General features: G+C 35.6%; 3 protein-coding genes across 5 annotated transcripts; 1 reads left to right on the forward strand and 2 right to left on the reverse strand.

Annotated features, from left to right (window-relative positions):
- The first annotated feature begins 13,484 nt into the window (after positions 1-13,484).
- Positions 13,485-15,318, forward strand: LOC131167609 (copper transporter 6-like). The gene is made up of 2 exons (XM_058126405.1): positions 13,485-13,923; positions 15,046-15,318. The coding sequence occupies exons 1-2, from the start codon at positions 13,485-13,487 to the stop codon at positions 15,108-15,110; spliced, it is 504 nt and encodes a 167-aa protein (XP_057982388.1). The 3' UTR covers positions 15,111-15,318.
- Positions 15,319-18,888: 3,570 nt separating this feature from the next.
- Positions 18,889-78,393, reverse strand: LOC131168228 (peptidyl-prolyl cis-trans isomerase PASTICCINO1). Of its 3 annotated transcripts, none has more exons than XM_058127526.1 (21): positions 78,186-78,391; positions 77,963-78,070; positions 77,750-77,834; positions 76,423-76,492; positions 74,933-75,030; positions 62,216-62,338; positions 60,979-61,011; positions 49,337-49,395; positions 49,158-49,242; positions 48,782-48,937; positions 48,557-48,614; positions 39,945-40,093; positions 39,535-39,632; positions 39,264-39,333; positions 31,635-31,694; positions 31,330-31,386; positions 30,881-30,949; positions 30,625-30,702; positions 19,728-19,829; positions 19,550-19,621; positions 18,889-19,450 (listed from the first exon to the last, which is right to left on the reverse strand). In XM_058127526.1, the coding sequence occupies exons 2-21, from the start codon at positions 78,034-78,036 to the stop codon at positions 19,187-19,189; spliced, it is 1,860 nt and encodes a 619-aa protein (XP_057983509.1). In that variant the 5' UTR covers positions 78,037-78,070; positions 78,186-78,391; the 3' UTR covers positions 18,889-19,186. The 3 variants fall into 3 exon arrangements, with proteins under 3 accessions (XP_057983509.1, XP_057983508.1, XP_057983510.1); XM_058127525.1 differs by having other exon boundaries at positions 77,963-78,098; positions 78,186-78,390; XM_058127527.1 differs by lacking the exons at positions 18,889-19,450; positions 19,550-19,621 and having other exon boundaries at positions 19,801-19,904; positions 77,963-78,098; positions 78,186-78,393.
- Positions 78,394-120,072: 41,679 nt separating this feature from the next.
- On the reverse strand, positions 120,073-120,889 carry LOC131167610 (uncharacterized). Its single transcript, XM_058126406.1, has 3 exons — positions 120,728-120,889; positions 120,434-120,511; positions 120,073-120,321 (listed from the first exon to the last, which is right to left on the reverse strand). Exons 1-3 carry the CDS (start codon positions 120,887-120,889, stop codon positions 120,073-120,075), a joined length of 489 nt encoding a protein of 162 aa, XP_057982389.1.
- Positions 120,890-144,179: the final 23,290 nt, after the last annotated feature.

Raw genomic sequence — 144,179 nt, forward strand, 5'->3', positions numbered from 1 at the left:
GGGACGTAGGTAGGATTGGCCGAACCTCGATAACAAATCTTTTGTGTGTGTGTGTGTGTGTGTCTCTCTCTCTCTCTCTCTCTCTCTCTCTCTCTCTCTCTCTCTCTCTTTCTCTCTCCCTATCTCATCTGATTTCCACACTTTAATTTTTGCATGTGCATGAATGTTTATTTATTGTCATTCTTATTTTTCATACACGCTTTAATTTTTAAATGAGATTTAATGTGGTGAATCGGTGAAGTTTAAATTAGCAAAATATTTTTTAAATTCCAATTCACACCCCCCCCCCCCCCTCTTGGGATCACACCATAACTCTCAGGTGAATTTGTCAAAAGGAAAAATGGGGACTGCGAAACTCTAGTTTACACCAGCCCCTTCTAATTCCTAATGCTCATTGGGGGGATATATCAATGGGCTTTCTTCTTGGCTTGCCAAATACATGACATAGTATGATTGTATCTTACCTATTGTTGATAGATTCTCTAAAATGTTTCACTTTATACCATGAAAAAAAGTCTTTGGATGTTTTTCATATGGCTGTTTTATTCTTTAAATAAGTTATTCACTTGCACGAGGTTCCTAGGTTTACTATTTTGAACCATGATGTGTGGATTATAAGTCACCATTGAAAGACTATTTGGAATCTATTGGGTACTAAATTGCAATTCTCTAGTGCTTACAATCCCCAAATAGATGGCCAAACTAAAGTGGTAAACCAATCTCTTTTGGAAATTTGCTTAGTTGTTTGGTGAGAATCCAAAGAGATGGGAGTTTATTGTCTCTTAAGCTGAATTTTCCTACAATAGCTCTCTTTGCTAGTCAACAAAGAAATTTCCATTTAAAGTGGCTTATGATAGGAAGCTTCACCAAGTTTTGGACCTTGTACTATTGGCAAATGAGTCTTGAGTTAGCAAGGTGTGGAGGAATTTGTTGCCCACATCAAATTTGTTCATAAATAGGTTTGTGAGCATTTGAAACAAGCTTCTCAACTCTATAACTCAAGTGTTGATGTTCATAGAAGGAATAAATAATTTGAAGAGGTTGATTTTTCCATGGTTTATCTTCGAATAGAGAGGTTCCCTATTGGCACAGATAACAAGGCAAAGGAAGTTTGGACCGTACTAGATACTTAACAAGCTAGGACCAAATGCATATCATTTAGAGCTACCGGCCAGATGGCTTATCAATCATTCTTGTATTAAATGTGAGTATTTAAATCTCTTTTTACGGTGATACAAAAAAAATTGCAATGAAGTTTTATGACTTTGCAGCATAAACCACAAGTTCTACTCAAGAAATGGTAAATGTTTTGGATATGAGAAGTGTTGCAACTAAACGTTGAACTTATACACAATATTTAGTTTATTTTAATAGAAAATCAAGTTCAGATGATGCTTGGATTTCAGCCATGAACTTAAGGAGTTGGATGAAGCACGAATATTTGACTTCAAGCACTAAGCTGAATTTTTTTTCAAGTAGAGAGGAGAATGATGCAGAAACATAGCAGTAACCAAAGAACGTTTATTTGTGTATGCATTAATCCAACACAGAATATAACATTGATTTCATGTATGAATATATACATATCAACTCAAATCTAACACAAACACATAGACGTAAAATTAGTTTATGATTCTAGATTAGTGTACCATACACCATGGACTCCATAGGATGTGTTCTAAATCTGCTGCAGAGTTCTAAGGATATACAACTACCTTCTTTCCAACATTGATATGTGACTTTGATGGTGAATCACACTTGACATAGAGTGAAGGTAGGATCTGTCCCTATTATTTATATATTAGCACATGGAAAAGCCCTACCCATTACTAGCTCTTTGTGCAAGGCCCATACACATTTATCATCCCATGGATTGGTGTTTTAAGGCCTATAACAATATTATGGTGATCATTTTATTGTAAGGCCTTTTAATCCATGCTCCCTTATGTTCGATATGCAATTTAATTAAGGTTTTATATAAAAATCTCCCACTTCGACAACATAGTTGAGTTTAGCAAGAAAAACAAAGTTCTTCAAATTAAAATACATAACATATGGGCACGACAAGGAATATCAAATGTGAGCAAACACCATCCTATATATATACATACATACATACATATATATATAACTATCCATAATGAGATTAGTACATATCCAACCTTGCAGAGCCTCATATTTGATAAGGATACTAACATCATACATGTCAAAATATACAAATCCTCGTGTTAGTGCACTAGGTCCAATATAATATCATGCATGTCCAATAAGGCAAGTAAACATACCCAAGAAAGGCATTAACTATACATTGTCAAAACACACACAATCGTTTGACCATCCACGCAACATGGGAGTGTTGTCAAAATAGCATGGCCAAAAATGTGATCAACATGCCTATATTGCAATGGTCTAAGCATTTTCCCAAAATGTTCCAACTTCAAAGATTCTTATTAAGACTATTTGGAAATATTTCTCAACATGTCACATAATGATATTGGGCCAGAATGTCCACAATAGCCTCAGTATTTGTCATGGTGAATATTCTTTTTACGGAGTTCAATTGAGATCAATATCAAAACTATCTCTAAAACATACCACAATGAGACTAAACTGTAATGTCTCTATGTTTCACAAATGAGGTTGACATCATAGTGAGACTACAGATTCAACATTTCATATGTAAGACTAAACATATGTCTCAACACATACATATATAATTCATAACATGGCAATATCAAATTTACATAAGTGTGCACACATCATATAGCAAGTAAACATTAAATTGATTTATTTTATTATTCTTAAGAACATTACAATCATAAAGACACAATTGGCATTTATCATTATGAAGCACTCCCACTAGTTCAAACACATCAAAAGCTTTTAACTACACCCATGGTAGTCAGATGCTACTAAAAGATTTTAGGGGTTAATCCCTTAGTCTGTGGATTTGCTATCATCTGATTTGTGGCTATGTGTTTAATATGAGTTTATTTATCCCTAAACTTTTCTTTAACAAATAGATATTTGATGTCTATATGCTTCGATCACGAAAAATTATTATTATTTTGAGAGAAACTAACAAAAGACGTATTATCATTATATACTAGTAGCAGTCTCATGATGGAATTAACCATATAAAGTCTTATAATGAAATTCCACAACTACAAAGATTGACAGATCACCTCATAACAAGCAATGAACTCTACCTCCATAGTCAAGGTAGTTGTAAGAGTTTTCTTAACACTTTTCTATGATATAGCTCCTCCTACCATCATAGAAATGTAACAACATGTGGACTTCCTATCATCTATACATCCTGCATAGTTTGCATTAAAATAATCAATCACCTCAAGGTGATTTAATCGCCTATAAGTGAGCAAATAGTCCTTAGTGCCTTACAAATATCTCATAACTTTTTTTGAAGCCTTCCAATGACTCACTCCAGGATCATCCAAATATCTACCAAGAACACCAATTGCATAAGCAATGTCAGGACGTGTGCATACTTGAGCATGCATAAAACTACCAACAACTAAAGAGTAAAGGACCGCTTTCATGTATTTTCTATCATCATCATTTTGAGGACATTATTTTCTTGAGATTTTCTCACCCTGCACCATGGGTGTTGCACATGATGAATAAGATTGCATATTAAATCTATTTAGAACTCTCTCAATATAAATTTTCTAGGATGAGCCAAGAAAACCCCTTAATTTATCACTGCGTATTTGTATGCCTAGAAAAAAAAAATAGTCATCTCCAAAATCTTTCATATCAAACTAACATAATAACATCCTTTTGGCATCACTCAGAAGACCTACATCATTGTTGGCAAGTAGTATGTCATCAAGATAGAGCACAAGAATTACAAACATGCTCCCATTCATTCTCAAATATACACAAGGATCAATTGCACTTTCTTTAAACCCAAAGGAGGTGACTATTCATCAAATCTCAAGGCTTGTTTCAATCCATAAATAGATTTCTTCAATTTTCATACTAGGTGTTCTTTCTCAGATTCCTTGAAACCATTTTTTTGTTCCATATACACATCCTCAACCAAACCTCCATTAAGAAATGTTGTTTTAACATCCATTTGGTGAATCTCTAGATCAAAATGAGCCACCAAGGCCATCAAAACATGAAATGAATCCTTCTTAGATACCGAAAAGAAGGTTTCTTTGTTTTTTTAACCAATGCCCTTTTGTTGGTTGTAGCTTTCAGCTAGCAATCTAGCCTTGAATATTCCAATCTCGCCTCTAGAATCACCTTTGGTTTTGAAAACTCTTTTACAACCAACTACTTTATTCCCACTAGGTAGAATTAAAAAGTACCAAACGTGGTTGTGATCCATTGACGTCAATTCTTCTGTCATAGCATACATCCACTAAGAAGCTTGGGGGCTATTTTTAGCTTATTGGAAATTAACAAGAACATCACCAATTCTTATATTATATTCATGTTCTTGTAGATATAGCATGAAATCAGCTAAAATTGCAAGCCTTCTCGCCCTCTAAGATCTCCTTAATGGGGAATTAGGATTCTCTGGACCTTGAACCCCATCATAAACTGGTATATATTTATAGGATTGTGAACCATCACTATTAGAATAACCACATCCTCTAATTGTGGCAACCCAACATCTAAATGAGGAACTGTTGTTAGAGGGACTACAACATGTTCCTCTTTAAAAAAGAATGCTACATGGTTGTATCATCTCTAAAGATTTCATCCTTAATGAAAATAGCTTAATCTAACTCAATTACTTTAGTAGTGTTAGATGGACAATAAAATCTAAAGCCTCTTGAACCAATGTTGTATCCAATGAAATAGCCACTAATAGACTTAAGATCAAGTCTCTTCAATAGTGGATTATAAGGTTTTAGCTCATCTTTAAAGCCCAAAACATGAAAATGCCTCGAACTAGGCTTCTTGCTCATCTAAAGCTCATAAGGATTTTTGTAAATAGGTTTCCTAGGCACTTAATTCAAAATATATATAGTTATTTTTAAGGCATCTCCCTATAAAAATTTTGGCAATGTAGTACATCGATCACCATATCCATAAGGGTGTGATTCTGTTGCTCAGCTACTCCATTCTGTTGAGGGATTTTAAGCGTAGTATATTAAACTTCTATACCACATTCCTAAAGAAACCTATAGAAAGGTCTAATTTTGCCATGTCTCATCTTATCTTCCATAATACTCACCTTCCTTATTTGACCTTATTGATTTTATCTTCTTCCACACTTTTAGCTCAACTAAGGCTTTGAATGCATCCAATGATTTAGATTTTTCATGAAGTAGTTCAATGAAACCATAATGAGAGTAATCGTCATCAATGAATGTAATGAAAAATTTATAACCACCCATAGCACATGCAATTACCATCCCTTGGACTAGTGTTTTAAGGCCCATAACAATATTATGTGATCAATTTACCATAAGGCCTTTTAATCCATACTCCTTTATGTCCGATGCCCAATTTAATTTGGGTTTTATTTAAAAATAAACTATGTAAGTCCATAATTTGAACAGAAACTTCCATAGCCATAAATAAATTCAATTAGAGAATCTTCCATTAATGTTGTTTGAATTTTTTTTAGTCATTTAATGTTTATTACTGACATTTCAATTGTTTTTCCAGTAACTAGTATCTTAAACTATAAATGGGCTATCTGGTGACTTGTTTTAATCTTGGGTTGAACTAGCTTTTATTGTGTGAAATCTAAGAGTCACATTCCCTATAAATATAGATCAAGTGAATGAATGTAATAATACTCTGTTCTAGAAATCCACTATTGCATGTATTCTTCCTTGGAGTGATCATTTTCTTCCAAATCAAAGCAAGTGTGTGGCCTGGTCACATTGAGTGGCATCGAGATTACTCACGTTGAGTGGCATCCTTTACCCCTAGTTGAGTGACATGCTGAGTTATCTTTTCCTTCATCGAAACCCCACTAGTTTTGAAATTATCTTTCTTTTTTTAGTCTTCAAATTATAATTCCAACATTAACAATAACCATTTTATCCACTACTAAGTGATACATTAAATACACCTACCTAGCCAACTTGAATATCTATTTGATCATTGGGGGATGAGTGACCGCACTTCTCCGAAAAATCCTTATTCTTATGATTTTTTTAAGTTTTTTGCATACCAAAATTTGTAATTAACTTTCAAGTATTTTAATTAATTAACACCCACCCCCCAAAACTTTATTTGAATTATTAAAATTTATAACAAAACTATTTTATTTTTTTACCAAGCCTTGAAAAGCTTATGATGAAGCAAATATACACAAGAAGCAAAAATGGTTAATAATAATTTTTTTTCTTTTGAAAGAATGTTAGTGGTCACATAGTTTTGGGAAAAAAAAAAGTTTTTGTTTTTTCGTTTTAGTTTTCTTAAAAGACTAAGAAAAAAACTTAGCTAATTTTTTTTTAACATTTGTATGAAGTAAATGAACAATAATAAATAGTTTTAACACTATTTTCCTGTGAAAATAGTATAGTTTTTCATTTCTAATTTTTCAAGTATTTACAAAAATGTCATTGTGCTTTCCTATTTTTCAAACTTATATAGAAAAGTTAAAAAAAAAAAATCTTTCATTACCTTTCTAAAATTTTAAGTCTTATTTTCTGTATCAGAGCACAAAATTCGGTTGTTGGACTTTAATTTGTGTGGATTATATATAGAATTTCTTCTAAAGGTTCACAAATTCAAATTTAAGCCCCAAAATCCATAATTCTAAGCATTACCTCATATAAATTTTGAAAAATTAGAAGAAAAGGTGTCTTTTTATGATTATTTTAAAATTTAGAAATAAAAAATGAAAATTTATTTTACACATTTAAGCAAAATCTTTATTTTTATCTTTTTAATAAGAATCTTGAAAATTTTTAAATAATTTAAAATTTTAAGAATTATTTAGAAAATTACAAATTTAAAAATAAAAAATATTTTCACAACTAAACGGGCCCTTGGTAGTTTAACTAACCAATTTTGACCTCAATGGCATCCATTTCATGGCTACAACTATTTTTAATTGTCCTAATATAGAGAATATATATATAACTTTAAAAATAAGAAATAAGAAATAAGAAAAGAGTTTTAGAATTTGCATCCCATTCTATTATTATTAGTTACCTTTAATATTTTATACTCAGTCTTAACTCCTCTATTTGTTGAATATTAAACTTGACAGTGGAACGGTGGCAGCAAAACTTGGACGGCAGCTGCTCCACCAACCCAGCCCAATATTGCTGAATTTTCTGAACTACAGGCAACCCACTCCACCTAGCTACCAGCCAATTTCGTTGAAATTAATATCAACCTGTCATTCATCATTTGTTATAAATAGGTGTGTGTGTGTGTGTGTGTGTGTGTGTGTGTAATGTAACGTGTGGTGTAGAGAGAGACATTAACCAGTGAGAAGAAATGTTTGTGTATTTTGAATTCCTCTGTAATTTTTTAGATTGAAATCAATTGAGTGTTTATTGTGCAAATTGAGTGTAATCCTCACTAAGATTCAATCACAACCAGTGATTGAGTGAGTCCCCTCCACCCATCAGTGGTATTTGAGCTTCAGGTTCGCCGAAATTCTCCAAACAAAGGCGAACATATGGGAAATTCGACTTTTTCCCATATTTGAAGTTACTCTAAATCCAAAATTGAGAATACTATTGTTAAATTTGCGTTGAGACAAGTTCAGAGGTGAAAACCGTACTTCAAATGGAGTCCAGGAGCCCCCACACGCGCTCTCACGCGCTGACAGACGAAACAGCATCCTCCACACGCGCCGTACACACTGGCAAGGATACTAACCACCAACGCCATGCCCCTCATGTGCCCGTACGTGTCTTCCTTACCCGGCTGGTGAGATCCAACCCGGATACATGGAAACCCGATTCACAACCTGGCCCAGAAACCCGGCTCCAAACCCGCGATTACGACCCAACTTGAAGGACTAACCCCGCGTCCAGTCTCTAACATGCAGTAGACCCATAAAATGCCACGTGACTTTAACGGCGTTCATTGACACCGTCTTTTGGTCGTTAAGTAAAACTGGTTCAGAAATTTTCTTTTAGTCGGTTCAGTGTCATTTTGACCAGTTTTGTGCTACCCAAAACTAGTTCCTAAGGTTTTTTGACCTTCTGAATACATTGGTGGCATCAAATTTGTCAAAATCAATCTCTATCACTCTGTTTTTTGATATATTAAACTCGATGGCAAAAGGTACTACACAAGCTGTTATTCCAAAGCTGACACGGGAGAACTATGACAAATGGTCTATTCAAATGAGAGCTCTACTAGGTTCTCAGGATTTCATGGACATCGTTGAAGATGGGTACAGAGAAGCCCCATCAAAAGAAGATGAAGCAACTATGTCTGATGCTCAAAGAACGATCTTGCAAGCGATCGAAAGAATGATTACAAGGCGAAGTCTATAATCTACCAAGGCCTTGATGAAACCACGTTCGAAATCATCACCTCCACCAAAACATCTAAAGAAGTTTGGGACTCTCTCCATCGAACACACAAAGGTGCAGAAAAAGTGAAGAAGATTTGTCTTCAAACATTGTAAGGTGATTTTGAATCCTTAAGAATGAAATCTACTAAATCTATTACTAATTACTATACACGAGTTATGGTAGTATCAAATCAATTGAGGAGAAATGGAGAGACTCTTGACGACAAGAGAATTTGGGAAAAAAAAATTGTATTCTTTGGATCCAAATTTTGATTATATAGCGGTGACCATGGAAGAAACAAAAGATTTGGAAACCATGTCCATAGAAGAACTTGTGGGCTCACTCCAAGTCTATAAGCAGAAAGTCAACAAAAGGAGTAAAGATAAAGCACTAGAGCATGCCCTCCAAACGAAGTTGTCCCTCACTACAGATAAATATGCAAAGGGGGGACGTCACAGAGAGGAAGAGGACGAGGGCGAGTATTTTTTGGAAGAAATTTTAGAAATTTTGAATTCAGAAAAGGTGGCAGAGGCGAAAGAGGTCCCACTAGAGAAGGATGCAATCAATAGAACTATTTCCCATGAGGAAGAGGACAAGGAAGAAGAGGGGGACACAATAATCATCCGAACGTAAACAAGAGAAACGTTTAGTGCTACAATTGCCACAAGTACGAACACTATAGTAATGAGTGCAGAGGTAATCCCCAAAATTATGAAATAAATGAATCTGCTAACTTTTTAGAAAAGGAGAAATCTGAAGGAGAATCATTGATGCTGATGACACACAATTCAACCCACCAGGACCAAAATGTTTGGTACCTTGACTATGAAGCTAGCAATCACATGACTGGAAGAAATAACTTGTTTACTGAACTTGATGAGAAAGTTCAGGGAGAGATATCATTTGGTGATCTCTCTAAAGTTCCAGTTCGAGGAAAGGGAAATGTCCTAATCAAAAGTAAGGATGGAGACCATGCTTTAATCTCCAATGTGTACTATATGCGAGCCATGAAGACTAATATACTTAGTCTCGGACAGCTTGTGGAGAAAAGCTACCGAATTAGCCTTAAAGATAAGCAGATGGTGATAACAGATGCTCGAGGTAAGCTCATTACTAGAGTACAAATAACAAAGAATTGATTGTTGCAGCTCGCCATTCAACATGATACGCCAAGGTGTTTGAGCGCTATCATCAAAGACAAAGACTGGCTATGGCATCTCAGGTTCGGACATCTGAACTTTGAAAGCTTGAAATAGTTGGGAAGTAAGAAGATGGTGAAAGTCTTACCCAACGTCCACTACCCAAATGTGATATGTGAAAGTTATGTTTTGAGCAAGCAACACAGAAATAGCTTTGAAAAGCAAGCCAACTAGAAATCTACCATGCTGCTCCAGCTAGTACACACAAACGTGTATGGTCCTTTAAGGCCGTTTTTAAATGGATAGAACCAATACTTCCTCACCTTCATTGACGATTATAGTAGGAAGACTTGGGTCTACTTCCTGAAAAGGAAGTGAAAGGAGTTCGAAAAGTTCAAAAAGTTCAAAGCCCTTGTGGAGAAACAGAGTGGCTATTGCATCAAGTCACTCCAATCAGACCAAGGAGAAGAGTACAAGGAAGAAGCTTTCCTCGAATTCCTTAGGCAACAAGGGATTCAAAAATAGTTCACACCGACCTACACTTCATATTTGAACAGTGTAGCTAAAAGGAAGAACTGCATGGTACTTAACATAGCCAGAAGCATATTAAAGGATAAGAATATGCCTAAGAGTTTTTGGGCAAAAGCAGTATCATGTGCAATTTATCTGCTTAATAGGTGTCCTACGAAGAGTCTTGATATGAAGACGCCACATGAAGTTTGGAGTACTCCTAAGCCCAATGTGAGTCATCTTAGAGTGTTTGACTCCATAGCCTATGCCAAGATCCCAGAGGCAAGAAGGACAAAGTTGGAAGGTAAATGAGAGAATTATATCTTTGTTGGATACGGCGACAGCACCATGGGATATCGACTATACAATCCCATCAACAAGAAAGTTATTCACAGTAGGGATGTCATTTTTGAAGAAAATGAATCTTAGAAATGGGACCAGGTTAAATCTTCCATAGTTGCAGAATTGACGCTTGAAGGAGAAAAACCCACACAGACAAGAGAAGTGGCTATTGAGTCACAAGTTCTCGAGCTACAGACACGTCCACATGGTTCACCACATAGGAATGAATCTCCATCATCAATTGAGCGTGAAATCTTAGACATGAGGCCTAGAGGAGTTCGTAATCTAGCTAATCTGTATGAAACTACAGAACCAATAAAAGAGTATTTTACACTATATTGTCTATTGTTGACCAGTGACCTGGTTAGCTTTGAGGAGGCTAACGAAGAAGAAAAATGGAGAAAAGTGATGGATGAGGAGATTTAATCCACTAAGAAAAACAAGACTTGGGAGTTGACAAATCTCCCAAAGGGCCGCAAAACTATTGGTGTGGGTCTACAAGACCAATAAGAACGCTCAAGGAGAAGTTCAAAGATATAAAACAAGACTTGTCGCAAAGGGCTACAAGTAGAAAGAAGGGATTGATTATGGAGAAATCTTTACCCCGATTGCCAAGCTTGAAACCATCAAATTACTAATTTCACTATCAGCAAAAAATGGATGGAAGATTTTCCAGATAGATGCGAAATCAGAATTTCTGAACGATTTTCTGGAAGAAAAGATCTATATTGATCAGCCACCTGTGTATTTTGAAGAAGGGCAAAGAAGATAAAGTGTAAAAACTAAACAAAACACTCTATAGTTTGAAGCAGGCACCTCATGCATGGAACATGAGGATTGGTGACTATTTCTAGAAGAATGGATTTGAGAAGTGTCCCTACGAGCATGTGTTATATATGAAGATGGAGACAGACGGAAGCATGTTGATTGCCTGCCTATATATTGATGCTCTAATTTTCACCGGCAACAATCCTGAGATGCTTGTTGCTTTCAAGAGGAGCATGGTCAAAGAATTCGAAATGACAAATATTGGCCAGATGACTCATTTTCTTGGCATAGAAGTCATGCAAAGTAAGAAGGGAATATTCATCTCCCAGAGCCACTATACAAAAGAAGTACTGAAAAAGTTTAGGATGGGCAAATGCAATCCTGTGACAACTCTAGTTGAAACCGGATTGGAATTGAGAAAGAATGAGCAAGGAAATGTTGGCCCCACATATTTCAAGAGTCTGGTTGGAAGCTTAAGGTATTTGACGTGCACTAGACCAGACATACTCTATGGAGTTGGACTTGTTAGCAAGTATATGGAGACTCCTGACTAATCCCTCCTGAATGCAACAAAGAGGATACTCCGCTACGTCGAGGGTACCATCACCGATGGTATGTTCTATTCATCAAGAGGTGATTGCAAACTTATCGATTATTTAGATAGTGATCAGGGAAAAGATCTTGATGAAAGAAAAAGCATGACTAAATTCACATTCTTCATGGGAGATACAATGTTTACATGGTCATCAAAGAAGCAACCTATCATAACGTTGTCATCATGTGAAGCTGAGTATGTTGCTGTCAGATCAACTGTTTGTCATGGTATATGGATCAGGAATGTACTGAATAACCCCACAGAAGTCTACATCGACAATCGATCAGCGATTTTACTTGAGAAGAATCTAGTTTTCCATGAAAGAAATAAGCATATTGAAAATCAATATCATTTTATTAGGGAGCATATCAAGAAGAAAGAAGTGGAGCTTATGTCTTGCAGAGCGTATGATTAGATTGCTAATATTTTCACGAAGCCACTCGGGCATGATAATTTTGTAAGACTGAAGACAATGCTCGGAATGTCAAAGTCAGGAGAGTCAAGTTTAAGGGGGGTGTTGAAAATTAGACTTGACGGTGGGATGGTGGCAATAAAACTTGGTCGGCGGTTGCTCCACCAACTCAGCCCAATATTGTTGAATTTTCTGAACTGCAGGCAACCTACTCCATCTAGCTATCAGCCAATTTCATTGAAATTAATATCAACCTACCATTCATCCTTTACTATAAATAGATGTGTGTGTGTGTGTGTGTGTGTGTGTGTGTAATGTAACGTGTGGTGTAGAGAGAGACATTAACCAGTGAGAGGAAGTGTTTGTGTATTTTGAATTCTTTTGTAATTTTTCAGATTGAAATCAATTGAGTGTTTATTGTGCAAATTGAGTGTAATACTCACTGAGTTTCAATCACAACCAGTGATTGAGTGAGTCCCCTCCACCCATCACTATTTAGAGTGTCATTGTATCTCATTTGTTGTTTTCAGGAGGAAGTTGTGGGGTAGGTTGCGTCCTCTTTTACTTTAATATGCAAAAGTATGAAAGATACAAATTGAAATTCTGAATGATAGAATATATATATATATATATATATATATATATATATATATATATATGTATATATTTTGTTAATTTATCTTATTCACAGTAAATATAATACAATTCTAAAAACAAAGCTATATAAATTGTACTTTAACACTTTTACAATAAAAAACAATTTAATATTAAAAAGAAACTTAAAAACTTTTTTTTGAATAAATTAAATAAAATGTACTGTCATGATGAAAAAGTATGTGTCATTTGAGCTCTACAAGTCGACATATTAATTTCTCTTAAATTATCTTTTAATAATGCAACGGCAATAACATAAAGGCCTAATAATTAAAAAAAAATTTCTTTACTCTTTGAAAACTTTGGAGAACCATAAACCACCCACTTTCTTAAACACTCTTTTCTACCATAATTATGCTCTTTTTAAAATCAATTATTACTACGTACCCACCCACTTTGTTTTTAATAATTATCCATCTTACATGCAAAAGACATAAAATATAACTAAATGTTTTGAGAACAAACCCTCCTCCTCCTCCTCCTCCTCCTCCTCCTCCTCTTCCTCCCTCTCTCTCTCTCTCTCTCTCTCTCTCTCTCTCTCTCTCTCTCTCTCTCTCTCTCTCTCTCTAATGTTATACGAGCCAGAAATGACCATTGCAGGTGGGTCAATGGCCAACGAGGATGGTGTGAGAAAAGAAACGTTGATGATGCATGGGGGTCGGGGCATGGGGTTCTTCTGGGGAAATGAAGCCATTGTGTTATACCCAGGATGGCCAGGCGAGAATGTTGGCATGTACGCGTTGGCTTTGGTGTTTATTTTTCTGCTCTCCGCTGCCGTAGAGGTTCTATCCGTGCCGCCCGCAACCAAACCCCATGCGGAGCCCGCAGTGGAAGCGCTGGCTCAGGCCGGCGTCTACGCTGTCCGCACGGCCCTCGCATACTTGGTGGTGCTCGCCATAATGTCCTTCAACTTGGGAGTGTTCTTTGTGGCCCTCGCCGGCCACACCCTTGGCTTTTTCATCATCAAGCGCCGTGTACTTGCAATGGCCTCCTCCCAATCCGAGCCCGCGCCCTCCACCAACGATGGTAAAGTCTCATCCAACTTGTGATTAAGTTGGCATTTAGTAATAGATTAATGCCCCAATGCTACGTGACTTGTATCTTATGAAAGAAAACTTAAAATATTTTTTTAAAAAAAATTGAGTGGTAAATCTGATTTTACCCTTCTCAATTTGATTACTCAATTTACCCTCTAGTTGTAGTAAGTTTGTTATGAAAATAATTAATGACTCAATTTCTCCTCTATTATTGAAAAAGTTCTCAGAAAGAATTTATATTTACCATTTAACACGATAATATGTTTGAGAACATACTCCTATAAATATCTTATTTACCATTTAAGATGGTAACTGTGTATGTTGTCGATGTCTTCAGTTCTGCACTACTTTTCTTTTTTTCTTTTTCTTTTTTAACAATGCTTGTATATTTTGCACCCCTTTTCTCTCTCTATATTTTATCATTATCTCAGCCTAGGGACAGTAAGCATGACATTAACAACTTCTGTACGGGGACTATAAAACCATTCTAGTCTCCACAAAATGTTGCTATGCTAGATAATATAACTTTCCAAAGCTCCATGGACTTTTCGTGCACCGCATGAAATTGAAGTTTTGGATTTGGAATCTTGAGTTTCTCCCAATTTCGCATCCAGAATTCTAAATCCAATTCCATGTTTGCAAGGAGCTAAAAACCTTGGTCAGCTGGAGAAATTATATGTAGTAATAGAGGGGACTTTTGTGCTTTTGTGGTCATGTACATGACGTCAAGTGCTTGACAATGAAAATTTGTACTTCTCTCTTTTTTCACTCATGACAAATTCATTTTCAACAAATTTCTCGGTCGCATGGCGAACACCTTGATAATAGCTGTCAAGACCATGTGAAAGGGCCGATACCTTCTATGATTTCTCCCACAACTATGTACTTTAAGGAGATCATATATTTCTCCTCCGTTACATCATCAGTCTGACTTTTTTCTTCTGGGTGTAAAGAACGTGGCAAGTGTAACATAAAAAAGATTCCACATAAAGCTGCAGGGACTGGAGAGACAGAATGCAAAATGCATATATGAACATTAATGATTAATAAATTGTTTAATATGGTAGCTACTTTCATGGATTTGAAACTAAAGTGATGGAGCCCTGAACAGGGGTTTTACTTTGGCTTGCGAGCAGTAGGGATATCCAAGGCTGGAAGTTCAATCGGAGTCGCTGATTGCCGTGAAGTTCACCGAGGATGGAGTAGTGGTCGTTGGACAAATTTCATTCTCAACCATTGTTTCCGGCAACTCTTATCAATTGTTGTCATCTGACAGACAACGATCACAGGGAAGTGGAGACTGGAGTTTTTTTGTTTGCTTGTCTGCCCGTGTCTTTTTTGGTGGCAACCGGCATAGGTGAAGTGCGTCAATAGAATGACTGAATCATCCACTCACCACAAAAACAACCCTTCACCCCAAGAAAATCTGTGATAAATGCCTAGATAATATACTAATATGGTTAACCAGTTTAAATTAATGTTGGATTACACCAACCTGCAAAGGTAAAATAGTTGCTGATGCTGCGTATATATACTTATAATCATTATTCATGTTTGATGTGGTTGTGATCCTCATGCATGCGTTGGTTTTCGATGGTTAAGATTTACAAGACCACATTGAACTCACCCTAATAGTTATCATGTCCCATTTTTAGATTGCCATCAACCATAGAATAAGCTGCTCATTTAACAGATAAAAAATGCCTTTATGTTGTACTTGGGATTATGAGGTTCAAACAGTGGGTTTACTTGTTTGGATTCAAATAAAATTTAATATAATTTTATATTATATTTTGCCAAATGCACACAAGTGAAAATCTATGGTCTAAATTTCTAACTTCTTAACACATTGTTAATAATAATAATAATAATAATAAACGTCTTAATTCTTTTATGGCTTAGTCATTGCTAATTTGCTAGTCCATGGTAAGAGACTAGCCCTTGTATGCCACATAAATGAACTCAAAACTCCATTGAAAGTCTCTTAAAAAATATACTTACAATAATTATCAATTAATATAAGTACTTGAATAATAAATTAATTAATTAATTAATTATTTGGCTGACAAAAAATTGAGTTTTTATTACAAAAAGTAATAGGAAATCACTTTTGAGGCTACTTGTATTAGTTACTGTAAAGAGAGAAGCAAATTTGCAAATTTTTGGAAAGGCAATTGCGTAGTCTTTTACATATTCGTCTCTCTCTCTCTCTCTCTCCCTCCCTCCCAGCGAGAAACTATACAGGGGACTTCTCCATCCACAAGTCTATGTGTTTGTTTCCTAAATTTTACACATTGAAAATAATTCCCTCTCTTTAGATGTTTTAACGAATGTATGACCAATTTGCCACATATTTAACATTTAAAATACAGGCACACAAACATATGGAGGAAGAGGTCCACTGTATAATTTTCCCCTCCTGACCTATGCAAGATGAACCTCAGCCTCTCTACCTTAGCCTAACGACACCTCTACTGTCAAATCTGATTGTACTGTATGTGGTGCTTTAACACATCTCCCCTTTCTCCCTTTCTCCATAATCAGGAATCAATGATGAATTATGAAATTCTAATAGAAAATAACTGTTAATTAGAAAATAATAATAACATATTTTTTATTTAATAAAAAATATAAAAATATTAATTAAAATAAATATCAATTAAGATACTAATTAAAATCTAGTTTAGAAAAAAGTAAATAAAAATGTTATATAACAACAACTAGGGGTGAGCATAATTCGGCCAAAGCCAAATCAACCAAATTAATCAAATAAATTCGATTGATTCGGTTTAGTTAAAAATTTATTCAATTCAGTTCAATTTTTATTTTCACTAAATTTCAATTTGGTTTTAGAATATAATGTGCTCGATTAACCGAATTAACAGAAAATCATATATATATATATATATATATATAATTAACTATTTTATATATAATTTATATATATATATATATATATATATATACATATTATGTAAATCATATATATTAAAATATTGATTTTGTTAAAATTGGTTAACCTATTTAACCGAAATTTGGTCAATTTTAGATTTGGTTTATATGAAATTTTAGTTTGGTCCGTTTAACACAATTCTTTAACCAAAATTTTTTTTTTGATTATGTTAATTATCCGTACCGACCGAATGTTCATCCCAAATCAAACCTTAAGTCTCTCTAGGTAGAGTCACTAACATTAACCTCTCTTTTTTTTCTTTTTTTCTTTTTTTCTTTTTTTTTTTTTTTTTTTTTTTTTTTTTAAAGACGATGGTGTCTGAGACCATTTCGACACTCAACTAATCCACCGAGATATTAGGCTCACTGGTTTACCCTTCTCCACTTAAATACTAAAGTATTGAAAGTCGTAACCCCCATACTCAAATCCTGATCATTCAACTAGGAGATCCTTGAGTTTACAACCTGAACTTCCCTTGGGGGGCAATAACATGAATCTTTTTTTTTTTTTTGTTTATTTACTCAATTATGGTTTTTTTTTTTTTAATAAATTAAGAGCTATTACTTTATTACCACTATCTCATTCTAAATATTTCAAATCTACTTCTACTCCTTTTGCTCCTCGCAATAACTAACTCACACTTCCTTAGTAGGGCACTATTTGGCTTATGTAGCAAGTCCTCAAACCATGTGATTCAGGCCTCCCTTATCTTCTATTCTATAGTAGTTACGTCAACTTATTGCTAATATATTCATTCTTAATTTATCTTTAAATATTATATAATTCATTCATCTTCGCATTTTCATCTCGATAATATATCATTGTCAACATTTTAAGTCATAACATAATTGGTCTTACAATTGTTCTATAAAGCTTCCCTTTTAATTTTGAGGGTTTTCTATGATTACAACACATTCAAAGCACTTCCCTATTTTGTTCAACATATTTCAACTCTATATATCACATCTTCCTCAGCTTGCATATTAATTTCTTGATCATCAAGTTTAACATTTTCTCCAATATTCACTGTTATATGACTAAAATTATATTTCATATAATTTGTCTTATTTCTACTAATCCTAAAATCTTTAAATCTAAAAATTATCACCATAATTCTAACTTATATTCTATTCCACCCTTAGTTTCATCAACTAGACAATATCATCTCCAAACAACGTATACCATTGAAAATAAAACTTCATTTTTTTTATACTCCTAATAAGGTCACCCATCATTTGAGCAAAATGTTTGAAATGTTATGCTATCTAATATTATTATCAATATAGTTCAATAACTATATACTATAATATATTAACAAAATGTTAAAATATAATAACATCATTATAATAAACTTATACATAAATTATTAAAAATCAGCTAGCATTCAAACCATTTATATATGTGTACCCACACTTATTTTTTAAACAAAGCCAATTAAATACATACCGCTTGATACTAATTAATACTTTGCAATTCAATACTTTCAAATTTTTTAAAAAACACAATTTTTCACTTAATTTCATCACAATCTTCATTCAAAATTTGGTCATGTCCTTTCCTAACGCATTTTATTTCGCAAACAAATTATAAAGTAAATGGCTCCAGAGAAATCCTAAATTCCTCCCTCATAGTGAGTCATTCTATCTCCCACCTTTTGTTACACCAAACATAGGCAGTGGGCTTAGTCATACCTTTGTGCATCCAAACCACAAAAGCAAACATGCTCTTAGAAAACTAAACTAATTTGTAAAAATAAAAAAAATATATAATATAATATAAAACACCCCTCTATCCTTCTCCCACTTACAAACTACCCTTTTTTTTTTTTTTTTTTTTTTTTTTTTTATCAGATCACAGGATTCCAACAGATGATTTCACTGGCATTGTGCAAATTAAAAACCTTAAGGGATGCTTGCGATCGTTGATATCCGTAGAAAATATAGCTGAGATATTTCTACAGCCCAGACACAGTGGAAGCGACCATTTCCGCACAGAATCTCATTGAAGTCATCAAATGGCAATGCCGCTAACTGCCAGTCAAACATCCTATTTACTCTGTTTTGCATATTAAAATACAGTCTGCAAGGTGCTACAGGAAACTTTTTTGATTTCCCGTTAGAACTTTTTAACTGTTGTACTTTCTATGATAAACAATACACTCTTTAGCCTTACCCTTAAATTCTTTCCAAGCAAAATTTATCCAGTAAGATGAACTATCTCAACTCAGGCTACTAATGGGGAAAGAAAGGGAAAATGATGCTCAAGTTTTGTATAATATATTATTACCCAAAAAAAAAAATTATAATATGGTGCATCTTTGTAGGCCCAGACCCATAAGAAATCTTCTACCAGCAGACCAAAAGTGGAACAGCCCTATTCGAGGTGGAGCTGCTGCAGCTTCGTCTAACTCATCCAACTTCTCTGAATCCTCATGATCACTATCCTTCTGATTTTCACTAGCAATCTGATTTCCTTCCTTATCAGCTGTTCCAGCATCAGCAATTTCCCCTGGCTTCTTGTCAAACATTCCTTTAAACTGTTTCCGAGCTTTCTTTTCAACTTGCTGCATATGAGTTCATCAAGCAAAACTGGATGAGAAATTAGAAAGCATTATCACTCCATTTAATATCACAAGTAGAAAATTTGCCGCTGGGCAACTGACCTCCTCCTTTTGCTTTAGTTTAAGAAGGGCTGCTGTGGCATCAGGTTCAGATGACTTGTCCATGCTAATCATCTGACAGCATTCAGAATGGCAGAATCCAATTTTAGTAATTAAAATCGGGCAACCAATCCTCAAACCATTAAAAATCAGAATTATTAACAAGAATTCTGAGCATTACCATTTTAAAATCACTTCTTGCTTCATCAAAATCACCAGCTGCCATGTGAGTCATTCCACGCCTATACAGCGCTTTCACATGTGCAGGATTAACATCCAACACCTACACAGTTCCAACACATGCACAGATCAAGATCAATGCTCCTGATGTGGTGACCATGGCCCTATGGGAGTAAACCTAAGATTTCAAAAGCATTATTAGGTTTTTCAATCGTCAGAAAGGCATTTAGCAAGCTGACATCATACTATCATAGTATTTGCCAGTTCTATTCAACCAGTTCTTATTAAAAATCTATGAGGCTCACTGTTAGAGAAGATCTAAACCCTAATGGCTCATTTGGCTCGTTTGGTTCAGTGGAATACTTATTCCTTGGAATAAGATGGAATATAATTTAAATTTTGAAAATCAAGGGAATAGTTATTCCTTGTATATTCCTAATTATTTCATTCAACATGTAATAAGAAAGGAATAAACATCTTTATGATAAAATTTGGGAATATTTATTCCTTACCTAATCATTATTATGGACTCATAAAATATTTCGCATTTTTATTTGTTTTATAGTAACATAACTTTTTGTATAACTAATTGTAACTAACCTACTAAAACTAATTTATTCCTGAGAATAAGCATTCCATGAACCAAACGTGTAACCTAAAAGAAAAAATCTTTTTCCCCTGGGCTGCTGGCCATGCAAACGTTGGTTCAACCCATCACTATTGAACACAACCTGGTGAGCAGCTTCATCTGGGAGACAGCACTGCGCCAAGAGGAGCATAAACTTGTGTGAAGTTGGTATATTATAATAAGAAAGATGAATGTGCCACCTGAGCTCTCGGCAGCTCTTTCTGAACAAGTACTAAAGAGCATTAGATTTCAAAGCCCCAACCACTTGGGAACAGCTACAAGAATACTAGCTGTCATACAACTACTAGAATAAATTTTTAGGTTTTCTGCCTCATTCATTAATCATGTTGACGGGAGAAAAGAATGAGACGAGAGAGAGAGGAAGAGAGAAGAATGAGAAGGAAGATGTAGAGAGAGAGAGAGAGAGAGAGATTTAGATGTGCAATAGATTAGAGCATAGGGAAAAGTTCCAATTAATCATCAAATTTAATGCCCCACATATTCATAAGTCTATATTTATATGCAAATAAGAAATCCTAAGTAAAGAAACAAATTTACAAAATAACGCTACTGTAACTAAAATTATCCACAATAGCACCTAAAAATTAGTACACCCATTTTTTCCAAATTAAAGCAAACCTATAGTTTAAATCTTCTATTAGAATATTGTTAGATTACCACATTACCTAAAAGCCTAAGCTGTTAGGTTGTGGGCCAACAATATATACCAAGCCTTAACACTCCACCACACATGAAGAGAAACAAATGATGAATACCAACCACCATGCAATAACTGTTCAACACATTTCCCATAAAAGCAGCCAATAGGACTAGAACCCAGTAACTCCAAGCAACAATGCCTCTAATGCCATGCTAGGTTACCACTTTATTGAAAAATAGTTATATCAAAGCCTTAAAAAATATGAACAGCCATAGTTACCCAAAGGTGGTTACCATCAAACTCCCCATGTTAGAGAAAACTTGACCCTGAGTTCTGAAATAACATAGTTACAACAACATTGCAGTAAAGAACTTCAACCAAACAAATGAAGAGAACTGGTATAACTGTAATGCATCAGCAATGACCATAGGAAGGTAACAAATACATCCTCCGATTAAAACTCATCATTTAAAAGCTTAATAGCATCCATATTGTAGTTCATACAAGACAGGACTGATAACAAACATTTGAGCTCTTGGAGAAGCATTTAAAAGCTCCAATGTTCTTTGAATCTTTGATAAAGTAAGAATCCCTTCAAATGAGAAATTAATTTCTTATTCAAATCTAATGGCAAATCAAGTAGATATGCATCTGGTCCATTTTCAAGAACTACAAGAAATGTATGATTATATTTGGTGAAGGAATATGGGGAGGGGATAAACCAGGCATGGAACAGGTTCAATGGATGTGGAAATCAAAAGGATAATCTTAAGGGCAGGGTACATGACTAAGGAATCTTTACAAAAATCGAGAGGGGATGATTGTGGTTCATTCGATGGGTCAAGAGGAGAAATTGTGTTTCAGGAATTGGTCAATAATAAGCATTTCTTGTAGTTGGCAACTCATCTTGAAATTCATTGAAGTCTCAACAACTAAATCTGAGGGGAAGCCAAGGTCCATGTCCGACATAGAAGAAGTGTCAGACATGTCTAGCCATCTAGGGGTAATAAAGATAAATCTAGGAGCTCATCATTATTAGAAAACTCATGAGCCATATCAATTGAAGGGTTAAAAAAATTGTAAAACTAATATGCAAATTATTAACATAATCACAATACTCAACTATGCAACAATCTACAAAAGCACAACTGAAAATGGAATCTTTATTCTCAACAATTTGGGTCATCTCTTGAAAACTTTAAATGGGATTGAATTTACATCTGGGCCACATTGAATCTGAGGTATTGTTCTTCAAATGGGATCACTACAGAAATCTCTCAGCCTCCAAATCCATTCAACTTATAAACCTCAAACCAAGAGATAGAGGTCTTTGGTTTCTGCCAAGGAATTTGACTCTTAATTTCTTTTCCTAAACCCTTTTTTAACATGGCAACATTTTTCATACACATCCATGTAGCACCTAAACATCGGATCATTAAATTTTAATACAGGTAGGCAAATGGCGCACTGGCTGCAGGCAGCCAAGGATCATGATTGGGGCAAAATGAGGTTACCTAGGATGAGAGGAATCGGCAATCTGTAGGTCTTCAAGGATGAAGTAGTGCTAGGAGAAGTGAAACTCAAGGTGATCGACAAAAACTAAGTTCTCATCATCTTGCAGGCAAAATGTCCTGATTTTTGTATTCATCAATTTTCTAGCTATTTACCAAACTTTATTGACTTGAATAGGAAGATAACCAAATGAGTCCCTTACTTGAATGGGAAGATTTGACGCTCTCTCAAAATAAGTATTTTCTTTTTTACATTTTTAATCCAAACACATTATTTTAGTATAAACTATTTTAATATAAAAAAAATAAAAATAAAAAGGTGTTTATTAATTAATTGAGTACAAACACCTATTTTTTCACAATATTAAAACAAGCATAATTTAGTCCCACTAGGTGGGGTCAGCTACACGAATCCTTCTTTGCCAATTCATCTGATCGATAGCGCTTTCCACAATTAGATTAAAGGCTATTAACTCCTTCCTCACTACCTCATTCCAAGTTATTTTAAGCCTACCCCCACCCCTACCCCTTTTCATGTCAAAAACAATAACTAACCCACTCCTCCTCCTCACAAGTGCTCTACTAGGTCTGCATTTCAAATGCCCAAACCATCAAAGTCACCCGTCCTTTATCTTGATTTCGAACGATGCTATGCTTAAATTATTGCGTATATGCTCATTTTTTTACTTTATCTTTTAATGTTACACTACTCATCCACCTTAATATTCGCATTTCTAAAGCTTTTACTTTTTGTACATGTTTCTTAATTGCCTAACATTCTGAACCATAAGTATACTCGGCCTTATAGCCGTCTTATAAAACCGTCCCTTTAATTTCATGCATATTCTACGATCACACAACACACCTAACACACTCCTCCATTTTACCCAACTTGTTTTAATTCTATGCACTATGTATTCTTCAATTTCCCCTTCCACTTGCATAATAGATCCAAGATATCTAAATCTGTTAGTACTACTAATCTCTTGATTATCAAGTTTAATCTTCACTCCACTACTATTCCTTACATTATTGAAATTATATTTCATATATTCTATCTTATTCCTACTCATCCTAAACCCTTTAAACTCTAATGTGGCTCTCCAAAATTATAGTTTAGAACTTCTAATATCATCAATCAACACAATATCATCTGCAAACAATATACACCAAAGGATCTTATTTTGAATATTCCTAATAAGTTCACCAATCAAAAGTTAAAAAATAGGGACTCAAAGTAGAACATGTACACCTAGTGATTGGAAAATCTCTAGATTCCCCTCCTACAATCTTAATGCTAGTCACTACTCTATCATACATATCCTTAATGACCTTAGTATATCTACTACAAACCCCCTTCTTTTCTAAGACCCACCAAAGAATTTCCCTAAGTACTCTATCATAAGTTTTCTCTAGGTCAATAAAAAACATATGCAAGTCCCTTTTCTTTTCCCTAAACTTTTTTATTAATCTTCATAAAAGATAAATAGTTTTTCTCCTAGGCATAAAACCAAATTGATTTTATGAAATTCTTGTTTCTAGTTTTATTCTATGTTCAAAAACTGCACCCCATAATTTCATTGTATGACTCATAATCTTAATTCCAAGATAATTATTACAGTTTGAATATTGACTAAAGGTATTAATGTTCTTTTTCTCCATTATACTAGAATTGTCTAGGTTTTTATAATAATATTGAATAGATTAGTTAACCAAATACTTTCTTTATCCCCTAAACATTTCCAAACTTCAATTAGTATTTTATCTAGTCCTATATGTCATCTTAACTTCAAGACATGGTTTTAAATTGCAGTTGCGGGTGGTGTAATGTAACTGTAATGGATGTAACGGGAAGCGGATGTTACATAATGGGAAGCGGGTGTAACGGCCGTGAACTTTTTTGAAGCAAGCACAACCTTGTGCATATTAGCGTACTTGCATGTTTTAAGCTTTTAGCCCTTCTTAAAAAGAGTTTTAGTGTATTTTGGATCCTTTAGTTCGAGTAACTAAGTTATTTGGTAAGGGCAACAAGTTTACATTTGTTTTAAACCACCATTGATAGAAAAATTACGTGCATGTGTATTTATACTTTTCATTGTTCTAATCTATGATAAATTCTTATGTGTGCTAAATTAATTAATAGAACAAAATACATTATACACTCTATTAATCTATTAGACACGTAAGGCATACAAATAATACAAATATAAAATAGCTAGAAAAGAAAGATCGTTGAAGTTGAAAAATATAGAACATAAATATCACATTACTAATATTATCAAAATTAAATATTTTCCTAATATTTTCAAATTGTTAATTAATGCATCTATTGTGAGTATTTAAAGAAATAGTAAATTTTGTATCATTGTCATCCTCATTATAATCTTTTCTCCCTCTCGCCACATGGTATATTGAGAATGATTAATGAAAGAGAAGGAAAAAGTGAGAAGTGAAACAGTCCTATAGCGGTTACGTAATGGCCGCTACGGTTGTGATTTTTCTTCTCACCAATTTCGTGGTAACGGTATTAGTAACCCAAAAAACCATTACGTAACAGCGTTACGTAACGGTCGTGGCCTTTATTTAAAACCATGCCTCAAGAACTCTAATTTTGCGAATAAATCTCCTATTTTTAGTCTTCTCCTCATTTGTCACTTCCAAGTTCAATCTTTCATTTTGATTTTCATTAAACAACATATCAAAGTATCTTCATCACCTCTCTTTTATGTCTTCTTCTCTAGTTAAGACATTATCATTCTCGTCCTTTATACATTTTACATCACCTAAATCTTTACATTTTCTTTCTCTAGTTCTAGCAAGTTTATAAATGTTTTTTCCTCCTTCTTATGTATCTAGTCTAGTATATAAAGTATCATAAGCTCTATGTTTCGCTTCACAAATAGTTTTTTTTTTTTTTCTCACCTCTTTATATTTTTCAAGATTTTTTATATTTCTACAAATTTGCCATATTTTATACAAATTCTTTTTGTCTTAACGGCTTTTTGGACTTTTTTATCCCACCACCAACTTTCTTTACTAGTCAAGCATCTTCCTTTGGACTCGCATAAAACCTCGTTTGCTACCCTAATGATAGAATTAGCTATTTTGATCAAACAATATTTGCATCTACCTTATACCCTATATTCCAATCACACTTTTTAATCATTTTATCTTTGAATTTTATTACATTATCTCCCTTCAAGCTCTACCATCTAATCCTTTTGTGTTGCTTTATGTTACTCTTTTTCTTCTATATATATATATCTAATACTAAAACTCTATGTTGTGTAGCCAAACTTTTACCTCGAATAACTTTACAATCCTTACAAGATAGATGATCCCCATTCCAAGTTAAGGAGAAATCTATTTGGCTTTTATTATGCCCACTCTTTAAAGTCATTAAGTGTATAAGAGTATTTATATAAAATCCTTTATAAGAGAAGTATTTATGAAATATTAAGTGTACAAAAATGTAAAAGTATTTGGCCTTGGGTTTGGATTCAAGGGATCATGCAAGTGTGAGCAATGGCTAGGATTGGAAGACAATGACTGACTAGCCAGGGTGAAGGTGATGGTTGCATGGTTGGTGGATAATTGGGACCTACTCTTAACACCAAGGAGGAAGAAGAGATGGAGAAATAGAAGAAATTAGAGATAGAAAATAGGGGAAAGAAGAAAGGATATAGGCAGAAGAGAATATGAGAAGGAAAAGAGAAGATGAAGTAGAAGAGTAAAAAAGAGAGAGAGGGGATGAACCATATGTGAGAGGGTAAATTGAATCCAATGCAAATGCATAACGGAAAACTAACCCCAAAGCCAATATTATAAATTACAAAATAATCTCAAAGTAACTAAAAATATCCAAAATAAAATGTAAATTAAATAAATTCCTAAAATACCCATATTATCATGGGAAATTTCCTCAGATAAATTCAGAGCTATTAAATCATTCCTCACTATCCCATTCTAAGTTATTTAAGTCTATCACTACCCCTTAAAGTAATTAGCACACTCTTCCTCACTGGTGCACTATTTGACCTACATTGTAGATGCCCAAACCATCTGAGTCATGCCTCCCGCATCTTATCTTCTACAGGAGCTATGCTTAACTTACCGCAAATATGTTCATTCCTTAATTTATTTTTCGATGTTATATCACTCATCCACCTTAGCATTATCATCTCAACAACTTTCACTTGTTGGATATTCTGTTTATTAGTAGCCCATAATTTTGATCCATATAGCATAGTTGATCTTACAATCATCCTATAGAACTTCTCTTTTAATTTTAATGGTATTCTACAATCACACAGCACGCTCGAAGCACTTCTCCATTTTACCCAACTTTAACTCTATGCATTACATCTTCATTTTCTACTTTAGCTTGCATAATAGATCCCAAGGTATCGAAATCTACTAATGTTATTGATTTCTTTACCGTCAAGTTTAACCTTTCTCCAATATTCCTCCTAGTATGACTAAAACTGCATTTTATATATTTTGTGTTATTTCTACTTATCCTAAAACCTCTAGATTCTAAAACTTCTCTCCATAATTCTAAATTGATTCTACTCCACCCTTAGTTTCATCAATCAAGATAATATCATCTGCAAACAACATATACCACAAAACCTCATTTTGGATACTCCTAGTGTGATCATCCATCACTAAAGCAAAAAGATAAAGGCTCAAAGCTGATTCTTGAAGTACTCTTATTTTTATTTAAAATTCCCTAACCTGTCCACTTGTAGTCCTAACGCTAGTCATTACTCTATCATACATATCCTTAATAACATCAGTATACCTACTACTAACTACATACACCCTTTTTTTCCCCTAAAACCCACTTGTAGTTCTAATGCTAGTCATTACTTCTCAATGTGCTTTTGGATACAAATGATTCTATTATCTCTAGAGAAGCCATAAAGGAACTTGTTTTCCAAGCACTATTTAGACCACTTTAAACAGTTGAATTTCCTGGGCAGAAAGGATAAAGCATAGCACTACATATTAACAATTGAATGTCCTGAGCAGAAAGGCCAAAGTATAGATGTAGAGACCCGAAGAATTATGGTATTTAAAATAATAAAAGATGGAGAAAAGGAAATTGTAAAGAGGTCACAGCAGGATCTCGTGTTTGTCGACAAAGTGGCTTATTGGGACCGTCGACGGAGACACATGTCTCGTCGACGAGGAATTACCGAGAGGCTATTTTAGGGCCTAAAATTCGTCGACGAAGGTTATGAGTTCTCCGACGAACTCCCATCTTGACTTTGTCGACGAAGTGACGTGTCTCATCGACGAAGGTTAATGTATAAGTATGCCAAAATCGGATTTTAGCGCAAGAAATTTCGCATGCAACCCTTCTCTCTCTACATTTTCGTCCCCTCTACCTTCTCTCTAAGTTTCTGGCTTGGGTTTTCGCCGTTTTGACAATCTGAAACCGCCACGCTACTCCTGAAAAGATTCTCTTCATATCTACTAGAGTGGATCATTGGTTAGGCTAACTTGGGAACCATCCCAAAATTTGGGTAAGTTAGTTTCAGTATTATTGGGTATTTGGTGTTTCTGGACTTAGGAGAATATGTTAGGAAAGGAAATACTGAAATTTTGTTGGGAAAAATGTTAATTTTAGGTTGTTGTGCTGGGAACACTGCAAGTGTAGGAATCGGGGGTTTTGTGGGTTTCTCAATAAGTCAGGTAAGGGGATAAACTAAGTCATGATTTACCATGAAATTATTTATCATTTTACAACATGAAACTTCAGAAAAATGCGTATATTATATAACTATGTTTGGGAAATACTATTATGAACAGGATTATGATTTAAACGTGATTTGTTAGAAATCATGATTTTAGAACAAATTTTATATTCAAAATGTTACCCATTTCTGTGTGGCATGAGGTTAAATTTCCATGTAAATATGTATATCAGAATAATATGCTTTCTCAAATCAAGTATGATATGATAGTTTTCAAGGTAATTACAAAATAACACAAGAACCATGATTTTATGATTATAATATTAACCAGTACAGGAAAATTATGTACAGTATATTATGTTATGCCGGCGCAGATTCCGTGATCATGTTATGTTATGCCGGCGCAGATGCCGAGATTCATGTTGGCATAGATGCCATAATCAAGTATGATCAGACAGAATTTATGAAATATTTACATGACAGTTATTATTATGAAATATGAAACAGCTATGTTCAGTATATGGAACTTATTATATAATATCATAACCAGAATGGCATGGTTTAGTACAGTTTTAGAAGCACGGTACTGTAGCTATATGTTTAAAAATTATGATAGTGCTATCACACGACCAGTAGTGTAGGGAGATGGTAGTCAATATGGCATTAGTGTAAAGTGGAGTAGTCCCCCTAGCAGTCCCAGGACCAGGTAGGGGCGGGCCCATAGTACTTACAGACTTATGATTGATCTAGCATGGTTGGCCAGCCATTGCTAGGTCCCGCCTTCGGGCTGCACAACCAAGTCATGTGGGGGTAAAACATGACACCAGCTAACTATCCATCCTAGGTGTATTTCAGTATTGTACTGTTATATAAGATGATTTTCATGTTAGTAATTTTGTACATTATATTATGTATGAGGAATCATGTTTTATTCAGGTATGATATCAACAGTTTTTACTAGATATGATGTATGTACTGATATTATGTATAACACGAAAACCCTCATGTTGTCACACACTGATATTAGTTTATTTCCCTTACTAAGAGGTGTCTCACCCCAACTATAAAAACATTTCAGGAAATCCAGGTAGAGGAAGCGGATAGAGCTCCGCGACAGTAGAGACCGGTGGGGCTACCCAATCTAAAGGGTGAGTTGTTGAGGTAGGGTCAGGTTTATTTTTGGGTTGAAACCCTAGGGTACTTTTGACCTTTTGATGGATGATTGTATATATAACAGGTTTAGTAGAACTCTGATATTGTGGTTGGTTGTATGGTTGTTGTAATTTACATTTCCTACTGCTTAGGTATCTGAATTGTATTTTTGGGTATATCCCTGGCACCCACAGGTCCAAGTTGATTATGTTATACAGTTGTATAGGGTTATTATCTTAAATGTTATATATATATATAGTAAATTAGGCAGGTCGTTACAATAGACACATTCTTTCTAATGTTCGGGTTTAATATACATATGTGATCAAAAACGTTAATGTCTTCTTTATACAATATATTTAGATGCATAAAATGCATAGTCATCAATTACAGTCTCCTAGCTCCAACCTTTTCAGATTTTTCCATGCCTTGCATTGCCATACTCATGTCCGTTGTCCATATGTATGCTTCATAGTTGATTAGTCCATAGAAAGACAACGGGTTTGCAAAAAGATTGAAAGAAAAAAATGCCACAGAAAAAATATATATATATATATATATATATATATATATATATATATATATATATAAGATAAGATAAAGGACCACATAAACCTATGTTTGGTCTTTTACCTTTTGTAAGCTGCCAAAACAAATGAAATTGCTCAGATACCAATAGAATTAGAATATATATATATAAAAAAAAATAAAAAAGATGCAAAATATATATATATTATAAAAAATGGAAATCAATCACCAAAGCCCAATTGTGGTCTTGTATCACTCCTTTGAGCTAATATATTTTCTTACCTTTTTAAAAAAAAATAAAGAAAAGAAAAATCCCAAAGCCCAATGTATACGCATATCATAGCCAGCAACACAGTGCTTAATAGTTGAGGTATGGGAGCAAAGGGGCTACATAGCAGTGCTAATCAACTACATACTGAAAGCAACTGTACAGAACTCACAATAAACCATCATAATTAACTAATTTATAATATTTCCAGAAAAAACTAAAACTAAAACTTTATAATCCACCAAATTGAACAAAAATATGGAGAATAGAAAGATGCTTGAGGGAAAAGAGGTGGGTGTCCACCTCTTCATTTCATATCACGCTAGTATGCAAATAACACTGCAAAGTGAAATCACAAAGATAATCATATCTCACGCCAGCCCCTTTGCCAATTTTTATTCTTCTTTGAAACAAACAAAACTTAAAGGAATTAAGTCAGATAACATACCTTATTACAAGCTTCAATAGATTTTTTGCACTCTCCCATTTTGAGGTAGCAAGCAGCCACATTCAGGTGTAAAGAATTCTTTAGTCATCCAAATACAAACAAAAAAAAAATCATTTTGTATGGAAAACATGCAATCTAACTTATAGATCAAGTCGTTAAAATAGGAATATAAGAGAGACACTGCACACTAAACATCATTCAACAATCATAAAAAAAACAGAGCTCCTTCTTGGTTACTAATCAAACACAAACTTACTCTTGAATCTACGAATTCTTTGCCTTCCTCATCATCTTGTGGATTGACATGATTATAATCCCGAAGTACCTGCCCAGCATTTAGTACATGGTATTATATGATATGTACATCAACTGTAACAATAGAATATTCAAGCATATTAATCAGAGAAGCTGTTTCAAGAGCATTAGAGCAGTATGGATTTCTGACAACACCAACTGGATATATTATCAGGTCATATTAGCACATTTGTTACGCTAAAGTAACCACAAATCATTTTTCTTTTAGTATTAAACTCAATATTACAAAACAGGGCCTACCCAAAGGCACTGAGATGCCTAATTTATTAAAAGGTAGTATAGTTGACTTTGGACAATGTAACTTTACATTCCAACACTACGAGCAGCATATAGCTTCAATCAGGAGAGATGGCTTAGATCAAGATAAGGAGAAGTGGGGAAAATATGTACCTTCTCATATTTAGCCTTGGCAAGTTCAAATTTCCCTTCTTTGAAGAGCCTATTACCCTGGAAATGAACAATAGCCTCACATTAACCTAGTGGCCTCAATCAAACTCCAATTTTCTTCTACCCACTGATTTTTAGTTTAATGCGGGACAATCAAGTAAAGATGAAGTAACCAACTTGAATCACTGTAACAAGCACACACAGTTGCATACACACATGCCTACACTGCATGAACCGCCATTAAAAGATCCAAAAGCTACCAACTGTCCAAATGAAGCAAAAAGCACCAATACTTGCAAAATACATACCGTGCATCGTATCTTCTCTGCTTCATCCATTATGCTTTTGAAGTTCAAACCCGTCCAGTCCTAGAATGAGGATCCCCAAACATACATAAATGTCATGGTTTTATTCGTTGACCGTGCGCACGTGTGTGTATTAATGTGTTGAAGCAGGTTATGGGGAGAGTAAAAAGAGAGAAATATTTCCCATCAATGACATGATAAGTGAATATAAAATCTGTACCACATCCACATTACAAACACCAAATGCTTTATCAAGTAAGCATATTAGCATCTTCAATTTGTTGAATCAAGTCAGCAACTCCAGTTGAAAAAATTGAAGGCCATAAAAGTGAATAGAGGATCACTTCTCAAGAAATTTAGTGTCCATTTTACATAAGTGCTAAAATTCTAATTGGAATTTACTATCAACAAGAATTGGTTTCTAAATATATGGACCAACTTTACATTCAAAACACCAATCCAATCTATTGATTCGGATGATGCTCAGTATTTGCCCATATTGTCAGTTCAGTGTATTTATGTGTGAGTTTTCTGTGCACATTGAGAATCCAGAGTCAAAACTAAAACTTAAATGTGTGTGTGTGTGTGTGTGTGTGTGTGTGTGAGAGAGAGAGAGAGAGAGAGGGAGGGAGGGAGGGAGGGAGAAGGTCACATGGACCAATGTCCTCACAAAAACAGGTAAACACAAACTCAATTTAGATTCATCCATATCAAGATAAAATTAAAATATTGGCAAGACTAATATATTTGAGACTGAAGAAAAGAAAAACTTTTTTAAAAGGACACTATTGTCCTAAATTAAAAGATACCCCAAAATATAAGATACCCAAGCATATTCTAAATTAAAATATGAAAATAAAATTACAATAACTTATAGAAAAATTCCCAAATCTAAAATTTCCCACACTTCCTGATCTTGGCTTTTGGGCAGGACTAGCATCCTCATTATTCTTCCCTGGTTGGCAAAAATTCACCATCTAATTTTAAATATTGGAGGGATCAATAACAAAGGAATCGAAGTGGCTTGTAGATTACTAGTACAATCTGCACATTTTTGATATAGTATTGCATGTAGGAAGAGATGATGTAGGTGCATTTGAAAATACTGAGAATAGTGAATTCCAAATCACTCATGCCAAATTTTAAACCCAAACTCGGCCTCCATGGATGAGTTACATTTTGCCCTTTAGCCTCTTCCATCATTCCATGGCTTGTTCTAGTTCAGATTCCTAGACTGGCACATTCATCATTCTCCTGGAATTTTCAAGTTCAATTGTGGACTCCGTAATCACTTTCTCAGTGAGAGATTCCCTGGCAGGTTTTTTATCAACGTCATTTGAATAGGATCCCCAAGAAAAACAGGTTGAGAGAACACCGTTCCTTTGTTTAAAGACTAATATTACTTGTTCTATATTTGTATCCATTCTTGTTTTTACTTCTTGAGCCACTTGAGAAACTCGCATAAATCTTGAATTTTCTAGTGAAATCCTTTTCTTCATGTGTAGGTGCAGGAGACAGCATTGATTAACATAAACCACGGGATGGTCCTTGCGTATAGGTACTGCATTGTAAGCCTTTGTAGGTTTATTATATACAAGCTCATAAATTTCCACAAACTTTGTTGAAATTTCCATCAAAATTTCCACTTTCTACCACCTTTGAAATGGAAAGAGAGGTTAATTTCCATTTTACAAAATTCTCACAAACTATCTTGAAATTTATGAATAGAAAATTTGACTATGTAAATTGTAACAAAATTTCCTTGTAAATGAAATTTGAGTTTCAAAGACTCCAGTTTTGAAATTCAATGTAATATTATTTTTGTTGAATGTTATAGGATACTATTAAGGGTCGTACGAAATTTCAGCATATTTGAAGAATTTCATTAAATACATCTTTTGATTTCGATGGCATTTTGGGTGTCTGAAGCACAAATGCGAACACGTATTCGCACGAACATTCCAAAATGAGGTACATTTTTGTTCCGGAATGTTGAATCAAATGATCCAATGTTTTAATTAAATGTTTCTCACATAAGATAACATTTTAATAGTTAAAATTGGGGAATCATCACATATTTAAGTCTATTTCTATCGCTATTGATATATTACACAATAGAATATCTTTTCTGCACTCAACATATTCTCCAACGTATAAAAGTGCCATTAGACTTCTTTCGCCAATATACCTATTTAAGTACACAAACACACCTATGTTCCACATTTGAGAGCACGTACCGTACTGCAATCCCATTCCCGTTCCCATTCCACGTACCAAAACGTTCCACATTCTAGATAACATTGGTCTGAAGTTTGAGCAAAGCATTAAAAGTTTTGAAAAACCTTCAACTGTACGATTACCACCCTAAACAAGTGAAAGCCCTTCAAGTTTTTGGTTTTTTGAAACTTTTTTTTCCCTATGGTGGGTGTTAGGGAGAAAAAAAAAAAGGTGCAATAGGCACATTGATGTCATTAAGGATATGTATGATGGAATAATTACTAGTGTTAGGACTATAGATGGAGAGACTAGAGAATTTCCAATCACACTATGTGTACATCAAGGATTTGCTTTGAGCCCTTATCTTTTTGCTTTAGTGATGAATGAACTGACTAGGAGTGTCAAAAATGAGGTTCCACAATGTATGTTGTTTGCAGAAAATATTGTTTTGATTAATGAAACTAGGGGTGGAGAAGAATCTAAGTTAGAATTATGGAGAGAAGATTTAGAATCTAGAGACTGTAGGATAAGTAGAAATAAGGCAAAATATATAAAATGTAATTTCAGTCATAGTAGGAGGAATATTAAAGACAAAGTTAAAATTGATGATGAAGGAATCAATAGCACGAGTAGATTTGATACCTTGGATCTATTATGCACGCTAGAGGAGAAATTGAAGAAGATGTAAAGCATAAAGTTAAAACAGGTTTGGTAAAATGGAGAAGTGCTTCAAGTGTACTATTTGATTGTACACCCTTAAAAGGAAAATTTTATAGGACAGTAAGACCAACTATGTTATATGGATCGGAATGTTATGCAACTAAGACACAACATATTCAAAAAGTAAAAGTTGTCAAGATGAGAATGCTAAGATGTATGTGTGGTATAATGTTAAAAGATAAATTAAGAAATAAACATATTCATGGTAAGTTAAGCATAACTCCTATAAAAGATAAAGGAGGGACGACTCAAATGGTTTGAGCACTTGTAACACAGGCCACATAGTGAGCCTGTGAGGAAGAGTGAGTTACCATGAGGGGCAGTAGAAGGGATATAGGTAGACCTAAAAAAACTTGGAATGAGATAGTAAGGATCTAGCAGTTCTAAATTTGTCGAAGGAAATTATCCATGATCACATAACTTGGCGGAAAATGATTCATATAGCCAACCCCACCTAGTGGGACTTAAGGTTTGGTTTGTTGTTGTATTATTATATATGGAACTTATTATAAATTGGCAATTAACATTCAGCCAATTTATTACTATGTGGCATCTTTCTCTTAATAAACATTCCTTTTTTTATGGAAATAAAGATTAGTAAAAGTATAGATTGAAATTGCCTTTAATATTGAGCTTACAGATTACCTACAACATTTTATTCTTTGTCTAAATCAGTTGTATTTACATATGAAATACTAGTTAGTTGACTCATGAATTTTATTTTTATTAATTAAATATCTTTAATATCTTTACAGGTGGTCTTTTGTAATCACCTCTTTAATATCTTATTGTTTTATAGTTATCACATCCTATCCACCAAGTAGTTGTCATTTATACCCTAGGGGTTGGCTCAAACATGGGTGGGCTCATAATTACGCGGAATGTGGTATGTTTCGGTTCTAGTAGGAGCACAGGTACGGGGTACACTACTTAAGAGGTATGTCATTCTCAGGGGGGTAGGCTTAGTCATTATGCCATTTCGGCTCGTGGTATGTTCAAACCACTATTTTGGATCCCAGTACGCTTTGATCATTTACTTACTATCAATATTTTTCAACTCTAAGTAAAAAATTTATATATATATATATATACAAAACTAACAATTACAATTTTTTTATAAATTCATTTTTTCTTTTTTACAAAATCGCAATGAGAAAAATAAAAAGTAGATGAAGAATCATTAACTAGTAAATTAGCTTATTTCTTTTAATATATACTAGTGTCTTACTTTTTTAACTACCAAATAAACAGATTTGTTGGACTCTTTAAACAAACAAATTACTAATTTCCATCTGAACAACTTTCAACAGCAGATTTTTGGCATTCCACTGCCAGAAAAAAGAAAATAAAAAAGAAGTGGCCTGAAAAGTCAATTCACTCTCTTGGGACTGCAACAGCTCACTTTCTCTCTTTCTGGACTGAAACAACTCTCTCCTCACTTTCTTTCTCTCAACTTGTTCCCTGGGATCCATTTGCCATTGCAACAGGAAAGCAGCAGGAAGTTGAATCTTCTTCTATGCGTCACACACTTTGAGCAGCAAGAAGTCCTCTCTTCTCACCATTGTAGGCATCACAGCAGTTTTGTGGCAGCAAATTCATCTCTGCTCTAGGGTTCTACCTCCAAGGATAGAGAAAAATTCGATTTTCAATTTCTTTTGCAATAAAAAAAAAAAAAAAAAAAAGGGTAGCCGGTGCACAAAGCTCCCACTTATGCGGGGTCTGGGGAAGGGGCGGACCACAATGAGTCTATAGTACGCACTTGCATTTTTGCAAGAGGTTATTTCCATGCCTCGAACCCATGACCTTCAGGTCACACCGACAACATTACCATTCTCTTACAATATGTTTTAAAGTTTCATATGATTTATATGAAAAATGTCAACTAATTAGGGTCGCCAATTTTGGCAGTTTGGATCTCGACCCCTATCAATCAGGGACAAAATCAACCCCTAAACTGCGACATTTGATCTGGATCATGGTCCTAGGTAACTATAGGGCACAAGTCCCTTGGTAATAGGAGGTCTTGGGTTTGATTCTACATGACAACTACTTCTCTGCTAACCTGGGTATACTTGGCAGGCAAGCCTCTGCCTCTGGTTTGGTGCCGCCCGAGGTGGGGGGCTCCAAGACTCCAAAGAGCTCATCTGAGATCTGGAGTTCAAAAGTCACCAAAAAAAAAAAAACAAGAACCCTGTCATTTATACTTTCTATTCACAATATTTTAGTTCTAAATCATGCATTAATATTCCTATAATAGCTTTCAAAGTTTCACTAAAAAAATTCATACATTCTATTCGCAATATTTTAGCTCTAAATCATGCATTAATACGCCTATTAATAGCTTTCAAAGTTTTTCTAAAATATTTCTATCTTTCATTCCTAATTTGTGCCACTAAATAGAAAACATCAAAATCAAAGTTGAAATACGCATTTCTCTCCATATTTTTGTAGTGTACACCTATTAATAGCTTTCAAAGTTTTGCCAAAATAATTCTATCTTTTATTACTAATTTGTGCCACTAAATAAAAAACATCAAAATCAAAGTTGAAATACACATTTCTCTCCATATTTTTGTAGTGTCAAAATTTTAATTCAAATTGAAATTTAAAACCTTGATCATATACAATGTGATGTGTTATATAGCATACCAATGCAAAGAAAGTCAATATCTGGACCAGTAACATCACTTTCCCTGAAGCTTGGGAGGAGGCAGGGAGAAAGAAGGGTAGGGCGGAGGGGGGAGCTGGTTTCAAAATATAAGGCGAAAATTAAAGGGAACTTAGGCTTCATAAGCTGCGTCTCATAAGCTGGGTCTTGTATAAGGGAGTCAAGCAAGGATACCAGTTTCACCATAAGGGCTGCTACAGTGATGGGGGTTCATGAGAAATGGCAGGGCTACGATGACAAGAAAGTGACAATCAACAATAACGGATTTGCTTTGCAAAGCAGGATCCAATGTGAAGGCTGGGTCTGCATCTAGTCTTGGGGTTGCAGCAGCTAAAAAATTTTTCAAAAAGAAATGCCAACAAGATAGAGAGGGGTCCAGGGTGACTGCAAGTCTGCAAGAAAGCTAGGGCTAGACAACAATCAGATGGGATGTCATTTCCCAATAATTTCTGCTTCTGATGCGGGCTTCATCAGGTTTGCAAGGTGTAGCTGATATTTTGGTGATATACAAATGAATGTTATACACATTCTGTAGCCCTTGGGTTTTGAGATAGCAGAGAACGCAATTAACAATAGAACATAAACTGGGACTTTATTATGTAAAAATGGTTAATTGAGGACCTGTGAGTTTCATTTGGGAGCAAATGAAATTTTTTAATTTCAGGAGTAGAGCTTTAGTAGGATGGAAGCAATGGAGATGGTATTGAAAAGATTGATGGACAGGAAGATGATGGCACGAGAAAGTGACCATGATGACAGGGCCTGGTGATGGTGATTATGGATTGTGTAGTGCTGACAGCAGCAGAGTGAAGTGAACAAGGTGGTGTGTAGAATGATGGATGGCACTGATGAGTTCATGCAGGAGTGATGTACTCATGGGAACAAGAAAGCCCAAACTCGATTCATATTCATCCAACTCTAGATAAAATGCCTTGCAATTAATATTCATATGACTCACAAACTTGGGACTAGTTTAGTAGGTTAAAAAATACCCTAGCTTCGAATATTTGGTGAAATTCTTGATCATAGGCCTTTGGGTTGGACTATAATTCTCTACTAAAGATAACAATTATATCTTCATTTCATAGGAATATACACTAGTCAGTTGACACAGACTTCAAGGTGAATTTGGACTCTCTTAAATGAGTTCAAACTCTCTGACTCATGTTTTAAAAACTGCCAAATGCATAATTGCCAAAAGGAAAAGTACAATGCAAACTGTTGATTTTATTTTTTTATCACAATGGCAACTGTAGAAGCCATGATAATTGAGAACATAATTATATCTAGATTAACCAATTCCATATTAAGATAACTATACACAATAATTGCTCATTTAAGTTGTTTTAGGTTGTCTTTTCTAGCTTTTGCCTGAGCATTCAAAACGTGTTGCTTTAGTGTGATTACAGATTCAACAATATCCATATCAAATACAGAAAAGAGCACATTATGCCTCTCCATATTTCAAGACATTGAAATGGATGAGCACTATAGGGTGCAAGGGCTTCGGCCTGATAAGGGAAATATTAGGATTAAGGCTTCTCAGCCCTGGGGTGGTTTAGTTACAAGACATTCTACATCCAATTTTACCTTTTTTTGTCTTTTTCAGTTTGTTATATGGCTGGATTTATTGCCTCCTGGTGCCATATATCAAAGCCTTAGGAGTTTCTTCATATTTATTTCTTTCAGTTAATGGATTTTGTGACAACCAAAACAGACAAAGAGAAATAAGACAACAGAGAGAGAGAGAGAGAAGAGAGAAACAGAATTAAATTCATAGATTTCATAGATTCCATCAAATCTTTTCTTTTTTCTTTGGTGTGTTCCATCAAATCTTATGATCAAAGTAGACATTAAAATAATATTTTTGGCTATACTCTGAATAAAATTCATGGATTCCCAAAAATGTCGGAAATAACAAGCACATCAAACTTAAGGGACCTGTAGCTACAGAGATGATGACCACATGCACTATGCAGGAAAATCAAAATAAATAAACTTTTCTCTGTAGATGTCAAGATGATTACCTTTGGCATCTCAAAGTCAACAAGCTCAATTTCCCATTGAATATGAGCACCTTCAGGAACATTACTTGGCCTAAGGAAATGCGAGCGTGTGCCAGGGGTACCAGAGAAATGATTCAAAAACAACAAAAAAAAAGAAAAAAAAGGGAAAAGACAGTTATTTTGATAATGCTGATGATCGAAAGCTCTATTCAATGAATCCAGGTACTGACCACATGTAGATTAGCATATAAAGATATATATTACGGAGGTCAGCTAGGATGCAAAAGCTAACCTTGGAAACTTGTCATATGCATAATCAGGAGGGCATGTTACAAGAGCTCTCTCTCCAGGAAGCATCAAACGAACACACATTTCAAACCCCTCAGGGACCTAACACAAAAAATCCCAAATTTGTTGGTGCATATAGCCACAGTTGTCATACTTGCAAGCTCACAAGCAAAGTTTTAATCATTAACTAGAGTCAATTAGAAATATCCAATCACAAACAAAGTTCTTGTTAGGGCCATGGATGATTGGTACACTGATGCGTCAATCAGTTCAAAATCCTGAGCTATTCAAATACTTAAAATTTTAAAAATTAATAAATAAAACCACCCATAAGCTGGCATAAAATTACAGACTGCAAATATACATTAAATTATTAAAACGAAGAAAAAAAATTAAAATAAATAATTAACTCACAAGCCCCTCTCCAGAACTGAACTCCAAAGGTTGACCATTGTTATTGATTTGCGTATCATAGAAGACTGTTTTTTCATCATTAAGTAGCATGCCCTTGTAGTGGACGTGCAGCAGACTATCTTGAAGGGGGCAATCCATAGGAAACTCACCTAATAATCCCCAGCAATTAATAAAATCACACAACATTAAATGCACATAATAAAGGGAGATGTTAAAGCAAAGCAATATATTAAGCAGAAAAACATCACTGCTTATACAAAGAACAGCTGCTTAGGGAACAGTTGGTGTAAAAAGAAGATAAAACAGATGCAAGCATTAGAACTAATAGTGTGAAAGGCAAACACTGCAGAGTATGCACACTTTGAAAGGAATATGATCAGAAAAAAATGTTGATGGTGGTGGATCTTCAAACTCAAGATTCTGCTGGATGAACCGGATTTACATCAGACTGACTCTGCAGAAAACAAAATCCGGCTTGATGGTGGTAAATCTAAGGTTAAGATAATGAAAGGCCAGAGGGAATTAGAAAATTTGAAATGCTCAATGAATTATGAAGGGAAGGGCTCGAAGAGGGGTTTCTTGGTTAATTTTAGTTTCCCATTTTTTTATTTTTTATCTCTTAAGTTTTTGTTGCTTTTATTCTTTCCTTTTTTTTTTTTTAGTTTTTTCATTGAAGATTTCGTATCATTGCCTAGTGTGTATATTCTCTCTCTTTTAACATATCTTATTTTGTTAGTTTGTATACTCTCTCTCTTTCAACATATCTTCTTTTGTCATCAAAAAATAAATAAACAAATAAGATCAGAAAAAATGCTACTTTGCTAATCATTGTCACATCATATCAACTGCCCTATTAGGTGTTCTCCCAAACAACTCAATTATACAGGAAATCACACAGCTTTCTTACTCTATGCTTCGAAAGAAAACTATTTCCACTATAAAGGTGGGGAGAAAGGCATTCTATTAAACAGCTTTAATCAGAGCAATGGCATTCTCCAATACCCATTTCTTGGTCATTATCAAATTCCTTTTGCCTCATAGGAAAATATAAACTATGTAAAGGACTTGGCTGCAGACAGGAAGTAGAAATTCCCAATCTGACATGGATGTCTTCTTTAACAGGCCTAATATTCAAGTCCACTCGATCATAATAAGAGGAAAGAGGTTAAAATTTCTTATCAATCGACAACTAAGTTCTAATATTTGAACATTAGAGAGAATCTCATTTTATAGTTCTCACATACTCTTGTATTTACTATGTATACATGGGCTGACTTCCTCCAAGGGGAGTAAAGCCTGTATTGTGCACAAGTAATGGATATTCCGGAGAAGCCCTAGAGAGGAGAACCAGGCAATGTCATGGAAGTTGAGCATGAGGGGTGGCTCAACTTAGAGGGATTCCAAAATTAGGTGGTAAGGGAAAGGATTTTTGAGAGAGAGAGAGAGAATGATAGAGAACCACCAATGGAGAACTTTAGATGTTTATATTGTAGCTAGGGTTTTTTATATTTTAGTTTGGTAAAACTCTTGTTATTTTTTAAGTTTAGTTAATTTAGGTTTATTTTGTGTACTTAAGTACTAGTAGGTTATTTTGTAATTCCTTCTTTGTTGAGGCTTTTATGTAAATATGTGTTCATAGTGATGGGTATAAGTGCTGGACATGCAAGTTGATGCACAATTATCATTTCAAATCTGAACTGCTGCCTTTTCCCTCTCTCTGTCTCTTTCCCTTCAAGCTTTTCTAATTAGAAAAATCGTCCCTTAAGTTCAGGAAACTAGCTCACTCTGTTCACTATTTGCCTACATTGTCAGCTGCCCGTCCCTCATCACATATGCTATGCCTAAGTACAAACCGCTCATCCACTTTAGCATCTTCATTTTGGCAATTACTTTTGGATATGTTGTTTCTTAATTGCCCAAAATTCTGATCATATAAGATAGGCCGTCTCATAGCCATCCTATAACCTTTCCTTTCAATTTTAAGAGTATTCTATGATCACAGAAGAAGCTTGAAGCACCTCTCCATTAACTTGTTTTTAACTCTATTGATTACATCTTTGATTTCTTGTTCAGTTCACATAATAAATCCAAGATGCTGGAATCTAATCTACTAGTGCTATTAATTTCCTGACAATCAAGCTTAATCTTGTCCCTGACATTCCTACTATCCTGCCTTAATTCTACTTATCCTGTCTTGATTGTGGTCAAGAACAATAACTCACAAAGTAGGTGGGTTAGTTTTTCTAGAAAGACTCTGCTTTGGTTTGCTGATGGAATATCTACTTTCAGTCACACGCAAAGGGGGTTTCGATCGATTCGATTGTGTATCACAAAGCTCTAGATGATGATTAGGTGGACGAAGGTAGGAAAGTTTTTTGAGTTAGGGTTGGGATGGAAAGGGAAGAAGTTTTCAGTCTTTATTCCTCAGGGTGCAAAAGGTGAAGGTTGGCAAAGCTTCACAAGTGCTTTTTGCGAGTTAGCAAATGGTTTTCTTGAGGAAACAGGGAGTGTTGGTGCAGATAACTCTTCACAACACAGATCATGGAGTCAGGTGGTGTTGGAAGGCAAACATTGTGACCATGATGGATGCGGTAGTAAAGCCTATTCCATAAAGCAGGGTCTGAAGGTTGGGAAATAAGAGTTGTGCTGTTGGTGTGGAGACGACTTGCATCAGTCGTCTTCGACTGACAGGAGCGAGAAGGAAACTAGGGTTTGCAATAAAGCATAAACGATTAGAGTGGCAGCTAGGGCTGCATTCAGGAGGAGGCAATGAAGAGATTTGGGTCAGGATACATGTGTCTCATTTTGGACCTGGCCTAGGTAATTGAAAAGGGCTCTTTATTTTTTAACTAAATTGGGCCAATTATTTGAAAAGGCCCAGTGTTTAGGAGATGTTGATACAGGCCTCAATTTGGATCAAAAGGGAGGTTTTCCTCATATGGGCTTCTCACAAAAGGGTCTTGGCGATAAGCAGACATGATTCAGAAATTAAGGTTTTTAGTACAGCTATGTTGGCTCCAGATGATAGACAGAAACAAAGTATTGCTCCTACTTTTCAGAAGATGAAGTACTGGGATGGAGGAAGTTATACCCTTTGGTAATGGAACTCTTATTCAACATCCAGTTAATATATACATTATTCAGCCTGCAGGTATTAAGAATATGAATCGAAATGATCAAGAGCCGAAGGAAGTACAGGATGTTAGAAGACCAGATTCAGTTCAAGAATGTGGTGATGAATATGTGTTTAGTCCCATTGAGTTTTTAGAAGGTGGTACGAAAAAGAGTGAAAAAGAAGCATGTTTGTGGGAGAAATCGGTTGATTGTCATATTTATACTGACAAATTTGAAGGTAATAAGGATTATGCTCGTCGAAAGGCGACTTGTTTGGGTGCTGAAATGAAAAAAGATATTCGAAGATAGAGAGAAAATATTATTGGGTCTATGACAAAGGTATTAAGGTGAGATTCTAAAGAAGAGTTTATAATTATAGAAGTTCCTCAAGTTGAGAAGAATGTCGGAGGTTCTAATGAGACAAGAAAGGCAAGGAGGTAAAGAAATGGGGGGATTTTTCCCTAAAATTTTCCATTAATCTTCTTAAAGATATACAGCTTCTATAGTTGATATCCAAGGAGCCAAATTAAATTTCTTAAGATTCATTTCTAACCTTAGTCTTTGTTTAATTAGACTTTCCCCAGTTTCATTGTATAACTCATAAGTTTAATTCCATGATAGATATTACAATTTTGAATATCTCTTCTATTTTTCTATATAGCTATTAAAGTGTTTTCGTCAATTCATCCAGCATTTTCTTAGCTCTTATAATTGAGTTAAAGAAATTAGCAAACCAAATAACTTTGTTAGCTAACCAAATAATTCTGTTATCTCCTATGCATTTCCAAACTTCAATTGGGATGCCATCAATTCTACCTTTTCCATTATTCTTTTTTTTTTTTTAATGTAAACTTCTTTTCATTCACTCTAATTTGTAAATAAATCTCAATTTTTTACCGTTCCTCTTCATTCGTCAATTCTTTTTGTCTTCGTGATTTTTTGGACATCTTGATCCTAACACCAATTCTCTTTACTAGCCAAGAATCTTGATTTCACCTAAAGTCTACTTTGCTACCTTTTTAGTAGACCTAGCTATCCTACTCCAAAGAGTGTTTGTGTGTGCTATCTCCTATCGTCTAGTAACCATCTTTGATCATTTTATCTTTAAATTTTATTATATTTTCTTCTTTAAATTCCACCAGCTATTTCTCTTGCGTTGATTTATAGTACCCTTTCTCTCCCTACGAATATCTAACACTAAAACTCTATGTTGTGTAAGTAAACTTTCTCCTAGGACAACTTTATAATTCTTACACGATAAACGATCTATCCTCCCAAATAAGAAAAAACCTATTGACTTTTATTTTGTCCACTCCTTAAGGTTATTAAGTGTTCTTCTCTTTTCTTAAAGTATGAATTCATTGCAATAAGAACATATAACATGACAAAGTCCAAGATCATATCACAAACTCATTTTTATCCCCACATCCAAATCCTCCATGTATCCTCTCATGACCTTTATTATCCTTTCAAAGGTTTCCATTCAAATCAATTACTATATTTCTATCATGGATATCCAAAAACAACACAAAGCCTTAAGTCCCACTAGGTAGGAGCAGCAATGTGAATCTTTTTCGCCAATTCACCCGATTAAGAGCGTTTTCCTCTATTAGATTAAGGGTAATAAATCCTTCCTCAATACCTCATTCCAAGTTATTTTAAACCTACCTCTACCCCTTTTCATGTCAGAAACAATAACTAACTCACTCCTACTCACAAGCATTCTACTAGGCCTGCATTTCAAACACCCAAACCATCTAAGTTGCCCCTCCCTTATCTTGTCTTTGATTGGTGTAATGCTTAAATTGTTGTGTATATGCTCATTTTTAACTCTACATTTTAATGTTATACCACTCATCCACCTTAATATTCGCATTTTTCAGAAACTTTTACTTTTTGTACGTGTTTCTTAGCTACCCAACATTTTGAACCATAAAGCATACCCAGCCTTATAGTCATCTTATAAAGCTTTCTTACTTTATCTTTTAATGTTATACCACTCGTCCACCTTAATATTCGCATTTCAAAAACGTTTACTTTTTGTACGTGTTGTTTCTCAGTTACCCAACATTTTGAACCATAAAGCATACCCAACCTTCTAGTCATCTTATAAAACTTTCCTTTTAATTTATGGGTATTCTATAATCACACAACACACCTGACACACTCCTCCATTTTACCCAACCTGTTTTAATTCTATGTATTACATCTTCTTCAATTCCCCCATCTGCTTACACAATCTCTTGATTGTCAAGTTTAATCTTCTCTCCACTACTACCCCTTACAATACTGAAATTACATTTCATATATTCTATCTTATTCCTACTTATCCTACACCCTTTAGACTAAAATGTGGCTCTCCAAAGATCTAACTTAAATTTCACTCTGCTCCTACTATCATCAATCTACATGATATCATCTAATGCTACTTACTACTCTATCATATATATGATATATCCTTAATGACCTCAGCATATCTACTGGATACCTCGTTTTCTAATACCCACCAAAGAACTTCTCTGGGTAATCTATTATATACTTTCTCTAGGTCAATAAAACTATATGAAAGTCGCTCTTCTTTTCACTAAACTTTTCCATTAAACTTTTTAAAAGATGAATAGCTTCTGTTGATCTCCCAAGCTTAAAACCAAATTGATTTTCTGAAATCCTCATTTCTAGTATTATTCTACGTTCAATCACCCTTTCCCATAATTTCATCATATGACTCATAATCTTAATTCTACGATAGTTATTACAATTTTGAATATCGACTTTGTTTTTGTATAAAGGTACTAATGTACTTTTCCTCCATTCTTCTGTCATTTTCTTGGTTTTTATAATAGTGTTGAATAGATTAGCTAACCAAATATTTCCTTTATCGCCTAAACATTTTCAAACTTCAATTGGCATTTTATCTAGTCCTATAGATTTCCCACTTTTCATCTTTTTTAATGTCATCTTAACTTCAAGAACTCTAATTTTACGAATAAATCTCCTATTTTTAGTCTTCTCCTCATTTGTCACATCCAAGTTCAATCTTTCATTTTGGTTTTCATTAAACAACTTATCAAAGTATCTTAGCCACCCATCTTTTATGACTTTTTCTCTAATTAAGACATTATCATTCATATCCTTAATACAAGTTACATCACCTAAATCTTCGCATTTTCTTTCTCTAGCTCTCAGAAGTTTATAAATATCTTTTTCTCCTTTTATTGTATCTGTTCTAGTATACAATGTATCATAAAATCTATGTTTAGCTTCACTAATACTCTTTTATGCACTTTTTCTCCTTTTATATTTTTGAAGATTTTCTATATTTCTACAATTTGCCATATTTTATACCAAATTCTTTTTGTCTTAATGGCTTTTTGGAATTTTTTATCCCACCGCCAACTTTCTTTACTACCCGAATATCTTCCTTTGGACTCACCTAAACCTCTTTTGCTATCATTACGATAGAATTAGCCATTTTATTTCAAACAGTATTTGCATCCACCTTACCCCTACTAATCCAATCACACTCTTCGATCATTTTATCTTTAAATTTTACTATATTATCTCCCTTCAAGCTCCACCATCTAGACCGCTTCTCTTGATTTATGTTACTCTTTCTGTTTCATTTTTTAATATGTATATCTAATACTAGGACTATGTTGGGTAACCAAACTTTCGACTTGAATAACTTTACAATCCTTACAAGATAGACGATCCTCGTTCCTAGTTAAGAAGAAATCTATTTGGCTTTTATTATGCCCACTTTTGAATGTTATTAAGTGTTCTTCTCTTTTTATAAAGCAAGTAATCAATACAACTAAATCACGAGAGATGGCAAAATCTAAGATTGTATCACCAGCCTCATTTTTTTATCTCCATATCCATGACATCCATGTATCCTCTCATAGCCTATATTATCCTTTCCAAGATGTCCACTCAAATCAGCTCCTATGAATGTGTTTTCAGACATTGGTATCCCTTATACAATACTATCCATATCTTCCCAAAATTGTCTTTTAAGATTTTCTACTAAGTCTATTTGGGAGCATACGCACCAATGATGTTCACTATCTCCAGGCCTAAAGCTATTCTAATTTTAACTATTTTATTCCCTATTATTTTAGCATCTACTAGATTATCTTTTTGGACTTTGTCTATGATAATTCCCACCCCATTTTTATTTTTCTCTTTACCAATGTACCAAAGTTTCAATCCTGATCTTTGAATTTCTCTAGATTTCTCTCCTACCCATTTCAACTCTTGAAAGCAGATTAAGTTATTTTCCTTCTAAACATTATTTCCATTCTTTCCATACTTATGCCCATAAGGGTCCCCATATTCCAAGTTGCTAATCTAATTTTAGTTTCTTGTGCTAACTTATTAGCCCTCTCCCTTCTATATTAATCCAGTCTATTCCTTTGACTCAGTGAATTTGGTAAGAATTCATGATTATAAGATTTGACAAAGTTTCACACTGGCTATTAGCTACCTAACACAACCCAGCTCCTTTATCCAGGCTTGGGACCGGCTATGTGTACAAAGACAATTTGTGTTACATAGGTGAAGTACAAGTTTGAGTATTTTTTTTTTTTTTTCAAAGAAAACTTATTTCACATAAACAATATTCTATCACAGATATCTCTTTTATAATATCATCTATATCTTCCCAAAATTGTCTTTTAATGTTTTCTGCTAAGTCTATTTTGAGGAGTATAAGCACTATGACATATATTATCTCGTCCTAAGACTATCTTGATTTTTATGATTCTATCTCCTACTCTTTTAACATCTACCAGACTATCTTTTAAGCCTTTGTCTACAATTGATTCCTATCCCACTCCAGTGTTTTTCTTTCTAGTGTACCAAAGTTCAAATCCTAATTTTTCAATTTTCTCTAGCATTCTCCCCTACCTACTTAGTTTGTTGTTGGCTGATTATGTTAATTTTTCTTCTAATCATTGTGTCTATCTCCAAGATTTTCCTCGTAAGTGTCCCTATATTCCAAGTTGCTAATCTAACCCTATTATTTTGAACTAACTTCTCAACCTGCCCACATCCATAATGATGAGAGAATCCTTACAAATTTGACACCACACTGCCAACACAACACATCGCTTTGAGGGCGACAACCTAGGCCATCCTTGCCTTATTTTTCACCACACATGATGGTACAAGTGCAACACGTCACTCATAGGAGGCCCCCTAATGAATAATCAATAAGGATTCATATCATCAAGAGCTACAAGTTTTAAATGTCAGCAATCCTCCTCCTTAACCAGGCTTGACATAGGCTGTGTGAAAAGAATTAGAACATTGAGTGGAATTTTACACATAAAAACCAAAAGATTTTATGAGACATTCTCAGTGACAATATTGCTATATTGTCATTTTACAGCTTGTTAAAAATCAAATGATAACCAGAAAGATAATGAAAATTATTAGAATCTAGGAAAACAATATATTGAATCTAGCAAAGTTCGAATTCAAAACTAAATTGGCACCTCTTCCATCATGGATGCGGCGTTTTATTAGGCGCCCATCACCCAGTACATCCCGGACCTGCCAATAAGAAACCAAAAATACTGATCAGACAATAAACTTTCTTCTGACAATTTTAACAAATAAAATACTCGCTAACTAACAAAATCATGTGGTTAACAATATGAGAGTTGACACCAGAATAAAAACCAAACAACTACAATTAGCAGCAAAGGAATCATGCAAACCTGAATAAAATGGACAAGCTCCACTTCAAAATGAACTTCTTCAGCTCCTATGGCACGCATGAAAGGAGACTGAGTTAAGTACTGACTGGTAATATACAATACTGCCCTCTCTCCTCGTGCCATTGTTCCTATTCCCATCTCAAGACCTTTAGGCACCTAGTGGTTATAATATGACCAATCACAAACATAAATATTGAAAAGAGTAGAATCCGTGATTGTGCATTAATATGTAGCATCTTACACAGTAAAACCTAGTGGATCAATCAAACTTTTCTACTGAACTAAGAAATTCCAATGATGCCCAAGTGTCTTAAACTCAATCAATCAGCATGATATCATAAACTAAAATGTGGCCACAAAAGAATAGGTTACCAACCTCAGATTTCCCAAATGTAAAGAAAAATGGTTCTCTCTGGGTGTGCGACAAAATCAATTTTCCATCACCTGCCTTCGCAGAAATCCTAGAAATAGCCATATATTATGTAAATATTAAAGAAAATTCAGCAATACAATTTAACAACACTAACAGGCAGCTGTGGAGAGGACAAGGGATACCTAGCTTTTACTTCATAAGGTTCCCTTGGCGATTCCCAGCCCTCTCCTCCAGTTATTACCTATTCAAGTAGAAGAAGCAAAAATTATGAGTTGGCATTCAAAATTGGGACAAACAAGCATTAAAAAATAATAGATTATTATAAAAATTATAAAAAAAATATTGAAAAAACTACAAAAAATTCATAATTGCAATCTCTACTTAATCAACTAAATCTAGTTTTGCCTAAGACACCATATGGCTTCAAAAATAATTGTCTTCCATTCTATGCATTCTCCTAATGCTTCTAGAGATTCTTCTCCAGTCATACTTTGTCATTCCTAGCATTTATTCTTCATGGCTTCAACATAATTATCTCCACTACTATAGCAAAATAACATTCAACAACATTACACACGCAAATGTCTTCAAACATCATGTTTGCTTCTATACTTACAGGTTTCCTCCTCTGAAGTTGAAGTCTGGGAATATTGCCAATTCCCAGCATTAGTTCCCTATTCCTAAGGGGAAATTTGATCATGGAGTCTTGTATGGCCCCAAGAATGAGATTCCCAGGAGCAGGATGCATGTCAGAGTACTTCTGTTTGGTTCATGTTATTATAAGACACTCTTGAGTCCAGACAAGATACCAACATTTGTCATTGGTTCAACATGACTTATGTGCCAGGTATCTTAGAATACCAGAACAAACTAACCTATGTATCTATAATACATGATAAATACACATATTTTCATAATATATAATGATAGTTTAAATTATGATAACATAATTAGTTACAATATCACACAATATTACACTATGATAACTAATATAACATTGCTATATATTTTCAATATTGCAAGAACTTATTTTTGTGAATATCATGACAACATGTCATAATAATATTTTATAACATAAAATAAATTATAATACTATTTTATGAATATAATAGCATAAAATATGTAATAATAATTAACTATATTATAATATAATATATTATTATAACACAATAATAATATTATTTCACATTTAAATATTAGTTCCATTTTTTATTACTTCCTTTTTTCACTAGCATGTGATACCAATGATCACAAAACCTCTAGTGCTCTTGTTTCTACCCTGGTAGTGCCTTGGTTCATGAAAATCAGAGTCATGGCTGTCACATGCCATGACAGGGAGGAGGTTGCAGATGTCACAGCCATGGCTGTCACATGCCGTGACTGGATAGGGGAAAAGGGTTTTTCCTTTTAATCTTGAGCATAATCCAATTCGTAAACAGTGGGTGAGGATTTCATTGGTAGCAACTGAAGAGGTGTTTGGCTCAGGTCATCCTACAGGATTCTGGAGAATGTGGTCTCACAAATATTAAATGTGCACATTTGGGAACCCTAATGCATGGGTATTCAATACCCATCTTTGGTAAATTTTAGAATCCCATGGGACAAAAATATCCATATCACTTATTGTTCTTGGACAAAATTGCCCCTCTTTGTAAACAACTAATAATAATAATAATAATAATAATAATATATTACTATTATTATAGTGATTGTTATTGTAAAAAGCACTTATAGTGATTGTTATAGTAAAAATAATTTTATAATAATGACTAGAATTAAAATTGGTTATCAACATTCAGAGTATTATATTATTTACTATTTTCTACTACTACTACTAACAACAACAACAATAACAACTACAGCAATAATAAAATCAGTGTATATTATTATTATTTTCATTTTTAAGTATTATAATTAAATAGTTGTTTTTTATGTTGTCGTGGTTGTTGCTATTAGTATTGCTGTCATTGTTGTTTTATTTTCTTTACTATGATTATTTTTAATAAAAGATATTATTAAATTTTATTACATAAATTATTATAAATAAATATATGTGTTCCAAGAATGCACATAATTTTTTCTTTTTGATAACAAAAGAAGATATTAATGGTAGAAGAAGATAAGGAATCGCAATATTATCAAGAGAAACTTGATAATTGGGAAGAGTTGGTTACAAGAAGTATCCTAAATTTAAATCAACCAATAGTAGAAAGAGATAGCCAGCTTGAAGAAATCAAGGCTTCACTTTCAGAAAACTAGTCAGATAATCCAAAGGCATTATGGTAGAAAGCCATGCTAGAAGTTGATATTGTGCTTAAAAGTCCCGATAAAGCAATATGAAGTAGAGGGATAATTTATCCAAACCAAATGATAAAGGAATTTGAGAAACAATTTCCGGAGTTATTAAATTTGGGTTTAATTAGGCACAGTAATAGTGAGCACAGGAGTGCTACATTTATGGTAACCAATCATGCCGAGCAGGTGAGAGGTATAGCTAGAATGGTGATAGATTATAGAGATCTAAATAGAGAGACAAAAGATGATGGGTATAATCTACCTAATCAAGAATCTCTTAGGATTAGAATCCGTAGGGAAAAACCCACGATCTATTCAAAGTTTGATCTCAAATCAGGAAACTAGCATATAAGGGTCAAGGAAGGAGCAGTAGCTCTAACAACCTTCACAACTACAATCAGACTTTTTGAATGGCTAGTCATGCCATATGGATTGAAAAATGCTCCAGGAATTTTCCAAAGGAGAATGGATCGAGCTTTTGAAGGGATGACCAGATTTGTTGCAATTTACATCGATGATGTCTTAGTATTTAGTAAAAATATTAAGGATCATTATAAACATTTGAGGCAGGTGGCACAAGCGTTCAAAAACAAAGGAATGGTTCTTTCAGAAAGATTCCCATCTTTCGTGGGAATATGATTGCCTGCAGTGCACTTTAGCCGAGTGAACTTCAAGCATCTTTGTCAAAATCTCAAATTTTACCCCTTCATTTTCTCCCTCTTCCAACTACCCCCATTTTCTCCTTGATTTTCTAGCCTTTTCTCCTCATTTACCTTCCCCTAATGCTTTAGAATGGTTCAGGGTAGTCCGCGGCAGTCCTGGGTCGTTGCACAAAAATCAAGAGTTTTCCTATTTAATTAAGTTTTTATTCCCAAATTTTTGTAGCCCACTTGGAATTTATTTTGAATTTTTAACTTGTTTTTTCTGCATAAGTTTGAGATATTCTTTCAAATAAAAAATTCAACAAAATTAAAATAAAATAGATTGGGTGTATGGCCACACGCGCCCTCGCATGTGGCAACCATGCATAAGCACATGCATCCTACAAACCCATCTTCTTTGCCATCTCTAGTGTCATGGCCAAACTGTTGACATTTCTTCTCGCCACTATCCCCCTTTCTTGCCTTCACAACAATCCCCCTCTTTTCTCTCGTCATTCATGCCAATCCCCCTTTGCTCGCCGCCTTATTTCATGCCCCAATTCTCCCCTTTCACCCTACAAATAGCCTCCCATCTCAACACACAAGCAAGTTCATCTTGGCATTCATATCTGCCATCAGAGCCTATAAAGTTTCTACTATAATAAGGAGGTCCATGGACATCGTCACCATAGAACCCTATTGATGCTTCTGTGATCCCTTTGATGCATCAACACGTTCAGCAAGTTTGGCCATCTCCACAACCAAATTGTCGATTGTCTCAACCTACGCCTCTAGCACCTCAATCCTTCCAGTATTGATTCGCATGGGAACCAATGCAGCAACTAAATTCACATAGCAATTAACCAAGTTCTCATGCCAATTGTCAAGCCAAACACTTCACACCTTGTGAAGGACCGTGTGGCATTAGCTAAAGCATTCTTGCTTCACCAGTCAACCAAAGTATATTGCAGTTTACCACAAGAACACATTCACAGCAACTTAGTGAAAAGTATGCAAAAGAAATAAGATATCCATGAAAGCAAATGACAAACACACAATAAACATTGAATCAATGTAATCTATTAACTCCTCCATAAGCAACGTGTGTTTAGCGAGGGAGGCAAGTAGGCTAAACATGTTCAACAAATGTTAGTGAGTTTTACAAGACTGATGAACACTTACCCTCCTCTAAAGAATGTTACTTTAGCTTTGTCACTAGGAAACATCAAAATGCTCAAGGAGTCATACTCCCATCCTACAATAAGGCATTGACATAATTAACAAAAGCTATACTACTATTGACATGATGGTAACCCATCACATGCACACAAAACATGCGATCAAATGCAAGCATAATGCGCTAAACGAACTTGATTCAAGACATTGTCCCCCACTTATGCGGTCTATGTCCTCGTAGACTTTGACGCTAGGTATTATTCAACTTTGTCCACAAACAATTGCACGTCTTCCGTTGAAATCCAACTAATTTATTTGTCTCCAAGGTTTTTCCACTTCATTAAGAACTCATTCTCCCACTTCCTTGACAATATGAACTCTCTATCTGCAAGAATGACTCCGACTTCTCTTCCATCAAGTTGCACTGTGTTCAATGGTTCTCTAGTTGGATCTTCACTATCAGCGAGTAATGGCTTCAAGCAGCTAATGTAAAACACTAGATGCACTTTCATCCAGGTCAAAGCATCAACCTAGTAAGAGGCATTCAAACTTTAGCCAAGATGGAGACTAGTCCTTCGTACTTTCGAAGTGCCCTATCTAAACCCTAGAGTGACCTAAACTATTCAGGATGGAGCTTAACAAGCACTACCTCACCAACGTTGAAGTGCAATGGTCTTCTCCCTTGATCTGCCCACTTCTTCATCTGCTTGGAAGCTTTCTCCAAGAAAGCTCAGGCAATCTTCACATTCTATCTCCATTCTTTGGTGAAGATGTATTCTCTTGGACACTTTCATCTATACTACTCATCCACTATAAGAGATATTAGTGGTTGCTGGCCTATAACAAGCTTAAAAGAACTCGTGTTGGTTGTTAAGCTCTTTTGGGCATTGAAACAGAACTCTAGTAGCCCATTGAATCTCTCCTTCTATCCATCTGTTTGAGGGCATTGGGCAGTAGTTTGAAGAGATGAAGCTAAGAATCAAAGATTCTAAAGAGTTATGTCTAGAAGTTGCTTGTGAATCTTGAGTCTCGATCACTGACAATGTCTTAGGGAACACCCCAACCCTAACACTTCACAATGTGTAAGAAAAACAATTGTGTTGTCTCCTCTGCCAAACAGCTTTTTGATGTGGGTATGAAAGTACTGTACTTCAAAAAACTATCCATAACCACAAGTCTGGACACTGCATCTATGACTTTGGGCAGGTTGGTGATAAAGTCAAATGAGACACTCTCCTACAATCTCATTAGTACTTGGAGAGGCTCCAACAACCCTACAATCTTTGTCCACTCCACCTTGTGTTGCTAGTAGCTGAGACAAGTTCAGGTATACTCAACCACCTCATCACGCATGTGTGGCCAGTAATACCTCTGCTTCAACAATGCCAAAGTGCAATACCATCTTAGACGACCTATCCAAATGGTGTCATGACACTCTCTCGCAATGTCTTCTTTAAATCTGCAACTCGAGGCACAAAGAGTAGGTTACCATGTGTCATCAGCAATCCATTTTCTAACTAGAACTAGCGCACTTTGCCCTTTTCCACCAACTTCATAAGATTTTGGGCAACTGCATCTTTGGCTTGATTCTTTTTAATGCGCTCCTACATTGTCATAGTAACCTTACTGTCAAGTGTGTTACCATTTTTAAGGTCACAAGCTCAACCTTCCTACTCAATGCATCTACGACTTGGTTCATCCGCCCTACCTTGTGCTCAAATAAGAAATTAAAATTCCACCAAGAATTCTTGTCAATGACCCTGCTTGGCTAATAACCATGGTTCTGTAAAGAAGTGGCTAACAACCAAGTTATCTATTTTCATCACAAACTTCGACCCAAGTAGGTAATGCCACCACACACAAAGACGATGTATCACCACTAGCATCTCCTTCTCTTGAGTTGTGTACCTCCACTCAGCTTCATTAAGCTTACGACTCTTGTACACAACTAGATGCCCATCTTGTAACAAGACTCCACCACACACGAAGAAGATGTATCACCACTAGCATCTCCTTCTCTTGAGTTGTGTACCTCCATTCAGCTTCACTAAGCTTATGACTCTTGTACGCAATTGGATGCCCATCTTGTAACAAGACTCCCCCAAGAGCATAGTTTGATGCATTTATTTGTATCTCAAAAAGTTTCATGATATCCAGAAGAGCAAGTACGAAGTCTTGCACAATGACTTCCATCAAGCTGTCAAAGGCTACCTCGCACTTCACCCTTTACCATATTAGTCAACCACCTAACCTACCCCCCCCCCCCCTTCTTTTTACTTTATCCCTCCTCAACTTTTCTATTAGCAAATCCTTATCCTCAAACTCAAATGATGAGGACTCTTCACCATCTTTTGCATATTCAAAGTTAGCCTCATCCTAGCTCTTGGATTCCACAATTTCTATACCCTTCCTTTTATTCAGGATACCTGCCTCCATCATCTTATTTTTTGTGCGATCGAGCCTTCATCTAATCTATTCAATAATTGACAAGTTCATTGCATTTCCACTACTGCCACTGCTTTACCTTCTTTGAGTTTGATATTTTTTGTTTCTCTGAACTTCCCTTATCCTCTTTGTTCCCCTACTTCTTGTTCACCTAAATCTAATTCCTCCAATTGCACCATAGATGTCCTCGTGTATCTTTCTTCATATCCTGGTAAAAACGTTCTCCAGAAGAGGAGAGCTTACCCACTAGTCCAGAAAAAAGCCAGGATGCCTCCAATTCTAATTGTTCCCAACGCATTTGGCGATTCCGAATGGGCCTCGTCTAAGCTCAAATCCTCAAGCCCAATCTTCAAGACCTGGTTGTAAGTAGTTCTTCCATAAAAAAGCAAGGAAAACACTATTTTAGCCCTGAAAAATTAGACCCATATGATATATTCTTTCTAGCCCAATTATTTGCTCCATCCCTTCTGGCCTAATTGGAAACTCCGGTCCCCCTACAAGCTCCAGTTGTAGGAAAGGAAAGGGAAGACAATTGCCATGCTCGCAATCTCAAAGAAAGGAGTCATTGAGAGGAGGCAAGCTCAAATATTGTGTATATAGGAGTTTTTATTGTTTCATCTATTCAAAATATATATATACCTATTGAAACTTTACGAAGACTAATGATTTATGCTTTTTTTCCTACCTAGGTCACTTCAAGGTAAGCATGACCTTTAAAGGACGATTCTCAGCTTCATGCGAAATTTCAAATCAAGGACTTGGGTATTCTGTGTTACTTTCTTGGTATTAAGACTGTACAAGGTAGGAAAGGGTGGAATCTATACCAGCAAAAATATATGTTTGACTTTCTAAGTGAGACTGGACTATTGGGAGCTAAACCAATTGATACTCCTATGGATCCCAATGTGAAGTTTTCTAGGGATGTTGGACTGAACTTTGAAAACAAACATCAATATAGGTAGTTGGTTAGCAAGTTGATCCACTTGACTATCACTAGACCTAACATATCTTTTGCAATGGGGGTGGTAAGTAAATTTATGGAAAGTCCCAAACAATCACATAGGGATGTTGTTTGTAAGTTCTTGCAGTATCTCAAAGGCTCTCACGACAAAGGTTTGATCTATAAATGTAATAGAAATTGTGAGATTTTGGGATATTTTGAAGCATATTGGGTTGGATAAGTTACCTCGCACAGCAAAAAACAAACTACTATTGCAAGATATAGCACTGCAGTGAAATATCGAGCTATGGCTCATATTGTGATTGAGTTTATGTGACAAGTCTCTTATGTCAGATGGAATTCTTAGTAACGAAACCAATAGATATGTTGTGTGATAATCAAGCTGCCATTGATATTGCTAGTAAGAAGTGTTTCATGAGAGGCCAAAGCACATAGAAATTGGCTGTCATTTTGTGAGGGATGTTCTATTGGAGAAGGTCATGAGGATTCCCTTTGTAAAATCTATGAATCAGTTAATCGATGTTTTTATGAAATCTTTTTTTAAGCCAGCCTTGTGTAATGGTTGTTACAAGCTGGGGTTAGGTGATATTTATGCACATCCAGCTTGAGGGGAGAGTGTTGAAGATAATATGTTATTTTAGTAATTAGGTTTGTAATGGGGGTATTTTTGTCCGTCAGACTTTATATTATTAATAATATATAAGAGGGCAGACCTTGAGCTGTATGCAGACTCCAGGAACTGCCACTCAATTTTCTTTTCTTGTCTCTCTTCTTCTCCTCTCCTATTCTCTCCTTCTCTTCTTTTCTCCTTCATCTCTAACTGTACAACAAAGGATATAAGTTGAAGATGTTCATGTCGTAACCAGAGCTCTTCTTGAGCCAATCTCATCAAATTCTCACCTGTCCAGCTCAAGCGGCCACCCTATCATGCATAGCATCAACCACTATTTCTTTGCAATGAACCAAGCACCCATTGCATTTCCCTTTCCAACTCCAGCACATCAAACCTATCTGTGCCAATGTTGCCCCTACCATTGCTACCACTACTCCTGCCAATGCTACAAATTGACCAGCACCAAAGAAAGAAAGACTGATAGCCCATCCTTCTTACTTATACCAATTTGGACGCACAACTTTTAGAGAATAACTCAAAGGAATCCCCCTCACAAGTCGTTTAATCCAAACAAAAGGTGCCAATTTCATATGGGGGCTCCAAGGCATTCCCTTGAAGGGTGTTAGCAATTGCAAAAACAGGTCCAATGCCTCATGAATGTATGTCTAGCCTTCAATACTCTGACTAGAGAATAACCAAATGTGGTTGAGATCCTGTTGCCACAACATACGGCATAAAGGATTGTTTGGACTAGCTTTGGTTTCTAATCGGATCTTGCTATGCTTTTTGAGGGTACTTTCATTTAAAACCATGTTTGCCCGATGATGGCAATTTTTGTAATCCATTTTTGTCCCAAATCAATGAAAATTCCTTTTTGAGAAAACTTGGTTTGTTGATATGGTAATCATCATGCATGAAGGTCACATATCCACCTCTCTATTCTCATCACATTTACCATCACACATCATTATTCCCCAATCATATCCCCTTCCGTTGATGCCACAGTGGCACAAATGAGACTAGGACTTCGTGAAGTGAGTATTCAACCTTTAGGATGAGGAACTGTCATCATTCTGCGATCCATATACAAATTATTAAATCCCCTTGATGTCCCAACTTGAGTTTTGTATATTCATTTCAGACCTTGGACAATGGTCATCCCTACACTATGGTAAATATGTCGGTTGTCTTAATGTTTCATTCAAGAATGAGGGCTTTACTAAACCACTGTTTCATCAAAAGAGATTTATGATGGAAACTGCCATGAAGATTCATCCAAGGGATTGCTCGGGATTTAATCAGCACCATATTCCAGCTATTGATAGGTGGCCAAGCTGATCATTTTTCCCCCTCGAATATCCACCACATTGAAGCACCAATTGCTAGTCATATGAGCTTTTTCTTATGGCTAGTTTCTTCTAGCAACCTGAGTTCCTAAACCTTTACATTAGCAGGGATGGGGCTCTTAGTTATGTTATTCAAATATTCAAAGAAAAGAAAAAAACAAAAAAAACAAAACAAAAAAAAAAAAAAGGCAATAATTGAATTAAAAAACAACACACACAAAATATGCCCAAAATGAAAGGAAATAATGAAATATCCATGAAGTATCTGACTCGAAAAAAGGAAAAATAAAACTTTAGACATTATTGTCAAAATCTCTAATTTTTCCTCAATCCCATTTTGTCTCTCTTCCCCTATCTCCATTTTCAATTTTATTTTCTAGCCTTTTTCTCCTTATTTACCCATTTGTCCCCAAATGATGCAAGAACAATAGACATAAGGAAAGGATGCAAGAAAATAAGAGAAAACAATAGGAAAATAAAGAGGAAAGTAACTGAGAGAATTAGGAGGGAAAATGAAGGTAGAACTCAATAGTGGTAAAATGCTCAATACTCCAATCTGAACTTTATGCTTACACATCAAGCCATTATATAGGCTTTCTCCTAATACTAATTGAGTAAACAATCTCTAGGAACATAATATTAAATCCTAATTAATGAAACATAACATGACATCCCTAAAACTTGAACGAACACCTGTCAAAGATTTCAAGCATAAAACCCTAGATAATCGTAGACCCTAGATATTCATAGAGACCCTATATATTATGTATATGCTTATGGTAGACATGAAGTTCTTACCACGTATAATCCCCATCACCTAATGTTTTGGAGTAGTACAAGGTAGTGATTGTAGTCTACAGCAGTCCGAGAGTTTGCATAAAATCAAGAGCTCTCCAATTTAATTAGCATTCTCTTCTCAAATTCTCGTAGCCTCCTTTGGAATTAATTTTAAAATTTTTACTATTTTGATCGTGTAAAAGTTGAGGTATTCTTTCAAATCAAAAATAAAAAATAAAGTAAATTAGGTGCTGGCACCCACCTGCCCACATGTCTCCACTGGCCCAATTGCCACCATCTTTCCTAACCAACATCCCCTTTTCTCACCTTAATTCATGTCAATCCTCCTTATTCTCGCATTTCAAGCCAATGCCCCTTTTCTTACCTTATTCCACACCCAGATCCTTTCCTTTCACCCTACAAATAGCCTCTCATTTCAACACACTAGGAAACAGAAGCAAGCACAAAAACTCACATGAGCACAAAGCCAAAGTTCATAAAAAAATAAAATAAAATAAAAGAGAAGAGCTTCTAGTGGGATCTAAGGAGGCACATGGAGGAAATTTTAGGAAACTTAAGGATTTTTCTGAAGAAGAAATCGAATATCCGAGACTACAAACTCATCCACTGCGCCACCTTCATCATCATTGCCATTGGTTCAAAAGAAAGGGCTTTCATGTATTCTTTATTTTATTTTATTTTTTTGGCTATAGTTTCATTTTCAATTTATTTGTGTAATTGTGACAAATCAAAAAACATAAAATAAAATTACATTTTATGCATGCAATTTTTTTCTTTCTTTACTATATCTTGCATGTCATTGTCGTTATAAAAACAAAGCTCAATATTTCTTTGTGTATTTTGTTAATATTATTACTTGGAACAATAATTTAAAAATCCTTTCCAACTTTTTTTTTTTGATGACCCAGAACTCCAACCTAGACAAGCCCATCGAACCCATCCAAACGACACCAAACTAGGGCGATGAAAATATTGCCACCCGCCTATTGACACATCCCTAGTAATTCACTAGGTAAACCACAAGTGGGGAATCGAACATGAGACCATGAATTCACCAAAGCCCAACTTCCCCCTTGCCACTTGAGCAAACTCAGTTGGGCACTATTATTGTTATTACTATCATCATAGTTTTAGAAAAATAAAAATAAAAACAGATGATAATCACCACCATAATTACATTGCAAATAAAATGTTTTTGCATGTAAATACAATTAGAATCAAATGATAACCAAGAAAAAAACCAATGATTACCCGAAAAAACATGTATTTGTCTAACATGACACCTACTTCAATTGTTGGTGAGATCTATCATGAGGAATTATAATAAACTGAAGTTATATTTGGAAGCATAGATTTTGGGCTTTGGATTTGGATTTGAGTGGACATGGACAAAACTCTATAAAAATTTGTATTACATTTTGTCCAAATCCACACAAATCCAAATCCAAATCCAAGGCCTCTCCGAGACATAGGGTGAATAAATAGGTAATCACTAAAATAGTCACTAAATTATAAATAAATTTGGAATAATTCCTGCAGTTTTCTGTACCTTTTTCACAACCCCCATATCATTACTGATAACCTGAAAACCCACACAGACAAAAGCTAAAGTTAGATCTAAAGCAAAGGGTAAAGGGACTTTAACAAATAATCCTGAATGCGCAAAGCACCCAGCACTAAAGGTGATTTCATGTGACAGCAAAGAAAAGACACAAATTAATACGCAAAAAATTGAGATAACCATGATCCATCAATATATTCATGAATGGCTACAATAATTTTTTTAAAAATGAAAATTTACCCTGGTTTTAAGAAAATGATTTTAAAAGAAGGCACAACATGCCATTATTACTACTTTAATTTCAACTAAACTTTTGCATCATGTCTACAAAATGTAACAGAAAATATTTATATGAAAGGAGCCATTCATACTCATAGGCAATAGCTATAGTGGGAAAAGAAGAACAACAAATTACAGGCTCACAGGTGACCGAGAAGCAAGACACAGAAAGATCTTTACAACAGATCTTAAAAAGAACTAAAACTACCGCAGGTAGACAACCAATTAAGCAGCTGCTCAGGCAGAGTCAGAACTGGACCAGGCCCACCACATCTAGCCTCTCCTTATGACTTCTGCAAGATGGATTAGCAGGAGAAGCATAGGGCACATTCAGATAACCACCAACCCACACCCTCCACCTGAGAGATCTTACTATTCAACAAGAACTGGAAAAAGAAGACCTAAAAATATTCATGAGGATCGGTCACATCAGACAGCTTACTGAAACAATTTGCAGATATGTGTAAAATTAATTATGGCCAAAAATGTTGATCCTTTCAATTTCAACAAAACTACGTAGAATTTTCAAGCAAGCTCCCATTCAATAATGAAAAAAAAAATTGAAAACAAATGTCTAACAATAAATCACCAATAAACAACAGCAACAACCAAGGCCCAAATCCCACTGAGTGGGGTTGGCTACATGAATCTTCTTCCATCACTCCACGTGATCTACAGAAATATCTTCTGAAAGTCTAAGCAATAAAAAATCGCCCCTTGACAAATAAGTTTAAGCCATTAGGTTGTGGGCCAACAATGTCAAGCTCATCATAGAGTCTTTGCCATTTGATTTCTATCAAAAACTTGTGCAGTGAACTACAAAAGACATAGCATCAATCATAATAACCACAGGAAAATTTACTAGAACGTCATCATTCTATGCTACCAAAACTCTGCCACATCAACATTTTATAATTTATAAAGATTAAAATGGAAACACTCTTGCCTTGACTTTATGGAAATCTATCATCTCAATCTCAAAATGAAGTTCGTCATCCTTTGGAAAGCTATCAGAAGCCATCACGGGACAATCAGCCTCACCATAGTGCAATTCAGATTTCATTTTGAACTGAAACAAGTAGTGTCACAAAATAGTAAAACTGAACAAAATGATCCAGCATCACAATAAAACCATCAAACATCAGATATCAACATTCAGTTCAAACATTAGAACCCAAAGAAAAAAAAATTATTTTCTAAAAAAAGAAAACACATAATATGTCAAGTAGAAATGCTTTCAAGAAACTACAACACAAAAAAATAAAATAAAATAACATAAAAATGCTTTTCTTTAGTTATGGATAGAGAACTTTACTTTTTGTTACGCTATTCCTTCAAAAAGTGACAGTTTCCTTTTAAGGTGAGAAATTGATGGATGCCTAGACCCCCATCTGTCCACTCTATCTAAGCATCACACAAGGTGGGAAGCAGCTATGCTCATCAAAGTAACAAAGCTACTCAGTTTTGTTAAAAGTTAGTATGCATAAATGAAACCATATACCATTTTGAAATGCAAAGCTGCTAGGCAGTGGGCACAAATTTTACGGATTGTGCTAAACCATGACGCAAAATTGTAGATCACATTTAGATATACCTTCATAAGACACATACAAACTGGACATGGAAACAAAACCAAACATTTAAAATGTATGCACTGCCAAGACACAATTACAGTGCCCAGTCGCATGTAATAGAAATCCATAGGAATGAAACCAGTTGGTTGAAAGAACATGCAAAATGATGCCATCTAGTTCAAATTGATTGCCTCCACAACGGCTCAAACTAATATTTCCAATGAGCCTCAAAAAGACCGTTGGAGCAAAGTCAGCAAACAAAACAGATCTAGCAATCATGATTTAAAAATCAGCAGTGGTCTGCATGGCGATAATGGTAGCAGCCATTGCAAACGTTTCATAAGATAATAAGTTACCACTTACAAGTCTGTATGTCACCTGAGATACTAGTGTTTTGAATAATGAATTTTAATAAATTTTAGACAACTTGTAGAAAACAGAAATATTCACATGTTTGACTCCACAACCTGAGATGCAAATGTTATAGATCAATTTTAATAAAATTTTTAATCAATCTACATGTGAAGTACTACAACTATTGTGAGAAAAGTCCTATATACTGGTTACTTTTCACAACTGCTCTTTACTATAAATGCAATTTAAAACTAAAACATCAGAAATAATAAATATAATGAAAAATAAACGTTATAACATGTTCATGGTTTATGGTACAATCATATTAACACATAAAGCATGCCTAAATTACTCCAATCGTGCACACACGTGCATGTATGCGCACACATACACACATACTGTTGAGTTTGAGAGCTAGAGTACTTGGGCCACCTCTAATTCCTTCAAATAATAAATTTTAAAAAAAAACCATAATCTGTTCCTCTCTAGGATGCTCTCAATATCATGGCTGTAAGGTAGGATAAAAGGAAGAATAAAGAATAGTGAAATGGGGAAAGCCGCTGGTGGTTTGACTCACCCTCCTGGAATTGTGGTGGGGGAGAAGTGGATAAGAAGGATATGGATATGAAACGTAGACATGACATAGGTGTTAGGGTAAGCATATGCAGGAACAGAATAGGCTAGATGGGTGGCTTGGATAATAGGGTGGAAAATGATGTGGGAGTTATGAAGGATAATATTTATGGATGTGGAGGATATTGATACAGTCCATATGGACAAGCCATTCATTGATGACAACTCTCCAATAAAAAAATATGGAAAACATCTCCTAACACCACAAAGATCCTCAGAAGTTTTTTGTTCCCATTTACTTCTATCTTGACAACTACCATTCACCCCAAAACCCCCACACCTAGATTCTCCACAAGCCAGTGATGAATCAGGAAACCCTGAAGGTGGAGGCAGAGGTGGGGCACACTAAATACAAGTCATCAAGAAGAGTTGCTAATCCATAAGGTCCTCCAAAAAGACCACAAGGGGAGAAAATTCCTCACCTTCACTACCACCATTATTACCATTAACACCAATTCTAGGACTTCTATCATCACCTCTCCCTTGAAGGAGTCAAGTCGCCACCATCCAAGGGTTTGGGATGAAGGTGTTTGATAAGGGTTGCCATGCTCACTGTCGAGAGGATGGAAGGCATCGGGAAAGAACCATCACAAGCAATTTACAACGTTTTCCCCATGGTTGCTAAAATAAGTTGTTCTTCCACTCGCGGAAGACCCTTGTAATAGAGCTTATGCAGAACTACTATTATGGATCCACCATTCAGGTGCATTATCAAAGCCATTCACTCATTGTCTACTAATGATGTATATAAAGTTAAGTAGTTGATGAAATCATTGGATTACCAAATTACCAATCCAAGTTACCACTTTCCAGGATTTCTTCTGACCAGTCTTAGTGCCAATGAGATTCCTAATGAATATTCCTTAAACAACAACTAATCAACATAAATCAATTTTTAAAATTCATTATAAACTCATCATCCCAATGGTCATCAAAATGAATTGCTCAAATTAAGAAATCCAATACATGTTCCCACTTGATTGCCTTGATGTGAATGTATGTACCAAGCTCCAAAGTGATAATTACAAATTTAAATCTATCCATAACCTCACGGTGTTGTGGAAGTTTGCCACCATATTGAAATTAAGGATTTAAGAAACAGCCAAAAAAATTAATAGCATAATCAAATTATATCCACATTTTGTAGAACATTAATTTAAAATTTCAGGTTGCAAATTACTAGCTGCATGCAAATGTGTAACTGAAAATTTCATCTCTTATCAACGATCTTCCACTAATCATTGTAAAAGCAACAATCTCTTTGAATTGCCAAATTTTCTGTATCCATTTCCATATAACTAAATGGCATGGTTAGCTTCCATCTCCATCAATTAGTCTCAATACCTGAATAATTTTATAACATTGTTTGTTGATGTCCAATAGTTTTTTTGCTCAAAAAAATCTTATCCACCCATAAGCAAGGCCCTTGTTTATGTTCACACCTAGATTTCTTCCAACCATCAAATTGAAACATCTCCCTCAGCCACCCTTTTTCTTTTTTTTCCATTTTTTTGGCCTGACAACACTCATCAGTTCAATAAAATTAGTGCCAATTCTTGTCATGCCCAGGCATAGAAATTCTTGCTCGTTAGTAAACTTTTTCACGTAATTTTTTTTTATTATAATAAAATAAGAATTCATTAATAGAATAAGAATATACACCTAGAAGAATAAGACACCTCCTTAACAAAGTTTGGAAAATCCCCCAAAAAAAATAACAAACAAACACTCCAACACATAACACCAATTGCATTGAATAACAGAAAAAAACTCACCCTCTTAAAATTCCCTTGTCCCACACACCAAAGAGAAACCAAATAATGTATCTTTTCCCAAACCAGCACCTGAGCCGACTTCTTCCCTAGAAAAAAACGTACATTACGCTCCAAGAAAAAAAAAAAAAAACAAATTTTGAAAGCACTGCCCTTTCCCTTTTTCTGCCAAATCCAGCAAAAGCCACTCCCACAAAATCCTCCACTGTCTTTTAGAACTAACCCAACATCTGCCTAAAATATGAAAAATCTTATTCCAAACACTCCAAGCATAATCACAATGAATGAACAAATGCAATGATGATTCTAAACAATTAAAGCAGAGAACACATATGTCTATATAGCCTTCAAAGGTCTCCTAACCTGCAGCAAGTTATTGGTATTAACTCTATCAAAAAGCTTATTCCAAACACTCCAAGCATAATCACAACGAATGAACAAATACAATGATGATTCTAAACAATCAAAGCAGAGAAAACATATGTCTAGGGATATAACCTTCAAAGGTCTCCTAACCTGCAGCAAATTATTGGTATTAATTGTATCAAGCACAACCAACCAAATAAAAGCCTATATTTTAAAGGGGACTTTGGACTTCCAAATGGAACTAAAGAGCGGGAAAAAAAAATTTTGACCTATTCAAAAAATCACAAAAAGATTTGCACGAATAAACCCCTGAAGGATCCAGAGACTAAGACCGCCTATCCACCTCTAAAGGAAAACGATACTTATTCAATAAGACTAGCAAAGAGGATAACTCTCCCATCTCCCTATCATTTAACGATTTGCATGAGTGGAAATCCCAACAAGGCAAAGGGCCACCTGAATCAAAAACAAAGGACGAAATGGACTCATCCTGCCCTCAGCTTAAGCGAAAAAGGCGTGGAAAAGAGGTGGAAAAAACTTCATTCCCCATCCAAGGATCTTTCCAAAACCAAGGCATTACTACCTCCATCCACCAGAAATTTAATATGGGGAATGAAGAGGGAATAACTCTAAGAGATAGCATTTCTTGGACTCTCTAAAGAACATCTAAATGTCAAATTAGTATCCCACCCATTCTTACCTAATCCATACTAACTTTTAACAACCAAATACCACAAAGATGAATTCTCTAGCAAAAATCGCCAAAGCCATTTAGCCAAAAGGGTTGTGTTTTTAGACACCAGATTTCCAATACCCAAACCACCCTCCTTTTTAGACCTACCCACCACTCCCCAACTAACCAGATGATCCCTACCACCCACTACCCCAAACGCAAAAACTCCCTCGCAATTTTCTCAATTTTATTAGCAACCCCCACAGGAATCCTAAAAATAGAAAGAAAATATAAAGGGATACGAGAAAGACAAACCTAGATAAGAGTAATTCTACCACCACAAGGAAAAAGAGCACCTTTCCACCCATCCACTCTCGTAGAAACCCTTTCCACAATAGGATCCCAAAAAGCTAACAGATCTACGATTACCAACCCCACCCCACCTAAAGGATCCCGTAGATAGGATAGTGGCCAATCCAAAACAATATACCCCCACCTCCACAAATATCTTCCTAACATTCTCAACAGCCATATTGATAGACACGATATCGTTTTTACCCATATTAATCTTAAGCTTAGAAACCTTCTCAAAAACATGAAGGAGACCCAAAAGATTCTTGAAGGATGGTTTATGATCCTCTAGAAAAAAGATAATATCATCATCAAATTAAAGGTGTGAAACCTTGACCCTCTCTCTCCCCACTTCCAAGCCTTTCACTAAACCTCTATCCACTGCCCTATCCACCATCCTACTCAAAGAATCAACCATTAAAAAAAAAAAAAAAACAAAAACAGGGAAAGAGGGTCTCCTTGCCTACTCCCTCTCATAGCCTTAAACCAAGATTTAGACTCATCATTACTAATACTAAGTTGCTCACATTAATCAAACAGCCTCTAATCCAATGCTGCCATCTCTCCCCAAACCCCTTCCTCACAAAGATCTTATCCAAGAACTCCTAATTCACTCTACCATAAGCTTTCTCAAATCTAATTTAAAGATGACATCCTTCTTCTTCCTTCTCCAAATATCCTCCACAACCTCCTTAGCAACCAAAATGACATCCACAATTTGCCTAACCCCCACAAAAGCACTCTAAGCCTTAAAATAGTCCTATCAAGCACCTTACTCAGCCTATTAGCCAACACTTTAATGATGATTTTATAAACACTAGAAACTAAGCTAATAGGTCTATAGTTTGATATCTAAATAGATTTATTCTTCTTCGGCATGAGAGTTATGGTATTGGAATTGATCCTCTTGCTTAAAATCCCAATCCCGTAAAATTCATTAAAGACTTTAAGCAAATCATCCTTAACCACCTTCCAAAAAATTTGGAAGAAAGCCATATTAAAGCGCCATCTGGTCATGAAGCTTTATGCCTCTCTATCCCAAAAATTGTGGCCCTTACTTCCTCTTCCTCAAAAAATCTTTCCAACTAACCCACCTCCTCGTCAAATAAAAGGACCCACTCTAATCCTTCAATCATAGTTCCACTAACATCCTCCTCACAATACAAATGAGAATAAAAATCAAGTGATTTCGGCAGCAATTTGACTCTGATCAGTTATAATGACCCCCCCTATCCACTTCCAACTCCCTAATCAAATTCTTCCTCATTTTCCCTATCACTATAATATGAAAAAATCTAGAATTACAATCACCATCTCTAATCCATTTAAACTTCATCTTCTGCATCTAACTTCTTATTTCCTTGAAAATAACCTCTTCTAACTCATTCTTCAAAGAAACTTTTCTCATCTCTTCCTCCCCCGATAGAGTATTATCTTCTTCCTTCCTATCTAACTCAACCAACTCTCCTAAGATACTTGCCTTTCTAAACCTTAAGACTCCAAACACCTCCTTATTCCAATATTTCAATTTCTCTTTTAACCCTTTAAGTTTATTCATGAATCTAAAATCTTCCCAACCCCTCTCCACATCCTCATTCCAAGAATTCCTGATTAAAGGCTGAAAAGAATCATGATCCAACCACATACTTCAAACCTAAAAGGTAGGTCCCCAAGCAACCTTCTCGATTCCAACAAAATGGGAAGTGGTCAAAAGTGGGCCTAGGTAAAATAGGTTGAGAGAGATTAGGGAACTCATCCTCCCACTCCATACAGAAAAGGAATCAATCAAGCGTACTCGCCACCACTCTAGCCCCACCCACCACCCACATAAAAATAGCATTTATCAAGAGGAAGGTCTCTCAAACCACAGTCCCTAATAAAAAAATCAAAACTCAGCATAGTAGCAATAACTCTATCACCTCCTTTCTTCTCTCAAGGAAACCTCACTGCATTAAAATCACCTCCCACGATCCATTTAGGAGCACAAAAATCATACACAACCAAGCTCATCCTAAAAAGAGCTACTAAGTTTGGTCTAGAAGGACCATACACCGACGAAATCCACCAATGAACCTGATCTCTCACATATACTAAAACGGAAAGAGAGAAGAAACCTACTAGACTATCCACTTTAACAATAGAACAAGTATTCCACATGACCAAAATACCACCCACTGACCCTTTAGAAGGTATGAAGACCCAATTCTTATTGCAACCTTTAGTCCTCTAAAATTCCAATTGTCGATTTTCATAATGTCACTCATTTAGCCCACTTCCCTACTCCCTTCCCTTCCCCATCGTTAATAAAAGAAACCAAATTCTTAAGTTCTTTAAGTACCTTTTTTCCCGGACATAAGTTCTAGGACTCACGGACAATTTCACCTCGATCCCTATTGGACTAGCTAATTTCAAATAGAGGTCCTTAGGTAGTTTATTTGGATCTAGAATGTCCCTCTCACTGCCAACCCCCCCCCCCCCCAAAGCTAATACCAAAAGCACTAACCCTAGAAGAACCCTCCCTGTGGAATAAAGTATCGGAAGCAATAACAGATTGAACAGGACGGGGAACAATACCTTTTTCCAGATTTGGACATGTTCTGACTAGCCATAGAAAAAACTGCCTCTTAATCGTTCCCCCCTTTTAATCGAAGGAATAATAACAAAGTCCACAATATCAAAATTAGGCTTAGGGATAGGGGACAAAGACCCCTTATCTATCAATTCTTTCATCTGGTTTAAATTGTGCTTAATATCATTAGTCCCCCCCCTGCACAATTTCGGAGAACAATTGAATACATTCTTCCACATGCAGCTGTGTGCTTTGTGTAAGTTCATCACCCTGTCCTAAAACTTCCATTCCCACTCTTCGGAACTTTCCTCCATTAATTAAGCCAAGGCTTCCTCTTCATACAAGGCCAACTCATCACTTAAATTCATCCACCAACAATTCCTTCTCGGATTCATAAAAGTTGCTCGGGTCATCTTCCACATCGGATATCTTCTCTACCCATCCAACCCACCCCCAACTCTCAAGAACCTCCGCTTCCCTTTCTAACAACCCACCAGTTGAATCAAAAGATAGTTATGGCCTGAAACCAAGCGGTGCAATCCTCATATTCTCCTCCATCCCATTTGAGTCTTCCAAGCACTATGTTTTTAGTACCTCTCCATTCAATTTTCCTTGAGAGCTTTGCCTGCCCTCTCTTCCTAACTCCCCCCCCCCCCCCCTCCACTCCACCTAACTTGCTTATCTGACCACTAGGTTTTGATACCATGTTATTTTTGCCATTCTCAACCCATCTGCAAACAACCCTTCTTAGTCCATTATTGAAAAGCCCACGTTTGCAGTCCCCTCTACCATCATAATGGGAAAAATTACTCCCGAATTGCCCAATTCTTCTCCCCTTTATTAGAACCACTTCGGGGAATGATTTGTTATCTAAGAGCCTTTGAAACACATTCTATTTCTCCAAAGTATGCTCTCAAAGGACTATGTTCTTGGAGCCAAAATTTGCACATATCATAATTCGATATCCCTCAAAGTCAACAGACAGCTTCATCAAGGCTTCTAAAAATTTGTGCCATCCCATGCTCTGATTTCTTTCTGAGACATGGAGTGCCTATCTTCAACCTCCAGGAAGTCGCTTCTCAATACAAATAAACCTACCCCTCTCATTGCTCCTTAGTTCTATACAAATCCTATCTCCCTCTCTATGGAAAAGAGCATCCCCCGCTCACCCATTTGCTGCTTCTAATGAACCCAAACACATCACCCCCAGGGATATCAAGATCCAAAAGAACTCCTCCTTTTTCAATAAGATATAATTGAAGAATCTCCCTGCAAATTCGGACAGCCTATAAGCTTAACTGTCCAAACGATTAGCGTTGAAAACTTTTCTCTCAATCTTCACAATAGCATGTCCCACTTTCTCCTTCCCTACCCCTATATCCACGTGCAGTTAGGCAGCCAGAAATACAAATACTGTTCCACTAGGTGAGAGAGCATGAACACCCAGCAAATTAACAAGCAGCATGTACGCAAATTACCAAAAAGCACCCAACCAACCCTAGGCAAGAAGTCCGAGAGCCTCCCAAAGAGAAAGAAGAAAGCTCGCAAAGCCCTACTCATGATGAGCAAGAAATCTAGTGGGGCTGCAAGACCATCTCTAAGACTAAAGAAATCCAAGCAAACACTGTTGAAGGCAGGACCAATGTCAAAAAAGACAACCCTGCCGGTAAACAACCAAAATCAGTCACTAAATGGGACACCAACAAAGAATTGACACAGGCAATTCTAGTTCATAACAATCTCAATCGGGCGAGAATCACTAAGATGGGATCACTAAAGTATCTAAAAATTCACTGCTCTTGTTCAATTCTAACAGTGAAGGAGGACTTGCCACAATGATGCGCTATGGTTCAAAAGAGAATCTCTGGAGAGGGTCAAGTAAAGAAAACAAAGTAGGGTTGTAGAGAATGACCCCTTCGATTGATGAAAATGGAGCCTCAAGTCACAAGCTTTCGAGCAATCATGATACGTGAGTGTCATAATTGACAACTCAAAGATGATTTTAAACAAAATAAGTAATATTTTTCATGCAGAATGAGATTGAGAAACTGTGCTGCACATGCCATATGGTAAAGATGCTTCCTCTTATCCATTAGATGCTAATCCCCAACCTTTTTTGTTGGCCCAATATCTTAGAGAACTATGCTCTCACCAATTTTATCCACAACAGCATCCACAAGAGCAAAGTAATGTTCTACATCCCTATATGGAACATCAAACACATCAATCGATTATACGCTATCTTGTAGGGCCTAATCAATGGCATACCTATGTGTAATTATAACATTAAGAAATGGGAATTAATTATATGCTATCTTGTACGGCCTAAGTGACCTTCACACATAATGGTAATCCTCTCTCCTTCCAAATCTCTTGAACCATGGTCCTAACTCCTTGTGTCCATATAAACATTTAAGGCTTCCAAAGTCTTAAATTTTGATTTCGACTCAAATTTCACAGCTCCTATGGAAATTTCGATTTCAATTTCAATTTGAAAAAATAACATAAATCACTTGTAAAGCATGGAATTCTTTTATGAAACTTTAGAAATGGTTACTAGGCATAATAATGTAAGTTTTAGGAGTACTATATGACATGTTAAATACATCTATGTTGTGTATGAGGTGGAAAAGTTGTAATATAATATGTGTATCAAATATATTTGTAATATGTGCCTTGAACATATTCAATTAATACAAATGAAATTCATAAATCATTTAAATATTATTTATTATACAAATAATGATAATCTAGACATGAATGGTTAAATAAAATGTTGTTGTAAGTTTATTTTTTTCATATAATTTTTAAAGCTCTCATAATAATCTTTTGTTTTGATAAAAATAAATAACTTGAATTAAGAGAGAAATTTCACTTCACTCCTAAATCTCTCATTTGAATTCCAAGGAAATTTCATTCTATAGTTCGAATTTCAACAAGTTTCGCTAAAGTTTCGAGATTTTGATAAATTTTGGATGATTCGTTGAAATTTCGACAGAAATTATGTAAGATAGATATCGAATGCCATTTCGATTTCAAGGATGACAGAAACCAAATTTGGACAGAAATTTGAACAATTTCGTGGAAATTTAAGACCATGGAGGCTTCACAAGGAGTAGGCAACTTGACTCCTCTCCCAATCTTTATGGTAGTGTACAACATGCTTGGAAACAAAGGAGAATTGACTACATGAGTAGTGATGTGATTGTATATTAAAAAAGAAAAGCACAAAATGGTCGAGCCTTTTCCTTAACCCCTTCATTAATTTTTCCAATTCTAGGTTGCTTAGTACTTTCACTACATTAAAGTTCAATATCGATTACCCTCCGCATAGCTTAAGTAGTACCACTTCCAGCATCACATTTAGAAGTACCCATCCCACCCCCCAAGCCCAAGAAAAAATGTTAAAAAAAAAAAAAAAAAAATCTTCTTACCCTTATCATTTTTCCCTTTACAATGCCTACTACCTCCCTCATCTGAACCATGTCCAATTCTAGCTCTAAAGCTTTCTCTTTTGCCCCCGGGCATAAGCTCAGGTGGTAAGGAGGTTCATCGGACAGCCTTGGACAAAGATGAAGTCTAGGGTTCAAACCCTGCCCACTGCAGCACACATCCGTGATTTATCTCCTACGTGTTGGCTGAGGGCACGACTGGCATAGGCGTGGGATTAGTCAGGGCGTAAGCCCAGGATACCCAGCATATCAAAAAAAAAATCTAAAGCTTTCTCTTTTTTCCTTTTTTTAAAAGTTCATAAACTCTCCCTTCTTGTGATTGTATCCAAACAAACTTGATGATCCCCACATTCAACAAAACCCTCATTTATTTTCTCTATATTCCACATGCACCTTCAGATTCTTCACTATCTTCTACTTCCCTCTTTACTCATATTTTTTCAGATGTTGCGTCATTTTTGTCCTTACTTCACATGAAAGATTAGGACACTAAGAAACTTCCGCTGGTTACTAGTTAATGCATCAAACGCTATTTTAATATTGTGATACCTCCTTTTAATAGTTTACCACAAAACTTGCACTTTACATGATACCTAATTCCAACAATAATTTAAGAGAATAGGCACCCAACATCCTTACTTGGTGGATCTCTAGCATTCTTCTCCCCTTTAGTAATTTTCATTGTTAATGAAACATGCACACAATGAGACAAAGTAATTGCACTAACAACAAATATATGAACAAATTTTGAATAATATAGATAAACAAAAGAAAACTGAAAATTTGGAAATAAAATTAAAAACAATTGAAATGATTTTGAAATTTTCACTAGACATGAATCTAGGGAACATAATATATAAATCAAATGTAAATCAAAAACTTCATTTCAACTCTATATTACTAAAAAAAAATACATAAAAACTTAATAAACTTAAAAATGGAAGAAACAGAAAACATAAAATAAAATATAATTTTGTAAAAAAAATAAAAATAAATCTAATGCTCTAGAACAGTGGATCCCTGTTATACAAATTCATATGAGCATAAATACACAAAATAAAGTCATTATATGCATTTTATTTACTTCAAATTCAAGCTATACACTAAATTTTTTATTTATTTTTTTTCATATCTAACCCCCTTTGGTGTTTTGAACCTTTAAAGTGAGTATATCCAAGTTAGAAATATCATTTCTAACCAAAAGCAAGAGAAGATGAGAGCAAAAAGGCACATAATCACTGCCAAGCAGATTGTGATTTGGAGGACCCAATCCTTCAAAATCTTGACTTGAAGCCGAAATTTCAGTTTATGATGCAAAGATAAGCTTAGAAACTTGGTTTCCAATCCTCAAAGAGCATAGACGAAAAAATGGGAGAACCACTGTAGAAGGCTTCTCAGGCTGATTGAGAATGTATTGTTATGTAACAAAGACTATGGAATCATGGCATAGATTATGCTCAATAATGTAGCATAACGAAATAATACACTGCGAAGTTAATTAGGCACAAAATATCATCCTGTAAGAACTTCCTATGCTAGCAATATTCTCTACAGAATTACCATAATAATGCATCATTAACTTTATAAAAGCATAATAATAAGGCATGGTTAGTTTACCAGCAAAATGCCATTTATGCTTATGGGACTGCCAAGGACATGTAGGCCCTGGCTTTGTCACTCTTTCCCCAAAGAACATGAGGTTCAGAAAATTTTTTAAGAGATAGATTGAGTTTTGAATCTTGCTAGGAGAACAGTTTGAGGACACTGCTCCAGTCGAAGAATGGAATCATACTCTCCTCTGAACTTTTAACAATTGTTGCTATTGATAGAAAAGCCATTCTAAGTGCAAGTGAATGTATTTTTGTGCATTTTTTCTTGCATGTGCATCAGGGGAAGAGAGAGAGAGAGAGAGACTATACCATTGCTACTTCACCCTTCAACATTGTGGGAATTCCTTCCAACAATCCCAAGATCATCTTGCTTTTACCCAAAACACGCCTTATAGGGGTACCGCTGCCTGTTATATACAGAAACTTTTAATTGAATTCAATAACCATAAGCATCTAGGAAGTTTTAAATAGAAAATTTCATAAAGGACAGAGTATCAAGTACAAAAAAGTTTCAACAACTAGCAGAAAACCCCAAATTTTAGTTGACAATATTCAGTCCTTTAAGCACAAGAATATAAAAAACAAAACTCTAAAGTAAAAAATTATGATTACAGCACCATGAAGGATATGAAAAGTGGAGAGAAATATAATCGCACATTATCATCCACACAATAGCGCCTACACCTGCACAAGCAACCGTACAACCATACCCATTGCCTAAATACCATTGTCCATGAGTAATCACCACCTGCACGCTACCAGACATATAACAGCAACCACTATGATAATATCATGGAAGAAGTACCACAAACCCCTAACTGTATGATGATTGCAACTACAGTCTATATGATGGCTACAGCTTCTTCAATACTTCATTACCATGATCATATCCACCACCACCGAAATCTCCCTGTCAACAAGTCACTTTTGACCTAAAAAGTTAAGCTATTACATTGTGGACCAACAATGCACATCAAACCTTAGCAATCCTCCTCTATACCCACGTCACTTAGGGAAATAAATAAACAATGAATAACACCCATTAGGAAAATAACAACCAACTTAGGACAATTTTACAGAAATAAGATAAACATGAGCAGCAAGAACTAGACCAAGTACTACAAGTAACCAATAACCATAGCTCTATTCTATGTTGAGTCACAAATTGACCTAATTTTAGATTGTAGGCAAACAGTGAATACCAAGCATGAACAAAACCCTCCTTCACCTACACAACCATCACTTTCTTCATCAATCCACCATCCAGCAACACCATCAGCATAATGCTAGTAACTGCTTCCATCAATTCTAGAAGCACTGCCATCAGAAACCCATGCTAACACATGCATTCTTTTTCTAGGAAAATTCATGTTGCAAAACAATTTAAGCTTTTGACTTTAGCTTTGTGGCTACAGGAAGCAATAAAGCTGTACTAATATAATTTTGTTTGTCTAGGTGTTCTTCTAGAAGGTACTCCCAGATTGTCAATCAAGCCACACAAGCATTTCCAATCCACTGTTCACAGTGTTACTTCCCTTTGGGATGAGATGAACCCAAACATAGCAGAACATTAAGAGTAGCAACAGGCTTGGGCTTACTGCTTCTTGTATTAAGGGCATTTTGATTAACCCCATTGACATAATCAATGTTCTAGTTTTATAACACAAAATAACTTGATTATGGAAGCAATAGCAGAATACAGGATATTTAGATTCTTGACAGTCCTTTAAAACAGAAAGAATGAAAGAAAGAATAAAGCATGCAAGGATAATGACTGAATATTAGGAGAGTGAACTCACCTCCATATTCTGATCTGGTAGACTCAACAAGAACTCCATCTAATGTTCGAACAGTGCAATGAAATATGACCTGCAAAAAACAAGGGAAAATTTAAATATTGGTGAGCAAAGTGAGCAGAATAGAAAAGATTGTTTGTCAATTTGTGCTTGTTTGAAAGAGGAAATCCAGTACACATAGCATGCAAATTACCAGTACTCTGTGAATGAAAATGACAGAATAAGTATAACTCTTTGTCAAATATGCTGTGAATGAAAATGACAGAATAAGTGTAACTCTTTGTCAAATATGGCATCCCACTCTATAGAGGAGTCATCAACAGGTAGTCTGCCTCCTTGGGATTCTACTAGCAATATATGAGCACTGGATGATGACTTGAGGCCAATGGCAAAGGGTACAACCTAGCCTAGGATGTAACTCAAACAAAAGGAAGATGTGAAGAAAATTACAACTAGCAGAGACAGAGAGATCAAAGTGTGCAGGGGAAGACTTGGAGGATCAGTCGACTGTTGCAGGACCAGCATACTGAAAATTTGGAAGAATGTGCTGCAACATCAGAAGTCGCAGGAAAATGAAAAGAATTTAATACATGTATTTGGAATGTTAAGAATAGCATGAGCTTAAGTGTTTGGCTCAGATATTGAGTCACTTGTATCAGTTATTCTACCTTTTCCAAGTCCAGGTTATGACCTCAAAACAGCTTGAAATCTCTAGTAAGCTTCAAGTAAACAGATCATAGGTAAAGTCCTTTCCGTGTGCGTGTGCACACACGAGAGAGAGAGATAATGTGGGTTTGTGTGCATGGGCAGAGCTTCATTCAGCTCACCAAAAGTCATGAACAATCTAAATGATTTCTGAGAAGACATAGAAAGCAGTAGCTAGGATTGCTCCTGCCCATAAACATCAAATTATTGGAACACAAATACAAAATAATGTTACCAAGTTCTAAAACAAAGGTCGCACATGAGTGATTCCTGTTCAATTAAAATCAATCGCCAGAATACCAGTATTCAACAACCTAGAAAAATTTACATCCTCTAAACGATACTAATCGAGACCAATTATGTAACATCGCATCAGCATTTATTTAATCTTTAAATAAATCGAGCTCACTGATAATGATTTAAAAAAAAAAAACTCGCTAATGGTAGAAAACAGCCTTTCAAAAGCTCTGAAAAAGATTTCCAAACAAGCGATTGTAAGATAAGAACATGCGACCATTCAACATCATTTGGATATCCATCCCAGCACAGGTACTAAAACTTAATTCACTGCTAACATTAATTGTTTAAAACCAATGAAGGATAAAAAGAAAACCGTGCTAACAACCTGATCACCATCCCCAGGTCTCGAGTCACCTCCTCCGGGCCTCAGCAATGCTTTCATCAAACTTCCAGGCACAATCTTCTTCTTCCTAATTAACACCTCCCCCCCCCCCCCCCCAAAAAGAAAAAATAGAACAAAACAAAACCGAGCTTTATTCTTCTTGTCCAAGACAAAGGGGAAAAGGGAATGGAAAAAATTCAAAGAGCAAACCCCCACCTCTTTTCTTCATCAGAGGTTGTTTTCTTCTTGGGCGGTACAAATTCCTGCTCGGCATCTTCATCCACATCCATTGCCGAACAAATTCTCTGGAGAATTCGCGAACAGCTAAAATTCAAATAATGCAAAGTCAAACCTGCCCAGGCTTCATGATTAGATTATAGTACGAGAGATAAATAAGAGTTCCCGTGCTCAATCTGAGCTGAATCGAAACGATGATTACCTGAAATTTAGAAGAATTCTCCCTATAGCAAGAGGAGTAGTTTAGACGATTCGAGACTGATGATTGAAGAGCAGTCGACTCTCTCAGCTCAGTAGGCTTGGAGCGGAGATCGGAGCACGGACCTGTTTCTTTTCTTTTCTTAGTTAATGAAATAAATGCGATAATAAACAGTAATGAAATCCTTAAACTAGGCTTCCTTGCTCCATTGCATAAAGAATGTATTGGACGTTTGATAAACCTAACAAAGCGGATTACATCAAATAATCAATGGTGAATTAAGCAAATTAGGGCGAAGAAATCATAATTTATATTCAAAATATTTAAGTGGTGGATTAAATGGATTCGATCACATAATTTATGACCGATGGCGAATAATTTATCATTGTTAAATATAATTTTATTATTATTTTATTAATAATTTATTTTATTTTATTATAGTTGAAGTTATATACAATAATTTGTGATTAATTTGTGTGTTAACTTTTCTAATAGCTATATCAACCATTTCTAACAACTGAATTTCTTCTTCGCTCATTTCATCATTTTGATAAATTGAATTCACTATTGATGAAGACATATTTATTTTCTAATCCTTGTAATGAAATGCAAAAATAGAGAAATGGAAATGAACAAATAAGATTAAAAGTAGTTTATTAACTAATTCTAAATTAGTACAATTATGTTATAAACCAAAATTTTAAACTTTATTTAAAACAGCAATTTTAACTGTAGCTAAAATTAATATTTACATTTTTTGACACAATAGAAAAAAAAATTGCTTCAATATTTACTCAGTACAATATTTTTTTTATCAATATCAATCAAATTTAGTACTCTTTTAAAAATAAATACTTCTTGTTAAACAATATAAGCAATCTCTGAATCTTGTTTTTGTATAAGATTTAAAAGGTTATGAGATGAAAATTTTCACCAAGAGAGAGAGAGAGAGAGAGAGTTGAGCCTTGTTCTGTGGTTCGGCACTCAGCGTGGTGTCGTCAGTCGGTAGTCGGCACTTCGACAATTTCGTGATTTTGTCTTCCCTTACAATGTTGAATCTACATTATAAGGACGAGCGAGACTGAATGTGATACCACGTGGAAGAAATGCTTAAAAGGATTAAATGTTACTATTTATATCAACAAGGCGCACGTTTTTTTTCGAGAGCCTTCTCTTAAGAACTTCACGGTTAAGCATACTTGACTTGGAGTAATTATGGGATTGGTGACCTTCTAGGAAATTTTCTCAAGAAGTGTTTAAGTGAGGACAAAACACATTATAAAGGGCACGTGTTGGTCTGTGGGGCCAGTCATTAGTCCAATAAGGTTTGTCACCCTGTTGTCTGGCCCAAGTGGAGGAGGAGAGACATAGTGCTCTCTACCAGACTCAGGTTGGCAAATTACAAAACTTCAATTCAACCTCACCACTTCCAAGTACCTGAGTGGTATGTGAATCATCAAGTATAATAATTTTGAGTTCCTTAAAAGGAGTATACACCTTAAACCAATATTTATCATAACAAGACATGTCTATTAGAACCTGATTCTACCCACCACCCCTCAATATTGTGGACCATATTTATATTAGTAAGCATTTCTACAAATGGTTACTCAAATATATTAGATTGAGGAAAAGACCCCACATTTTCAAAATTTGTAAATTCGAGTATTATGCCCACTTTTGCCACAAACATAACAAACATTGTTGTTTTGTTTGTAAGGGAGTCCTTGATCAAATTCTTTTGATTAGGGTTGCCCCTATTCATTTTGTGAGGTCTACTATTATTTTTCATATTTCTCCTCTTAGGCTTTTAAATGAAGATTTTTAGGAAAAAAACCTTTGGGCAAAGTACTATGTTTGGAAGCAATTAAATTTACCTTTGTGGTATTACCATTATTGGTATTACCACTTTCTTGCATAATTGCATCTTCTCCTCTTACCTCCTCGTCTATGCGAATTCGAGTTATCGAGGTTTCAAGAGACATATCTTTCTGTTTGTGGTGCATTCTCTTCTGGAATTCTCTCCAAGATAAGGGTAACTTGTCAATAATTCTAGCCACAACAAGATTGTCTCCAATCTTGATCCCTTCCGATGTAACCTTTGCCACTATCATTTGGAAGTATTGTTCTTGCTCCACAACAAATTTTTCATCCACCATTTGATAACGAAAAAAATAGGCTAACTGCATATTTTTTTTCTCTTGCCTCTTTAGTATCATACTTATTCTGCAAAGCTTTCCAAATTTCCTTTGTGGGAGAGTAAGTAGTATCATACTAATCATAGAAATGATAGGCTAAACAATTTAAAATGTAGTACCAACATTTATACTCATCTTTTTCATAATGTTCCAATTTCTCATGGTGATAGACCAACTCATCTTCATTCATTTTTTTTGTATTAATTTTGTTTGGATCCTTCTTGGTGAGAACATAAGCAACTTTGAGGAGGTTAAGGTAAAAGAGTACCTTGCCTTTCAACCTCTTGAAGTGAGCTCCTTTAAACCAAAAAGGCTTGTTGAGATCTCCAACATTTTTCATTCCGTTTCTTAACTATAGGCTCCATATTTTGAATCCTCTTAAAATTGTTAGTTAAAACTAATAATATAAAATGATAAAATGTAGATACAAAATAAATATAAATATAAGCACGATTCACAAATAGGCTGAGACACATATATCTCACTCTCTTTAAGGAGATTCATGCCCTCTGTGATTTTTTGGCTTGACCCACAAACCGGTGCAGCAGAACTCCTCAAGACTTGTCTTCCGCAGGATATAATAGTTCGATTTAAATCATATGACTTTCTCCAATTATGCACAAACGAATGAGTCCAAAGCTCTACAAAAAATATCTTTCTTTTCTTGTCAAACTCTCTAAACTTGAAAGAAGGACGATATGATGAGAATGAAGAAAGAGATTGATATGTTATGCTAAAGCCTCAAAGATCTATTTATAGGCACAAAATGTGTAACGCCCTGACACTCCACGTGGGGCTCAGGGTGCTACTTTAGTAAGCTCTGTGTTCCTGATACCATAATTATCATATAAAAGCAGCAAAAATAAATAAAACATCCTCCAAATACATTACCAGATTTCTAAACTACTATCATACATAGAAGCTTCCAAATTCCCATATTACAAACCAACTATAAAATACAAAACCCAACTTGGTCCATACACACCACGTACATGAGCTAAATAAACTAGACTCAACCCCTCTAGCCTACTAAGCACTATCCCTGGTGTTTCCTGAAAAGTCAAATGATCATTGGAGTAAGACACCTCTCAGTGAGATGGATTAAGTTAATATCAGTGTGTGGCCAACATGAGTTTTAGTGTATACAAAATACAGTCATTTGTTAATCAACATCCACTAAGAAAAACACACGCAGACTATACTCACACACACATAAACATTTATAAGCGAGAGTTCCCAAGGATAGGGTAGATTACACGCTCATACATGTAACTTCCTTTTGTTTTGATATCGTTTGTAACCTTACCTTTTTAACTTGGGTGAGGCTACAACTGATACTTATTAGGGCACTCAACTTACTAAGTAAGCCCTCAGGCAGAGAGTTTTACTTTACCATAAAAATTCATGCATTTTAATTCACGTACATGTACTCACACATCTCCAGTTGAAAATATGCATTTGCTTCCACAGTATAAACCAATTCAATAAATAAATAACACCATTTACATAAATTAACATATATGCGTAAAAGACACTCCCTAGGACTAAACGACATGCTTAACCTCCGTGATGGGTTGTGCGGCCCGAGGGCTGGACTTAGCCTGGGGGATCAACCCACACTAACTCAAAGTAACCATCTACAAGTACGCTTGCATGCATCCGCAACCCGTTACAAGTTCAATTGCCTTACCACTTCCTAGTTCGGACTAGGAAGTGGTAAGGCAATTGGACTTATAGGGTAGAATAACCCTACGCAGGCCAATCGGCTAAAACCACTCTACACTTCCACTATAGTGTGGGCACACAAGGCCAAATAAATCCCTAGTAATGGTACCGTGCTCACAATACAACTGGTCCTCAGAGTTCTTAAACATATCATGCAATTTAAGTAATGAAAACTGTAGTATATATTTCATTTCGTATAAAATCTGCCATTTTACAATAAAACTCGACTCTCAACCATCAAATACAACTCAACTCTCAACCATCAAATACAACTCAACTCTCAGCCATCAAATACAACTAGGCTCTCAGCCGTCAAATACAACTTGGGTCTCAGCCGTCAATAGAACTCGGCTCTCAGCCGTTAAATACCACTCGACTCTTGGCCGTCAAATAGAACCCGGCCCTCGCCCGTCAAATAAAACCCGACCTACAGCCGTCATATCAAAACCAAGTATTTTATACCAACAATTCCAATATTTTTGACAAACAATTTAGTATTTTCACAACCAATGTAAATTGCCATTTTACAACATATTTTCTTAACCAAACATAGATTCGATTATACAATAAACCATATAGATTATTCACCTGCCACACAATTTCAGTATTTGAATATAATCCAATAAGCAACCAAGAAAATATAGTATATTTAGATCACAAGATAAAACCAAGATTTCCACCATTCATTTCATTCAAAATACCATATGATATACCATAGTTTATAAAACCCCACTTTGAACGGTTGGTTTTCAAAAGAACCTTTGAAATCATAAGTAGACATATATATAACTCTGTTTAATTGGTTCAAATTCGATAAAAACCTGACTTAACTTAATCCACTTACCTGTTCCTGAAAAAAAAGCGTATTCCGTTCGGAAAATGGAAAACCCTAACTTTTCAATCCCACCACCGAAAATGAACTGGCAAGCCGAGAGAGGAGGGAGAGATGATCGAAGATTGTAGAGACCCGAAAAATTTAAATTTTGAAATTAATTAAGGAAATGAGTAAAGGGAAGACAAGAAAGAAGAAAAGAAGGAAAAGGGAATTTTTTAAAGGGGAACCTGTAGGGCTTCGTTGACGAGTGCCTTGAACTCATCGACGAACTACCTTCTTGGACCCTTCAATGAGTTCACGTGTCTCGTCGAAGAAAAGATATCGAGAGTAGGAAATTAAAACCATTAAGTGTTCGTCGATGAATTCATTATCTTCGTCGACGAACACCCTTTTGCGGTTCGTCGACGAGTACACATGTCTCATCGACAAAGCCATGTGGCCAACCGTCTATAAATACGCTAAGATCAGAATTCCAACGAGAAAATCTCTCTCTCTCTCTCTCTCTCTCTCTCTCACACACACACACACACACACACATTTTCTCTCTCTACATTCGGCCCTCCCTCCTTCTCTCCTCCGATCCGACTCTATTTTTCCCCATTTTTACGATTAGAAGTTACCACGTTGATCCTGGGAAATTCTCTACAACCTAACCAGAGCTAATTATTGGTTTAGAGTTCTTGGGCACCATCCCAAAATTAGGGTAAGTGGGTTATTTTAAGGTTTTCATGGTTATTAGGTATTTTTGGGCCTAGGAAATATATTAGATGTTAATATACAGGAGATTGAGTTGATTAAACTGGGGTTGATGTGAAATATAGGGTTTGGCGCAAACACCGCAGGCACGAGATAAGGATCCTAGTGGATACTTCCTCAAGAACTCCGGTAAAGATGATAATAGTTTATAATCTAGGAAATTAAGAATATGCGATTCGGAAAAGATGTGAATTGGATAATTATTCTTGGAAATTCTTTTGATTGACTGGGAAAAACATATATGTCTAATTTCAGGGTTTTGGAATCATGAATGTCGTAGGCATGAATTAGTAAATAATAAACGATTCTCAGTTAGCCAAGTAAGAGAAATATGTTATGCTAGTTAAATTAGAGATTTTTACCAATAAAATATAGTATATGATTATGGGTTTCCAGAGTAAGATTTTGAATAATTCATAGTGAGAAATTATACAGTTTTACAGATTATATTTAATGAGTTTTTGTTAGTTTTGGTGTATTCCCAAGAGGGGGGTGAATTGGGTATTTAAAAAATTAATCCCCTAGGTTCAACTAATCTAGCAAGCAGTATTTCACAAACCTAGGGTCTTTCTATATATTCACAATTTCAATCGAATATTTAAATGATAAACGTAGACATACAGGTGCAAAAAGTAAATTGCGGAAAATAAAGTCAACACCAAATATGTTATCGGGGTTCGGTCAACTATGCCTACGTCCCCACCTTGGCCACACCAGCACAAGGATTCCACTACTGCTCACTTAACGAGTGGAGTGGCACTGATTACAATCAGGTCAATTCAAGGGGCTAATCTCAACCAACACGCCTTACTAGGATGGCGCACTTAGCTTTCCTAATAGGGTCTAAGCCAGTTTGGGACTATTCCACAGGGTTAGTCTCCCTCTTCAGGCCCATGCCTAGAATATAATCAATGTGTATAAAATTTGTATATAGAAATGCTTCTTATACAAGCGAATATGTACCACTACACACAATATAATAAATGCACCTTAATGATGTAAGAACTATAAGCTCGGTGCTTTACGTGTGCAATCAACACTTAGTATAATGATTATCTCAAGTCAAGCACATAAGTGTTTATACAAGCTAATCTTTGAAACTAGGCAATGATAAACTCTCAATCTTAATTTAGTGTTTCAAAGATTCAAACTAATAGAAATCTAAAATATCTCCAAAATAATTTTCTCAATAACAATGCACAATGAGATATTCAAACCTGAGTTTGTAAAATATTTTTGCACACAAAAAATTATAGGCTAAGGTAACTTGCTATGACAATGCAAGAACCACAAGCCACTAAGTCTTCACACACAAGATTTATCAAATAAAATTGATGGGAGAACTTCAAGCTTTACTCTTAACAAAAATCAAACAATCAATATAACAAATGAGAGTATGAGCAAATTAGAATGATGCACAAGCACACTAAATATACTCACAACACTTGAATGATCAAGGAAAATGAAGTTTTGAAGTGTATAAGAGCATTATAGGTTAAAGAATGATTTTTGAATTTAAGAGAGGTTGGCCCTAATCAATTTTGCTAATCCTTACTAATTATGACAAATGAACAGGTATTTATAGGCAAGGAGGATTTTTTGACTGTTGGGGACTAAATGGGGAAAATTAAAATTGTTTTAAAACGGTTTAGGAAAATTAACCCATTTTACCCTTTTTAAAAAAGTTGTAAAAATATTTTAACCCACGAGGTTTGGGTGCTAGACTCAATTAAAAATTCAATTTTTAAAGGTTCGGGTGGCTGAAATCAAGGTCGGTTAGCTGAACCAAAGTCAGTAGCATTTTGTCCAAGGTTCAGGTGCTTGAAGCAAAGTTCGGTTAACTGCTCGAGGTTTTTTTGAATGCGAAGGTTCAAAGGGTTTGGCCCTGAGGGCGATAGGGTCATTTTGGGTTCGATCGCCTAAAACCTAGTCAAATTGCTGCCTTTCTAACAGTTCGGGCGCCCGAGGAGTTTTGAACTCCTAGGGTTTGGTCGCCTGACCTCTCTAAGGATTTTCAACTAAGTCCAATTTTTTTCTTCAATTAATTCCCTTGATATTTTAAGTGATGTTGGGGACTTTTTTACATGCAAGTGATGAGACCTAGGGCCTTTCTAGGCTTTTTTAAGTACGCCAAAAAACCTGGTGTCTCTCTAAGGTCTTCAGTTTTCAAGTCTTCACGTGCCATCAAATGATATTGTTATTATGAACCTGCACACAAACTTGACAGACATTAAATACGAGAGTATTTGTTATTGTCAAAACTGGGAATGACCCATACGGACAACAGTTTTAATTATTGTGTGGCATAAGAATATTGGTATAGTACAAAATTTTGCATAGTTTTACAGAACTATGATTATATAGTTTTTACAGAATCATGATATACAGTTTATATAGTTTTATTTATAGAGCTATGGTTATACAATATTTTACAGAATTATAGTTTACACGGTTATACAAAACTATGATATACAGTTTTCACAGTACCATGATATTCAGATTATAGAACCATGATATACAGACATTACAAAACCATAACATACAAATATTATAACTTACACAGATCAGTTTATTACAGCGTTATGGTTAACACAGTTTTACAAAATCATGGTTATTACAGTTGAAACAAAATCATGGTAAAACAGTAAGATATATATATATAGTATTATATAATATTAGACCTTGATGGACCAGATTAGATTATAGAGCACGGTACCGTAACTATTTCAGTTCAGAGTGCAATCACACATCTCAAATAGAGTGTGGAATTTATGAGTAGTCGATTGTGCCTTGGGAGAGACGAAGACTCCCTGGTAGTCCAGGTTGAGGCGGCCAATCTGACGACAAAGGTTTTCAGTTGACTTATCCTGGTAGGCCAACCAGTGTTAATTCTAGCCCACGGGCCGTACAACCCTATCATGAGGGGTCAAATCATGACATACATTTATCCATTCAGGGAAGTTTTCATATTAATATATATATATATATATATATATATATATATATTAATATGAAAACTTCCCTGGATGGATAAATGTATGTGTCGCGACGTCCCGGGAGCGCGTGTGCCCCGGGCGGCGAAATAAAAAAAAAATCATTTTAATATTTTCATGGAAAAACATGGATGTCGGAGTCGCCACTAACCTTTAGTGCGGTTAGAACACATGATTACTACCCCGTTAGGGGTAGAATCGGTCTACATTACCAGAGTTGGGGTCGGGAGTTCGGTTACGCGAGGGGAAGGTACGAGCACCCCCTACGCGCCCGTTCTTACGAACGGTACCTAATTAATTTTAAATTATCCCTAAGTTAATCTAATAAGTCTTTAAACTACTCCTTTTATGAATTAATAAACACACATGAAAAATGAATAAATAAATAAATATATACATATATTCCCTCAGAGCTTAAGGTACGTGAAGCCCGAAGGCTTATACCCCCGCAATAAAATCATAGGGATAAATATACACAAAAATACTTATTAAAATAATACCAAAATACTAGAAATAATGGATATCGCAATACAAAATATAAACATAGGATATAGTTGAAAATTCCAGAAATATGTGAAAATAATACCCTTAATATATTATAATGATAATACATTACCTATAATAATAATACTACTATAATAATAACACACATATATCTCATAATATTAATAACACATAAATACCAATACAATATTATAACACCACTTTAATCATAACACGTAAATATTAATATTATAACATAATAATACTACTAGACTAATAATACATATATATCATAATTTTAATAACTATACAATATGATAATATATCTTAACAAATATATGCAAAAACCCTAAATATGTTAGGCAATATGTATAATAATAATAATAGGTTGGAAATAATTAGAGCCTTACAATTAATGTACAATAACAATATGGAAACAAATTAAACCCTATAATACACATGCAATATATACAATAATGGAAACTATTACACAAGTAATATTATGGAAAGCAATTTAAACCCTAGAGTTAACAAATAAAACACGTGACAATAATTATGGAAATAATTTTAAAACCTTACCATTAATATATCATGACAATATGAGAGACCAATCGAACCCTAAATAAAGCATATGATGAACAAAACCCTAAATATACCATTAAAACCCTAAATACAACACGTAATAATTTAAACCCTAAATACACAATACATAAATAACATACCACAAGATAATATACATAGATACAACTATTAATTAAATGCTACAACAAACAATTTATTAATATGCACACATACATAGCATAGATATAAATATTACCTAAATATTACAACAAATTATATATTAATATACATATATACACAGCCTGGATATAAATATTAACTAAATATTACAACAAATTAATATACATATATATACATAGCCTATATGCAAATATTAATTAAAAGCTACAGCAAATATTATACTAATATACACACATGCAAATAAAAGAAAAAGAAAAGAGAAAAAAAAACTTAGACTTTAATAATTAAAATAAAACCAATATACATATAGATATAATTATATACTGTATGTGTGTGTGTGTGTGCGCGAGTGAGTGGTCGGGAGCAGCAGGAGATTTACCAGATACTTACCGTGGGCTGACGGAGAGGAAGCAGGTGGCCGGAGTTCGCGCGTGTTGCCGGTGGTTGCTGTTTGCCGTTCCTGACTGTTGTTGCCGCTAGCCGTGGAGGCTGGAATGGTTGCAGGAGTCTGGAGAAGATAGTTGGCCGGAGTGGTGCAGCAGCTGGGAGTGAGGGATGGCCGGGCTAGTGATGGTGACTTGCCGGAGAGAGAGCGTGACTGGGGGCTTCGCACGGAGCTCGCTGCTGCCTGTGTGTCGTCTGCAGCTGTTTGTAGAGTGGCCGTGAGGGGCAGGGTGGTTGCCGGAGAGTTGCTGGAGGAGGAGTTGCCGAAGAAGACTGGGATGGTGCTCGGCTGTTGCTGGAGGTTCTGGAGAGGAGGAGGATGGTTCGCCGGTGAGATGGAGATGAGAGGAGTGGGTCGTGCTCTCCGGGAAGAGGATGGGGTTGTCGGATTGGCAGCAGAGGGCTGGAATGGTGGCTTCGGTTGTGACTGTGGCGAAGGCGGCGGTGATGTTTGCTGAGAAGAGGATGGATGGCCGGAGGTGGAGTGGGGCGAAGAGGCAACAAGAACAAGAAGAAGTAGCCTGCGAGAGAAGAAGGGTAAGGTTTTTTTTTTGTTTTGGTTTCCGGCCGTGTTGTCGGCTGTGGCTCCCCTCTTGTGCTGTGCCCCCGGCTCCCCCTTATAATAATTTTTGAAAAGAAACCCTAGCAATATTACCTTTTTCATTTTTTGGTATTTTTCTCTTCTTGGAAATAATATATACTACTATAAGGAAATAATAATAATAATAATAATAAAAATAATAATAATAATAATAATAATAATAATAATAAGGTAAAAATAATAATAATAATAATAAAAATGATAATACTAATAGTAATAACAAAGATAACTAAACAAATAAAATAATAGTAAAGGTAAAAATACTAATAATAATAACAATTAAAAATAATGTCAATAATAATGAAAATAATAAATAATAATAAGCAATATAAATAGAAATAAAAATAAAAGTAATAATAATAATACTAATGAAAAATAATAATAATAATAATAATAATAATAATAATAATAATAAGCAAAATAACAATAATAATAATAAAAATAGTAAAGATAAAAATACTAATAATAATAGTAAATAAATAATAATAATAATAATAATAATAATAATAATAATAATAACAATAACAAAATAGTAATAATACTAATAAAAATAATACCATAATGATAAAATAATATCAAATAATAATGTAAATAATAATAAAAAATACTAAAAATGATAGCAAAAAATAATAATAATAATAATAAATAAAATAAATAAATAAATAAATAAATAATAATGAGTAAAAATAATACTAATAAAAATAATAATAATAATAATATTTAAAAATAAAAAAGGTAATAATAATGAAAATGAAAATGAAAATAATAATAGTAATATAATAATAATAATAGTACCTTCCCCTCGCGTAACCGAACTCCCGACCCCAACTCTGGTAATGTAGACCGATTCTACCCCTAACGGGGTAGTAATCATGTGTTCTAACCGCACTAAAGGTTAGTGGCGACTCCGACATCCATGTTTTTCTATGAAAATATTAAAATGATTTTTTTTTTATTTCGCCGCCCGGGGCACACGCGCTCCCGGGACGTCGCGACACATACATTTATCCATCCAGGGAAGTTTTCATATTAATATATATATATATATATTTTCAGAAAATAGAAAGTATATATATAATAACTAGAAGTATGATTAAGTAGAAAGTTAATAAACACTTGTACTTTAAGTGACATAAGTGTGAGTTATGATGTATCTTATCTTTATATGTTATCCCAATTATAGCCTGATTAATAAATATATTACTCACGTAGACTCATTTGCCACACACTGGTAATAAGATATTTCATCTTACTGAGAGTTGCCTCATCCCAGTATTCATAAACATTTCAGGTGATCTAGTTAGACGAGCAAATCAGGCTCGGAGATAGAGGAGACCCTTGTACTGCCCTGTTTGTAGGATAAGTGATTTTGCGATGTATTTTTGAGTAGTTTCTAGGGGATCTGGTGGAAAATTTTTGGAGAGATGAATTCCATGGTTAAGCATGCTTGCCTTGGAGTAATTTTGGGATGGGTGACCTTCTGGAAAGTTTTCTCAAGAAGTGTGTGAATGAGAACAAAACACACTAAAAAGGACACAGTATAACTCACACCTATGTTGCTTAACATAAACCATTTTCCTACATATTCTATTCAAAATACTTTTAATATCTATAGGTATGATTGTGGTTTCTATAAATCTAGATATATAATAATATCTAAGAAAACTTCCCTCGATAGATAACTGAAATTCATGAATTAACCCCTTATGATAGGGTTATGCGGCCCGTAGGCGGGACTTAACACTAGTTGGCCAACTAGGATAAGTCAAATGAACTCCAATAGTCAATACTGGCTACCTCAGAGCGCCGGTATTGTTTGGGAAAAATAAAGATGGGTCGATGAGAATGTGCATTGACTACATAATTTCATATTTCCATAAGTAGGCCAAAACAGTGGAGACAGTTTAATCCCTAAAACTAAGATGCCCATAAGAATGTAAGATACTAAGTGGGCTACGATTGGACTTCTAGGTTTTGTGGGAATTCTTTATTCCCTAGGAAGCGAGGTCATCACCATAACTTGAAACCAACCATGGCAACAAGATGTCATGGGCATCACATTGCCAAGTCTTCCGAAGGATCCTGTGAATCAAATAACACCTAAAAAAATCATTTTTAGCAACTTACTTAGAAGGAAAATCATAATAATACTCAGAATGTCATGCCTCGAACCCGCAGGTGGGTCCTAGGTGTGAATATAGTAACCTAACTTGTCTCTGCATCAATTAAATATACACAATACAATATCGAATGAGGTCGTTTGACCCCGTGGGGTACTCATAAACCCTGTACCCATTCAGAAACATATCCATACTCATCAAATATGTAGCGAAAAATGTTCTTTCTATATATATCATACCATATCAGGGTCTATACAGAACTAGAATATATGTTCCCAAAATTTCAGTACATACTCCATCTAATGACCTGATTATTATATTTTTCCTCCTATAAATATATACTATAAAATTTCACTGGTCTGATACCTTTTAACATAAATCAAACTATTATCACGGTCTAGATAGGACCATGGAATCTGAGACACAACAAACAACCTAAGCAGCGAGAAGCTGAATTCATAAAACCATAACCATATATATACAATACAATACCAAAGTGTCTGAACAATTCCCAAAACATACATACATAACTATTCCCAGAAATACCCTACACTGAAACTAGGGCTATACAAAATAACCTCCCAAAATTACTCACCCTACTGATAGGGCAGTACTTTATCCCCCCCCTATCTGTGAGCCTGATCCGTTCACCTAGCTAGATCACCTGAAAAATGTTAAATAACTAGAATGAGACAACGCTTAGTAAGATAAAATATGTTATTGCTAGTCTGTGTCAAATGAGTTACGTATCTGTAAAATCTGATTTAGAAATACCATAGATGACTGAATCTGAGAAAACATGTATAAATAACATACAGTATAACTCATACCTATATTGCTTAACATAACTGTCTTTATGAATTTTCTATTTATAATACTTCTAATATTCATTGATACATCTACTATTTCTGTAAAATCTGAATACACATATAATAACAAAGAAATTTTCCTTGGATGGATAATTGTATGTCATGATTTAACCCCCCATGACAGGGTTGTGCGGCCCGTAGGCGGGACCTATCACTAGCTGCCCTACCAGGATAAGTCACTATACTCTGAAAGTCAGATCGACCTCCTCAACCCTAACTGACGGGGAGCCTGTCCACAACATAGGCATGATCGACTGCTGTATATCCACATACTATCTGAGTTATGTGGTTGCACTCTGAACTATAAATAGCTATGGTTCCGTGCTCTGTAAATTGATCTGTAATGATCCATCAAGGTTTGATACTACATAATACATTTTTATATAAAATCTATCTGTTTTACCATGATTCTGTATCAACTATATTAACCATGACACTGTAATAAACTGTATTTTTGTATGTCACGGTTCTATGATCTGTATATCATGGTACTATGAAAACTATAAAAACATTTTCCTGTCTGTATATACTGTAAATCATGAAACTATAGAGACTGTATATCTGTATAAAATGAATATCTGTATAAAACTATATATCTGAATAGCTGTAATTCTGTAATTTAAAAATATCTATTCTATGAAAAATAATTCTATAAGTACATATACTCATAATTATGCAAAAGCTGCTTAGAACACTATACTATACCAATATTTCTCATGCCACACAAGTAAAAAATACTCATTAACCATAATCAATAAAACTGTATAATTCCTGCTCTAGAAGGCCCATAAACAAATACTATATTTTTCTGGTGAAAATAACTGATTTACCAGCACAATATATTTCCCTTACTTGATTACTAAAAAGCCCCTAATATAACTAGTCCTACACCCGTAGGGTTCCATGATCAATACCCTGAAAACAACATCCCCCACAACAAAACTTTAGTATTTCTTTGACTACTACATTTTCTATAACTGTAAGTAAACCAAATACTGAATTAAAAGCCTTACCCTGAATTTGGGATGAAATTCAAGATAGCCCCACCAATGATCCACTCCAGTAGACTTGAAGAGAACTTTCCCAAAAGTGTCATGGTGGTCTTAGATCGTCGAACCGGCAAGAATTTGACCCAGAAACTTAGAGAGAAGGGGGTAGGGACAAAGAGGAGAGAGAGAGAGAGAGAGGGTTTTTGCGTGAAATTTCTACTGTAAAAATCATACACTGGCCTTTGTCGATGAGACACTTCACCTTGTCGACGAGGTCACGAAGGAAGTTTGTCGACGATGCTTATTCTTCATCGACAAACTTTAGGGATGAGAAGTAGCCTCTCGATATTTTCTCGTTGACAAAACGCGACCCCATTGATGAGCCCAAATAGCCACTTCGTCGACAAACACAACTGTTGAATTTCATTTACAATTTCTTTTCTCTCCTCCCTCTATTATTTAAATACCATAATTCTTTAGGTCATTGCATTCTCCCCTCCTTATAAAATTTCGTCCTCGAAATTTACTATCCATATGATTCACTATCCCTTAAAGAAACGTGGTCTACTTATTTTATTACCAACTCTCAATTGTGTCGAAGGAATACAGTGGTTACATTCTGAGTTTTGGGAGATTACAAATATACTTATAAAATAAAAATTCTCCCAAAACTAAAAACTCTACTTATCCTATACTCTACATTACAGTTACACCTTCATTACACTATACTAAACAAAATAAAATTATCATTACTTTAATTTACAAATCACTGCTATATCCCACTAAATAGGTGTGGGTATTTTTTTCTAATTTCATCTTCAAGCTCCCAAGAAGCTTCTTCTATCGCATAATTCCTCCACAGGAATTTTACTAGTGGTATCTTCTTAATACGCAATTCCTATTCTTTTCTATCTAAGATCTGTACTGGAGCTTCCTCATATGCTAGAGCATCACTGAACTCTAATTCTGTATAACTGATAATATGGGAAGGATCTGGAATGTATTTCCTTAACATAGAAACATGAAATATGCCATGTATTCTAAATAGAGCTAGTGGTAAAGGTAGTCGATAGGCCACTGACCCAATCTTCTCAAGTATCTCAAATGGGCCAGTAAACCTAGGGCTCAACTTACCCTTCTTCTCAAACCTTATGATTCCCTTTAGTGGTACTATTTTCAAAAACACATGGTCACCCACTTCAAATTTCAATTCCCGGCGGCGGGTATCTATGTAACTCTTCTGTTGGTTTTGAGCTGTACTGATTCTATCTCTAATGAGCTGAACCTTATTATATGCTTGTTGTACTAACTTTGGTCCCACAACTCGCCGCTCACCCATCTTGTCCCAATATAAAGGAGAATGACACCTCCTACCATAAAGCTCTTCATAAGGTGTCGTGCCTATGCTAGCCTGATAGTTGTTGTTGTTGGCAAACTCCACTAATGGCAAATACTGGGTCTAGCTACCCCCAAAATCCAATACACACGCTCGCAGCATATCCTCAAGTACCTGGATCATTCTCTCTATCTGACCATCTGTCTGAGGATGGAAAGCGAAGTTGAATGCTAACTCAGACCCCAAAGCCTCCTTCAAGCTCTTCCAGAACCTTGATGTAAAGCATGAATCACGGTCTAAGACTATGGATACCGGTACTCCATGGGGTCGAACAATCTCTTGAATGTAAATCTCTGCCAATTTGTTCATATGGTAGCTAACTTTAATAGGTAGAAAGTGAGCTGTTTTTGTCAGTCGATCAACAACTACCCAGATGACATTCTAACCATGCGGCGCCGGCGGTAGCCCAGTAACAAAATCCTTGGATATGTGATCCCACTTCCACTCAGGGATGTAAAGTGGCTGCAACTGCTGTGCTGGCCTCTAGTGCTCAACCTTAACCTGTTGACACGTCAAGCACTGTTGCACAAATTCGGCAATCTCCCTCTTTATGCCACTCCACTAGAAATACTCTCGCAAATCCCTATACATTTTAGTACTGCTAGGATGAACCGTATATAGAGATCTATGAGTCTCCTCTAGAATCATTCTCCTAATATCATCATCTGTAGGCACACACAACCTGGAACGAAACCTCAAAGTCTTGTCATCAGAAACGCTGAATTCCTCTCCCTGACCATCTTGTACTCTAGCTATCACCTCTGCTAATTATGGGTCATTCCCCTGAGCGGCTTTAATCTTTTCATATAACGTAGGCTACACAACTAGGATGACAATAAATGCCTGAGGATCATCCTCCACTAACTCCATGCAGAGCCTTTCCAAGTCCATCTGAATTGGGTGCTAAATTACTACTGCTAACGGCATTGTACCCTTTGATTTACGGCTCAGTGCATCAGTCACCACATTTGCTTTACCTGGGTGGTAGCTGATGGTGCAATCGTAATCCTTGATAAGTTCTAACCATCTCCTTTGTCACATATTCAACTCTTTTTGGGTGAAGATGTACTTTAAACTTTTATGGTCAGAAAATATTTCACATCTCTCACCATACAAGTAATGCCTCCAAATCTTTAGTGCGTGTACCACTACAGCCAATTCCAGATTGTGAGTAGGGTAATTCTCTTCATACTCTTTCAATTGTTTGGAAGCATATGCTACCACCCTACCATGCTGCATCAATACACAGACGAGCTTTTTCAAAGTCGCGTCACTGTAAATTACATAATTATCTCCTCCTGATGGAATCGTCAGTATTGGTGTAGTGACAAGTCGCTGCTTTAATTCCTGAAAACTCTGCTCGCATTCATCAACACATGCAAATTCTGCATTTTTCCTGGTCAAACGCGTGAGAGGCCCTGATAGGGCTGAAAACTTCTCAACAAATTGACAATAATAACCTAACAGTCCCAAGAAACTTCTGATTTCTTGAACGTTCTTTGGCTTGGCCCAACTCACCACCGCATCATTTTTACTGGGATCCACAGAAATACCATCCCCTAAGATCACGTGACCCAAAAATGACACTTTCTCTAGCCAAAATTCACATTTACTAAACTTGGTATACACCTTCTTCTCCCTAAGCGTTGCAATACCTATCTCAAGTGCGCCTCATGATCCTAAAAAATCCTCGAGTAAACCAGTATATCATTAATAAAAACCACAACAAACTGGTCTAAATACTAATGAAAGACTCTATTCATCAAGTCCATGAACACAGCTGCGGCATTCGTCAGACCAAATGGCATAACAAGGAATTCATAGTGCTCATACTTGGTCCTGAAGGCTGTCTTCGAGAGGTCCTCTACTTTTACCCTCACTTGATGATAGTCTGATCTAAGGTCAATCTTGGAATACACTCATGTACCCTGGAGCTGATCAAACAAATCATCTATACGGGGTAGAGGATATCTGTTCTTAATAGTTACTTTGTTTATCTCCCTGTAATCAATACACATCCTCATAGACCCGTCTTTCTTCTTTACGAACAACACTGAAGCTCCCTACGGCAATACACTAGGTCGTATAAATCCCTTATCTAGCAAGTCTTGCAACTCATCCTTTAATTCTCCCAATTCAGTTGGAGCCATATGGTAAGGAACCTTAGAGATTAGCGTTATCCCTGAAGGTAAATTTATAGCAAAATCTACTTTGCGATCGGTAGGCAACCCAGGTTGCTATTCTGCAAAAATATCTAGAAATTCCCTCACCACTGGTGTACAATCAAACTTCGATTCATTTTCTGACACCTCCTTTACAAAAGCCGTAAACCCCTAACTTTTGTCCAAGAGCAGTCTGCTCGCCTGCATGGCTAACACTAATTGTGATAAAGCATGTACACGTGAACCAACAAATCTGAATTCTTGCTTGCCAGGGGGTCTAAAAATTACTTTTTTCTAATGACAATCAATACTAGCGTGATTAACTACCAACCAATCCATACCTAGTATTACATCAAACTCATACATATCTAATACGATCAGGTCAGCTTGTCACACTCCCCTGAATTTCTATTGGATAGCCCCTGAGCACTCTTCGACACCTCATCACTAACCCTGATGGTGTAGCTAGTGACGATTCTACATCTAATAACTAGGTCTCATTTCTAGACAATTTGACATAGGTCATAGAGACTAATGAATGAGTAGCACCTGAATCAAATAAAATAATAACTTGATATAGTAGAATAGTAAAAATACCAGTCACTACATCTGCGGCAGTCTCAACATCACCTGGTGTCAAAGCATAAACCCTCGTCAGGGCTACATTCCTTGGCTGGCCTCCATAAGGCGTCTGATAACCTCCGCGATAGGGTTTGGGAGTTGGGGCTTGGATCGGCGGTCCTAGGCATGTTCGTGCCATGTAGCCAGGTCTTCCATAACAATAGCAAACATCTCTCCTTACCCAACACTCCCTCAAATGTCATCTCCCGCATGTCTAACACACCGGGTAGGTCTGTATACCCTAATTCTCATGAGGTCCTGTCATTTGTCTCTGATCTCCCCTATAACGATCTCCTCTCTATGGGCCCCGACTGGAACATGCCTGAAAACCTTGAGGCGTGGGCCTCTTCCTCTGACTTTGAGCTACAATACCTCTTTGCATTCCACCCTCAATAACTACAGCCCTATCTACAACCTTCGCAAATGTTTAAGCCTAAAAACCAATAACCTGCTCAAACAAGTTCTACCTCAAACCTTCTTCAAACTTTCTTGCCTTTTTCTTTTCATCTGGTGCCAAATGTGGGGCAAATTGAGACAACTCAATAAATCGAGCTGCGTACTATGATACTGTCATTTGCCCTTGAACTAAGTGCATAAACTCTACTGCTTTTGCACTTCGAATGATAGGGAAATATCGCTCAAAGAACAACTCCTTAAATCGACTCCACGTCACCGACATTGGATCTGGCTTCTGCTTCTCAATCAGTCACACTAATCTCCACCAGTGTTTTGCCTCACCTGTCAGTTTGAACGTTGCAAAAACCACCTTCTATTCGTTCCTACATGGAAGCACTGCCAACGTCTTCTCAATGTCTTGGACCCAATTTTCAACTATAATCGGGTCAGCTCATCCAGCAAAAGATGGGGGCTTCATCCACGTAAACTACTCGATCGTGCAGCTACGCTCCCCTGAGTTCCTGGCCACCTTAGCCATCACCTGCTGGGTGACGCTGCACAATATAGCCTCAGTATCTCCACCTCCCATACTGGAAGGTCCTGCTCCATCCCCTCTAGCATTTGTACCACTGCTTCCTGGGTCTATCCTGCAAAGGCAAAAAACACATTTTAAGGACCCTATCTCCCGTGCAAACCTATTCTATTTCATTCAATTGAAATCCCATATTCACACTTAACTACTCTCCCTGATCTTAATTCAAAATCCAATTTTGCAACCTAGACACACGACCTGACAATAGTTTACTATGGATTTCTTGAAATCGTCACCCTAGAAAAGACACAGAAACCATCACTGAAATCCTATACCCAGACCATAGAACAAAACCTCAATCCTTTCCTATACTTTGGTATTGCTTTCGCTGCACTCTAAAGTTTATAGAACCTAACAACCTAGGCTCTAATACCAAATTGTAACAACCTGATTATTATTTTTTTGTTCCTATAAAAATACATACTATGAAATTTTACTGCTCTGATACCTTTTAATATAAATCAAACTATTATCACGGTCCAGATAGGACCCATGGAATCTGAGACACAACAAATAACCTAAGTAGCGAGAAGCTGAATTCACAAAACCATAACCATATATATACAATAAAATACCAGAGTGTCTGAAAAATTCCCAAAACATACATACACAACTATTCCTAGAAATATGCTCGACTGAAACTAGGGCTATACAAAATAACTTCCCAAAATTACTCACCCTACTGATAGGACAGTACTGTAGCCCCCCCTCTATCTGCAAGCCTGATCTGTTCGCCTAACTAGATCACCTGAAAAATGTTAAACCATAGGGATGAGACAACACTCAGTAAGACGAAATATGCTATTGCTAGTGTGTGACAAATAAGTTACATATCTGTAAAATCTGATTTAGAAATACCATAGATGACTGAATCTGAGAAAACATGTATAAATAACGTACAGTATAGCTCATACCTATATTACTTAACATAACTATCTTTATGAATTTTCTATTCATAATACTTCTAATATTCATAGATACATCTACCATTTTTGTAAATCTGAATATACATATAATAACAAAGAAATTTTCCTTGGATGGATAACTGTATGTCATGATTTAAGCCCCCATGACGGGGTTGTGCGGCCCATAGGCAGGACATATCACTAGCTGGCCTACTAAGATAAGTCATTATACTCCGAAAGTCAGATCGGCCTCCTCAACCCTAACTGAAGGGGAGCCTGTCCACAACATAGGCACGATCGTTTATTGTATATCAACATACTATCTGAGTTATGTGGTTGCACTCTGAACTATAAATAGCTACGGTACTGTGCTCTGTAAACTGATCTGTAATGGTCCATCAGGGTCTGATACTACATAATACATTTCTATATAAAATCTATCTGTTTTACCATATTTCTGTATCAACTGTATTAACCATGATGCTGTAATAAACTGTATTTCTGTATGTCATGGTTCTATGATTTGTATATCATGGTTCTGTAAAACTATATAATCATGGTACTACGAAAACTGTAAAAACATCTTCCTATCTGTATATACTGTAAATCATGAAACTATAGAGACTGTATTTCTGAATAAAACTATATATCTGTACAAACTAAATATCTTTATAAAACTGTATATTTGAATAGCTGTAATTCTGTAATTTAAAACTGTTTATTCTATGAAAATAATTCTATAAATCTATATACTCGTAATTCTGTAAAAGCTGCGTAGAACACTGTACTATACCAGTATTTCTCATGCCACACAAGTAAATAATATTCATTAACCATAATCAATAAAATTGTATAATTTCTGCTCTAGAAGACCCATAAACAAATGCTATATTTTTCTGTTGAGAATAACTGATTTACTAGAATAGCATATTTCCCTTACCTGAGTACTGGAAAGCCCCTAATATGACTGGTCCTACACCCGTAGGGTTCCCTGATCAATATTTTGAAAACAACATCCCCTAGAACAAAACTTCAGCATTTCTTTGACTACTACATTTTTTACAACTGTAAGTAAGCCAAATACTGAATTAAAAGCCTTACCCTGTATTTGGGATAAAATTCAAGATAGCCTCACCAACGATCCACTCCAGTAGACTTGAAAAGAACTTTCCCAGGAGTGTCGTGGTGGTCTTGGATCATCGAACCGGTAAGAATCCGACCTAGAAACTTAGAGAGAAGGGGGTAAGGACAAAGAGGAGAGAGGGAAAAAGAGAGAGAGAGAGAGAGAGAGAGAGAGAGAGAGGGTTTTTGCGTGAAATTTCTACTACAAAAATCGAGTTTGAGCTATTTATACACTGACCTTTGTCAATGAGACACATCACCTCGTCAATGAGGTCATGAAGGAAGTTCGTCAACGATGCTTATTCTTCGTCAACTAACTTCAGGGCTGAGAAATAGCCTCTCAGTATTTTATCGTCAACAAAACACGCCCTTGTCGATGAGCCCAAATAGCCACTTTGTCGACAAACGCATTGCGTTTGTCGACGAGGCCCCTATTAAATTTCATTTACAATTTCTTTTCTCTCCTCCCTATATTATTTAAATACCATAAATTTTTGTGTCTTTACACTCCAGGTGTTTACAAAACCAAACAAAGACAACCCGATTACAAAACTTGTACTTACACAGGTACTAAATGCAGCTAACCGACACCCTCACTTTTGGACACTAGGATGTTAGTTTTGACTACCCAAAGGACCTAAAAAACATTTGTATATTTGGGGTGAGACGCCTCTCAGTAAGGATGAAAGCAGTTTATATCAGTGTTGTGCATATGAGTGTTATTTCAGCATAGAACATAACACAATGCAAAATAGTACGATATAGTTCAATATAGTTCTAGTATTTTTGATAATCGAGTTCCAATACATATGATACCTAAACATATAGTCAGTGTCATCACACTAAGCACAGAATTACCCTGCGATAACCAAAGCCTCATAGTGACAATGTTGCCAATACGAGCACCCGATAACCTGCGATAACTGAAGCTTCACAGCGATATCATTGCCACTACGGTGTAGAACACACCCATCGGTGACCAGCCAAAAAGAGTAGGCGATATTTCGCACTCTCGAATATAGAGCCAGACACTCTTGCCCACGGTAATTAGCCGAGACATGGCATCAGCGTACAGTAATTAGCCGCCACTAGCTAATTTACAAAACCTGGAGCAATTTTGGAACTCATGTCCCTATACTCATCAATGTATGGTAATTAGCCGCCCCTAGCTGTTTTTACAAAAACCTAGAACATTTTACATACAACCATTCATTCCACACTTATTTGGTATACAAAAAATCATATCGTTTTTAGTTTAAGAATACAGTTTAATACAAATATGGGTACGGTCATGTAACGACCTGCTTATTTAACTATAATTTTTTTTTCAATAATAATATCCAATATAATAATCCTAGAAAATCATAATCAACCTGGACCCATGGGTACCAGGGATATACCTGAAATACAACACGGATACCTAAGCAGCAGGAAACATAAAATCATGTACATATCAAATTACTAATCAACACAATACTAGAGTTTTACTACAACTGTCATATACACACACGTACCCCAAAATATCCAAAAGTGGCCTAGGGTCACCACCCAAAAATCTGTCGGATCTTAGCAAAATGACTTACCCTTCAAATAGGGTAGAACAACTAAACTCTAACGCTGCGGAGTTCTATCCACTCTTCTATCTTTGGCTCCTGAAATATTTATATAGCTAGGGTGAGACACCTCTTAGTGAGGAAAATAAACTAATATCAGTGTGTGGCAACATGAGTATTTTCGCGTTATACATATAACAATACATAAATCATACTTGCTAAAACTATCTGTAACATATTTGGGAAAAACATATTTTACCATTACATGGTATAACATATTGAATTTTTATAGATATAAATCATCTCATATAACCGTACATGGAAAACGCCTTAGATGGATAGCTAGCTAGTGTTATGTATTACCCCCACATAACTGAGTTGTGTGGCCCGAAGGCGGGACCTAGCAATGGCTAGTTGACCATGCTAGATCAACATAAGTCTATAAGTACGATGGGTCTGCCCCTCTTGGTTCGGACACCAGAAGGACGCCTGCGCTACAATAAACCACATCGATTGCCAATCTCCCACTGCCCCTTACGACAAATAGTAGCACTAACATAAATATGATCGTGATCATATAGCTACGGTACCGTGCTTCATGAAAGCCTAAACCAAGCCAACCAGGTTCTGATAACATATAATATATTTCCAAATAATGATACATGGCTATTTCATAATAATATTTGTCATGTTAATATCTTCATAAAACTTTGCATAACATATCATATAAAATTTACGACCCTTACACCGGCATTTTGTATCTCGTAAATCACGGCCCTTACACCGGTAATTCATATAAAACCTCAGCCCTTACACCGACATATTGTATAAAATCCTTGGCCCTAACGCCAACATATCATATAAATTCCATAGTTTGAAAAATCCCTGTATCATTTTAACATTTTCCTGAAAGTAGTAATAACATACTTATTTTGTAAACATAATATTTCATCAACATAATTTCCATGGTAAATGTTACTTATGCCACACAAAAGAGATAATAATCTTATTTATGATATTATACATGTATTCCATATTTCTGATCAACAACATTATTTTCAAATAATTTTACAATATACATATTTATCTGAAATTAAATGCTATAAAATAATAAATACTTTTTCATGAAATCCTGACTTAGTTTATCTACTTACTTGACTTCTGGAAAGTCCTTAAAATGACTAGTCCTGCACCCGTTAGGTTACCCGTTCAACACCTTGTAAACAACATCGCCCTTAACAAAACTTTAGTATTTCTTCGAGTGCTACCTATTCTACAACTGTAGGAAAGCCATATACTCAACATAAAGCCTTACCCTAAACTTGGGATGGAGTCCAAGTTAGCCCCACCAACGATCTACTCCAACAGAATTGGAGAGAACTTCCCCAGGAGTATCGTGGCGGCTTCAGATCGTTGTTTCAATGAAGAACGGACCCAAAATCTTAGAGAGAAGGAGTGGAGGATGAAAATGTAGTGAGAGAAAATGATGCTTGCAAGTTTTTGTACTGAAATTCGGATTTAGGGCTACTTATACACCTGCCCTCATCGACGAGTCACGTCATTTCATTGATGAGAACATGAAGGGAGTTTGTCAATGAATGCTTATTCTTCGTCGATGAAATTCAGAGTTGAAAATAGTCCCTCGGTATCTAGTCATCGACGAGACGCGTGTCCCCATTGAATTCCAATTCTAAGTTTTTCTCTCTTCTTTCTATTATTTAATTAATATAATTCATCAGGTCTCTAAATTCTCCCCTCCTTATAAAAATTTCATCCTCGAAATTTACTATCCATATGATTCACTATCCCCTAAAGGTAAATAGTCTACTTATTTTATTACTTACCCTAACTTATGGAGGAGGAATACCGTGGTTACATTCAGAGTTCTAGGAGATTACATATATAGAAAATAAAATTCTCCCAAAACTAAAATACTACTTACTATTTAAACTATTACATATACTGACTAACCTGCAAAAGAAATATCTCATAACCACTTACACCTTTTTTAATTCAGGTGTAATCCCAAGAGGGGGGTAAATTGGGTATTTTAAAAACCTTTAATACTACTTACCCCTTAATCCCTATTTCTATATTTAACAAATTACTAATCAAGTTTGTGTGAGGTTATTCAACATACATATATGCAATATAAGTAATGAAATGCATTGCATAAATTTAAAGCAGTAAAGGAGAGAGAAATCAAACACAGTTTTTACGAGATTCAGCTAACTCGGCCTATGTCCTCGCCTTGACCAACCCACTCAAGGATTCCACTAAATCCCCACTCCTTCAATCGAGACGAAACTTCCCTTACATCCGCTACTTACAAGAGGCACACCTTCCTCCTCACCCAGTTCACAACCCGAACTGTGATTACAATTACAATATTTCAAATCTGCAAAACAACTCAAGATTTGCTTCTAATAAAGCTAGTGAGTATAATTGAAATCCTAACACATATCTATATGATGAAACTTGAAGCTCAATATGTATGTAATGATACAATCGTTATATGAATGATATGCTTCACCCAATTTCCCTTTTATCAAATCTCTCAAGTAATGATATAAGTAAAAGCTTTGGAGAAATTAGGGTTCTAGTTCAACTTATTTGATGCATGAATATCAAATGTGAACTTATCAAAAGATTTGTCTTGGATATTATAATGATCAAAATCGATAAGCTTTCTTCCAAATATTCAACCACAATATGATCTTTGTAATATGAAAATATAAATATAAAAATATATATATATATATATATATATATATATATATGATATGATATGATTTCCAAAGATCAAAAATCTAATATAATATTTTTTAGAAAATATCCCTCAATAATATATAAATAGTTATGAACTCTATGGATATTTAATTAAGTGATTTTGTAATATTGAAAATATCGAGCCTTTAACTAAAAACACAATTGAATCAAAACCGTTTAACCAATGGCAAAAACTTTTCTCAAGTAGTGATCTTGTCAAGACAATCTATATGTAAGCACACTCAAGATCAATCACTCAACTTATATTCAATAATGGATTTTGAGATGAAAATTTCTTTGAGAATAAATATTAACAAGCAAATTAGTTTAGATGAGAAACTCTATGAGAAAAAATATTAACAAGCATATCGATTTACCAAATCTCAGTACCAAGTTGATTGCACAAAAATCACAAGAAATTCTTTTGAAGATCAATGTAGCTTTAGCTCAAATTTGGAGTATAAGATTTGAAATCTCAATCAAGAACTCAGCAGTGTATTCTCCCAAGTTGTGCTAATCGAACAATATGCTCAAATGTATGCCAAACGTTCTTTTTCTTCTTTCTCTTGTGTTTTATCTCTTTTTCTTAGGGGCTCTAGGGTTTAGATATTGATTATATAGGTGACCTTGCCCTTAGAAGGAATTCTAACATTGGATCAACTGGATGTAAAAAATAGCTCACGTGTTCACTCATTAAAAATGAAGATTTTAACTTTCCCGTAGGTTCAGATGAGATGACTGAGGGTTAGGGCTTAGAGGACTACAGTTCCTTAGAGTTTCAAAAAATTCAACCTGGACACAGGGTTAGATGACTGAGATTAGGGTTCAGTCTTCTGAAGTGTCGGGTTCAGAAGACTGAAGTCTGAGTTCAATCTTCTGATGTGCTTCTGCCAAGTTCTGTGTTTCACCAATAATTCTTCAGATGATTGAACTTAATCTTCGGTTTTTTGAAGAAATTCATCAGATAACTGAGCTTAACTTCGGTCTTCTGAAGTTTAATCTTAAGACGACTGAACGTGGTGTTCGGTCTTCTGAATTGCTCATTTTTTGGATTTTTTCCTTTTTAGTTTCAAAAATATGCTTTTACACTCTTTCTTTGCTATTTTATAAAATATTTTCCAGGGTTTTAAAATATCTCTAAGTCCATAAATATCCCTTAAAGATATTCATGAGATACATAAGTCTTAAGGTCAGTCTAAGGTATATTTTGAGCTTCGAATTAAATCATATGAAATATGTCAATACATTTAGTTCTAAATACCCATTCCTATGACGATCTTGAACTTGCCGCTTGCATCTTCATTCTTCAACTCTTTTAGTTCCATGGATTGTGCCAAGATATGCATGCTTTAATCTTCATGGCTTCCATGACTTGTTATCCTTTCGTGCATGCTAAATATTGTTCCTGTTCACAATCTCAATGCACTGATCAAATACCAAGTGATTTTTCATTATCAAAACATGATTGGACTCATAAAGTCAACAATCTCCCCTTTTTTGATGATAGCAAATACACGAGCAAAAATATAGAAGGGTTACGCCTAACCAGGCTCCCCCTCAAATAATGCACAAATATCCAACAAATGATATATGCTCATGCTCATACACAATTAGTTTTGCCAACCATTTTTGCCCATTTTTAATGTGGCCTGATTCTTCTCCCCCTTTTGATATCAACAAAAAGGTGTATAATAATAATACATTAATGGACATAACCTTATATTCTTCTCCCCTTTTTAAAGTTTAAAGTTTTAAACTTGTTCAACCATCAGATTTTTAAAAAATTGTGTTGTGAAATGTGTCTTCCTGTGTGAATTCAATTTACTTCTCTCCCTTGGTAATGCCGAAAGCTGTGTTGTTGAATGTAAAGTGCAATGTGAACATACACAGTGTAGAAAATATCATAGACATGTATAAGCAAAATAGTCACTAAATTTCAATATGCCCTTATCATGATATGATTTTAATACCAAGAGTGAACAAATATGATACCAAATGAGAACAAATGAGCCGAATTTGAAATTTTTTTAACCAATTATAAATATTAAGTGACAAGGCTCCCCCTAAATGATGTCATCTAATATAATTCTCGGCAACCTCTCAACTATGCATTAGTCCTAATTCATGCCTAATTTGAATAAACCTATCCTCTGCAAGTGGTTTCGTGAATATGTCTGCTCATTGTTCATCTATGCATACAAACTCAAGTATCGCATCTCCTTTTTGCACATGCTCACAAAAAAAAATAATGTCTTATTTCTATATGTTTAGTTCGTGAATGTAATATATGATTCTTTGAGATGTTTATTACACTCGTATTGTTGCATCTTATAGGAATTGTGTCATAGCTTAATCTAAAATCCTTCAGTTGTTGCTTTATGTATAGCATTTGAGCACAACAACTACCTGCACTATGTATTCTACCTTAGTTGTGGAAAGAGCAATTGAATTCTACTTCTTGGAAAACCAAGAGACTAACGAATGTCCTAAGAAATGATAAGTACAACTCGTGCTCTTCCTATTCACTTTGCTACTAGCAAAATCAGCATCTGAATAGCTAATAATCTCAAAAGATGTATACTTAGAATACCATAACCTAAGTTCCACAGTTCCTATCAGGTATCTAAGTATCCGTTTAACAGCTAACTAATGTGACTCTTTTGGTGTAGCTTGAAATCTTGCGCACAAACATACGCTAAACATTATGTCAGGTCTACTAGCAGTTAGATATAGTAAGCTACCGATCATTCCATGATAGAGCTTGACATATACTAGTATACCTTGTTCATCTTTGTCTAATTTCAAAGAAGAGCTCATAGGTGTTCCTAGTATTTTTCCATCTTCCGTGTTAAACTTTTTGAGCAGATCTCTAATGTACTTCTATTGATTTATAAAGATTCCATGTTTTGCTTGTTTGATTTGAAGTCCTAGGAAGAAATTTAGTTCACCCATCATGCTCATCTCAAATTCATTTTGCATAGTGCTAACAAACTCATTGCACAAGTCTTTATTTGTAGCTCCAAAGATGATATCATCTATGTATACTTGAACTAGGAGCATTTCATCTTTCTTAGACTTTATAAAAAGTTCTATGTCTATCCTTCCTCTGATAAATCCATTGTCCAGTAGAAACCTACTTAGTCTCTCATACCAAGCTTTAGGAGCTTGCTTTAAACCATACAAGGCTTTTGTTAGTCTATAAACGTGATTTGGATTCGCATGGTTTTCAAAGCCTAGGGGTTGTTCTACATATACCTCTTAACTTATGTAGCCATTTAAAAATGCGCTTTTGACATCCATTTGGTATAACTTGAAATCCTTAAAAGCAGCATAAGCTAAAAGCATCCGAATGGCTTCCATTCTAGCTACAGGTGCAAAGGTTTCTTCAAAATCTATTCCTTCTTCCTAGTTATATCCCTAAGCTACTAGTTTTGCCTTATTTCTAACAACTATCCCATGTTCATCTTTCTTGTTCTTATATATCCATTTTGTTCGAAGAATTTTCTTATCCTTAGGTCTAGGAACTAATGTCCATACTTTGTTTCTTTCAAACTAGTTTAACTCTTCATGCATGGACATCACCCATGATTCATCCTCAATTGCTTCACTCACATTCCTAGGTTCTTCTTGAGATAGAAAGGCAAAATGACTAATCATATTCCTAAGTGAGGATCGAGTGGCTACTCCACATAATGGTTCACCTATTATTTGATCAATGGGATGATCCTTTATGTACTTTCATTTTCCAAGTAGTTCATTAACCTCATTTTCAATTTGATTAGATTCCGCGAATGGTTCCTTTATTTCATTTTTATTTTTTGAATCATCTTTAATGGATAGTTTTTCACATTTCTTATTTATCTCAATTTCATCTTCATTAGTCCTTTTAGAGAAGGGATTTGACTCATCGAACACTACATGAATGGATTCTATAATGGCTAATGTTCGTTTATTATATACTCCGTATGCTTTACTATCTAAGGCATGCCCTAAGAAGATACATTCATTTGATTTCATATCACACTTTCCTAAATGCTCATTGTCTCTAAGCACAAAACATTGAAAATATGATACGTTTGGTCTATGGTCATTCCATAATTCGTACGGAGTCTTATTTAGAGATGGTATAATCAAAACTCTATTTAGAACATAGCAGGCGGTATTTACTACCTTAACCTAGAAGTACTTAGGTAGTTTATGTTCATTAAGCATAGTTCTAGCCATTTCTTGTATAAACCAATTCTTCCTTTCAACTACACCATTCTGCTGTGGGGTTCTGGAAACCAAAAAATTATGAGTTATTCCTAATGAATTTTAGTAATCTTCCATGCTTTGATTTTTAAATTCTCTACCCCTATCACTTCGAATTTTAATGACAGTACAATCCTTTTCATTTTGAATTTTCTTACACGGATTTATGAATTGTTCACATGCTTAATCTTTGTGACCTAAAAAGAGTACCTATGTATATCTTGAATAATCATCAACTATGACGAATGTGTATGATTTTCCTTCTAAACTCTGAGTTGGGTTTGGGTCAAATAAATCTAAGTGTAGCATTTGAAGTGGCCTAGTAGTAGAGATTACTTTCTTCTTCTTAAAGTTCATTCTTGCTCGTTTTCCTAGTTGACATGCATCAAAGATTTTATCTTTCACGAATTTAGTCTTAGGAAATCCCTTAACTAATTCTTCCTTAACAAGTTTAGATATTAATTCCATGTTTGCATGTCTAGTCTCCTATGCCAAATCCAACTAATCTCATTTATAGGAGAAAAACAAGTAACATGTTGACAAGCAAAGTTATCAAGGCTAGTGGTGTATACATTTTCATAATGATCAGTAGTAAACAATATTTTGTTTTTAGATTTGTTCTCTATAGTGCATTTGTCATGTTCAAATAATACTTTATAATCTTTATCACATAGTTGACTTATACTTAATAGGTTATGTTTTAATCCATCAACAAACAACACATTATCAATGACAAGTGAAGGTTCCTTACCAACTTTACCAACTCCAATGATTTTACCTTTAGAGTTATCCCCAAATGTAACGTATCCTTCATCTTTGGATACGTTAGATGCAAATTTAGCTTTATCTCCTGTCATGTGTCGCGAGCATCCGCTGTCCATATATCACTTGTCCTTCAAGGGGGACAATCTCAAGCACATCTGCAAGATATAATAAGATAACTACTTTTGGTACCCAGATTTTCTTGGGTCCATGGGGGTTAGTATTAGATTCTCCTTTGACTTTTCAGACTTTATTAATTTTGACATCTTTATTTTTGAAAGGACATTCAAACTTTATATGACCCAACCTCTTACATTTAAAACATGTAATATTTCTATGATAGTCTTTAGTTGGAACATATGATTTTGACTCTCTTACAAAATATCCCATGTAGAGATGTTTTTGTTTTAGATTCTCTTTCCCATTAAAACCAAGACCTTCCTTCTCTAGGGAATTTCTTTGAGCTCCTAGGAGTTTTTTAAAATTATTTTGACCTTTTGTAAATTTACAAATAATCTTAGATTTATCTTTCAAATTCTTTTCCAATTCCTCAATTTTATAATCCTTGTCTTTCATAAGAGATGCATGAGATTCATTTTGACGTTCAACTAACTTTGAAAATTCTTTCAATTTTAATTTTAAACCAGAATTTTTCTTATTCATTTTCTCAAGCATTTTAAGAGTGTACAAATATTCTTGTTTCAATTCATTATATGAAAACATGCCATTCTCATTTTTATAATCACTGGAATAATAAGAAGATGATGAGAATGATGATTGTACCTCAAGGTCATTATATGCCATTAGACACAGATTTGCAAGCTCGTCATCATTGGATTTAGGTTCTGAATTACTTGTGCTGTGCGTATCCCAACCGATTTTTAGCGCCTTCTTCTTTTTCTTGGAGGTTCATTAGTTTGAGAGACTCAGACTTGATGTGTCCAACCTCTCTGCAGTTGTAGCAAGTTGGTGGATCTTCCTTCTTTTTCTTCGTGATTGACTCTCCTCTTTCTGATTTTGAGTTCTATAATTTTCTATTGAACTTCTTATTCTTTTTCAAGAACTTCTCGAACTTCTTTGTTAGCAAGGCCATGTCATCTTCTGATACCACTTCCTTCACTAGAGTTGTTTGACAATGCCATAACTGTTGTGGCTTTCTTTGCTTTAATTTGCTCATTCTTCCTCTTATTTATTGCAAGCACATAGGTGATGAACGATCGAATTAGTTCATCAAAAGACATCTCCGTGAGATTTCTCCCTTCAGCTATTGCAGTAGCTTTAGCTTCCCAAACTGGTAGAAGTCCCCTTAGTATTTTCTTGATCAACTCATAAGTAGGGTAAGATTTACCAAGAGCATTTAGAGAATTCGTGATGTGTGTGAATCTAGTGTACATGGATTGAATAGATTCATCAGCAGTCATTTTAAATGCTTCATACTCACTATTGAGCATGTCTATCCTACTATCTTTCACTTCCTTAGTACCTTCGTATACAACTTTTAATTTTTCCCAAATCTCTTTAGCAAAGTTACATGTCATTACCCTATTAAACTCATTTACATCTAGTGCACAGAATAACAGATTCATTATAGCATTTATTTACATTGATTTCTAGTCCTCTTCAGTATACTCATCTTCCATTTTGGGTACATTAACCTTATCAACTACTTTCATAGGGACATGGTTTCCTCTGGAAACAATTTTTCACACTTTCCAATCTACATTTAACAATATATACTCATCCTTCTTTTCCAGTAGGTGAAATTTACAACGCAGAAAATAGGTGGTCTAGTGGATGAGTGTTCCTCACTGAATAGAGTTACACCGATGTGTGCCATGTGATCTTTTTACAAATGAACAAATAAGTCTATGTAAACCTGCTCTGATACCAAATGTTAATTCAGGTGTAATCCCAAGAGGGGGGTGAATTGGGTATTTTAAAAACCTTTAATATTATTTACCCCTTAATCCCTATTTCTATATTTAACAAATTACTTATCAAGTTTGTGTGAGGTTATTCAACATACACACATGCAATATAAGTAATGAAATGTGTTGCAGAAATTAAAAGTAGTAAAGGAGAGAGAAAGCAAACACAGTTTTTACGAGGTTCAACCAACTCGGCCTATGTCCTCGCCTTGAGCAACCCACTCATGGATTCTACTAAATCCCCACTCCTTTAATCGGGACGAAGCTTGTTGACCTTATAGGTCACGCTCGGTTTTGATTATGACAAATACTCATTGTATCTAATGGGTGTTTGAGGTTTTGTGCATGAACTAAAATTGTCAAAATCGAGATGGGCACAAAGCAAGTAAAGACTGAAGACCAATTATTATTTTCAATTGAAATATATTCATTTGTAGAATTGGTCTGTAATAGTTAAATAGGGTTTGGTTTGTAATAAGCACACACATCACATGCATGATTTATTACGTAAGCTCAAACCAATCATAATGCAAAATGACCTTAGAAAGACCTTAGGTTCCGTCGACCGACACCGGACTTTTTTGATATCTTTATTTTGGACAAAAATGATCCTAGGACACACACCATGCACCTATGATTGTTAGGCACTTGAATAAGGTTTGTGTGTTTCAAGACAAGACCAAAATGCACACATTGTGCACTTTCGGTCGACCGACCTTGAAAGTTCATTTTGGCCTAGTCGACCGAAACCGGCTTGGGTCAACAGTTGACCAAGGTCTTGGTCGACTGAGCCAGTGTAATTCAAAATCCCTAGTCGACCGAAACCCCCTGAGGTTAACAAATTGACCATCTAGTCGACCGAGCCAAAAATGAATACCAACTACTTGGTCAACTAAGGGTTCTCAGGAGAAATCCCAACTGTCGGTTCGACTGAACCATTCAATTCAAAATGGCCTGGTCGACTAAACCTTGGTAAAGTGAAAAATCGCCCACTTTCGGTCGACCGAACCCTCAGTTCAAAAATGTCTTGGTCGACCGAACCTTATGAACTCTGGTCGACCGAAATGGTTATGGTCGACCAGACCTCTCGGGTTGCCTTGATTTTTACCACGGTTAAACATTTTTAAATAGGGTTAATTAGGGTTAAAATGATTTTAAACAATATTAATAATACCCTACATGTCCTAACGACTATAATTCTTCCAAAGTCTATATATAGCCCATCATTTTCTAAGACTAGCATGAGATTAGCAAATTTGATTAGGGTGAAATTCTCTGAAAATCCCAAAACCCAAAATACTTATCTTTGAGCCTCCAACACTTATTCTTACCAGATCTTACTTCTAAAATATCTTTGTAAGTGTGTTTTAAGTGTGGTTGTGCATAAAGGTTTACTCTCCTTGCTCTAGTTGCTTGATATAATTTTCTTGAGAGCTAAACCTAAGTATTCTTAGGGGACTTTATTAATAAGTCTCACCTGAGAAGACTTGTATTTAACTTCTGAGTATTGCATATCCATTGCAATATCTTAAGAAGTTTGTATTTGTTTGTAAATTGCAAAATCTCTTCAAAACATTTTCAAATATCTAGTGGTATTTATTTTGATATAACTTTGAGAAGATATTTGCTTATGTGATAGTGATCTTTGTTGCAATGTTCATTCACTCATATATTATTTGCTGAATACAAAGATTACACATCTTTTGCAAACCCAGCATATACATTATTTGATATTTACATGCTTGAGACATCCTGCTGATTGAAATACTTGAGACTTGACATCTTTGTGTGAACTTATTGGCTGAATATCTTGTGATACAAAGATTGCTTGATTGATAGTCTCACGCACTCATTACACTGATAGTAAATATATATATATATATATATATATATATCAGAGAGTTGAGATGTTGGACCACATTGAGCTTAGATATTAAATCATATTGTGATGTATGTAATTGCGCGTATTTGGGTACATATTTTCTTTACACGAAAGTACAATCACTGTACCGATATCATTTGATTGCAAAATCTGTTGTATTTCCAAGCACGGGCCTGAAGAGGGAGACTAGCTCAGGAATAGTCTTGGATTGGCTTAGACCCGGTTAGGAAAGCTAGGTGCGCTATCCTGTTATGGTGTGTAGGTTGAGGTCAGTCCCGCTAATTAACCTGGTTAAGGTTGAGGTCAGCCCAGTGCTAATTGACCTGGTTGTAATCGGTGCCGCTCCACCCTTAAGTGAGCTATTAGTGGAATCCTCAGGCTTGCGAGTAAGAGGCGGGGACGTAGGCACAGTTGGCCGAACCCCGATAACATATCGTGTGCTTGTTTATATTTTCACACTTTATATTTACCGCACGTGTATGTTATTATGTGAATGATGCGCTTGATTTAGATTTTCGTATATTATACTTATCGGCGTATTTGGAACTGCATAGAAAGACCCTAGGTTGTAATATTTTACTGACATCTAATTTAACCTAGGAGAAAAGTTTAAAACTCCAATTCACCCCCCTCTTGGGAATACACCAATTCTAACAATTGGTATCAGAGCCTCGTTGCACTTGACTTAAACTTTTTTGCAAAAAGATCACAATGGCTCACATTGGTGTATCCCCATTCGGTGAGGGACAGTCACTTTCCAGTCCTCCATTATTTTGTGGTGTCGACTACACCACGTGGAAAGTTAGAATGACCATTTTCTTGAAATCTATAGATTGGAGAGTCTGACTTGTGGCTGCTAAAGGAAGATGTGCACAAATAAATGAAACTGATTTCAATGTGATTAATTCTAATGCCATGGATACGTTATACCTTGCGTTAGATTCTGATATTTTTGTTGAGTGTGTGGCATGTCACAGTGCACTAGAAATCTGGGATGAACTAGAAAAGAAATATGGGGAATCCCACTAGAAAGAGATCGTAACTCCTTTGAATGCTACGAGCTCTCTAACGACCCCAAATTCCTTAACATAACATGAAACATAATAAATAAGATGGTCAATCCGAACCCGTGGGTAATGGGGACACCTGTCAATCACAGTGGAAACCTAAGCAGCAGTAAGCATAAAATCTAATTCATCCATCCATAAAGCGTAATACCAGAGTTTATTACAACATCATAAAACTATGTTTATATGCATCCTCATAAATATCAAAATAACTCTAGGATCAAACACAAAATAATCCTGATCCTAGTACAAAATCTTACCCTCCTAATGGGTAATATCACTGACTCAATGGCGGTCTCGACCCACCGGTCTCTCTAAGTCTCCTGAAAAGTTAATTAATGTTGGGGGCGAGACACATCTCAATAAGGGAAAATAAACTAAATACAGTTGTGTGGCAATACGAACATTTAATACAATTATACATATACAATACATTTCATATATCGGTAAACGTTCATCATAATATACAGAATTCTCATATACTTTCATATTTATTAATAAATCATAACACACGTAAAACATCTATTATAACTGATAATATTGAAAACATACCAGGATGAATAGCTAGCTAATGTCATGTATTACCCCCCATGACGGGTTGTACAACCAGAAGGCGGGACCCGACAATGCTTGGCCGACCACTACCTAGTCAAATATGTCTGTAAGTACGATGGGCCCGCCACATCCTGATCCAGACTGTCAGGTGGACGTTTACAACTCTACACTGAAAGCCACATCGACTATCCATCTCCCACCCCCTCGTGGGGTGGTTAGCACAAGTCTGAACATAGATATCTGATCTACATAGCTACGGTACTGAGCTCCTAAAACTGAACTAAACTAACATCCGGGTTCTGATAACATATAATACATGATATTATAGCGGCCTCGTGCCGATCATTTGAAAAATACGGCCTCGTGCTGAACATTTCATAATTACGGCCTCGTGCCGAATATTTTATAAATACAGCCTTGTGCCGAATATTTCATATATATCATTCTGAAAATAATCAATTTATCATGCATTTCAACATCATAAGGTACTGTATTCTTCCGTAATTTCTCAAAACATATTCCATTCATATCATTATCATATCATGATATTCTTCCATGTAAAATAATATTCATGCCACACAATTGTTGTATAAAACCATGCATTGCATTCTAAAAATCATAATTTCTAGCATCTTATACATATATATACATTTCAACATAATAACAGTATTTTTCTCAAACATACCTTTCCTTCGTAATTTACAAATATAACACATGTTTTTCAGAAAATAACTTTTCTCATAAATAATGATAGTTTGCATAAAAATAACTGCTTTAGTTTATTCCCTTACCTGGTTACTGAGAAAAGCCCCTATGAACTCTAGTATCACACCCGTAGGATTTCCTAATCAATACCCTGAAAATGAAAACTCCTAGTATTAAACTTCAGTATTTCTACATGTATATCATTTCCTATAACTACCATAAGATCAAATTTGGCTTAAAAAGCCTTACCTCACCTTAGGGATGATTTCCAACTTGCTTTCACCAATGATCCGCTTCGACAGATTTGGAGAGAACTTCCCCAGGAGCGTCGTGGTGACTTCAGATTGTCAATCTGGCATAAATCTGGCCCAAAATTGATGAGAGAGAGAGAGAGGGCCGAAGGGGGGAGAGAGAGAGAAGATAGTTTACTTATTTGTGAAGTTAAAAATCCAGATTTTTCTATTTATAGAACTGGATTCATTGATGAGCCACATCATTCATCGACGAATCCTTCATTAATTTCATCCACGAAATTCAGTTGGCTCAAAATGCCTCTCGGTACTTCTTCATCAACGAAATTCAGTCTTCGTCGATGAATTTTCTTAATGCCTCATCGACGAATCCCTGATGATCCCCCCCTCGGTTATTCCTTCCAAAGTGCGATGTCGTTGATGAAGTTGACTTCCTCCTTCTGTTACTGGTTTCATTTTCCTTCCTCTTTATTATCTAAATTCCATTTTTATTTGGGTTGTCACATACTTCCCTTCTTCAAAATTTCATCCTCGAAATTTACTACTCACGTAATTTATCATCCCTTAGGAAAAATGGTCTACTTATTTTATTACTTACCCTCACTTGTGGCAGAGGAATACCGTGGTTGCAACTCAAGTTCTGGGAGATTTATATATACCAAAAGAAATTCCCCCCGAAACTAAAAGACCACATACTAACTAAAGTATTACATATACCTACAAAAGAAACATTACATATTTACTTACATTTCTTATTTACATATGAACTTCTTGGAATAATTGCGAGTATTTCTGTCTGATCTGCTCCTCGAGCTCCCAAGAAGCCTTTTCTACTGCATGATTCCTCCATAGAACCTTTACCAGAGGAATTTTCTTATTACGTAATTCCCGTTCCTTTTGGTTTAGAATCTACACTGGTACCTCCTCATAAACTAGCGAGTCACTGAACTCTAACTCACCATAGCTGATAATATGAGAAGGATCTAGGATGTATTTCCTCAATATAGATACGTGGAATACGTCGTGTATTCTGGATAGTGTAGGTGGCAAAGCTAGCTTGTAGGCCACCAGCCCCACTTTCTCTAAAATTTCAAACGGACCGATAAACTTAGGGCTAAGTTTACCCTTTTTTTCGAATCTCATAACTCCTTTCAATGGAGCTATCTTCAAAAATACGTGGTCACCCACATCAAACTCCAAATTCCTACGGTGATTGTCGGCGTAACTCTTATGTCGGTTTTGAGTTGCACTGATTCTTTCCTTGATGAGCTGAACCAACTCTGGTCCCATAACTCGCCGCTCACCTATCTCATCCTAATATAAAAGAGATCGACATCTCCTACCGTACAAGGCCTCAAACGGTGCCATGCCAATACTGGACTGGTAACTGTTATTATACGCGAATTCCACTAGTGGCATGAACTGAGTCCAGCTTCCCCCAAAATCTAATACACATGCACGAAGCATATCTTCTAGTATCTGTATCGTCCTCTCAGTCTGTCCATCTGACTGAGGATGGAATGCCGTGATAAATGATAACTAAGACCCCAGAGCCTCCTGCAAGCTCCTTCAAAATTGTGACGTGAAACGCGGGTCTCGATATGACACAATAGATACAGACACCCCATGAGAACGAACTATCTCCTGAATGTAAATCTTCGCTAAACGGCTGAGGGAATAGCTGATCTTAATAGGGAGGAAATGGGCGGACTTAGTCAACCGGTCTACTATCACCCAAATTGCATTCTGGCCATGTGATGTCAACGGCAGCCCTGAAATGAATTCCATGGAAATATGATCACACTTCCACTCCGGGATAAACAACGGCTGCAACTAGCCTAACAGCCTCTGGTGCTCAGCTTTTACCTGTTGGCACGTCAAGCACTAGGCTACATACTCGGCAATCTCCCTCTTCATACCACTCCACCAGTAAAACTCTCGTAGATCCCTAAACATTTTCGTATTGTCGGGATGAACCATATATAAAGATCTATGAGCCTTATCTAAAATGGTCCTCCTAATATCAGCATCGGTAGGAACACACAGTCTGGAACGGAACTGCAAAGCTTCGTCATATGAAATGCAAAATTCCTCTCCCTGACCACTCTGCACTCTGTCTATTACCTTTACCAATTTTGGATCTCCTTTCTAGGCAGCTTTAATTATTTCTTGTATAGTAGGCTGTACCACTAGGTTGGCGATACATATTGGGGTATTACTCTCTATCAATTCAATACCAAGTCTCTCTAGATCCATAATAGTCGGATGCTGGATCTCCATAGCTGCCAACACTGGTTCCCTGGATTTCCTACTCAGTGCATCAGCTACCACATTTGCCTTCCCTAGGTGATAACTGATAATACAATCAAAATCCTTAATCAACTCTAACCACCTTCTCTATCTCATATTCAATTCATTCTGAGTGAAGAAATATTTTAAGCTCTTATGGCCGGAGAAAATCTCGCACTGCTCGCCGTACAGGTAATGCCTCCAAATTTTCAATGTGTGTATCACTGCAGCTAATTCAAAATCATGGGTAAGGTAGTTCTTTTTGTATTCTTTCAACTATCTGGATGCATATGCCACCACCCTACCATGCTGCATCAACATACAGCGAAGTCCTTTTAAGGACGCTTCACTGTAAATAGTACACCTTTCACCCCCAGACGGGATGATTAGTACTGGCGTTGTGGCTAATCTTTGCTTCAGCTCCTGAAAGCTCTGCTCATAGTTGTAATCCCATTCAAATATGGCATTCTTTCTAGTCAATCCTGTTAGAGGCCCTGATATAGCTGAGAGCCCCTCAATAAAACAACGATAATAATCAGCTAACCCCAAGAAACTCTTGATCTCCTAGACATTTCTCGGTATAGCCCAATTCACTATCGCCTCAATCTTACTAGGATCCACAGAAATTTCGTCTCCTGAGATTACATGCCCCAAAAACACAACTTTCTCAAGCCACAAGTCGCATTTACTGAATTTTGCATGCAACTTCTTTTCCCTGAGCATCTGCAAAATCTACCTCAATTGTATTTCGTGCTCCTGAAAGCTCCTCGAATAGACTAGTACATCATCAATAAAAACAACAACAAACTGGTCTAAAAATGGATGAAAAATCCTATTCATCAAATCCATAAATATCGCAGGAGCATTTGTTAAACCAAATGGCATAACTAGAAACTCATAATGCCTATATTTGGTCTTGAAAGCCGTCTTCGACACATCTTTCGCTCTCACTTTTACCTGATGATAGCCTGACTTGAGATCGATCGTGGAATACACCCGTGTACCCTAGAGCTGGTCAAACAAATCATCGATACGGGGTAGAGGGTACTTGTTCTTGATGGTCACCTTATTAATCTCTCTGTAATTTATGCACATCCTCATAGACCCGTCCTTCTTCTTTACAAATAGCACTGAAGCTCCCCATAGAGATACACTCGGTCGTATGAAGCCCTTATCAAGCAAATCCTGCAACTGATCTTTCAATTCTGCTAACTCTGTCGGCGCCATTCTATACGGTGCTTTAGAAATCGACGCTGTACCTTGAAGTAGATCAATAGGGAAATCTACTTCACGATCAGGCGGCAAACCTGGTAATTCATCTGGAAACACGTCTGTAAATTCTTTCACCACAAGCATATTAATAAGCTTTAATTCATTTTCTAACATTTCCTTTACAAAAGCCACAAATCCCAAACAACCATTCTAGAGCAGTCTTCTTGCCTAAACAGCTGAGACCATATGAGGTAAGGATTGGACTCGAGGCCCTGTAAATCTAAATTCTGGTGAATATCACTTCCTTTGCGCAAGAGTCTATAATAGCAGAATTAGCTACTAGTCAATCCATGCCAAAGATAATTTCAAACCCATGCATATCCAACACCACCAAATCAACAGATAAAATTCTCCCCTGAACATCAACTGGACAACCACGAAGCATCCTACTACATCTCACCGCTGACCCGGTCGGTGTAGCCACTAACAGTTTAACATCTAATGATTGCGTTTCCGCCCTATATAATTTAACACACCCTAAGGACACAAATGAGTGTGTGGCACCAGAATCAAAGAGTGCAATAACTTTAAATGAAAACACATTAACAGTACTTGTCACCACGTCGCCGGTCGCCTCAGCGTCACCCGGTGTCAAAGCAAAAACTCTGGCTGGGGCCATATTCCTCTGCTGGCCTCCACGTGGCGCCTAGTAACCTCCTCATGTAGGTATAGGAGCAGGAGTAGCACCAAACTGTGTCGGACACTCCATTATCATATGTCTTGGCTCCTTGCACCTGTAGCAGACACCTCGCACAACACGACACTCCCTCAGATGTCTCTTCCAGCAAGATGGGCAAGCTGGAGATGGCTGCGCACCATGAACCATGTCCAAACCCCTACTGGGAACCAGAAGGTATGGATCTCTTCTTCTGCCTCTACTCCTCTGCTTCCAATCGTTCACCAATTTCTGCTATAGTGGCTCTATCAACCAGCTCTGCAAAATCCTGCAACTTCAAAATCGATACCTGCTTGTATATTTCTCTCCTCAGGCCTCTTTCAAACTGTCGTACCTTCTTTACCTCATCTGGAATGATGTACAGGGCGAAGCGATATAGCTCGATGAACATCGCCGCGTATTGCTGTACTGACAGCTGTCCCTGCTTCAGATTCAGGAACTCCTCAATCTTAGCCTCCCTAGACAAGGCTGGAAAATACCTGTTGAAAAATATTTCTTTAAACCGCTCCCATGTCATCTCCACAGGTATAGTCCTCTGTTGCTCTAAAAGTCTCACTGTTGACCACCATCTCTCGGCCTTCCCAGTTAGTCTATAGGTGGCAAACAGTACCTTCTACTCCTTTGAACATTGCAGTACTGTAAATATTTTCTCTATCTCCTGCACCCAGTTTTCAGCAACTGTAGGGTCTATCCCTCCTAAGAATGCCAGAGGACTCATCTTTATAAACTTCTCAATTGAACTACCGTGGCCTACCGATGGACCACCCGGTTCCTTCAAACTCCTGGCAATTTCTGCCATAACCTGCTGTGCTATGCTGCGTAAAACAGTATCTGAATCACTACTCGGAGAGCCTGAGTGTCCAACACCCTCACTCCCACTGGCGTGGACACAATTGCCACCAAGGTCCATCCTGAAAAATATGTAACTTAACTTAAACTTCCTTCTCTATACGTATCACTCAACTCATATGCTATTTTCTCCTAATTAATTCATCTCTCCTAATCTCAATTCAAGGTTCAATCATGCAATCTAGATACCCAACTCGACGATAGTTTACCATGAATTTCTTTAAATCGTCACCCCAGGAAAATCACACAAAGCACCACGGAAGTCCTACATCTAAACTACAAAACTATACCTCAAATCCCTTTATCCTATACTCTGGTAGTATTACTACTGTACTCTAGAGTCTACAGAACCTAGAATCATAGGATCTGATACCAAACTATAACGATCCCAAATTCCTTAACATAAAATGAAACATAATAAATAAGATGGTCAATCCGAACCCGTGGGTAACGGGGACACCTATTAATTACAGCGGAAACCTAAGCAGCAGTAAGCATAAAATCTAATTCATCAATCCATAAAGCATAATACTAGAGTTTACTACAACATCATAAAACTGTGTTTATATACATCCTCATAAATATCAAAATAACTCTAGGATCAAACACAAAATAATCCTGATCCTAGTACAAAATCTTACCCTCCTAACGGGTAATATCACTGACTCAATGGTGGCCTCGACCCGCCAGTCTCTCTAAGTTAATTAATGTTGGGGGTGAGACACATCTCAGTAAGGGAAAATAAACTAAATATAGCTGTGTGGCAACATGAACATTTAATGCAATTATACATATACAATACATTTCATATATCGATAAACATTCATTATAATATACTGAATTCTCATATACTTTCATATTTATTAATAAATCATAACATACGTAAAACATCTGTTATAAATGATAATATTAAAAACATACCCAGGATGAATAGCTAGCTAATGTCATGTATTACCCCCTATGACGGGTTGTGCGGCCCGAAGGCGGGACCCGACAATGGTTGGCCAACCATGCCTAGTCAAATATGTCTGTAAGTACGATGGGCCTGCCACATCCTAGTCCGAACTACCAGGTGGACGTCTACAACTCTACGCCAAAAGCCACATTGACTATCCATCTCCCACCCCCTCGTGGGGTGGTTAGCACAAGTCTGAACATGGATATCTGATCTATATAGTTACGGTACCGAGCTCCTAAAACTGAACTAAACTAACATCCGCGTTTTGATAACATATAATACATGATATTATAGTAGCCTCGTGCCGATCATTTCATAAATACGATCTTGTGCTAATCATTTCATAATTACGGCCTCGTGTAGAACATTTCGTAATTACGGCCTCGTGTTGAATATTTCATAATTACGGCCTCGTGCCGAATATTTCATAATTACAGCCTCATCCGAATATTTCATAATTACAGCCTCATGCCGAATATTTCATAATTATGGTCTCATGCCGAACATTTTATAAATACGACCTCGTGCTGAGTATTTCATATATGTCATTCTGAAATTAATCAATTTATCATGCATTTTAACATCATAAGGTACTGTATTCTTCTGTAATTTCTCAAAACATATTCCATTTGTATCATTATCATATCATGATATTCTTCCCTATAAAATAATATTCATGCCACACAATTGCTGTATAAAACCATGCATTGCATTCTAAAAATCATAATTTCTAGCATCTCATACATATATATATATACATTTCAGCATAATAACAGTATTTTTCTCAAACGTACCTTTCCTTCGTAATTTACAAATATAACACATGCTTTTCAGAAAATAACTTTTCTCATAAATAATGATAGTTTGCATAAAAATAACTGTTTTAGTTTATTCCCTTACCTGGTTATTGAGAAAAGCCCTTATGAATTCTGGTCTCACACCCGTAAGATTTCCTAATCAATACTCTAAAAATGAAAACTCCCAGTATTAAACTTCAGTATTTCTACGTGTATATCATTTCCTATAACTATCGTAAGATCAAATTTAACTTAAAAAGCCTTACCTCAACTCAGGGATGATTTCCAACTTGCTTTCACCAACAATCCGCTCCGGCAGATTTGGAGAGAACTTCCCGAGGAGTGTCGTGGTGACTTTCGATTGTCAATCCAAAGTAAATCTGGTCCAAAATTGATGAAAGAGAGAGAGGGCCGAAGGGGAGAGAGAGAGAGGATAGTTTACTTAGTTGTGAAGTTAAAAATTCAGATTTTTCTATTTATAGAACTGGATTCGTTGACGAGCCACGTCATTCATCGACGAATCCTTCATTAATTTCATCGACAAAATTTAGTCCTCGTCGACGAAATTCAATTGGCTCAAAATGCCTCTTGGTATTTCTTCATCAACGAAATTCAGTCTTCGTCGACGAAATTCAGTCTTCATTGATGAATTCTCTTAAGCCCTCGTTGATGAATCCCCTGTATTCATTGACGATGCCCTGATGATCCCCCCCTAGTTATTCCTTCCAAAGTGCAATGTGCGTTCATCAACGTAGTTGACTTCTTCCTTCTGTTACTGGTTTCATTTCCCTTCCTCTTTATTATCTAAATTCCATTTTTATTCGGGTTGTCACAAGCTCAAATGATCAGGAGGAAGTAAATCATGTGTTAGAAATCAACGAAGAGGTATATGATTCTCACTCTGGCTTGTTTGATTGTTTTTGTGATGAATGTTGTGATGGGTCATATACTAAATCATCTATTGATAATACTGTAAATGGTTCATGCAATGTTTACTATGAAAAATCTTGTGATGAATCATGTGATTGCTCATGTGATATTTACTATGATGATTCTCATGCCAAATCATGTAATGTATCAAATGCTAGATCATCCGTTGAATATCATAATAATTCTGCTAGTGATGTATGTGATGATTCATATATTGAATGTTGCAATATATTATGGTATGAATCATCTCTTGCATTGTGTGACAAATTTTTTGATGATGCATGCAACAATATATGTGAAAACAATTGTATTAAATCTTTTGTTGAATCATGTGCATCAAACTTTGGAAGCATGAAATCTTATGAAAAACAGAAAAAGAAAATCCTTAATGCTCATAAGATTACAGTTAGGATGTCTAAGCAGAAAATCTTTCTGAAAAACAAAAGTAAAAAATTGGCTGCACAATTAGAAAATCTAAAAGACTACAACACCATCTTAGAAAAGAGAAAGATTAAGAAGATCTTAAAAATTATTTGCTTAGAAGAAGAAATGGATGATTATTCTAGAGCTACACTCAAGGTTATCAATGAGAAGAATAATCATAATAAATCCTTAGAGATTAAAAAGAAAAATCTTTTCAAAAATGATTTAGGACTATCACATAATTCCCACTATCATGTCTATACAAGCAATCATAAGAATTGTAAGCATATTCTTTCATGCGTTTACAAAACCTGCTTGCATTATAAAAGAAAGAGGCACAACCAATTTATTCTCTTATCCAAAAGTGCCAGAGAATTAGAACAAGAAATGGTGTGGGTAATCATGAAAGCAAACCCCGTAGGTCCAAAGGAAAAATGGTTTTAAATTAATATTACTATTTTTAAATGTTTCCTTAGATCCTAGACTTAGGGTTATGGGGTTGTGATGATTGTAGGCTTGGGAAGTGATTGTTGTTTAAAATGAAATCTTTGTATGCACACGCACTGAACAAGTAGGAGTCATCATTCTAGGTGTAAGCACTAGTAGATACAAATTCCTAATCCGATAAGTGCTTGTTATAGGATATCATTCCTAATCAAAATTATGGGCATTCACTGGGGAAGTATTCCCTTTCAATTTAAATTATAAACCCTTTAATTTTGATTTATCCAATCCATATGAAGTCCTTACCAAACCACGATCATACTCCGTAAGATTTCACCCATTCCTTGGTTTGTACCCTTGCTCCTCTACGTCATCATTTCTGAAGGATACTCCTCACACCAAAGAGCATTGTTTAAGAAAAGCCACATACTCCTCAGTGCTCGGTGCCCAAATAATCTAAACTTAAAGGGAAGTAATCTACATTCAATAAGTCAAATCTTGGTACCTACCTCAATTGTGTAATATCTCTCCACCAAGAATCCCTAAGAATCATGTTTATATGGTAACATATCAAATCTGAGCTTAAGGAAGAATTTTGGATCAAAATTAGGCAAAAATCGGGAAAATTCACTATGCTCGGTCGACGGGGCATTGTATGAGTAAAGTCTCCCGGTCAGCTAGAACTTCATTGACTTTTACCTTACGGTCGACCGAACCTCAGTGAACATATTCCCCATGGTCGACCGAACCTTTCAGTTTTCCCCCTGGTCGACCGAAAATGGTTACAGTACTCTCTCTTGGTCGACTGACTATCTCAGTTCATTTTCTCCTCAGTCGACCAAATAGTGACGGTGCATGGGGAATTTCAATCATCAGTTGACCATATTTGCTTTTGGTCGACTGAGCTGCAATATATATATATATATACATATTCATATACTTTTTCCTCATTTGATGCTCATTCGCGCGAAAATCTTGAGAGATCTTTTACCCCTTCCTACCAATACCAAGCAAACATCGTTTCCAAGCCTCACATCCTTTCAATCATGGCACATATTGAAGCCCACGACATTGCACACGCTGAGGATGAGTACTTCCTTTCAGAACGGTGCAAGCTCAGATACATATGGGAATTCCGTCCCAAGGAGGCGATATTGGGTAAGATCATAGATCTAGACTTCATAAATCAGTATTTTAGCAACATAATGGATATATTCGAATATCAAGGCTGGAAAACGTTTATTTCCTATCAGCTTGGGGGTCATTACCCAACGTATGTTAGAATATTTTACGCTAATTTGGGTAATGATAAAAATGGGTACTTCTCCTGTGTATTGAGGACGAATGTGCATTTCGACGCCCAGTACATGTCAGATGTCCTTGATATTGAACGTGGGGACTTCGAGTGCCTAGATGTGGTAAATTCCTGGATCTTCAAACAGGAATTCACAGTCGCCACATTTGCGAACTTGACCCTATCTGGCCTAGGAACGGTTAGCCAAAACCATCCCCCACAGTACAGACAGTTCATATTAGAGGCTAAGGTTGTACACCACCTGATCACGCACAATCTCTTGCCCAAGGCAGGGTCTAGAGTGCACGTGTCATTTTTGGACTATTTTATTATGTGGTGTCTATTTTCCAGGAAGAAATTAGATCTGCCCAACCTGATAATCCGATGGATGATGGCCAAAACGATTGGCCACCAAATTATAATGCTGTATGGAGGTATCCTGAACAAGCTGTTTAGGAATATTGGAGTCACGTGCTTAAATGTGGCTTCACTAAAGAGGAGACAACCTGCTGATGTCTTCTTTGGCATAACCCCGAGGCTGATGGGGTACGAGCTTGTTGGCAACATATGGGTGCCTTCTAGGGGAGCAGCAACATAGGAAGAGGCCCCACAGGAGCCACCATAGCCCCCACAGCAGTCAAATGTGGATCTTATGGTTGCGATCACCAGTTTGTTTGACTCATTCGCACAGTTTCGAGGATCAGTCCAGTTAGACCTGCGAGATTTGGCATCGTCATCCACTACATTTTGTGAGGAGTTCCAGCAGTTCTCCATCTCTACTGCAAGTTGCTTTACTGATTTAGAGAGGTCCATGACAGTCAGCTTCAATGAGCTGAACGACCGTATTTAGAAGATGCAGGATGAGAGAGACAGGATGACCATGGACTTTGATTTTGATGCCGGTGACAGTGGTGATGGAGGAGATGATGGAGGGGAGTTCAAGACTCTAGAGTAGTCTGCAGATCAAATTGCTTGGCTTTGATTCATTTTTATTTTATTATATATCATCTGGTCTATACTAAATAAAACAACTTTTATTTTTCTTTGTATTCTCATGACATCTTATGCAAATACTATGATATACTACCCTGATTGGTTATGGTATATATCATCAGTACCTTGACTATGATATTCTCATGTGTGTGCTTGTGGTTAAATGATTATTCTATTGAAATGCATCAATAGTATACAATGCCTACTGCACGGCGGAGGCAGTTGATGAGAATTGCTTGCTGGTAGATGATAGGTGCTTGCATGCCTTACTCCTGTGATATTACTTGTTTGAGAATCATTTTTGTGCAAGTAAAATTTTGGGAAATGTCCTGTTTACAGCCGAAATGTTGCCAAATTTTCTGTAGACATTTTCTCAAATGACTAAAACAATCCTCTTTTGTGTGCACAACACCTAAATATGTCAACAGCTAATTATTTACATATTACATTCCTTGAAGTCGATTGTGCATTTATATATACATTTAAAGTGATTGTTTCATAACTTGCATGAATTTAGGGGGAGCCCTCTCATGGGAACTTTCCAAGTCTTAGCAACTAATTCTATTGTTGACTTATCTTCTTGCTTTAGACTTTGTGAAAGTTGATTATTGATTGTGTGCACATGTCAAATATATATATTTATTGCATGATTATATTGATTATCGTTTGTGATGCACAAATTGTCCACTCCATGTTCATATTGATATCTTATTTGTTTGATTGGACTATACTGGACTGTTTGAGTAGTTGTGGATAAATTGTTAGGAAATATTTAAACTCAAACAGGTTACATCTTATACATGATTTCTTTTGGAAAGTCCGTTTTACAAATGGCACTCTGCCGAAATTTTTCTAAATCTTTCCAAAATTCTTCTTGTATAACTATAATACTTACCCATTGCCTAGGATTTTAATTCAAATGGCTTTTTTTGCTATTGCCAAAAGGGGGAGATGGAAAGAGGAAAAAATAATGGGTAAAATGACTTGTGTTTAAAAATAAATTGGATGCATATTGTGAGGGGGAGCCTTCTTGGGCTTAACCTTATATTTTTGCTAATCGTGTCTGTCATCATAAAAAAAGGGGATTTTTCAAAGGAGGCTTCATCTATTTTCCATACTTGTTTGGTTTTAACACCTTTCCTCTTAAACGGACATTCAAACTTTATATGCCCCTTTTTCTTGCATTGATAGCATATGGTGTTTGCGTAGGCATTAGAAGATGTGCAAGTATAGTCTTTGGATTCTTCCGAGAAATATCCCATGTAAGAATTCTTTTTCTTTTTATTTTCAATTCCATTGAAACCAATGCCTTCTTTATTTAGAGACATTCTTTGTAAGCTAATCATCTTATCAAGGTTTTTCTTTCCTTTTGTGAAGTTGTAAATAATTTTATCCTTATCTTTGATTTGATTCTTGAGATCATTTAACTCTATGTCTTTCTTGTTATCAACCTTCTTCTGAGATTTTTCTCTAACTCTGGAGATAATATTCTTATTTCATCCTTTAATTCAGAAATACACATATCTTTCTCATATACGGTAGAGGATAAGGATCGAAGGTCTTCTATCATTTGGTCATTCTTACTTTCTAGTTCTTCAATTTTCAAGTTGTTTTCTTTTTCAGCAAGATTTTTGGATTCTATTTCTTTCATTGCCGATTCATACTTATGTTCCAATTGCTTGAGTTTTGAGTCTTTATCTCTTTCAACATTCTTTAGGAATTCTAACTCTTTCATTAAACTTTCATTCTTATTCTTCAATGAGGTGTTTTGTTTATTTCTTTCATCAGCATCTTATGTACTTTGAATAGATTATTTTGAAGTTTATCATAAGATGGCATACCCTCATCACTTGATTCATCACTACAAGAATTATTTGAAGATTTAGATGAGAAACTTTCCTTATTGTCCCAAGCCATAAAGCACGTGTAGGCAACCTCTTGGTCACTTATTTCATTCTCTAAACTACTTGAACTATCCCAAGTAGTGGCTTTCATGGCCTTTTTGTTTTTCTTTTTAGACTCTTTTTTTAATAGTGGGCATTCTGGTTTTATATGTCCGACTTTATTGCAATTGTAGCACTTAGGAGTTTTATTATTTGATTTCTTTTTGTTGATATCTTTTTCTTCTGATTCGGAGTCTTGATTTCTTCTTTTGAATTTGTTTCTCCTTAGTATCCTTGCTAGTTTTTTAGATATGAAGGCTTCTTCATCTTCATCCATTTCATTACTTGAGTTTTCTTTTAAGGCTTTAAAGGGAATTGTTTCTTGGTCTTTGGTTTTCCCACTCTTTTCATTCATTGCCATTACGTATGTGATAAGAGAACCTACAAGCTCATCTAAGGAAGTGGTTTTAAGATTTCTTCCTTCCGTTATAGCAATGACTTTTGGTTCCCATTTAGGTGGCAGCCCTCTAAGAATTTTCCTTATCATCTAATAAGTAGTGTCGGTTTTTCCTAGTGCATTTAGGGAATTGATTATGTGAGTGAACCAAGAAAATATATTTGTAATTGATTCATCCGGGTTCATCTTAAAGGCTTCATACTCGCTTGTGAGCATATCAACCCTATTATCCCTAACATCCGTTGTTCCTTCATAAGTAACTTCTAGCTTATCCCATATTTCCTTAGCTGATTTACAAGCCATTACTCAATTAAATTCATTAGCATCCAAAGCACAATACAAAGCATTTATAGCACTTGAGTTTATTTGAAACATTTTATAATCTGAATTGATCATATCCTTTTTCTCTTTTGGAATTTGTTTTCCATCAACTATCTTGGTGGGAATAAGGTCTCCATCTATAACAACTTCCCATACTTTCCAATTCATCGTTTGGAGATAGATTTGCATTCTATTTTTCTAAAAAGTGTAGTTGTGTCCACAAAAGATTGGTGGACGAGTTGAGGATTGGCTCTCTCCAAAGTGAGCAATTCCTATGTTAGCAATTTAGATCTTTTTTATAGCTTCTTGTTAGGAATTTGCTATAACAAGGCTCTGATACCAATTGAAATTAGGATAGCTTCTCAAGAGGGTGGGGGGGGGGTGAATTGGAATTTTAAAATTATTTCAGGTTTAATTCTTTGTTTTATATCAACAATCATAACAAGTAAAAACAATTCAACCAAAACCAATCAATAAGATAATCAAAAACTTGATCTTTGTATCAATAGCCTTGTAATAAATTTTAAGACACGCTGATTTTATGTAAGCCTTGTGTTTATTCCAAACTCACAATTCTTCTTTGTGTTTAGCTTTTAAACAAACTTCTAGATTAATAAGTTTAGGATGATCAACCAACGTAGTCCCTCTCGGTTTCCGCAATCAATGCTGATCAAGTCAAAAACAAATTATCCTCCGGTCTATTTAACAACTATACACTCAAAATAAACAATTTAAAGCATGCACGTAGGTTGTAAATATTGCTGAAAAAGTAAAGAGTAAGGAAGAAGAGGGACACAAGATTTTACGAGGTTCGACTTATACCCAGCCTACGTCCTCGCCTTTGGCAAACCACCAAAGGATTCACTAATTCTGTTCCGTTGTCGGGTGGAACAATATGGAATACAATCACTCCTTCCGTTAGGCCAGAGCCTACCTCTCCAAACGATATTCCCTCTTTTGGTCCAACAATTCTACATCCCTGATCATTTTTAAACAAGAAGCAAGATAGAGAAGAGATGTACTAGAAAACACTCTCAGAGCAGAGTAGGATAGTACAACATTCAGCACAATAATACTTCAAAGTAACACAAATATAAAAGAATTTAAAGCTCAATACTCAATTTAGATCACCAAGTATCTTCTAAAATTTGAAAGATTCTAACTTTGAAGGCTTTACTTTAGAGTTTGAATCAGTAGCAATTCAGTAGACGAGGATGAATGAACACAAGAGAGTTTGAGAGCCTTTTTGAGAACTATGATTGCTGAAAATTTCTTGGTGTGTAAAATCTTTTATGTTTGGGGCTATTTATAGATGTTTAAAAGTAATTCCTTACCCCCAAAGTTTCCTTGAAGTAGTTTCCAAGTTTTTTAAAATAATAGTGTCCAAAAACTTCATTTTAAAAATCTTCCCATTAAGAGTTTTTAAGCCAACGTTCGAGTGGCAGTCACCTGCCACGACTTGGCAGTCGCCTATCATAGAATAAACTCACAACACAAAACACTGGCAGTCGCCTGCCAGAACCAAGGTAGTTGCCTGGCGTGACCACCCAGGTGCCTGGCTATGTTCAGGAAGTCGCCTGGCATGCTACTGTTTCTTTGAAAAATTATTCATTTAATTTGGCTGTCGCCTGCCACAAGAGGACAGTCGCCTGACCCTTTTGTTTTTTCAAAAACTTTTCTTTTCTTTGATTTTAAAAAAATTCTTTAGAGTTTCCTTAAAAATATATTTCTGAGTTTCTTTTGATTTTATGAGAGCTTCAAATCAATTTATACTTGAAATTAACTGGAAGTACTTACATTCAAAACATCCTTAAAATTTTAATCCTTTGATCTTCAAGTAAGTTCTTGTTCTTCCATCATCTTTAGGTTTTCGATCTTTTCTTTGAACTTTCCTCAAGTTATCTTTAATCCTCATGCTCTTCAAGATCTCTTTTTAATCCATAAGTTTTATCATCCTTTTGAGCTTTGTCACTACCTTTAAGCTTTGCATTTTTCCTGAAAAACTTTCACTTGAACCACATTAAACATATCATGATTTGTTATCATCAAAATAAGAATTTTAAGCCTTGTTAGGCCAACAATCTCCCCCTTTTTTATGATGACAAATCGAGAGAAAAAATAATAAGAAATAATACTCATGGCTCCCCCTTTCAACAAGCATGATACATTCATAGTTATAGTCATATGAATTCATGTTACTTGCAAAATAATTCATACAAGATCCATACAAGATATGATCCATGCAAGATAATACATAAATGATCCATACATGTATAATCCATAAATGATCCATACATATTCATAGTTATATAAGTAATGAATTCATGCTCAATTAAGCTCAATTTTTGTTTCACAACTTGTCCCCCTTTTGACATCAATAAAATAGAAAGAACTAATTTAAATTCAAATACAAATCATTTTAAGCATATCAATAACCATGTATTCCAAACATATGTACACACTCAAGTTATTGTTTTTCAATATAGCATGAGTAGTGTGTAACTTACAACATTTATTCAAGATACCAATTGAAATTAATTTGATGGTTTTTTTTTTTGTTTTACCAATTTAAAATTTAAAATTTAATTCATGATATCAATTGATTAATAATTCATGACACTCCCCCTGAATTCAATACATTCAGTTTTGTTATTAATTTTGCTTTTATCATCCCATGTAAAATATTGAATCATATCATGTATCAAATATCAATATCATGCTAAGATCATCAATGTCACATCATGCTCATAGACATAATCATGCTCATAAATAATTTGACTTTGTGATACCAAGTGAGCTTTTAGATTTGATACCTATTGAAATTTTTAACATGTGAAGCTAAAAATACTTTATAGATACCAAAGCTTAATATCACATAATGTATAGTTCATGGATACCAATATAACTATTATATCTTTCATAGCTCATAGATAAAGAGCAGTATGTTTATCCATGTGATTCATTTAAAATCATGCATGTTCAAGAATTATCCTTATATCAAAAATTTATGCTTAAGTTCAATAATCTCATTCTCAATTTTCAACATAGTGAGCCATACTTTTCCATATAAATTAAGTCAAGTTAATTAATACACATTTAGCATATAGCATATCAATACATCACATGTAGGCAAGTAAGCATGTAGCATGTAACATCAAGGCGCTTATATAATAAGCTCAGATTTGATATCTTCTTTATATTTTCTTAAGTTAAGCCTAGTAAAAAGTCATCCTATGATTTTGGCCAACAATGCTATTTTCTATTTTACATATGTGTGAAGTCATTGTTTCATTTTTGGTACCCATATTTTCTTGGGTCCGGAGGATTTTTCAAGGGAGGTTTCTTTTATTTTCCATACTTGTTTGGTTTTAACACCTTTCCTCTTAAACGGACATTCAAACTTTATATGCCCCTTTTTCTTGCATTGATAGCATATGGTGTTTGTGTAGGCATTAGAAGATGTGTAAGTATAGTCTTTGAATTCTTTTGAGTAATATCCCATGTAAGAATTACTTTTCTTTTTATTTTCAATTCCATTGAAACCAATGCCTTCTTTATTTAGAGACATTCTTTGTAAGCCAATCATCTTATCAAGGTTTTCCTTTCCTTCTGTGAAGTTGTAAATAACTTTTTCCTTATCTTTGATTTCATTCTTGAGATCATTTAACTCTATGTCTTTCTTGTTATCAACCTTCTTCTGAGATTTTTCTAACTTTAGAGATAATTTTCTTATTTTATCCTTTAATTCAGAAATACACATATCTTTCTCATATACAGTAGAGGATAAGGATCGAAGGTCTTCTATCATTTGGTAATTCTTACTTTCTAGTTCTTTAATTTTCAAGTTGTTTTTCTTTTTCAGCAAGATTTTTGGATTCTATTTCTTTCATTGCTGATTCATACTTATGTTTTAATTGCTTGAGTTTTGAGTCTTTATCTCTTTCAACATTCTTTAGGAATTTTTAACTCTTTCATTAAACTTTCATTCTTATTCTTAAATGAGGTGTTTTGTTAATTGCTTTCATCAGCATCTCATGTGCTTTGAATAGATCATTTTGAAGTTCATCATAAGATGGCATACCCTCATCACTTGATTCATCACTACAAGAATTATTTGAAGATTTAGATGAGGAACTTTCCTAATTTCCCCAAGCCAGAAAGCACGTGTAGGCAACCTCTTGGTCACTTATTTCATTCTTCAAACTACTTGAACTGTCCCAAGTAGTGGTTTTCATGGCCTTTTTGTTTTTCTTTTTAGACTCTTTTTTTAATAGTGGGCATTCTAGTTTTATATGTCAAACTTTATTGCAATTGTAGCACTTAGGAGTTTTATTCTTCGATTTCTTTTTGCTGATATCTTTTTCTTCTGATTCGGAGTCTTGATTTCTTCTTTTGAATTTGTTTCTCCTTCTTAGTATCCTTGCTAGTTTTTTAGATGTGAAGGCTTCTTCATCTTCATCCATTTCACTACTTGAGTTTTCTTTTAGGGCTTTAAAGGCTACTGTTTCTTGGTCTTTGGTTTTCCCACTCTTTTCATTCATTGCCATTTCGTATATGATAAGAGAACCTACAAGCTCATCTAAGGAAGTGGTTTTTAGATTTCTTCCTTCCGTTATAGTAGTGGCTTTTGGTTCCCATTTAGGTGGCAGCCCTCTAAGAATTTTCCTTATCATCTAATAAGTAGTGTAGGTTTTTGCATTTAGAGAATTGATTATGTGAGTGAACCTAGTAAACATATTTGTAATCAATTCATCTGAGTTCATCTTAAAGGCTTCATACTCGCTTGTGAGCATATTAACCCTATTATCCCTAACATTCGTTGTTACTTCATAAGTAACTTCTAGCTTATCCCATATTTCCTTAGCTGATTTACAAGCCATTACTCGATGAAATTCATTAGCATCCAAAGCACAATACAAAGCATTCATAGCACTTGAGTTTATTTGAAGCATTTTATAATCTGAATCGATCATATCCTTTTTCTCTTTTGGAATTTGTTTTCCATCAACTATCTTGGTGGGAATAAAGTCTCCATCTATAACAACTTCCCATACTTTCCAATTCATCGTTTGGAGATAGATTTGCATTCTCTTTTTCTAAAAAGTGTAGTCGTATCCACAAAAGATTGGTGAACGAGTTAAGGATTGGCCCTCTCCAAAAAGAGCTATTCCTATGTTAGCCATTTAGATCTTTATATAGTTTCTTGTTAGGAATTTGCTATAACAAGGCTCTGATACCAATTGAAATTAGGATAGCTTCTCAAGAGGGGGGGGGGGTGAGTTGGAATTTTAAAATTATTTCAGGTTTAATTCTTTGTTTTATATCAACAATCATAACAAGTAAAAACAATTCAACCACAACCAATCAATAAGATAATCAAAAACTTGATCTTTGTATCAATAGCCCTGTACTAAATTTTAAGACACGTTGATTTTATGTAAGCCTTGTGTTTATTCCAAACTCACAATTCTTTTTTGTGTTTAGCTTTTAAACAAACTTTCAGATTAATAAATTTAGGATGATCAACCAACATAGTCCCTCTTGGTTTCCGTAATCAATGCTGATCAAGCCAAAAAAAAATTATCCTCCGGTCTATTTAACAACTATACACTTATAATTAACAATTTAAAGGATACACGCAGGTTGTAAGTATTGCTGAAAAAGTAAAGAGTAAGGAAGAAAAGAGACACATGATTTTACGAGGTTCGACTTATACCCAGCCTATGTCCTCGCCTTTGGCAAACCACCAAAGGATTCACTAATTCAGTTTTGTTGACGGGTGGAACAATACCGATTACAATCACTCCTTCTGTTATGCTAGAGCCTACCTCTCCAAACGATATTCTCTTGTTTGGTCCAACGATTCTACAGCCCTGAATCATTTATAAAGAAGAACCAAGATAGAGAAGAGTTTGTGTTCAAGAAAACACTCTCATAGCAGAGTAGGTTAACACAACACTCAACACAATAAGACTTCAGAGTAACTCAAATATAAAAGAATTTGAAGCTCAATACTCAATTTAGATCACCAAGTATCTTCCAAAATTTGAAAGATTCTTACTTTAAAGGCTTTACTTTGGAGTTTGAATCAGTAGCAATTCAGTAGATGAAGATGAATAAACACAAGAGAGTTTGAGAGCCTTTTTGAGAACTATGATTGCTGAAAATTTCTTGGTGTGTAAAATCCTTTATGTTTGGGGCTATTTATAGATGTTTAAAAGTAATTCCTTACCCCCAAAGTTTCCTTGAAGTAGTTTCTAAGTTTTTCAAAACAATAGTGTCCAAAAACTTCATTTAAAAAATCTTCCTGTTGAGAGTTTTTAAGCCAACGTTCAAGTGGTAGTCGCCTGCCACGACTTGGCAGTCACCTATCACGACTTGGCAGTCGTCTGTCATAGAACAAACTTACAACACAGAACCCTGGCAGTCGCTTGCCAAAACCAAGGCAGTCCCCTGGCATGACCACCTAGGTGTCTGGCTATGTTTAGGCAGTCGCCTGGCATGCTACTGTTTCTTTGAAAAATTATTCATTTAATTTGGCAGTCGTCTGCCACAAGAGGACAGTCGCGTGGCCCTTCTATTTTTTCAAAAACTTTTCTTTTTCAAAAACCTTTCTTTTCTTTGATTTTAAAAACATTCTTTAGAGTTTCCTTAAAAATATATTTTTGAGTTTCTTTTGATTTTATGAGAGCTTCAAATCAGTTTATACTTGAAATTAACTTGAAGTACTTACATTCAAAACATCCTAAAAATTTTAATTCTTTGATCTTCAAGCAAGTTCTTGTTCTTCCATCATCTTTGAGTTTTCGATCTTTTCTTTGAGCTTTCCTAAAATTATCTTTAATCCTCATGCTCTTCAGGATCTCTTTTTAATCCATAAGTTTTATCATCCTTTTGAGCTTTGTCACTACCTTTAAGCTTTGTTTTTTTCCTGAAAAACTTTCACTTGAACCAAATTAAACATATCATGATTTGTTATCATCAAAATAAGAATTGTAAGCCTTGTTAGGCCAACAAGTAGTAAATCTAAATTTTATTCACTCAACCATAAAATACAATATACCAGAGTACTTATATTCCATCATATATTGTTTAGATATACAATCCCCAAAGTCACCAAAAGATAAAACTAGGATCTAAAACCAAAACCAGCTAATCCTAACTCAAAACTTACCCTCCTAGCGGGGTAGTAAAAACTGTCTCAACGGAGGCCTTGGTCTGCCGGTCTTTCTGGGTTCCCTAAAATGATTTAAACTGGGGTGAGACACCTCTCAGTAAAGGAAAATAAACTAAATACAGTTGTGTGGTAACATGAATATTTGCGTGTTATTATAAATATACAGTACATGTCATATCTTTGAAAACATTGATAATATCATAACTGAATAAACATATCATTTCATAAATATACTAAATCATACTACCTTTCATTGTTCATAAAACATCTGATATAACTAGAAATTATGAAATTTACCACAAATGAATAGCTAGTTGATGTCATGTATTGCCCCCTATGACGGGTTGTGCAACCCGAAGGCAGGACCTGACAATGGATGGCCAACCACCGTCGAGTAAAAAATGTCTGTAAGTACAATGGGCCCACCACACCCTGGTTCGGACTACTAGGTGGACGTCTATAACTCTACACTGAAGCCACATCAACTATCTATCTCCCACCCCTCGACTAGTAGGGGTAGTTAGCATAAGTCTGAACTGAATTGAACTGTATAGCTACGGCACCGTACTCTTGAAATTGATCTGAGCTATCATCCGGGTTCTGATAGCATATAATACATGATAATATATTGTTTAAAGTAAATAGTAGATAACGTTTTCTGATTTCTGTAATAACATAAATAATTACTACCTTGCGCTGAATATGTTCATAACTGCGGCCTTGCGCTGAAAACATGCATAATCCACGGCTTTGCGTCGGCTATCAATCACGGCCTTGTGCCGAACATAACATACATACTTGTAATGAACCAAATTATAATGCTATTTAAATAATGACTAAGAGAGAGAAAATGAGAATAGAAAGAGGGCGCAGCAGACTTCGTCAATGAGAAAATACCAAGGAGGGTTTTGGAAATTCTGAATTTCGTCGATAAGGGGTGAAGGTTCGTAGATGAGGTGACGTATCTCGTCAACAAATCTGACTCTATAGATAGTGCAAAAACTCGGTTTTACGCAAAAAAATTAGAAATTCTCACACACATACACACACACACACACACTCTCTCTCTCTCTCCTCCTTATGGTTTCTCTCTCCTCTCTCTTCAATTTCAGCTCCATCGTTTGCCAGATTGACGATCTGAGGCCACCATGATGCTCCTGGGGAAGTTCTCTCCAAATCTGCCAGAGCGGATCATTGGTGGAAGCGAGTTGAAATTCATCCCTGAGTTAAGGTAAGATTTTTTATGCCAAATTTCGTTTTTTCATAGTTATAGGAAATGATATTCACATGAAAATATTGAAGTTTAGTTCTAAGAGTTGTTGAATTTAGGGTGTTGAACAGGGGACCCTGCAAGTGCAGAATGAGTGGAATTTTTAGGGGGTTCTTTCCAATAGTCAGGTGAGGGAATAAACTAAAGTAGTTATTTTTCACACGTATTATTATTTATCAGCAAATTAATTCTCAGGTAAGCATGTATTATACTTGAATATTATTGAGAAAATGCATATTTGGGAAAATACTGTTGTTATACAGAAAATATGATTTTAGAATGAAATGTGTGAATTTACTCAGTTTTGTGTGACATGAATATTATTTTTCATGAAAAGTATTATGATATGACAATTTTACGAGTAAAACATGTTTTCAGGAATTATGAAATAATACAGTACATTATGATTTTGAAAATACATGATAATTGATTTATTTATTTAGAATGATATGTATGAGATATTCGATGCAAAGCCGTGATTAATAGCTTGCGTAAGACCATGTATGATATATGTTTTCGGTGCAAGGTCGTGTTTATGAAATGTTCGGTGCAAGACCGTATTTATGAAATGTTCGGTGCAAGGCCGTATTTATGAAAGTATAAAAATTCTATCAATCCATTTATGTTAAATGCTATATTATTATGTACTATATGTTATCATAACCCAGATGTTGATTTAGTTCAGTTTCAGGAGCACGATATCGTAGCTATATAGATCAGATATCTATGTTCAGATTGGTGCTAACCACCCCACGAGGGGGTGGGAGATGGATAGTCGATGTGACTTTCAGTGTAGAGTTGTACATGTCTACCTGGAAGTCCGCACTAGGGTGTGGCGGACCCATCGCATTTACAGACATTTTGACTCGGTAGTGGTTCACCAACCATTGTCGGGTCCCTCCTTCGGGCTGCACAACCTGTCCTGGGGGGTAATACATGAAATCAACTAACTATTCATCCTGAGTATGTTTTTAGTATTATTAGTTATACCAGACAGTTATGATTAGTATGATTTATTAAAAATATGAAGGTATACGTTTATGCAGTTATTAAATGATTAATGTTTTCTGGTAAGGAAAATGTACTGTATATCTATATTATCATTAAATATTCATGTTACCACAAAACTGTATTTAGTTTATTTTCCCTTACTGAGAAGTGTCTCACCCTCGATCATTAAATGATTTTCAGGAAACCTAGAAGGATCGGCGAGTCGTGGCCGCCGTTGAGTCTGTTGTGCTACCCCGTTAGGACGGTAAGTCTTGTACTAGGTTCAGGAGATTTTTGTTGTGGGATCCTAGATATATTTTTGATATTTTGAACTTGTATATGAATACAGTATCACTGTGGATTGTAGTGGGATCAGGTATTTTATATTTTGTGGTTATGAGAATGATGATTTACATTTACTGCTGCCTAGGTTTTGTTGTATATGATACGTGTCCCCGCTACCCACTGGTTTTGAGTTGACTATTTTATTTAGTATGTTTATTAAATGATAAGATAAGCAGGTCGTTACAATACTGATTTGAGTAAATGTATTATTTATCATGTATTCTGAAATCATAATGTACTGTATTATCCTGTTATTTCTAAAAATCACTTAAACATGCTTTAACTGTAAAATTAACTTATCATAATATGATATGCGTAAAATAGTATTCATGCCACACAATGCTAAATAAAATCATACATTCAGTTCTGAAATCTTATTTTCTGATATTTCATACTAAAATATACATTCCTGTATAACAACAATATTTTCCCAAATATACATTTTCTCAATAATACTCATATATAATGCATGCTTTCTGAACATAAATTTGCTAATAAATAATAATAAGTTCCATAGAAAATTACTGTTTTAGTTTATTCCCTTACCTGACTACTGAGAAGCCCCTAATATGACTAGTCCTACACCTACAAGTTTCCCCGTTCAACTTTTTGAAAACAATATCTCCCTGAACAAAACTTCAATATTTCTTTGAGTACTACATTTTTTAAAACTGTAGGAAAGGCAAATATTAAGTAAAAATTCTTACCTTGAATTTGGAATGAAATCCAAGTTAACCCCACCAGCGATCTACTCTAGCAGATTTGAAGAGAACTTTGCTAGGAGCATCGTGGTGGCCTTAGATCGTCGAACCGATGAGAATCCGGACCGAAATCTTAGAAAGAAGGAGAGAAAACCGAAGAGGAGTGAGAAAGAGAAGTTTTTGCGTGATTTTCTGCTGCAAAACCCAAGTTTAGGCTATTTATACATTGGCCTTCATTGACGAGACACGCCACTTCGTCGACGAGGTCATGAAGGAAATTCATTGACGAACACTTATTCCTTGTCGACGAAATTCAGAGTTGAAAAATAGCCTATCGGTATCTTCTCATCGATGAGACACGTGTCCCCATCGACGAGCTTAATAAGTCACTTCGTCGACGAACGTGAATGTTGTGACTCTTTTTTTTTTTTTTTCCAATTCCCTTTTGCTCTCTCTTTCATTATTTAAATACCATAATTCTTTGGGTCACTACATTCTCCTCTCCTTTCAAAATTTTGTCCGCGAAATTTTTTATCCATATGATTCACCATCCTCTAAAAACAAACAGTCTACTTATTTTATTACTTACCCTCACTTATGGCAGAGGAATACCGTGGTTACATTTAAAGTTCTGGGAGATTACATATGCAAAATAAAATTCCCCCAAAACTAAAATATTACTTACTAACTAAACTAATACATACACTGACTAACTTGCAAAAGAAACATTGCATAATTATTTACTCTTTACTTGGTTATAACTGAATCCTATGGAACAATTGCGGGTATTTCTGTCTTATTTGTTCCTCAAGCTTGTAAGAAGCTTCTTCTATTGCATGATTTCTTCACAAAACTTTTACTAGAGGAATCTTCTTATTACGCAATTCCTGCTCTTTCCTCTCCAAAATCTGTACTAGTACCTCCTCATAAACTAGTGAATCAATGAGCTCTAATTCACCATAACTGATTACATGAAAAGGGTTTGGGATGTATTTCCTCAATATAGAAACGTGAAATACGTCATGTATCCTGGACAACGCAGGTGGTAAAGCTAACTTGTAGGCAATCAGACCCACTTTCTCTAGAATCTCAAACTGGCCAATAAACCTAGGGCTAAGTTTACCTTTTCTTCCAAATCTCATAACCCTTTTCAATGGAGCTATTTTTAAAAACACATAATCACCAATATCAAATTCCAATTCCTTGTGGCGGTTATCAGCATAACTCTTTTGTCGGCTCTGAGCTGCACTGATTCCATCTTTGATGAGTTGAACCTTATCATACGCTTGCTGCACTAACTCTAGTCCCACAATTTGTCGCTCACCCATCTCATCCCAATATAGAGGAGAACGACATCTCCTACCATAAAGTGCCTTAAACGGTGCCATACCAATGTTGGCCCGATAACTGTTATTTTATGTGAACTCCACCAGGGGCATGAACTGTGTCCAACTACCCCCAAAGTCTAGCACACATGCTCAAAGCATATCTTCTAATATCTGAATCGTCCTCTTAGTCTACTCATCTGACTGAGGATGGAATGCTATGCTGAAAGATAATTGAGACCCTAGAGCCTCCTATAGGCTCCTCCAAAACGTGACGTGAAACGCAGGTCTCGATCTAACACAATAGATACTGGCACCCTATGAGAATGGACTATCTCTTGAATATAAATCTATGCTAGTCTATTAAGATAGTAGCTGATCTTGATAGGAAGGAAAAAGGCAGTCTTAGTTGAACGATCTACAATCACCCAGATCGCATTCTGACCATGTAATGTCGATGGAAGTCCTGAAACAAAATCCATAGATATATGATCCCATTTCCACTCTAGAACAAAATGTGGCCACAACTAACCTGTTGGCCTCTGGTGCTCAGCTTTTACCTATTGGCACGTTAAACACTGAGCTACATACTCGGCAATCTCCTTTTTCATACCACTCCACTAATAAGACTCTCGTAGATCCCTATACATTTTCATGCTACTGGGATGAACTATGTACAAAGATCTGTTAGCCTCTTCTTGGATGGTCTTTCTAATATCAGCATCAGCAGGAACACATAATCGAGAATGGAACCGCAAAACTCTGTCATCTGTAATACAAAATTCCTCTCCCTAACCACTTTGTACTCTAACCATTACCTTTACTAATTTTGGATCCCCTTTTTGAGCAGTTTTAATTCTTTCCTGCAGAGTAGGCTGCACCACTAAACTGGAAATACATACTTGAGGATCTCTCTCGACTAACTCTATACCGATTCTCTCCAGTTCCATCATAATCAGATACTGAATCTCTATAGCTACCAGCACTGGTCCCATAGATTTCCTGCTCAATGCATCAACAATCACGTTTGCTTTTCCCAAGTGGTAACTGATAGTACAGTCAAAATCTTTAATAAGCTCTAACCACCTTCTCTGCCTCATGTTCAGTTCCTTCTGAGTAAAAGGTACTTTAAACTCTTATGGTTGGAGAAGATTTCACATCGCTCGCCATACAGGTAATGCCTCCAAATCTTCAATGCATGTACTATTGCAACCAATTCAAAATCATAGGTAGGGTAGTTCTTTTCATACTCTTTCAATTGCCTGGAAGCATATGCTACCACCCTGTCATGCTGTATCAATACTAGCCAAGTACCTTTAAGGATGCATCACTGTAAATAACATAACCCCCACCCCCTGATGGGATGATCACCACTGGTGCTGTAACAAACCTTTGCTTCAATTCCTGAAAACTCTGCTCACAACTGTCATCCCATTCAAATATGACGTTCTTCCTAGTCAGTCGTGTCAGAGGCCCTGATAATGCTGAGAATCCCTCAACAAAACGACGATAATAACTAGCCAGCCCTAAGAAACTCCTGATCTCTTGGACGTTCCTCAGTCTAGTCCAATTGACTACCACGTCAATTTTACTAGGATCCACAGAAATTCCATTTCCTGAGATGACGTGCCCCAAAAACACAACCTTCTCGAGCCAGAACTCGCATTTGCTGAACTTAGCCTATAACTTCTTTTTCCTGAGCATCTGTAAAGCCTACCTCAAATTTGTCTCGTCCTCCTTATAGCTTCTCGAATAGACTAGTACATCATTAATAAAAAAAAAACAACAAACTGATCTAAATATTGGTGGAAGATTCTATTCATCAAATCCATATATATTGCAAGAGCATTCATCAGACCAAAAGGCATAATAAGAAACTTATAATGCCTGTATTTGGTCCGGAAGGCCGTCTTCAATACGTCTTTTGCCCTTACTTTCATTTGATGGTAGCTTGATTTGAGGTCAATCTTAGAATACACCCGTGTACCCTGGAGCTGGTCAAATAAATCATTTATACGGGGTAGAAGATACTTATTGTTAATTATCACCTTATTAATTTCCCTATAGTCTATACACATCCTCATGGACCCATCTTTATTTTTCACAAATAATATTGGAGCTCCCCACAGAGATACACTAGGTTGTATAATTCTCTTATCAAGAAAATGTTGCAACTGATCTTTTAGTTATGTCAACTCTACTGGCGCCATTTGGTAAGTTGCTTTAGAGACCGGTGCTGTACTTGGAAGCAGATCAATAGGAAAATCTACTTCACAACCAGGTGGCAAGCCTGGTAGCTCATTTGGAAAAATATCTGTAAACTCTTTTACTACTGGCGTACTAATGAGCTTCAATTCATTCCCTGACATTTTCATCACAAAGGCCATGAATCCCTGACAACCACTCAGGAACAATCTCCTCGCCTGAATAGCTGAAACCAACTGAGGTAGTGATTGCACACGCAACCCTATAAACTTGAATTCTGGTTTTCCTAGAGGTCTGAATATCACTTCTCTCGAACGACAATCTATACTAGCAAAGTTAGCTGCTAGCTAATCCATGCCAAATATGACATCAGACTCATGCATATCCAGCACTATCACATTAGAAAATAAAATTTTCCCTTGAATATCGAATGGAAAGCCTTGAAGCACCCTATAACACCTCACTGCTGACCTAGTCAGTGTAGCTACTAGCAACTCAGTTTCTAATAATTGTGTCTCTGCCCCACACAATATGGCTCGAGCCATATTCCTCTGTTGGCCTCCACAAGGCGTCTGATAGCCTCCCCGAACAGGTCTAGGAGCTAGAGTAGTACCAATCTGAGCCTGACAGTCTCTTATCATATGTCCTAGTTCCCCACATCGGTAGCAGATACCTCTCCTGGCACGACACTCACTGGGGTGTCTCTTCCCACAAGTTGGGCAAGCTG

Source organism: Malania oleifera, chromosome 11 (assembly GCF_029873635.1).
Source record: "Malania oleifera isolate guangnan ecotype guangnan chromosome 11, ASM2987363v1, whole genome shotgun sequence".
NCBI classification, from domain to species: Eukaryota; Viridiplantae; Streptophyta; class Magnoliopsida; order Santalales; family Ximeniaceae; genus Malania; species Malania oleifera.

What these genes read in the sequence shown, in the direction of transcription:
- LOC131167609 (XM_058126405.1), top strand. Translation starts at nt 13,485, where the DNA reads ATGACCATTGCAGGTGGGTCAATGGCCAACGAGGATGGTGTGAGAAAA. An exon ending in CGCGCCCTCCACCAACGATG is followed by an intron (nt 13,924 to 15,045) that starts GTAAAGTCTCAT and finishes AGCCCTGAACAG; the next exon opens with GGGTTTTACTTTGGCTTGCG.
- LOC131168228 (XM_058127526.1), bottom strand. Translation starts at nt 78,036, where the DNA reads ATGGATGTGGATGAAGATGCCGAGCAGGAATTTGTACCGCCCAAGAAG. An exon ending in TAGATTTCCATAAAGTCAAG is followed by an intron (nt 61,012 to 62,215) that starts GCAAGAGTGTTT and finishes GTGGGTTTTCAG; the next exon opens with GTTATCAGTAATGATATGGG. An exon ending in CCGCATCCATGATGGAAGAG is followed by an intron (nt 40,094 to 48,556) that starts GTGCCAATTTAG and finishes GGGGATTATTAG; the next exon opens with GTGAGTTTCCTATGGATTGC.
- LOC131167610 (XM_058126406.1), bottom strand. Translation starts at nt 120,889, where the DNA reads ATGGCAGAAATTGCCAGGAGTTTGAAGGAACCGGGTGGTCCATCGGTA. An exon ending in AGATAGAGAAAATATTTACA is followed by an intron (nt 120,512 to 120,727) that starts GTACTGCAATGT and finishes AATCTGAAGCAG; the next exon opens with GGACAGCTGTCAGTACAGCA. An exon ending in TGTACATCATTCCAGATGAG is followed by an intron (nt 120,322 to 120,433) that starts GTAAAGAAGGTA and finishes CCACTATAGCAG; the next exon opens with AAATTGGTGAACGATTGGAA.